This window comes from Podarcis erhardii, assembly GCF_964252035.2.
Source record: "Podarcis erhardii genome assembly, chromosome: 8".
NCBI lineage: Eukaryota > Metazoa > Chordata > Lepidosauria > Squamata > Lacertidae > Podarcis > Podarcis erhardii.
This window is the reverse complement of record NC_138499.1, coordinates 6,479,692-6,613,036: the sequence shown is the minus strand read 5'-3', so window position 1 is coordinate 6,613,036 and position 133,345 is coordinate 6,479,692. Positions and strand designations below refer to the sequence as shown.

General features: G+C 45.2%; 1 protein-coding gene across 5 annotated transcripts; it reads right to left on the bottom strand.

The window, feature by feature from the left end:
- Positions 1–13,062: 13,062 nt before the first annotated feature.
- Positions 13,063–127,409, bottom strand: SLC45A4 (solute carrier family 45 member 4). Of its 5 annotated transcripts, XM_081874213.1 has the most exons (10): positions 127,274–127,409; positions 102,482–102,542; positions 58,523–58,652; positions 50,207–50,871; positions 25,028–25,216; positions 21,618–21,797; positions 19,752–20,827; positions 18,452–18,551; positions 18,015–18,226; positions 13,063–15,848 (listed from the first exon to the last, which is right to left on the bottom strand). In XM_081874213.1, the coding sequence occupies exons 4-10, from the start codon at positions 50,445–50,447 to the stop codon at positions 15,483–15,485; spliced, it is 2,364 nt and encodes a 787-aa protein (XP_081730339.1). In that variant the 5' UTR covers positions 50,448–50,871; positions 58,523–58,652; positions 102,482–102,542; positions 127,274–127,409; the 3' UTR covers positions 13,063–15,482. The 5 variants fall into 5 exon arrangements, with proteins under 5 accessions (XP_081730339.1, XP_081730338.1, XP_081730340.1 ...); XM_081874212.1 differs by lacking the exons at positions 102,482–102,542; positions 127,274–127,409 and adding an exon at positions 100,323–100,464; XM_081874214.1 differs by lacking the exons at positions 102,482–102,542; positions 127,274–127,409 and adding an exon at positions 95,198–95,217.
- Between the last annotated feature and the right edge of the window lie 5,936 nt (positions 127,410–133,345).

The following is a 133,345-nucleotide window of genomic DNA, read 5'->3' as shown; positions in this document are numbered from 1 at the left end:
AATTCGTCTTGCGAAGCGCATCGAAAAACGGAAAGCCCTTTCGTCTAGCGGGTTTTCCGTCTTGCGAGGCATTTGTCTTGCGGGGCACCACTGTACAGGGTCTTTTAAATGGGATAAGTTGGTTGACAGAGACCTGTCTTTTCTTGGCTTACCATTGTTGATCTCAAGACTCGTTCCAGGTTGAGTTACTCCACTGAGAATGAATGAGGGTGCTTTTGCAAGAAGGGAGGTTCTCACTACACTGTAGAGATCACTATAGTAAAATATAAGCTTTTCCCACCCAAGGTGCTGCAGTCACGAGACTTTTCCACTAGCACTAGTGCATTGAAGAAATTTCCCCTTCTGAGGATTGTGGTTTCTTGCTGATCTGAAAGTAAATTGTAAATCAGGTTCTCAACTCCCTAAAAGTGGGACCGCTTCTTTCTTTGTTTATACATTTAACACACTCCAGTGAGATGGAATAATTTTATATTGTACCTTAATTTTCAAAGGTGCTCCCATTTATTTGTGAACATAAGCTATGCCACTCTGCCCTTTTCAAATGCTTTTACTTCCCACAGCCTTTCAAAAAGTTTGTAAGTTACATTGCCAGGTGCATCACACAAAATGCCGACTTGAAGCAACTGGCGCTCTGATACGTTTCCCTTCAACAGACATTCACATCAGGAGTCCTTGCTCACAAATGAGTCGTTCCCCTGCCATTTTTTTGATATTTATAGCTGAAATGTAAATAAGCAATTCTGTCCTCCAACTTTTTAACATATAAAGTAATTACATAGTGAGCCTGAAGGAAACTTTTGACGGCCTTAACTTTCGTATTGGGATAGTGTGTTGGATAGCGTTGTAAAGACAGAAATATTTGCTATTTTTGTAAACAGTTTAATAAAAGATTGAAGTGTTACAAATTGCTAATTTCATATACCCTATGAGTAACAGAAGGATTTCTATCTACTAATAAAACCATGCCTTTTTGGAGTAGCTGAAGCTAACTTTTCAATTTTTTAGCTACTAAAAAATCTGTACTGAATGTAACGGGTTGGAATAGTGAATACAAAGATCAGCTTGAGAAGGACAGGCTTCATACTTCAGCTGACATCAAACATCTTTATCCAAATACATGTGGAAACTGAGACTTATGTATTGCACTGCCATGTGTCTACCTCTAAGAGGAGCAGATTTCTCCAGCAGGTTAAGGGTAAAGGGACCCCTGACCATTACATCCAGTCGTGGCCGACTCTGGGGTTGCGGCACTCATCTCGTACAGCTTCCGGGTCATGTGGCCAGCATGACTAAGCCGCTTCTGGTGAACCAGAGCAGCACACAGAAACACCGTTTACTTTCCTGCTGGAGTGGTACCTATTTATCTACTTGCACATTGACGTGCTTTTGGACTGCTAGGTTGGCAAGAGCAGGGACCGAGCAACGGGAGTTCACCCTGTCGCGGGGAATCGAACCTCCGACCTTATGATCGGCTTGGAGAGAGATGTGAGGGTGACTTCCAAAAGTTTATTTGCTTCTGCAATGATGAGGCGCTTCCTTTTAAGTAAGCACACCTGAGTTTCCAGCGTGCACACAAAACATTTGTCCAATCTGCTGCAAGATCACTCTGTTCTCCTTGTAGGACCTTCATAAAAGAGCAAGCAAGTAAAAAATGGAAAACAAGCAAGTTCCCAACCAAAGAAGAATGGCGACTTAAACTGATGGCATATGCGCAGCTTGCAGATTTAACATATAGAAAAAATAAGAGAAACAAGAAGAATATATGTTTAAAGAAGACTGGGAAATGTTTACTGATTATTTGGGTGTAAATTGTATACACTTAAAAACACTGGTAGCATTAAGATAAATTCAACAGTGTAAAGAAGTTTTGATGGTGTAACAATGGATTACGGAATGGTTTAGTTCATATAAAATATTCAGGGATGTATGGTATGCAAAATGAACCACAAAAAGAGAAGAAGGGAAGTCATTGATTTAAGGTCTAAATGAATATTTTGAAATGTAAATTATTATTTTTTAATTATATATATATATGAGCAAGCAGGTCAGCACAGAGTAAAATTTAACTGGAGCCCGAAGTATTAATGGCACCAGAGATAAGGCACACAGCCTTTTTGTAGACCACCACCAAGTGAAATTTAACAAGCCACCTGAATTATTAGCAGCCAGTCTTTCAAAGATAAGTAGTACACAGCTGTTGTGACTTCTTCATTTTCGAACTCTGATAGCATCGGAGCTTTGAGAAGCATTTGTGCTGATTTGTACTCATGTTGCTTGCATCAAATGAAAGGACATATATTCTAGGCGGCACCAGCAATGGATACAGCAGTCGCTGCTCTGTTCACCGTTTGGTCGTGCTGAGACACAGCTCTTGAGCATGGTGGGTTTGCGGTGTCAGAAGGTGCAGTGGGGACAGCAAATGTGTCAAACTGGTACTGGGCACCTTCTGTATTGCTCACTAAGCTGGGCACAGAGCATTCTCCACAACACTCCTTGCAATACCAAGGGCCTTGCGGCCGGTCTCTGCCATCCTTTTCAATGCAGGGAGCAAAGTAAAGAGCAGCTTTGGTGCTCCAGTAGGTGCTGGAGAAAGGACATAAGAAAAGCCATGCTGAATTTATTGATTAGATTTCCCTCCCACCTTTCCTCCAGGGAGCTGTATTACCCCCTCCCCATCTTAACCTCACAACACCCCTGTGAGGTAGGTGAGACTAAGAGACAGGGGCTGCTCCAATGAGCTTCTTGACTGAATAGGGAGCATCTCCCCATCCTATTCCACCAGGAAGCGATGCAGGGAGGCAGCGGTCCTTTCTTACTGATGCTCCAGTATTTGGCATTCAATAGCGTACCATACTGTCTCCGAAAGGTCCAAGTAACTATCAGAGCTAAAAGCTGTTGACAGCTGTCAAAGCCGTTAACAGATTTTCTCCTGTCTCCCTTTAAAGCCTCCTAGCCCGGCCCCCATCATTAAATAACAGCTTGTTGGAAACAGCAGGAGCAAACCCAGTTGGTTTTTCTGTAGGCTTCTGGATTGGAAAGCGGGTGGATACTGATATGGCACAACTTTCTGGTCCTTTTAAAAAAAATATATATATATATTTATTCAAAAATTTAAAGGTTACAAAAAGAAAAAAGAGAAAAAAGAAAAATAAAAAAGACAAAAAATACAATCATTTTTAAAAAGAAAAAGAACAAATCGAACCTTTATATAGCTTTCTTCCTTTGCTTATTTCCTTGACCACCTCACACCTCCCATTTTTGTATTCTAGTTCAAATTGTTATTTCAGCAAATCCTTCCAACCTTGTTTTTATCTTAATAATTTGTTTCAATATACTCTAATTTTACGTTCTCTCTTTCATCAATTCATTTTTATTTAATCCTTTATGTCATTTCTGCCAAAACCACATAATTTTCTTTTTCCAACATCTTTCTAACAATCCTTAATTTTACAATATTTTTGAAGATAAGCTTTAAATTTTTTCCAATCTTCTTCCACCGACTCTTCTCCTTGGTCCCGGATTATACTCTGGTTTCACCTCAGATCGTATAAATCTTTCGCCTTTTACAACTTTCTGGTCCTAATAAAATGGCCTTGTTTTTTGCCTTGCAGCTTTTCAGGCAGAGAGAAGCCTCCCTCTCGTCTCTGCTTGGGAAAAGGGAGGGTGTGTGTGTTAAATACTTGCTTGTCCCTTCTCACCCACCAACATAACCGTTACTAGCTGGAGTGAAGAAACGGAGCGTAAGGATGACGTGAGTCAGGAGCAGAATCCTGGTGACACATCATTTGCCTTTTAAGTTGGTCCCCCCTCTCTTTGAAAAAAGCCTGTCTTTGTAACGTGACTGTTAACTCCACTTTAGCAGACTCTGGCAACTAACACAGCCGCTGTCTGAATAGCGGCAATGCCACCCATGGGGTTTGTCACTGCTGCTGCAATCATCTGCATAAATGCTTGGAAAGTGCCTCTGTCATTGCCAGGCAGTTTGGCGGGGGGGGGGGGAGCAGCACACTCATAGGGGAAGAGATATTGGGAAAGGGATCTGAGGAATGGAGCGTGTGGACTGCAGCTGGCCCAGCACTTAGCAAGCAGGAGGGGCAGGGACAGCGGCAGATGTGTTCCCCAAAACCAGGCTGGCCCTGACCTTTAAAGCCCCAAACGACCTTGGCCCTGTATACCTGAAGGAGCGTCTCCTCCCCATCGTTCAGCCCAGACACTGAGGTCCAGCTCGAGGGCCTTCTGGCGGCTTCCTTACTGTGAAATGTGAAGTTACAGGGAACCAGGCACGGGGCCTTCTCGGTGGTGGCGCCAGCCCTGTAGAACGCCCTCCCATCAGGTGTCGAGGAGATGAGTTACTACATAACCTTTAGATGACATCTGAAGCCAGCCCCGTGTAGGGAAGGTCTTTAATGTTTTATATGCTGGAAGCCTCCTCCCAGAGTGGCTGGGGAAACAAATAATGAAATTATTATTAAAATTATTCTTCTTCAAGCACTTGGTTGCCAAGGTTATTATTTGTACATTACCTAGGGAGGAACTTCCCATGCTCCCTGTTTGGTGCTGTAGTGTCAAAAAGAACTGTCAGAATTCTATCCTCCCCAACTCATTGCTGATACGTGCCCATCAATATTTTCACCCTCTCCAACTTAGTCTTCCAGTCACAGAATTGAAAGGGGACTTGGAGGTCACCTAAAGTCAACCCTCCTGGTGTCAAAGTGGGATTTGCAGTGCAGGAAGCAATTATTGTGTCCCTGAGAAATGTGCATCGTGCCACCGAAATACTACATACAGCAAAGGAGAGGATCCCAACTCTCAAAGCAATCTGTTCCATTGTCAAACAGTGCTAAGAAGTTCCACCTAACGCTTCATTGAAAGCACAGAGGTGCAGCTCTGCCTGATCTGCGTCCCTTAACGGCTGGTCTACATCAGCTCTCAGTAGAGGCCGCTCATTGTTATGGTACAAAATTCACATCACAATGAGGCTGTTTCCACAGCTGGCCATTTCAGGAGTGACAGCAGAGGCTTTTTGGGTCTGGCGTCTCAGGAAACGCTGCATGGCAGCTATTAGGAAAAGGAACTGCTGCATCGTGTTCAAAGCCCTTTGTCTGCCTCCATTCTTTTCTGCTGCTCCCTGGGCTAAAATAATAAAAGGTTTTGCATCATGGCTTCAAAATTAAAGGAAAAGCGTCCGATAAAAAAATTGAATAGACAGAAGCCTGGAATTACGGGATGAAATCCGGTCCCATGAGTCAAGAGCAGTTGAGTGAATGTTCCCCTAAACAGAGAGCAGGGTGGGCCAAGGCTACAACTCTCTGCCATACTAGGTCAGGGCCTATTGTGCAAAGCATCATCACATGCCCATTCATTTTAAACAAGTGCATGGCTGATGTCACCTGTGCGTCTGGCCAGGCAGAAATGAGTCAGCCTCTTTGACTGCCACTGCCTTCGTTACTGTAATTTAGTTAGGGCTTGTGGGAGGCACCAGATCGCAAATCTGGTAACCTCCAGGAGTGTTTGGGATCCCTCAGTCTGGGGTCTGTCCCAAGTAATTTATAGACCTATCCAATGCTTCCCCTCCCCTAAAAAAGAGGTGCAGAAACACTCACTTATTTTTGGACAGACAACCCTAAGTTGTCAAGTATTTTTTAGGGGGGAGCCAAAGTTTCTGAGCTTTTCTTAGGGTGGAAAACAATGCTTTTTTTGGGGGGGGGAGGACCCTTCTCCGCCTGATTGCCCCACCGCCAACATCGCTGCGGCCGCATTACAACATCGCCTCCGACGTGCTGCCCCACAGCCTCTGACACAAAGCCAAGAGCAGCATGCAGCCTCTGACACGCAGCTCTGGCTACAAAGAGGTGCTGCAATTACCCAAAGAGGTGGCGTTCTGGCTGAAAAAAAGGCCTGGAACCCTCTGTGCTGCAGGGCACATCCTGGACTTGGTTTTCTGTCCTATAAAGCCCTCTGCAGCTTAAAAAGGTAAAGGGACCCCTGACCATTAGGTCCAGTCATGGCTGACTCTGGGGTTGCGGCGCTCATCTCGCTTTATTGGCCAGCATGACTAAGCCGCTTCTGGCGAACCAGAGCAGCGCATAGAAACACCATTTACCTTCCCGCCGGAGCGGTACCTATTTATCTACTTACAGTTTGTGCTTTTGAACTACTAGGTTGGCAGGAGCAGGGACCGAGCAACAGGAGCTCACCTCGTCACAGGGATTCAAACTGCTGACCTTCTGATCGGCAAGTCCTAGGCTCTGTGGTTTAACCCACAGTGCCACCTGCGTCCCCTCTGCAGCTTAGGTCCAAGCTAATTCTATTATTGTGGAGTTGGAAGGGACTGTGAGCATCACCCTGTCCAGTTCCCTAAAATGCAGGAATCTTTTGCCCAAAGTGGGGTTCAAACCCACAACCCTGAGATTAAGAGTCTCATGCTCACATAGGAGAGGACCTTCTCAGTGGCTGCTTCCAGACTCGGGAACTCTTTCTGGCTGGCTGGCTCCTTCCTTGTTGTCCTTCTTCAGGCAGTCATAGACCTCCTTGTTCCAACATGCATTTGGGAACGGACTGCTTTTAGTGAAAAGGCTGGGGCTGTGCTGTTTTTTTTTTTTTTTTTTTAAACTGTAATCACTGGGATGGTTTTAATAGACTTTTAGTATGTGTGTGTAGTTTTAATTCTAGCAGTGCTCGCTTTTAAATGAATGGCTTACGCCAATGCCTTTTATTTTATTTTATTTATTTTTTATATTTATACCCCGCCCTTCCTGGCTCAGAAAACAATTGATGCAACAAAAAAACAGCATAAAATACAGTATAAAATGTGAATAACAATAAATTCAGAATTCAAAAATCAATTTAGGGGGTAAATCCATCCAATAAACATTAGATGATCACCAGGGCTAGCTGGCTAAATTAGTCCTATTTGGGCCAGCGAGGAGACCGGGGAGAATTAGCTGTGGGTAATCTTAATAAAAGGGGAGGGGGAGGGAAGGAAGGGGAATAAAAGATCAGGCTAAGTTCAAATTAAAGGCCAGGCAGAATAGCTGTCTTACAGGCCCTGTGGCAGGAAGTTAAATTCTGAAGGGCCCTGGTCTCCTGGGACAGAGCATTCCACCAGGTCGGAGCCATCACTGAGAAGGCCCTGGCCCTGGTGGAGGATAATCTGACTTCCTTAGGGCCCGGGACCTCTATACTATGTTTATTCATGGACCTTAAGGTCCTCTGTGGGGCAGACCAGGAGACGCTGCTCTTTAGCTGCTCTTTTTCTTTAATCTGTAAGGCGCCTTGTGTTCCTGTCAGAGAGGCAGTGTCTAAATATGTATCATAACAATAATCTTTTCTCAAATGGTATGAATGCTGAGCTCTGCCTGCCTGTTGTCCTGGATCATAGAACTGAAGGGAAGGGCTGCAATATCAAGGGGGCACTGGGTAGGGGTCCCCCCCCCCCTTCTGCATTGCTCGAGTGTTTTGTAAGCAGCCTTGGAGCTCATTTGGCCGAGTTGGGTGTGCGTGCATCAGCCTGGAATACAAAAATTTAATTAAAGCTTTCAGTATAGTCCGTTTGCTGGGGGCTTCTAATTTGGAAACAGCTGGTTGATGCAGATTAAAAGACTTGCTTCTGAGACTTTGTTAACCATGCTTCCCTGGGAGTCTTGTCTCATTGAACTCGACTTTTTTGAAGTCGTCAGCGCCGTTTGTCTGCTGTAGGCCCAGAGGTGGCGATTCTTGGTCAGTGAGCCCAGGCACAAAGATGCCTTGGGATGTTTACCGAGTAGAGCTCGCCACTTTCATGCCAGCATTTTGTATATGTGAGGATTGTAACTGCTCACTTGGCACAGAGAAATGACAAATGGTGTAGCTAGTGAGAGGGGAGGAAGGAGTTACTGGGCTGCTGCCACACACAAGCAGCCACAAACAGCTTGAGTACCAGACCGGCTGCTTTCCGGTGCTGTGGACATGGCTGTCTGCTCTTTTGCATCTGCAGTTTCAAAGGCTGGGAGAGTGAGCTGCGCAGCAAGATGACGACGACTTTGGACTTTAGATGGAAGCAGGGAGGACGTGGGGGTGGAATGGACCCTCGAAGGAACAGCGCACACTCTTCCAAGCTCCTTCTTAATTTGTGGCACCCAGAACTGGACACAGTATTCCAGGTGTGGTCTGACCAAGGCAGAATAGAGCAGGACTATTCCTTCCCTTGACCTGGACACTATACTTCTGTTGATGCAGGCTAGAATAGCATTAGCTTTTTTTGCTGCTGCATCACACTGTTGACTCATGTTCAGCTTGTGGTCTATTAAGACCCCTAGATCTTTCCTGCATGTACTGCTAGTAAGCGAGGCGTCCCCCATCTTCTTATTACTGAGGGGCTGCGTATCAGAAGACAAGGACGAGGAACCGAAACATTAGCAGACAGAGTTGGAGAGGAACTAGGGCTAGAATGGGCTGGCTCTCTTAAATTCTATGTGCACTCCATTTTTTAGATTTATGTAAGAGCAGGACTGACTTATTTCCCATTCTCCACGAACACAAAAACCCCAGATCCACCGGCTCATATTGAAATGTTTATTAAGATTGAACTGTAGAACAATGGATTGAACACATGTAAATGTGAAATAGTGGTTTGTTTTTTCTCTCTTTTAAACTCTACATTCAGCCATTTCTATCCATAAATGGGTGGGTGTGGGGGAAAATTACAAAGAGACCAAAAGTGCAGAACAGTTAAACTGTTTCTCATGCAACAAGTCTTTACCTTGAAAACCAGAAAAAGAAAGCTCTGTGTCAAAATCAAATCCCAGAACATTCTGCCATCTAATCCACTCAGACACATTCATCGGTCACATTTCTTATTTATCCCTTTTTCCTCGTTAAACTCGAAACATTTATGTGTTTAACACACACTTATAAACATTGCTAAACTCAGCAAGAGCTAGTATACTGCCCCAACTTAATAAGTTGATAAACAAGAAGTTGTCATATGGCCAGTTCACAATGGAACTAAATATATATATTTACTTATATTTTTTTTTTTCATTAAGAGATGCCTATATGCAGCTTTTCACTAGGGGAGGCATTTATTTCATTTCATTTTAATATCCAAGCTGGCCATTTGGCTACCAAGAAGGTTTCAGGTCCATGTTGCAGCAGAAATTCAACAACAACAGCAACAAAAAAGTACATAGAGTAGGAAACATCGGATGATCAAATTGTATTATCCAGGAGGAGGTTATGCTAGTCAGTGCTAACTCGGGTGATGGCCAAGCCGGACAGAGCTGAGATTTTCTGGGTTCTAATTTTATGAAATTAGACACTTGACACTTGATCAATGAAGTAAGCTATTTTGTGACCAGAAGAAGAAAAGGAGTTTACATTGTAATTCCCGCCCCCCCCCCGAGTTTTATTTACTTGGGCGCTTTTCATAGGAAGTTAATTTACTGGCAACTATCTGAAAAATGCATAACCTCTACAATGCCCCTTCCGCTTATCAGAAAGCAACATGGTGTGCAAGTCCTGTTCTCTTACACATCAGACGAGGGTGCCGGAAAAACCTATCAGGTATCATTTTGTAACTCCAGGATGATTCCTCAAATTATTGCATCAGAGCTTTTAGGTGCACGTGGAGAGAAATTTACTGAATCTTAAGAGAGATGTGTTTAGAAGGAATTCCAGCAGCTTTTGCTTGTTCCACAGCTGTGTATAGTGAGAGAATTTGCAATGGTTGGAATTCTCCCTCTTAGGCAACTGTTTGTTTTTTTCCAAAAGAAAACGGAGCCCTCGGGCAGTGGATTTAGTCTTTGCTCTCGTAGAGCAGATCTGGAAAGGGATCACAAAAACGCCCTTGATCAAAGGTGGTCTGGTCTACAAACTGTGCAGAAGCCTCTTCACAGCTTCTAGCAAAGACCACCTTGAACACGCGCGGAGAATTTGCACAGCGTGTTTTCCGCACCCAGGAATTATTCCGGCAACTTATAAAAAACAAAACGAGCACCTTAGGGCTAGTCTACCTGTCAGAAGTTGCTGAAAGGAAGAATTCATCCCATCTAAGGTCCAAGTGTCACCTGACTCTTGAATTAAAGCCAAATCATTTCCCCCTCTGAATTTAATTGCCGCAAGGAAGTCGTACATGTAAGGCCTCTATGCTCCTGGAATTTATGTGGTTGTCTCCGAGACCCTTCCTCAAAAAACAAAATAAAATGGGGGCATAAACAAGTGTTTCAGCAGAAGACACATCCTCAGTAAAACTTTTTATTATGGGAGCAACATGAACCACAGAACTCTGGGTAGATAATATCTGCTTCTTTTTGTTCCGTTTTGCAAATGGCATTCCCCCCGCAATGCAGTCTTAAAAACCTTGTAGCTTGGCTGTTTAAATGACAAAACCTGCACGTTTAAGAATCCATAAGTTAGGAGAAGACACACACAGGTGAAATTTGGTATCCTTTTTTTCTTTCTTCCCAAGTCACTTATCCCCATTTCTGTGCAATATTTTGTGTGTCTTGTTACATTTATTTGGCCTATTAAAGGGGGGAGGGGGGAACAAGGGGTATCTGCAAGTGAATAAAAACCAAATCACTCCCCACCCCCACAAAAAGACACTTCAGGTACTCAAAAGTTGCTACATGAGCTCACGCGTGGAGTCATGCAAAATTTCGGGTTGTGTAAGAAGCAACGAATGGATCTAAGTCAGAGCTGATTGCATCCTGCTAGCAGACAGAAGGAAAGGGCAGGGAACACCATGTTTCAATGGACAGTGACAACAGCAGCAGAACGAGGCCCAACCCGTTCCGTTTTAATTCATCCTTAACCAGGCCCAAACCCTTTTCATTTTTAAAATAAAGAAAAAAGCTTTCCAGCGACTGAATGGCGAAAAGGTGGAACCAGAAGAATGCCAGGCGCCCAGGTGAGCTCCCAAAATTGAGCTGCAAAGAATACTCTGCTGGGTTTTAGTGATCATGCTCTGTTTGGGGGTGGAGTGATGGGTCAAGCTTTGGCTTTGCAGCCTAACAGCTTCACTGCTCCCCCCTTCTGCAGCACAAGAGTGTGCCTTAAAATGGGTGCCGAAAGCTGCCTTTAAAGACCGCAGAAATCAGACCGAGTGGCACAAACCCGCGTTTCAAGATTATGACTCCATGCAGTCAGATGAGGTTATTTGCCACTCTCATGATATGGTCCGATTCTGGATTGCAGACCAGAAATTGCAGCTCTTCCGCCACAGCCTTCTCAAATGGGTTTCAGCAGAATGAATTCAAAACTGGAACCCAGGGCAGTTGATGCTATCCCCCCGTATCTTGGCTAAGATTTGTCTTCTGGAAAATCCAGCCTAGGGAACCTTCGCTGGAGGTTTCATCCATAGGAACCGACAAGGAGGAAGAGAAGAAAACAGACATTCCCGGCAGAGGCAAGATGGTGATGGGGCAGCCTCATTCGCCGGTCCTTTAAAGAGAGCTTTCTTATCCTCCACTTTCATGGAAATGGCCTAAAGTAAAAAGCAATGGACAGGGCCAGGAAAAATCACACGGGTTCCGGTCTTCCAATCTCCCGACGGCCTCGTCTCCTAAGAGGATGATCAGTCGCCCACATGGTGTGGTTGGGAATCTTGAAGAAAGCCTGGCTGACGGAATAGGCAGGGGAAAGACCAGAGTATCAAAGAGTATTTGGGTGCAAATCCCCATGTGCAAATCAGGAGGAAGAGGTTATTGCTTTTCTCTCCACAAGCCGTCATAAATATACAAGCTTGAAGTCCAGCTGGATATTGCCACAGGAAATCAATTTGTGTGATTTCTTTTTATTTTTAAAAAGATTACATATAAGCCTATCAAGCCCTACAATAAATGCTGCCCACGAGACCAGATATCTGATGGCAACTACAGAAGATTTTCAGGGTGTTCAACGTGTCTGTGAGCCAGACGCTCCACAAAGATTTGGTTGAAGGTGCGACGTCTCAAAATCAGCGAGGAAAAGGTCCCATTCTAACAGTATGCTTTGTAAGAGACAGATGAAAGAATGAGACGTGTGCTCATGATGTAAAAAACTCAGCGGCTGACGCTTCTCCTAAAGAACACTGGAAATGGTGGGGTTGTTAGGATGTGGGGGATTCAGAGACCCCCCAAGCCAAAGCCGGACCTACAATTCCAGGGTGTGTTGGCCTTAGATCTGCATATCTGTGGCATGTCTAAACAGCTTTCAAAGCCGGCATAGGAAGCATACTGATAGCTCCCTCTGCCTTTCCAAAATCAAGACGTTTCCCAATTCAGTTCTGCTCAACTGAATTTGAACTTCAGCATCTGAAGGCGGCAAGTGGGAACGACGATGATCCCGTGCTGGGATTTAATGAGACGGCACCAAGACACTAAATGCATCTACAAAGAGGAAAACACAACACGACTGGCTCCCAGACAGAATTTGGGGCTTGCTCTTTCCGCCTTGGCTCTGGGCTCATCGAGGCCCATTTGTTCCAAGTTCTTTGCATCTCTCCACAGACAGCAGCACGTCTTGGAGGCTGCAGTTCAGAAGCCCTAAAGAGTAAATTCTAGAGGGCAGGAAGGGAAATGCTATTCAGAATTCTATGGCATAAATGTTGAGGAGGGTTTAAGCCCTGCTACAAGGCTAAATCTCTCGTTTGCCCATGTTCTCTTCACAAGGGTCCAAAAGATCAGAAAGTTCACCAAGACCTGGCAATTTTCTCCTAGCACCACAATGCACGATCGCGTTTCAGATTCTGGCAGAGCCAACCGTGACGTGAAAATTGTGACCCCGCAACTGCAGAGCTGGTCAGAAAGCCAGTGTTCGTAGGAACCAAGGAACTGCCAGGAAGCCTCCAAATTTCGACGTGCTCTTCTAAAAATAAGCTTTCGAGTCCTCTGAAAAGAAAGCTTTTTCCCATTTTGGAAAAAAACCACTTGCCTTCCTCATCCTCAATAGTTTGGGCAGAGCAAGGTGGAGTCAAGGGGGGGGGGGAAGAAATGTCAGGGCCGAATGGGTGACCTTCAAACTGCATCAAGGGGAGAGATCCAACTGAGGCGTTTGAGAGTGTTCCCTTTTCGCCTCCTCTTCAAAGCATAAGGCAGGATTCAAGCCGCAAGTGGCAGCTTCCTATTTTTACAAGCCTTCGAGAGCAATGAAGTGGGGTCCTTGTAGAACAAGGTGCAATTTACGCAGAGAACAGCAATCTCAAATTAATGTCGTGGGGTAGTTTAAAAAAAAATAAAATAAAAAAGTCGTATGTGTAGTGAAAGGAGACTTTCTGTTTAGCTGGAGGCGACGGCTCTCTTGGGTACAAGCTCCTGAAAGGTTTTTCTTTTTCTGACCCTCCCCCACCAATAACTGGATTGCTTCAGTAGTCTTATACTGTGCTCTGAAAAGAAGTTTCAAACAAAATGCACCAAATAGTCGTCTTTTTTTTTTGGAGGGGTGGGGGACCACCTCAGACATTTTAAAAACGGTTTGTGAAACCCTGTATACAAAATGAGCATTCATGAAATCCTCGTGGCCTCTAAAAAGCCTATGCAAAGCCTATCCACCCCCCGCCCACCAACAGGGGTAAAAATATGTAAATTGATGGAGAGCTAAGAAAAGAAACAGGAGATGCCATCAAACTACCCAGAGATGCCAGCCAGGCGATTTCCATTTCAGCTATGTCAAACATACATACAATTGACAATTCAAGTAATTTATTAAAAACTGCTTTTCATTCTGAAATATATAGATAAGATAGGATTTTTGCTTTCGAATTGCTATACTTGCAGCATGGTTCAAGGCATGCATTTTAAATAGGCGAGTTTGAGGCAGCAGAAATCTCTCGCAAGAGCAGCCTGGGTTCACTGCGGTTTCAGCCTAAAAACCAGCTGCAGCCTCTTTTGGCTCCCACTGCCTGCAGGTGCAAGGGGAACGTGCAAGGAGAAGCCCCCCCCTGCCAATTTCTAAAGAGAAGGACCTTCTAAGCTGGCTGTTCTTAAGGACATCCTCTAACAGGCTGTCAATCCCCAGCATTGACACCTGGCTTGGTATGAGAGCCTGGTCTACCCGACAACCTGCTATGTGTGTTACTGCTATTGTCCTGGACCCGGAATTTGGGGGTTGGGAAGGGAGGGAGTCTGGGTTGAAAGGATGTGGGAAAACAGCTTAGTAAGACTCCGGCATACCTAGGAATAAAGTTACAGCATTTAAAAAAAATAAAATGGTGAATTTTGTTTTCTTTAAGGCCCAAAGCTGTTTCAAGATACATTTTCCTTTTTAAAAACAACAACAACAATAACAACACACGCAACACACACGCACTCTCTCTCTCTTTCTCTCCAGGCTGCAGTTGTCAAGAGGTAGGCCTTTGGTTTACGCTTGCGGGAGCCAGACTACCTTTTGAAACTCTCCGCTGTCGCAATTTCCAGCCCAGAAGTTCAGAAAAAAGTGCAATCGACGACCCCCTTTCTAAACAAAGGGGAACCTTACAGCCCGCCTGCAGAAACTGACAGCGGGGAATCTGCGTCCCCATTAGCAGCTTCGTCACAAAGGAGATGATTGGCTTTCAAACGCCACCAAAAGATGAAAAGAAAAAATAAGTCAAATTCTGACCGGCTCGCCGATCAAAACAGGTCACAGAATGTTCCACTGGTGCTCCTTAGAGCTACACATGTCGCCTCCCACCGTCCCGAGGCCAGCTGAAAGTCCCTCCTGACCACTGAAACATCGCCATCTCTACGGCGAAGAGATCACACTCGAGGAATCCTTGGCAAGCAACAGTCGGCGGGGACGGGTGCTCCAAACAGCTTGAATCAAAAACAAAATAATAATAAAAAAATAAAGCGACAGCAATTCTTGCAGTAACTGATGCAATACGTCCAAGGGAAGTCGGAGGGGGTGGAATACTTAGTAGTAATTGCACAGAAAAATAATGAAATCCAGACTATGGTTCAAGGGGGGGGGGGGAGGAACATAAAGCAGAGAACCGCGGCTGTCAGCCTAATAAAAATGGCATCAGTTTTAAAATACACCATCCTACTGAACTTGCAAGGTCTGAAGGAGTCAGAACAAAAAAACAGAAAACTTTTCTGCAAAAGCCACAGCCAGAATTGCTTTCGTTTTTTAATTACAGTTTTTAAAAATGGTGGTGTTGGTGGAAGGGAAATAAACAGTCCAAATGGGTAATTTGAGAATTTTGAAAAACCGCCACGAGGTCTAAAAAAACAAAGCAAACCACGCAAGAACGTTTTCCTGCCCATCGATAAAAGTCCCCGTGGAAACGCGTTTTCTCGCCATTAAAAATACCTCTAAGAAAGGAGATTTTTCTGGATTGTAGAGAAAGCAATCAGCATCAAAGCTACCTATTCGAGGCTACCCTAAGACTATGGAATTTCATCTACATTTTTGCATGAAAGAACCATTTCAATCCAATGCTGCAGCAAGGATGTCCTTGGAAAAGTTCAGATTCTGCTTTGCGAGAACGTCCCAATTCATGCACCTGAAACGGCTTGGAATGTGTGCAAATGGCGGCGGTTCGCTCAAACGGCCGACTCGCTTTCCACTTCTGTCGCGGAGGCTTCTTTCCGAGAGAGCTTGATCACAGTAGGCTTCTCCCCACCCGCGTTGCCGCCGCTCTCGGCCGCCTCGGGAGGCGCCAGCCCTTTCTGCTCTTCCTTCGGGCTCTCACCGACGTCGGGGTAAATCACCAGGAACGTGGCCGTCAGGAAGCCCAAGAAAGACCCTACCGACGCCACCATGGGTATGACCCGCACGGTGCCCACGGCGTCCACCACTCCTCCCAGCGCAGAGGCCACGAGGATCTGGGAGATGTAGACTTGGCAGGACAAGATGGCGCAGTCTATGCCAAAACCTCGCTTTGAGTTCCCAGGGCTATGGTGGATATACTGAAAGAGAAAGGGACAGGAGATGCTATCAACACAACGGGGAATCGGGTAGCAGAGCACACATCGCGTTGCAATATCTGAAGCAGCTTGCTTTAGTCCTCTATGTCTGTGGTCAGGAACTGCAAAGAGGTGGAGGGAACGTTCTTTCATATGTGGTGGACTTGTAAAAGAGTACAGTCATACCTCGGCTTGAAGTTGCTTCAGGTTGAGCACTTCTGGGCTGCGCTCCGCGGCGACCCGGAAGTAACGGAATGCGTTACTTCTGGGTTTTGCCGCTCGCGCATGCGCAGACTCTCAAAATGACGCCATGCGCATGCGCGGAAGCAGCGAATTGCGACCTGTGCATGTGCAGATGCGGGTTGGGTTTACTTCAGGATACGAATAGGGCTCCAGAACGGATCCCGTTCGTATCCAGAGGTACCACTGTATTGGGAAATAATCTATAATGAATGGGGGGGGGGGGAATGTTTAAAATTACTTTTCCAAAAAACTCAGAGTGCTTTCTGTTGGGGACAATTCAGAACGAAATTCCCAAGTGTCAAAAAAGAAGGTTATTTATGTATGCAACTACTGCAGCCCGTGTTCTGTTAGCCCCAAAATGGAAAACGAGCAAGGTCCCTATGGAAGAAGAATGGCAACTTAAGTTGACGGAATATGAACAGCTTGCAGATTTAACACATGGAAGCAGAGAACAAGAAGAACATACGTTTAGAGAAGATTGGAAAACGTTTATTGAGTATATGGGGGGGGGGACTGTGCACACCTGAAAAGGTTGGAAGCATTAAGATAAATTTGACAGTGTAAATAAGGTTTGATGGATGTATTGATCGAATATTGAATGGTTTAGTTTCTGTAAAATACGCAGGAATCTATGATATGAAAAACGAACCATGGAAGGAGAAGAATGGAAGTCATTGATATTTTAATGTTGTTAAAATGAGCATTTTAAATTGTATAACAGAATATATGTGTGTGTGTGTGTGTATGTATATGTATGAGAAACTGGCAATCCTTGGGCCAAAAGCAGCCTCATAGAATAGAATCATAGAATCATAGAGTTGGAAGAGACCACAAGGGCCATCGAGTCCAACCCCCTGCCAAGCAGGAAACACCATCAGAGCACTCCTGACATATGGTTGTCAAGCCTCATAGAATCATAGAGTTGGAAGAGACTCAAGTGCTGCTTGCTGGATACTGGGCTTTCCAGCTGTAAACTACGATTTGATGGGCTTGTCTCCCTCTCTTCCCATTCCCTGAAGGCTCTCCAGAGCTTAAAGACTTGCAACAACAGCAGCAAGAATACTCATTGCAAAATATTGGAAGACACAAGATTTACCCACCCGGGAAGAATGGCAGATGAAGTTGATGGACTACATGGAACTGGCGGAAATGACTGGCAGAATCCGAGACCAGGGAGAAGAGTCGGTGGAAGAAGACTGGAAAAAGTTTAAAGACTATTTACAGAAATACTGTAAAATTAATGAATGCTAGGAAAATGTTGGAATGAAGTTATATGGCTTTAGTAGAAATGTTATAAGGAATTAAGGATAAATAGATTAATAGAGTATTAAAGGGAAAATAAGATTAGAATGTGTTAAGATAATTATAGGATTAAAATAGAGGAAGATGGAAAGGAATTACTGAAAAAAATTAATAGAAGTGGAATACAAAAAGGGAGGTGTGAGGAGGTCGTGGAAATAAGTGAATGAAAGATAAGATATTGAAATTATCTGATGTGTTTTAAATTGTGTTTGTTTTGTTTTGTTAGTTTAATGTTAGTGTTTTGTTAGTGTAATGTAGTGTGTTTTTTTTGTATTGTATTGTATTGTATTGTATTGTATTGTATTGTATTGTATTGTATTGTATTGTATTGTATTGTATGGTTTTTATTTTTTGTAGTGTTTAAATTGTTGGAAAAGGTAATAAATATATATTATTATTTTTTTTAAAAAAAGACTGACTCTGCAGGTCTGTGTATGCCGTGGAATGTCTTCAAAGCATCAAACCCCCTCTGTCCTGGCTGGGCCTGATGGGAAATGTAGTCCAAGACACCTGGTCGCTGCAGCAGACAGCGGCTGGGCTGGATGGATCTGAGGTCTGATTTCATCCGTCCGCATGGTTCTTGCCCAACTCACGCCCCCCAACACCCGACCCACGGCCACCTACCTGCTTGATGTCGTGATACTGCCCTAGAAGGGCATAGGGGCAGTAGGATATACTCATGGAAACGATGCCCATGGAGCTGATCATAATCATGGCGACGTACACATTGGGGAACATGGCCATCACTGCCGTGCCAATGGAGAAGCCCAGAGTGCCCAGGATGTAGATCACTCGGATGCTGAGGTCGTAGTTGTCCAAGTATTTCTGTAGCAAGGCTGCAAAAAGGAGGCCAAGCATGTCGCCATTAGAGAAAAGTGCCCCGCGCTCCGGGTGCAATTAGCCACCCAACTCTCCCTCATTAAAGCACTTCATGGCCAGGGCCTTCCTCGACTAAGTTCCCCCGCTCAGTCCCCTTCCTCAATTCTCTTATCTGTCAGCCACACATGGCTTCTCTGGTCTGGGGCACAGAGACTTTCAGCTGCCGGCGCAGAACCTCTTACCTGAACACACAGCTGCAGTAGCGGCATAGATGACCAAACCCCAACAGCCCATCTGAACGCCGGCATTGTAGGCATGCAGTTCGGTGGAATTCGAAGGGGCCTGCAGTGAAGCAATAGAGCAGGGGTCAGCAAACTTTTTCAGCAGGGGGCTAGTCCACTGTCCCTCAGACCTTGTGGGGGGCTGGACTATTTTTTGGGGGGAATGAACAAATTCCTATGCCCCACAAATAACCCAGAGATGCATTTTAAATCAAAGCAGACATTCTACTCATGTAAAAACACCAGGCAGGCCCCACAAATAACCCAGAGATGCATTTGAAATAAAAGCACACATTCTACTCATGTAAAAACACGCTGATTCCTGGACCGTCCACAGGCTGGATTTAGTTTGCCTACCTATGCATAAGAGATTTAAACAAAGGCCATACCATGAACAAGAGCATGGAAGTGTCAATGTTCGCACCTCTCTGCCTAGCCAAAGATTGATTGATTGGTTTTATTACATTTGCATACAGCCCTTCATCCAGATATCTCAGGGCGGCTCAGAACATAAAAACAGATAATAAAAACAAGAAAGAAGAAATATCCCTCCCCAATATATTTAAAAGGACACAGAATATTAATCAGCCAAAGGCCTGGTTGAAGAGGAACATTTTTGCATGGTGAAATCTAAAAATCTAATGAAGGTGCCAGGCGAGTCTCCCTGGGGTGAGCATTCCATAAACGTGGAGCCAGAGCAGAAAAGGCCTGCTCTCGTGTCGCTGGTCTCTGAACCTCTTGCGGAGGAGGCACACAAAGAAGGGCCTCAGAAGATAACTGCAGGGTCCAGGCTGGTTCCTATAGGGAGAGGCGGTCCTTGAGGTATTCTAGTCCTGAGGCATTTAAGGCTTTACAGGTCAAAACCAGAACTTTGAATTGGGCCTGGTCACTAATCGGCAGCCAGCACAATTGGGCCGGGATTTACACTTTCGCTTATTCATCTGGCTTTTTTTCAACCTGTGTTTCAAAGAAAGATTCTCGAGAAACTCGGAACGATAAAAGGAGTGAAACCGAAACCAAATCGGCCATAAAGCAATACAATTTCAGGCGACAAAGAAGCAAACTTCAAACGTCCTTGCCCACCAGGTTGCCAAGGCAAATGATGATGAAACAAACCTGGGACCCTGACAAACCTGGGAAATTTCTTTGCAGCGCCCTCTGCTTGGGCTGAGCTAATTTGCAGAGCGATGCTAAATATCTATGGAGCAGAGGAGTGACTCTGGAAGCAGAACACGTGGCGGAGGCAAGCTTTGCGACTCACCTTGGGGTCGCCGTTGAAAATGACCTGCCCCATGAAGTCGGTGTAGAACACGGCTTCGGCGATGATGGAGAACCAGGTCAGGAGGTGGCAGACGCAGAGGCGCAGGAGCTCCTGGGGCATCTTCAGCATGGACAGCCACAACAGCCGGACGGTCGTTTCGGTCTCGCCTTCCTCGCTCTCGGTGTCGCCGCTGGAGTTGGTGGCTCCGCTCTGGTTCCTGTGCCGGCACCTCTGCCGCTGCCTCTTCTGCATGTCGTAGATATCGTTCATGCTCCGCGAGGACTTGATCAGCACGATGGCGTTGGCCCGCCGGAAGCGGTAGCGGTGGGAGCCGATCTTGCCGTAGTAGGAGAAGGTGTGGGAAGGCTGCCGGTAGAACATGTGCTTGCGCCTGCGCATGGAGTTGGAGGTGCTCGACTGCTTCATGCCGATCCTCGCGTGCCCGTTCAGGAGGTCTTTTGGTAGGGAGCCGTTGCTGTTCGGGGCTTTGGCTTCGTTCAAGTGATTATCAAGTAACATGTCCTCCTCCTTCTCGTTCTCCCTGAGGAAAGCAGACAGGCGGTTGAATTTGGACTTCATGTACTCCTGGCTGGCGCTGTGCGGGGTGTTGGGGTAGGAGGAGTCCTGGAAGATAGAAGGCTCGATTTCGTGGAGGAAAAGCAGCTCGGATTCCATCTCCAAGGTGGCGTCGGGCATGTGAAGGACAGAGTCACTCTTGCTGCGGACAATGTCCACGTCCAGGAAGTCCATGTTGAGGTCCTGCTCAGACTGCACCTCGTCCCGGTACATGGAGCTCCTGTAATGGTCTTCCTCGCTGATGACGTTCAGGCGGCTCAGGGGAGGGAGGCTGCCGCTCAGCTTGACGCTCGAAAGGGTGTCGGCCTCGTCATCGATCCTGTCCTGTTGGGGATTGTATTGCTCCTCCTCGATGCTGCAAAGGTGGAGGACGACGGAGACGGAAAAGATGATGGCAGCAAAGAAGAAGAGGACTTGCTCCTGAGAGACGAAGATGACCCCAAAGAACGTCTGCATCCAGTCGAGGCCTCCCAGCATGTAGCCAATGGCCCCTCCGAGACCTAAGGAAGGAGAGATGGGCAAAAAGTTATGTGCTGGCGGCTTTGTGAAAAGGCTGGGAACTACGCAAGTGGGCGAGGCAGCAGTACCTCCTATCTGGCTGCTACATAAAAGAGGAGAAAGGTCTTCCTTTTTGGAATCCATCAACAATGGGGGCACAGGTTCCGCATCCGATAACAGTAGCTCTTTAAATTTGATGTAGTTAATTTGGTTAGTTCAGTTGAGAACTGCAGCTTGCCAAACGGACAGGCCTTGCTTCTGGCACAACTGCGGACAAATGAATGGAGCCGAAAGCAGTCATTTCAGTGATCAAGGGTTTCAGGTTGACCATGGTTCGGAACCCAAAGCGTGGCGTGAACTTCCAACCATACAATAAAGCCAGGAACATTTTTCTCTCAAGTTCCCTTCAAACCAAAGCTTGTTTGCTCTGCTTTGCCGGCTGATCAAACCTCCCAAAGAACTTTGGTGACAGTTGACTTTCCTTAACCATGGTTTGGTATCATCTCAACTGAGCCACCTTGGGAAACAGGGTGCAATCTTAAAAGGGAAGCACTGTTGGAAGTTTAAGTATGCTCTTCTATGGAATAAATTGAAATAAAAATTATTTAAGGGACACAGGAAGCTGCCTTATACGGAGTCAGACCCATATGGAGTCTAGCACTGTACTGTCCCACACTGGCTGGCAGCAGCTTTTTGGAGTTCCAGGCAGGAGACATTCCCACGCGCTACCCGGAGATGCCTGGGACAGAAACTGGAGCAGGTTTCATTACAGAAAAGGACAGAATCACATACCAGCTGAGAAGGCGTGGATGTTGAGCGCCATGTCCTGTTCCTCGCTGTCCACCACGTCCAGCAGATAGGCCCGGATCGGCCCCTCCGTCGCATCAGCGCAGAAATCCAAGACCACCACCCCCAGCACAGTGAGAACGATGCCGATGGGCTGCTTGTCTGGGACATCTCCGATGGCCAGGCCTGGCAGGAAAGAAGAGCAAAGAAATCAGGAGGGCATTTTCTCTCTCCTCCTCCTTCTTTTCCTCATAAAGAACCGACCCAAGAACAAAATAACAGTCCTTTTTATTATTAAGGAAACAAACGGATCTCCTTAACGGATCAGCTGCCAAGACAAACTGCTGGAATTATCCCTTGGCCGCTCTGGCTGGGCATTTCAACCCTGTGGCATGGGTTAGGCCAGGGCTGGTTTGAGGGCTTGTTTTGCCTCGGTCCTGTATACCTGAAGGAGTGTCTTCACCCCCATTGTTCTGCCCAGACACTGAGGTCCAGTGCCAAGGGCCTTCTGGCGGTTACCTCGCTGCGAGAAGCCAAGTTACAGGGAACCAGGCAGAGGGCCTTCTCGGTAGTGGCACCCATCCATAGCTGACAACATTTCCCTTTTCTTGCGAAGAATCCTATTCAGAATATGGGAATTTCCCTTCAAAAAAGGGAACCGTTGACACCTATGTACCCGCCCTGTGGAATGCCCTCCCACCAGATGTCAAAGAGAAGAACAACTACCAGACTTTTAGAAGACATCTGAAGGCAGCCCTGTTTAGGGAAGCTTTTAATGTTTGATGCATTACTGTATTTTAATATTTTGTTGGAAGCCACCCAGAGTGGCTGGGCAAGCCTAGCCAGATGGGCAGGGTATAAATATTATTATTATTATTATTATTATTATTATTATTATTATTATTAGGACTGACACGATGTGTTTCTGATGAGTACATTTTTATATTGCCTTGGGGGCTCTTGGTTACCTGCTTCTTCCCTTGTCAGACAAAAGTTGGCCGAGAAGGTGAGCCCAGGTTAAGGTGGTGTTCTAAAATTTTATTACGCAACATGCGGGAGGTATGGGGGGGGAGGGAAACCCCAAACAGAAAAAGAAGGAAGTAATGAAATGTGCTTGGCTACAGCCACACCACAGAGTGAGAAATGTACTCTTTTAAAAACCCCCAGAGCTGCCAAGATTTGAAGCATTTGCTGGGGGGCGAGGGGGGCTTTTAAAACACACGTGTTGCTTGTGCTCAATTGCAGGCAAAGCCCTGAATGTTCTAGTGGGGCAGATCAAATGTTCATGGGCTGAACCACCTCAAGAGAGATCAGAGCTTGCAGGCTTTTTAAGTTCAGAGTGGGAGGAAGTGCTTCAAGTCAAGCAGGGGAGAGAGGCTGTGAGCTCTGGATTCAGAAGCTGCGAGGTGCAATACCTGACATCTCCGGGCAGGGCTGGGAAAGACCCTAGATCAGTGCAAAGAGACAGCCTTTCCCTGCAGAGGACAGCTTCGTAAGTTCCAACACACTCCTTTTCCATAAGCTTTGGGAGCCTATTTTACAAAGTGTGAACACTCGATGCTGCTCCCGTCCTCGGGATGAGAATGGCACAGAAGCGGGGGAAACTAATTGTTTTCCTTTTTTTTTAATTGTTGTTGTTGTTTAGTCGTTTAGTCGTGTCCGACTCTTCGTGACCCCATGGACCAGAGCACGCCAGGCACTTCTGCAGGCACCTCCTGCAGTTTGGTCAAACTCATGCTGGTAGCTTCAAGAACATTGTCCCACCATCTCATCCTCTGTCGTCCCCTTCTCCTTGTTCCCCCCATCTTTCCCAACATCAGGGTCCTTTCCAGGGAGTCTTCTCTACTCATGAGGTGGCCAAAGTATTGGAGCCTCAGCTTCACGATCTGTCCTTCCAGTGAGCACTCAGGGCCGATTTCCTCCAGAATGGAGAGGTTTGATTTTCTTGCAGTCCATGGGACTCTCAAGAGTCTCCTCCAGCACCAGAATTCAAAAGCATCAATTCTTCGGCGATCAGCCTTCTTATATTCTGCTTTTCCTCCAAGGAGCTCCAGTACAGGGTTTTCCGCCTCCCCCTTTTATCCTCACAACAAGCTGGTGTGTGTGTGTGTGTGTACTGTTTTCTTTAGTTATTGTTTTTATTGTGTTATTTGTGTTTTTATCTTGCATTATTATCCTGCGAACCACCCTGAGATCTACAAATGAAGGGTGGTATACCACTACCACTACTACTACTAATTTAGGCTTAGAGTGTGTGACTGGCTCAAGAGCAGCCAGTGTGCTTCATGGCTGAATGGGGATTTGAGAAAATCAAACATGTTCATTCTGAAGTAAATCAGCCCTCAGTGCTCACTGGAAGGACAGATCCTGAAGCTGAGGCTCCAAGACTTTGGCCACCTCAGGAGAGGAGAAGACTCCCTGGAAAAGACCCTGATGCTGGGAAAGATGGAGGGCACAAGGAGAAGGGGACGACAGAGGATGAGATGGTTGGACAGTGTTCTCGAAGCTACCAGCATGAGTTTGGCCAAACTGCAGGAGGCAGTGGAAGACAGGAGTGCCTGGTGTGCTTTGATCTATGGGGTCACGAAGAGTCAGACACCACTAAACGACTAAACAACAACAACTCTCAGGTCCTAGCCCTGCGCTCTTAACCACTGCACCACCTTGGCTAATACCCAGCAAACGTGAAGAGTTGCCAACGGAGTTCGCCTCAGGCTGAATCCCCAAAGAAGGTAAATTCCCAGCTTCTATTGTTTCCCCAGAGTGTTGCTCTAACAGCGCCGACGGGGATGAAGGAAAGAGTTATTCTTCCCCCTTTTAGTCATTTGATAAACAATTTTTAGATCTTGCAGTGTTCTCCTCCCTCTCTCCCCCCCTCAGCCTAAGAACAGAACAAGAAAAAGCGAAACGATCTTTTTGTCCTTCTTCCCCCCCCCCCTTTTCAAATAATGCTGGAAACAGGATATGTTTGCCAGATATGCATTAAAGGGAAATCAGAGCACAACAGGAAACATTTCCCTGTGAACAGGTTCCTACAGTTTTCCCATGCCAAGAGCTGCAGTCGTTTCAGACCTGCTAGGATTTTGCTGGTAACCACTGAATTGGTGGGAAGGTGAGCTTGCAAATGCAGCCACCGCAAGCCGTCACGATAAGCCCGGCAGTCGCTTTTGATGAGAAGAAACAGAGGCCAAGGCACTGAAATTAACAAGCCTGAGTAAGTAGGACTGGATACCACCCAAGCAAATTAAGACAACTTTACTTTCTGCAGCTTGTTCCAGTCACAGAATTCAGGTGCTTGGTAGCAAAATCCCACAGCGTCTCCGCAATTAATGCTTTTTTAGCTGGCTGTAGAGTGCGGTCCTTTGCTGCTTGTTTGGGCAGACAGCACAGTGACCCAAGAATACCCCCTGATTTACCTATAATGGAGCCGTTCAGGAAAAGGGCAACTCCAAAGAGAACACCAATGCAGAGGGCAAGGATAAAAGGCCGCCGGCGGCCCCAGCTGAGAGTACAGCGGTCACTAGCTGAACCTATTAGAGGAGTGAAGATCAAGCCCAGGATTGGGCTGAGGAACCAAGTGAGGCTGTAGTACTGTTCAGGAAGACCTAAAAGACAGAGAATTCAAGAGGGTTATTGGTTACATTTTGGAAAGCAAACATCTTCAACTCAACACAGGACCCCCAGGCTAGCCAATGCTGTTGTAGGTTTAAGAAATGCAGTCAACCAAGCAAACGCTGGCCTGGTTCAGATGCAACAGGAAACCATGGTTTCCTGTTACAAGATTATGGCTGAATGACCCTTGGGCTTGCACTCTCCTTTTGGGTCCACGAGAAGGAGATGACAAGCACCCGCTTCTGCTTTTAAACAAACCACAGTTCCCCGTTGCATCCAACCTCAGGGAACTGCAGTTTGTAAGTAGTGAACAAGCCAGGATATGAAACCATAGTTTACGTCTTGCTTGTTTTCACTGACTAAAGCCCACCCATGACCCCACTTGGAAATAAGGATGTAAACATACGGATCAAATGTGGAAATCCGTGCTAAATAAATATAACTAAACTTTAGTGGAACAAGGGAATGCAACAGCTAAGGATGGGGAACATTTGGAAAGAAATAATCTTTGAGGGATCAGGAGTTCTAAGAGGTTAACAGCATCGTGTGGGTACCGCCAATGTAGAGTTAGAATCACAGAATCGCAGTATCTTAGCGTTGCTAGGGACCCCAAGGGTCATCTAGTCCAACCCCCTGCGGTGCAGGAACCTCAGCTAAAGCATCCACGACAGATGGCCACCCAACGTCTGCTTAAAAACCTCCAAGGAAGGAGAGTCCACCAGCTCTCGTGGGAGTCTGTCCCAATGCCAAACAGCTCTTACTCTTGGAAAGTTCTTCCAAATGTTTTCAACACTTAAAAAAATAAAAAAATCATTTAATCATTCTTTCGATACAAACAACAACTGCAAAAACACAACAACAAAAACCATAATAACAATAACACAATTTGACAATTCAGATTTAAATACACTGATATACCTATGACTGCACCCTTTTAATAATATTTCCCCACCTCTCTCTCCTCCCCCCACTATCTGCCTTATCGCGTAAATAGTCATTCCAGATTTCTTCATATTTATCCATTCTTAATTTGCGTCGACATGCAATTCGTTCACATGTAGCTAATCTGTCCATATTATCAATCCATGTGATCAATGGAATCTTTATGCAGCTCTTCCAATTCATCAAAACAAGTTGTTGTTTTTTTTGCTTCTAATATAGCGTGGTACATCCATTTTTTTGGACCCCTTGAAATCTCCCGTGTATCCGGAATATAATTTAGAATTAAATTCAATTCCCCTAAATAACGATTTCTTTTTATTACTCTTACTCTAAATAGTTCAACCAGTGTTGATAAATCTTCTCCCTAAAGAGGCAGAGCGCCAGTAGAGCATTTGCCTTGCAGGTGAAAGCTTCCAGATTCAACCCCCAGTATCTGCAGGTAGCCCTGGGACCAGACTCTTGCTTGAAACCCCAGAAAAACAGCTGCCACTCAGTGTAGAGTGGAGCTAGATGGACCAAGGATAAGGCCCCTTCCTATGTTTCTATGGATGTGGGGTAGTGCATTTTCTACCTGCTTGCCTCCACTCACACTCTCCTTGCATATTTGCAAATACAGCATATCTTAAAGGTAAAGGGACCCCTGACCATTAGGTCCAGTCGTGACTGACTGTGGGGTTGCGGCGCTCATCTCACTTTATTGGCCAAGGGAGCCAGCATTCGGCTTCCAGGTCATGTGGCCAGCATGACTAAGCCGCTTCTGGCGAACCAGAGCAGCACACGGAAACACCGTTTACCTTCCCACTGGAGTGGTACCTATCTATGTACTTGCACTTTGATGTGCTTTCGAACTGCTAGGTTGGCAGGAGCAGGGACCGAGCAACGGGAGCTCACCCCGTCGTGGGGATTCGAACCGCCGACCTTCTGATCGGCGAGTCCTAGGCTCTGTGGTTTAACCCACAGCCCCACCCGCGTGCTTTAACTGTCTGCCAAAGAAAGCCGAAACCTGAGCGGAACAGCCCCTTGTTAATTTTTCACTATTCCATTAAGTAGGGAGAGAGCAACAAGACGGTGGATTCCTCCGCCGTTTATGAAGTCCAACGAATAGACATTTATATGCTGGGTTTGCTGTTTTACTGGCTGTGAAATGCCACCTTTTGAGTATCTGGGAAAAGATAACACTGTATATTGAAGAGATTATTTAGTACGTGTAATGCTAACTTGGAGCCTGTAGATGGTGCCAGTGTCAGAATAACGTGACAGAAGAGGCTGCTTTAAAAAAGGCGATCTCTTCCCCAAATATACAACCATGTTTTTATTCGCCACTTCAAATAATCATCTGAGAGGTCCCAATTAGCAACTGGGCAACCAAGGCCAATCTTTAAAACCCCACTGCGGTAAAAAACATCCGCTTCCCAAAGACACATGGCCAGGCTGTGCCTAGGATTTGACCTTGCAAACACGATCAACATGCATTTAAGGTTACTACTCTGTATTTGCCATCGGGATTACGCAATCCGTGTTCTGAGAAGATGAAGCGGCTGTTTAGGCGAGACTAAAAGGGCTGTTATTTAAAGCACGGACAGATCTTAATCTTCCTGCAGACTTGCTTTGTGAGGTTATACGCCGGGCTTTCCAAAAACCCCTGTAGCGTTTGAACAGAAACATTTAACATGCATCTAAGGTTACCTTTAAAACAATCCAATTAATGTTCAACCTAAATATAAGGAGTGGAAACTTGTTTTTAAAAGATGTAGCTGAGATTTTGACGCCGAAAGCCAAGGCCAAGCAAAACAAGGTGGCGGCATTTAGGTTTATTTAACTCGTGAAATTTGTATCTCGCCTTCGCAAGCTGCAAATTCCAGCATGGTAGTGTGAGCTTCTGCATCAATAATAATCATAATCACAAGATTAATCTTAATTTGCATTTACAACCTGAGAGGATAGAAACAAGACAAGGGGCAACGAGGGATGGATTAAAAAGAAAAAGATATATTTTGGGTGAGCTGTTTTATGCCAACAGCAATTTCACTAGCTATGCTGTTTGCTGACTGGAAAACCTCTCCTTCAAACAGGCTTGTTGACGTCTGCATTCCTAAATTGGTACAGCCTGTTTTAATCAGCCTGTCAAAACTGTAGCTGGCAGAAGGAAAGAAAGGACAAACCTGACTAGTACACAATATTTTTTTAAGGTTGCTGGACATTCACTGTGTGGCGTATAAACAAGGGAAAGGCACCCAGCTGCAGAAACCCGTCCGACGCTTTCACTGAAATACTTATTATGGCTGCAGTTGTGCAATACAGCATAGAATTTAGCAGTGAATGCATGGATCTGAGTATTATGTATAGGGAGACCTGTTGCCCCAAGGTGTTTGCTAAACTGCACCTCCCATCAACCCTGACAACGGGCCGTTATAACTGCAGCTGATGGGACTTGTAGTTCAGCAGCACCCGGAAAGTCAAAGGTTCCCTGCACCCGCCGAGCACTGTAGGCTTCTGTTTAAAAGGAAGAGCAAGATTCTAGATGCCACCAGAGGGAAAGCTCACAGGCGTATGGGAAGCAATGAGACTCGTCTTTTGTCTTTTAGGCAGCGGTTATGAGAGAGGCAGCAATCCCAGTTTGCCCGTTTCATGGGCTCCCACAAGTATTCTCTCTCCCAACACCCACCCCTCAAGAAGTCCAACACACCTTTCCACAATCTAGAAACCACCCATTATATCTTGGTTTCCAGTTCACTCCTTTCTTTCCACCACCCTGAAGGTACCCTTGACCATTAGGTTGCGCGCTCAACTCGCTCTGTAGGCCGAGGGAGCCGGCATTTGTCCGCAGACAGCTTCCGGGTCATATGGCCAGCATGACTAAGCCGCTCCTGGCGAACCAGAGCAGCGCATGGAAATGCCGTTTACCGTCCCGCAGGAGTGGTACCTATTTATCTACTTGCACTCTGACGTGCTTTCGAACTGCTAGGTGGGCAGGAGCTGGGACCAAATAACGGGAGCTCATCCCGTCTCGGGGATTCGAACTGCCAACCTTCGGATCAGCAAGCCCTAGGCTCTGTGGTTTAGAGACCACAGCGCCACCCGCGTCCCTTCCACCACCCTAGGCTCAGTTTAAAACAAACAATTCTTCCCAAATTCAAAACTGGATACACACTGCCTGCTTTGTTTAATTCATACTAGTTGCAGAATCCCAAAGTGAACACAGAAACAGTTCTGGCTCCCCTATGGCTTTAGTATCAACACTGATGACAAAATTAACTATACTATCAAACTATATTAACTATACTATCAAAAACAGGCAAGTTTGTACAGTGGTTTCCCGCACTCCTGATAGACGAGGCACATTCTTTTTTACCCTTTATTAAAGTTGGAACATGGTTTCTTTCCACCCCCCCAAAACAGTGCAAGATTAAGGACTCAATCAACTGTGTTTCTTTCTGCAAGAGCTAAGGAAGTCCCTTGACTGGAGCAGGGACTCCTACAGAGATGCAACAGGCAGCTTCCTCTGAGGGAGGGCACTGCTGCTGCACCCCTGTATGGGAGTGACCAAGTGATCTAACCGCATCTGATGCAGAGAGCTATGGCAGACCTCCTTGCTGCCAGCAGGGGCTGAATAGAAAATGAGTGGCGCATGGCTAAGGACATTAATTCGGCGGATGCTGATACCATGTCCCCAGGGGATGGGACAGGTGTGCTCTAGCCACAAAGCAGCCTTCTATTAATTCATCACAACCTATTAGGGGGCTGTTTAGGAATTAATGCTGGTGGCACCCCACAAGACCAGCTGAGTGCAATACATCTGGGCTAGGGGCAAGGAACTCCCGTGTGGGCATAAATTTCAAAGTCTAAATCCAGGAAAGGCATGCAATGCGCCAGAGACAAAATACAAGCGTAACAAACCCGTAGGCAGTGAAAACAAAACCGATTTGGGGAGCCTTTTTAGTACATCGTAAGTACAACTCAGATCTCAGTCAAGTAGCACAGCAAAAAGAAAGGGGGGGGGGGAGAGAGAAGGAGGATTTCAGGAGCTAAGCATTGTGAAAACGCTGCTTGTTTCTGACCCTATCGCCTGATCTGACATGGAACAAAACACAGCCAGGAATTTAGATCCAGGTACAGCAGCATAAAGGAGGGCTCTGTCTCTGAATTTGCCATTGACAACTAAGAGAAAGGGACTCAACGCACCCTTAGTTTGTAGAGCGGCTCTTAATCTGATCCGAGCTGACCAAGCACAAAATTAAAACCCACTCTAAATGTTCTTTCAGCTGCCGATAGGAATACACTCTTGTTTTGGAGACCGAGCGCTGCAGGGCTTTGAAGAGTCGTAAGCCAAAGGAGGGCTGGGAACACCATGTTTTCCCGTCGTCCACACCGTGTTACTTGCAGTGATTTAAAATTAGGCGTCTTGGCAAGGAGTTACTTGGGCTTGCCTCGCCTCTTGGCGCCTTAAACCCGCCTGAAGGCTTGAGGGGTTCTATACGGATCTTCGCAAGTCAGGCTACGCTCACAGAGGATTTGCGGTGCGACCCCGGAAGGCCTCGATGAAATCCCGAGGAGCCCATACCACCCTCCACCCTTCAAGCTCTCAGCTTCAAAGAAATGATGATCAACACAGCAGGAAAAGAAGTCGTGCTCCTTCTCAAAGTGCTATCTGGGAACACCCTGGACTGACCACTCTCCCTATTTGGGGGTAGGAAGGAAATTACGGTTGACACACTGGAACAGTAAACACGAGCGCCCCATGCGGCAACATTCTGTTGCAGATCCCCCTTGTATAAGTACACTCATTGCTTGTGCTTATACAGCAAGAGGTGGCACACGGGTGGTGCTGTGGGTTAAACCACAGAGCCTAGGATTTGCCAATCAGAAGGTCGGCGGTTCAAATCCCCGTGATGGGGTGAGCTCCCATTGCTCGGTCCCTGCTCCTGCCAACCTAGCAGTTCGAAAGCACGTCAAAGTGCAAGGAGATAAATAGGTACCGCTCCGGCGGGAAGGTAAACGGCGTTTCCGTGCGCTGCTCTGGTTCGCCAGAAGCGGCTTAGTCATGCTGGCCACATGACCTGGAAGCTGTACGCCGGCTCCCTCGGCCAATAAAGCGAGGGGAGCGCCGCAACCCCAGAGTCGGCCACGACTGGACCTAATGGTCAGGGGTCCCTTTACCTTTTATACAGCAAGAGTATGGGGTGTTAGGGGAGGGGGTAGCACCTCTAATGGGCAACATACTGTGCTCCTTCTGGGGTAGTTTGTGCACCTTTGGACCCCACCCTGCACTCACCTCTCACCTGTGGCTCCTAGAAGATGCCAGCATGTGACAGCGGCCACACCCCAGGAACAGCTTCGACTGGCTGGCAAAACCAGGTGAGGGTAGTCACTAGGTCTCAAACCCTCTGTGTGTTAGGGACTTCCTCTGCATGCAAAGACTAGCTCCAGCAGACTGAGCGGAAGAGACCAATAGTAGGCCCCATGCTCAAGAAAATGGTTTCTGCATGTGATGTAGAGGGAAGGGAAGGACGGATGGGGCTCATCGACCTGGGAAGGTGGCCTATCTAGGAGAAAGAAAACTCTGATCCTAAACTTCTGCTGCCTCCCGGGACATCTTTAGGAGTAGAAAATGCTAAGGACTAAACCCTGAACAGATCTGGAGCGGAGTCCCCAAGACAGTTGAATGACGCCTTGTACGCAAATCCTGCAGTCAAGCTGGTGCCAAACGTATTTCTCTGCTTTCCTTTGGGCCACAACAGCAAGGCCAAGAGGGGGGTCTTGTCCTCTGGACAGCCTGTTACAGAAAAATCTAGGTGTGAGGCTGCTCAGTCACCCAGCTCATCAGGCAGAGCCCATGGGTCCCTGCGGAATAAAGGAAGGAGTCCAGCCACCAACCGGAGCAAATAGCTGTAGACCAAAGTTTATTGCGCAACAGGTTCAAAGAGGAATTTTGAACCCCGAGGATGGGCAAGCAATTGTCACCTCTGGGAACTTCCTGGGGTCCCTTTCAAGGGGAAAATAGCTTTGGAATGGAGGAAACTGGCAAAGGAGTTGATTTTATATTATTTTTAAAGCTAGGTAACTTCCCTGAGCTGTCAAGTTGAAAGGATACATTCAGGCATGATATTTGTAACATTTAACTTTAAAGATGTGCTCCTCCCCCCCCTCCCCCGGTAATTTCTGTAACACAGCCCAAGACCTCCATCCACACTGCCCAGGTTTGCGTCCCGAGGAGGTCAGTTTGGCGCAGCTAATGCAGCGGTTTGACTTCACCCCCGGAGGCACACTCCATTGTCTCTCAAGACAGACGGATGCCAACAAGGCAGTGAGAATGGCCCTGTGCCCGCAGAGTGGGGAGGCATCAGCCAGTTTGCAGGGGGAACCTGCAAATTTTCACAGAAGTATAAAATAACTTGGGGAGGGGGGCTGTAAAATGGGAGCCCACCTAAAACAGCCCCGTGAGGACTGAGCATGCTCAGCAGACATGATGGGAAGCTGGGGAGGGTGGGATTGGCAAACACACTCCTACGAAAACAACCTACAGGCCCTTGATGGCTCAGACGGTAGAGCATGAGACTCAATCTCAGGGCTGTGGGTTTGAGCCCCACACTGGGCAAAATATCCCTGCGTTGCTGGGGGTTGGAGTAGATAACCCTCAGGGTCCCTTCCCAACAATTCTGTGATTCTATAACTCAAAGAACTGCATCCCAGCAGCTCTCTTCTGCCATGTTTATTCCAATGGGATAACTGGAAAAGAGAACGAAATGATTTGGCAGCGCTCATTATCAGGGACTAGGCTGAGTAATGCTTATCTCCCCCCCTCCCCATTTGTTTCTGTTGACCTCCGGAGCGGGTGGGAATGATACACCTCTCCTGGAAGTTATTGAGGAAGTGCTGCAAAACAGTCTGGGAAAACAGGTCACCCAAAAGCACCCCTGATAAGCAAAGTTGATTGTAACTTTTTTTTTTTAAAAAAGAACAACCTGCCTTTTGCACAAAGCTGTGACGTGCCCACACAAATCAATAGAAAACAATTTCGTTTGTTTGCGGCCGCTGCTCCTGCTGAGACTCTGGAAAAATGGCATTTCCCAGCCAGCTACAAACAAACAGGACATGGGGCCTACAGTAAATAAGTTTTGTTTGTTTTCTCCCCCCCCCACCCTCCAGACACATAGCACACAAAAAAAGCCCCAACGACTGACTGGGCAACAATAGTGGGACCTGAGGAGTTGGCTGTTCACAGGAAATTGCTAGCACGAGTCTCGGTCACACGGCACATTCAATATTCCTTTCGTGATAAGGTCTGCAGGGTCAGGGATCTTGCATGAGAACCATCTTGGATAGAGAAAAAGGACTGCAGAGAGTCCAACTTTTAAGGCCAAAGTTTTCAGCTATCACAAGGAAGCTGCTTCTCCTGGGTAGCTCAGTTGGTCAGAGCATGATGCTGATAACGCCCAGGTTGCAGGTTCGATAACCGCATGGGACAGCTGCATATAACAACAACAACAACAACAACAACAACAACAACTACTTACTATTTATACCCTGCCCATCTGGCTGGGCTTCCCCAGCCACTCTGGGCGGCTTCCAACAAAATATTAAAATACCGTAATACATCAAACATTAAAAGCTTCCCTAAACAGAGCTGTCTTCAGATGTCTTCTAAAAGTCAGGTAGTAGTTAAAACAAAAAATTCCTTCCAGTAGCACCTTAAAGACCAACTAAGTTAGTTCTAGGTATGAGCTTTCGTGTGCATGCACACTTCTTCAGATACACTGAAACAGAAGTCACCAGACCCTTCTATATAGTGAGAAGGTGGGGAGGGGTATTACTCAGAAGGGTGGTGGGAATGGGTGATTGGCAGATAGCTGTGATGAGCCTGTTGACGACTCTTAACGACTGCAATAGGTCTTACAGGAAGCTGCTGAATTGCAACTTATTACCAAACTTAAAACCATGGAGAGACCTGGTCTGAACAAATACATTGGATTCTTATCTCATTATACATGACAAAGCCATTTTTCACCTTCTCACCCCTTGCTTTTTCCTGTAAGACCTATTGCAGTCGTTAAGTCCCACCTTCCCACTATTTAGAAGGGTCTGGTGACTTCTGTTTCAGTGTATCTGAAGAAGTGTGCATGCACACGAAAGCTCATACCTAGAACTAACTTAGTTGGTCTTTAAGGTGCTACTGGAAGGAATTTTTTGTTTTGACTATGGCGGACCAACACGGCTACCTATCTGTATCAGGTAGTAGTTGTTCTCTTTGACATCTGGTGGGAGGGCGTTCCACAGGGCGGGTGCCACTACCGAGAAGGCCCTCTGCCTGGTTCCCTATAACTGGGTTTCTCGCAATGAGGGAACCACCAGAAGGCCCTCGGCGCTGGACCTCAGTGTCCGGGCAGAATGATGGGGGTGGAGACGCTCCTTCAGGTATACTGGACCAAGGCCATTTATAGGGCTTTAAAGGTCAGCACCAACACTTTGAATTGTGCTCAGAAACGTACTGGGAGCCAATGTAGGTCTTTCAAGGCTGGTGTTATGTGGTCTCAGCGGCCACTCCCAGTCACCAGTGTAGCTCCCGCATTCTGGATTGTTTCTGGGTCACCTTCAAAGGTAGCCCCATGTAGAGCGCATTGCAGTAGTCCAAGCGGGAGATAACCAGAGCATGCATCACTCTGGCAAGACAGTCTGTGGGCAGATAGGATCTCATCCTGCATTACAGGGGGTTGGACTAGATGATCCTCAGGCCCCTTTCCAACTCTACAATTTCCAACTGACCTGCTGAGGACCCACCTCTTGGGTGTTCTCACCCAGGAAGCAGCATTTGCGAAGTCTGTCGCGTGTCCAAGAGTCTGGCAGACAAAGCTTGGCCTGAGGAGGAGTTGCTGGGCCACAAAAATGCATTTTTCAGTTACTGTGCTCCTCTGCTCCTACAAGATCGTGATAAGATGGAGAAAGGCACCCAAATTCTTCCGGTGGCAAAAATAATAAAAAAAGGTCATAGAATTGTAGAGTTGGAAGGGACGATGGGGGTCATCTAGCCCAACCCCCTGAAACGCAGGAATTTGTTGCCCAAGGTAGGACTCAAACCCATGACCTTGAGATTAAGAGTCTCATTGCTCTACGAACGGAGCTATCCTGGCTCTGGCTTGGAGAAGAAGCCTGTAGCTCAGTTGGTAGTGTGCCTGCTCAGCATGCAGAGAGTAAGGGGTTCAATCCCTAGTATCTCCAGCTGGGGCTGACAGTGTCCCGCATGCCCATAATCCTAGATAGTGCAGAACGTTTCTCAAACTTGGGTTTCCAGCTGTTTTTGGACTACAACTCCCATCAGCCCTAACCACTGGGTCCTGCTAGCTAGGGATGATGGGAGTTGTGTTCCAAAAACAGCTGGAGACTCAGGTTTGAGAAGCACTGACTGTAGACCATACCGTGCCAAACAGATGCAAGGCGTGACTCCGAGCAAGTCAGCTTGCTATGATTGCAGCAGACACGGGCCTGCTATCAAAAACGGCATTCGTGGGCCAAGATAATCCCTGCCTCTGTAATAGGGAGTAACACACACTCCACAGCCCGCAATTTTGAAAGGCAGAGGTGGTTGGCGGAAGCAAATCCGCTCCCCTGAGAGAATCTGCTCACACACGAACACAAGCATCATCATCATCATCATCATCATCATCATCATCATCATCATCATCATCATAATTTATTATTTATACCCTGCCCACCTGGCTGGGTATCCCCAGCCACTCTGGGCGGCTTCAAACAAGAATATTAAAAACACAATAAAACATCAGACATTAAAAAGTTCCCTAAACAGGGCTGCCTTCAGATGTTTTCTAAAAGTCAGATAGTTGTTTATTTCTTTGACATCTGATGGGAGGGCGTTCCACAGGGCAGGCACCATCAACAAGAAGGCCCTCTGCCTGGTTCCCTGCAACCTCACTTCTCACAGGGAGGGAACTGCCAGAAGGCCTGCAGTGCTGGACCTCGGTGTCCAGGCTGAACAATGGGGTTGGAGATGCTCCTTCAGGTATACTGGGTCGAGGCCTTTTAGGGCTTTAAAGGTCAGCACCAACACTTTGCAGGGTCTCAAAGGACATGGGCTACTTGCCCTATATTCCCACTGTCCTTGTGCGAGCACGTACAAGAGGAACGAAATCTGCACATGCTCAATTCCACAGGCACACAAACTGACACGATGCTCACGAGCAGAGGAGGAGGAAAGGTGGTTTGGCTTCTGTCCACCGAGATCCTAATCAAAGGAAGCGATCTCCTTATCGTCCGACTGCGCCCTCTTCTCGTGGAAAGCTGCTCAGCTCTGGCAAGGGGAGTGTTTCAATTGCACAGGTTAATTGCAGAGTTGGCTCAGGGCGTATCTTTTATATCAGGAGGGTGACCCAGCAACGGGAACACACCCTGCGTGACCATTCGGGCGAATGACTACTGCTCCGAACAGGCTTGGCAGTGGAAACTGCCACCTGCTGTTCACTTGTGTTTGCTCGATGATGCAACGTGTGTGAGATTTCTGTCTTTTCAGGTTTCATATCGGCTACATGGAAACAAGGACACCTCCTTATATGCCAGGTGCCTTGGAGACTGTCAACGCTGGCCCATTTTTTATCTAGTTATCAAGGTTGTGTCCACAGAAGCGGTTTTTGGGGGAGCAGTTTTTGGGAAGGAATGAAGTCTGTGCACCCACTTCCTGAGTTACTCACACACAAACCTGTGCCATTACAGAAGCATAAGCGGTACCTCTAGAATGAGATCCACCCACCTTTTACTTTTCAGGAGATTGCGGAGAAGCAGCTGAAGTGTAAATGGGGCTCCAATTTTGGAACCACAGGAGGACAGAAACCAAACTCTCCCGGTTTTGAAATTCTAACAATACAAGCCATGTCCAGAACACAGCTTGTATTGAGTTTGGCATCCAATAGTCAACGTCCCCTCAAGCAGCCCTACTGATTTTGAAGTGCAAGGTTGGAGATCAGAAGTAGGGAGTGGCTCTCTATTGTCAAGAAAAGAATTAAAGGCCTCATTCTTAATGCACTGCTTCCCGTTAGGGTGCATGGGAATAGTAGTTTTTATTTAAAAAGTATCTCCCAGGAGGCAGAAAAAACTAAGGTCCTATCTACACCATGCATTTAAAAGTCCTGGGAGCTATAGTTCACCCCTCCCAGAACTACAATTCTCAGCAGCACAGTTCCATGATTCTCTGGAAGAAACCCTGTGCCGTTGTTTATCAATAGCACATATTCAGAGTAAGTTGCGATTCCTGCATTGCCTTTCCAACTCTACAGATCTATGATTCTGTCAATGAAGGAACAATTGAAATATTTTACTGGACAAACAAAAAAAGAGAGAGCTTTAAGTCTTTGGCGCAGGGAGATCTAAGACCAAAACAATGTGCTTTTAAAAGCAGGAAACAAGTATTTCTGCAGAACACAAAGAGGACGCTGCCTGCTTTTTGGCATTCCCCAAACATTTTATTTGGACGAAGCTGTTCCGCGAGATCAGAGCAAGCATGAAACGTCCTCCCTTTGAAGTAAATGGCCTTGAATAAATTGAAGTGAGGCTCCTAGTACTGAAGCACCACTGGTTTGCAAGTAATTTATGTACTTGAGCAAATAGCATCCCTCCTTGGTTAAGCTGCTTTGCCTTTGACCAGATCAAATGCTTGCAGAATTACTGATGCAACAGAACCAAGAGGAGTCTGACGAGGGAGCAATTGGGCCCCATTGAAAGGGGTCAACAGGCCAGTGGAGGTAATTGAGAACCCTCTTTCCTGCTGCCAATTATCCCATCTGCTCATTCTTCACTGAATCCTACCCTGTCACTGCGTTCCCTGCCATCCTTCTGTGCTACACTGAGCAAGAGCTAAGTTAGTGTTATGCTGCTGTATTCATCAAACGTTGTCACGTTTTATTGGCTGTGCAACAAAAAGCCGCCGGGGCAGAACGTACATGGCAAAAAGGCAGCAGAGGATCAGGGCATGCATGCCACCAGCAACACTGCCCAAGAGCGGAATCCAACAGCCGCTTTCCTTTTAAAAAGCAAGTTCCCAGGGCTTGTGACTTGCTGGGGGGAAAAGAAGAATTTGGGTGGCAGCCAGTGAGATGAAACTGAGGAGGCATCTGCACTGGGTGTTCACCTCACTCTGTGGCTTGTAGGTGCACAACTGACCACAAACGACAGCTCAGTCAATGGAGCATGAGATTCTTAATCTCAGGGTCGTGGGTCTGAGTCCCATGCTGAGCAGAAGATTCTTGCATTGCAGAGGGTTGGAGATGGCCTTTGGGGTCCCTTCCAATTCTATGATTCTTTGACAGAAAACAAGTATAAATCTGCTTTTAAAAAAGGAAGGAAGGTAACCCTGTTTCGTTTCAGAGAGGTTCGCCGCAGTACTGCTTTTTGAGTCCACGGAATCTGAATTTTGTTGCATGCGAATTACAATCGTAAGAACCTGGTTGCTGTGATCAGGCCAGAGGCCAAACTTAGCCAGCGCTCCGTTCTCACAAGTGGGCAACCAGATGTTCATGTGAAGGCCACAAGCAGAGGAATGAGTGCAACGGCCCCCTCTCCTCCCTCTGCGATTCCCAACCACTGGCCTTGCGATAAGCTCATCTCAATTCACTAAAAAAACAAAAAGGCGTGCATTTAAAAGCAGAGACGGATCTGGGCGAGAACATGTTGGAGGGGATGCCGGCAGGTGTGTGCCAAAGCCCCAACTCCTCCTTTTCCATCTCCATTGCTGATTCCTTGAGACTCTTCATGAACACCTGTAAATTGCCCCCTTCCCCAGCGTACATGTTCACACTTAGAAATTTGCTGACTTTGCAACGGACTGCTGTCAAGTCAGCTGGAGTGACAGGTACAAGAGGCAGCTAATAACCACCAGCACCCCACGCACAGAAGGAAATACAGTGGGTACAGTTGGGCTTGCCCCGAAAAAGGATCAAGCCTTTCCCAAATGGTCAGAAAGGTGCTTGGAAGATCACACGGACCTTCCCAAATACTCCATGAGAGATGCCAGCCTGCAAGGGCTCGGGGTTTTTCCGCTGCGCTATAATCTTCCCCTCCCCCTCTCTGGAGGGCTGTAATTAAAACGTACAGGCTGCACATGAGGCCCCCACTTACGCGCCACATGCGTTATGTAAGCCTGCAGTGCTCTCGCTGAAAGATTAGACATCAGTTCTAATGACATGTGTCGCCCACAGACATGCAGCAGCCCAGTTTACCCAAAGCTCAATAGAGCTTTTTTGCAATTCCAAGGATATTGACCAATTTAGGAACAAGTTCCCATAAGGGTAATGCACACAGTACAGTTTGATGGGGAAGCTTTAGGGGCTATATGTATTTAAAACGGATTATTTTCTGGATGCTCTTATAAATATGGGACCTCACAGCGTCACTATCAGGGTTAAAATCCCTGGTCTGCTGCCAGGAGGACAGTAAAATTGATCTGTCTTGACAAAACCTTAGTTGTCTCTCTAAAATGAGAATTACCTGTATCAATTTCAAAGTTGGGGGAGGGACCATGTTTATACAAGATATGGGCAATGATCTCATTATCCCTGGGACGGAATGCCAGGAAATGCTGTGGGCTGAGAAGGAGGGACTCAATGAATAAATTGTCCAAAAGAATTGGCAGAGGTTAATGAAAATGGTTTCCAAACTGATCCAAGAAGCAGTGTGTGGTTTATTGGCAGAGGAAAGAGAAATTAAAATATTTTTGGGGGAAACGGTGGGGGCAGCACAACAAAACTGATGACATCAGACAGAGAAACGACGTCCTTTGTAAACATGTGGTTAGAGAGCACTTTGCTAGAATCAATGAAAAAAGCAGCTGGATGCTATAGAGTGCCATGAAACAATGAATAACAGAGAAAGAGAGAGAGAGAGAGAGAGAGAGAGAGAGCACGAGCGCACAGTAGTGTGAACTGCTGTAATTTTCTGGAAAAGCAGGAATACTATTTTATGTCACGTGTTCTACAACCGTTTGCATTTGTTCCAAATTAAAGAGTTCTAATGTATTTGCTGTTGCAGAAGAGAAACAGAGAAATGGAAATCAGTATTAAGAAGCGTTGGGGTGCAATTTATGCTGCTCCAAAAATGCGTCAAGATAAAAGCCATAAAAGTGTCACCCCACAAATAAAAACCAGTCTGGATCCCTAATTTTTGGAGATGTGGGAATGGGAAAACACAAAAGCAGAAATGTGTGCATTAATGGGAACACAGGGAGTTGTCTTAGACCACATTAGGCTGCTGACCCACATAGACCAGTGACTGACAGTGGCTCTCCAGAATTTCAGGAAGGGGAGATGCCAGGGGTGTGTAAACTAGGTACTCTACAGGCCCAGCATGTTTTGGGCAATGTGATGCTATTAGCAGCACCCATTTTTCATATTAGACTTATATTAGAAAGCTCACTTCGATATACTTGTTGCAGGAAGGACTGGATCCTGCTCCCTTCTCTTCTCATTAAACACGGCTCTTTTCTGCAAGTTCACATGCTCCGTGCTAAAATCTCTCCCCCCCCTTCCCACCTCCCGGGTCCCAAGTTCATCAACGTTCTGCCTGGGAAGGTCTTTGTTTGCAATTCAAATATTATTTTGCTTTGCTATGGGGTTTTATTTCTATATGACGTACAGTGGTACCTGGGGTTACAGACGCTTCAGGTTACAGACTCCGCTAACCCAGAAATAGTACCTCGGGTTAAGAACTTTGCTTCAGGATGAGAACAGAAATCGTGCTCCGGTGGCGCGGCAGCAGTGGGAGGCCCCATTAGCTAAAGTGGTGCTTCAGGTTAAGAGCAGTTTCAGGTTAAGAACGGACCTCCGGAACAAATTAAGTACTTAACCCGAGGTACCACTGTAGTGTGGGGGTTTCAAATAGGCCTGATGGAACCCTGGATTTTTTAAGCAGCTTATTGGGAGTTGAGCACCTTGAGATGATCGGTATCGGGAGAACAGCTTTGTCTGAATCTCAGGCTCCCCACAGGATGAAGGGAATTTAGATGCGTCACATCAAGAACAAAAATGAGCCAATGGGTTGGAGGGACTTTGAAACACGTCCTGAAATATCTTTTGGATTTTAGTTTTAATCACAGAGATGTGGATGACATGTCGAGAAGGAATAAAAACATTGTTAGGTTGGAGCTCCCCCGAGACCTACTCTTCAAAGAAAGGAAATTAAGAACAAGATCAGCAGAAGACAAAGTAAAGTGCATGTATAAATACGAAGAAGACTTGCAGAAGGGACCTGGAAAAGAGTTAAGAGCCTCGGACAGAAGATCACCAGGTTGATGGACTATATGGAATTGACGGAAATGACTGGCAGAATCCGAGACCAGGGAGAAGAGACGGTGGAAGAAGATTGGAAAAAGTTTAAAGTTTATTTATAGAAATAGGGTAAAATTAATGAGTGTTAGAAAAATGTTGGAATGAAATTATATGGCCTTAGTAGAAGTGTTATAAGGAGTTAAGCATAAATAAGTATTATAGTATTAATGGAAATAAGGTTAAAATAAGTTAAGATATTTATATGACAGAAAATAGTGAAAGATGGAAAGGATTTGCTGAAACAATTAATAGAAGTGGAATACAAAAAGGGAGGTGAGAGGAAGTTGATGAAACAAGGGAATGAAAGATAAGGCATTGAAATGGTATGATGTATGTTTTTAAATTGTTTTTGTTCTGTTTTGTTTAGTTTAATGCGTTAATGTTGTGTGGTGTATTGTTTATATATTGTACTGTATTGTTTTTTCTTTCTTTTGTTTTTTCTTCTTTTTTCTCCTTTTCTTTTTCTTCTTGTTTGTAAGGTTTAAAAGTAATAAATATTATTTTAAAAAAACAAAAAACAAAAATGAGCCAATGGGGAGGCATGATGGCCTGGCCAGCACCTTCCATGAAGAATGTGCCCCAGAATCCTTTGCCATATGCCAGTGGCTTGCGGTAGTTGTGTGAAGAGTTTGTCTCCATAGATCAGTGTTTCCCAACCTTGTGCCTCCAGCTGTTTTTGGACTACAATTCCCATCATCCCTTGTCACTGGTCTTACTAGTCAGGGATGATGGGAGTTGTAGTTCAAAAACAGCTGGAGGCACAAGGTTGGGAAACACTGCCATAGATGAGTCAATTTGGGGTGGGTGGGTGTTGCAGTACACGCCAAAACAGCAAAAGGGAAGGTTTAAGTTTCCTGCAGACTATGCAAAGGAAACCACTGAGTTGCCGTATTTACCAACCCATTACAAAACAAAACGCGATCTTTGTTATCCTTTCAAAAAGGCCTATGATTACCTAACCAACAATGGTGATGAATGCACAGCAACTAACCCCCCCTGGTGTTTGCGACCCACAGTTGGGGTATTCGGAGGTGGTTTTACTGCACTCCAAACACACACAAAAAGAACCACTCGCCCCAATTCTTTTGTCGTCAAAAGGGAACGCAGTTGCTGATTCATACGTTCCAAGCATTCCAATAGATCCATCAATCCCTTTAGCCCCACCGTTCATTGAAAACCTGGAACTGGGAGGGTGTTCTGAAATAACTGCCTACTAAGCTTCATTAAAAATAAAAGTGTTTGCCACTTCCGAGGCATGTGGCCTTTATTGAAGCTGGTGTTTCCTGTAGCTGCGAGCGAGATACACAAATCCTATTTAGTGCTAAACTGTGGGGGCTTCATTCTGTGTGGGGTTGGCTATTTAGACAATCATCTCTGGGAAGCCTCTATATAGTACGCCGGGTGATGACTGAAGCTCATTCATGAATGGAGGACCATAAGTGCTTAGGGTATTAAAAGGGCCATTGTGCTTGCAGCACTTAATAAAGTTAATTCAGCTGTGCCTGTTGAATGAAGTGATAAAATTAATACTCCTGCGTTAGTCTACTGGCTGCTCCTTCTACAACCCCCCTGCAAGCATATTTTAGAAATGGATTTTTATTTGGAGTGGGGAGGGGCACAGGGACACAGCGGGAAGTTTTACTTCCCCATCCCAGGAAGTCAAACCTGGTGATTCCAAACTGGCTGAAATTTGAGAATCCTGCAAAAACACAGGATACTGTAAGCGTTTTAAACTCAAGGTGGCTCAGATACACAGCGATGGGATATAAAAGAAGAAAGCCTCTCTCCCAGCCCATCAAGGGTTGTTATAAAACTATTTGCTTCTTCCGACATCAAGAAGATTAAGCAGGGGTGTTGTTTCCCTTTACCTGCATTTTTACTTGAAAGCCACAGAATCCCAAATGGGAACGATCCTTCTCGACATGCTTAATTTGAAGTTGGCAAGACAAAAGGCAAGAAATCAGGTTTGCAACAGAGCCGCAGTTTCAAGTCATCCTCTAATATCTGAGGATTTCAAGTGGAGCATTCTTGAGACAGCTTAATCCCCTGACAATGCAGAAATCCAGTTTGAAGCTACATCAAGCTCTCTTTTTTTGTTAAGGCACAGAGCAGGTATGTCTTGATTTCTCTTTGCTAAAGAACTCGTTTGCCTTTAGCAGCCAGCTTTCCAAACTGGGGAACAGAACAAACCTGCAACCGACTTAAATCATCACAAACCACCTGCGGCCAATATGGTTTGCATCATTTCAAAGCCCAAGAGAGAGAACCACCAAGCAAGAGGGACATACGTGTTTGGCAGAGAGCAAACTTAATTTCACACCTAAAGGTAGAAAATAAGCTTAGATTTAGCTAGTTCTTGAAGACCCAAAGGAGGCCAGGAAGAAGAACTGGACTCTTGTGCATTTTATAGACTTACTTTTTTGACCTTGCAAAGAAGAAAAGAAAAAAAGAAGGCTAATAACTCACAAAATAATTAACTCTAACTAGCATGCAAGAAAGCTAGGCTTCAATGGGGAAAGGGAGCTGTGTTACCCTGCCCTGTGCATTGTAGATCACAACATCCTCATTCAACCACGGGAGAGGCACCCACTGTGTTCTCCCCAAACTCCTTCTCAGACTGCAGCCAGACGTGGAAAGAGCTGTTGCTTCTCCCAGAAATTATCTGCACCTCCTTGGGATGCCCACCTTTAACGCCAGAGAACCGATGCCTCCCAGTGTAATATATTCACTAATCGACTCCTGTTCATCCCCCCTCCTTCTTAAGTTGCTAGCCTGGGGTTGGGGGGTTAGAACAACAGAAAAGCAAGTCATGCAAGAGAAACCTGCCTGATAAAATAGGGCTTACTTTCCCCCTTGTTGCTATGCCACTAAGGCCCCGGATATGGTTACATGCTTCCAGCTACCAATCTGGAGAATGCACTGTTCAAAGGGTAACACAGTTTAGAACAAGAACACGTGCAAATGAATGGCCACAATGGGGGGTTTGTTTGGAGAGACCTATCTAGCGGAGGTCAAAGGTTCTCTTCCATGCAACTGGTACCAGGGTTACTGCAAGTCAATTTCGAAAGTCACAAAAAAAGAAAAAAAAAAACCCCACCACCACCAGCACTGCGGAGGCATTTTGCAATGGAATGTCAGTGGAAGTGCCCTCGTTTAAGTCTTCAGAAATTGCACATATAAATGTCGGCAGCACTCTACTTAATATGCAGTTATGTAAATGAGGGACTGCTGAAACCACCTTGCCAACACACCTCAAAGCAATGAGGGCACGAGTCCAGGTTTCAATGTTGAAAACAAGGCATATAGTATGAGTTTCTAGACACAAGCACATGAATGAGATCGCTCCCCCTAAATTTGCATAGCCTGGTCCTGTTTTTTAGAGGGCAGCCTGGAGGCAGATCACTGGCTGTAGAGAGCATCACCATTGAGGTCACCGAGAGGAAGGCAATATTGTGACCTACTTATCATCTCTTCTAATATCTACCTTTTATCCCATCCTTTTCCAAAGGTGATGGCAGGACTAAACGGTAACCAGGCATTTAATACGGCACTGTTTAAAAATATCAGAACCTATTATGGCACGAGTCCTGTATATCTTAAAGAGTTCCTCTTCCTATAAAAGAACTCTGCTGTCCTGGAATGGCTGGGTGCAGAGGAATGCGGGGAAGAGCTGGCTGGGGAATTCCCAAGGGAAGAAGGCTCAAAGTCCGGGAAGAGGAGATGTTTGAAGCTGAAGAGGTAACAGGGCTTAGTGAGTGAGAGGAGTCTACGGGAGAGAGATGTCCAGAATCGGTGGCAGAAGCTGAAGCAGAAGAGGGAGGCCAAGGGGCAAGGATGAGTGCAGCTGGTGAAGAAGCCAGGGTGTTTCCCCCTCCTGCTGTGACAAGCTCCCTTCCTCCCTGAAGAACCAGGAGAGGTCTGAAGAGGGTGGAGAAAGTGCAGTCTCAGATTGCTTGGGGTAAACCCTGGAGAAGAGGGGTCTTAGGCAGCTGTGGGCAGGTGGGGACCTCCAGTCTCCGCAACTGCTTCGCCCGGGCAAGACCTGCTGTGCAGATCCTGTTGTTGTTGTTTTTCTAAGAGTTAACTCCACTAACTGTGATTTCTGCTAGCTCACTCCTGGCATCTACCTACTTGCTGGGATAAAGGTTTCTGCTCCTTGATAAGGGAGATGGTGCCATCTGTAGCAATGACCGGTTCAGTGCATTTTACACACCCTCACTCTCCACTGGGATGGCCAGGGCCCCAATGAGGCTACCCAGGCCTCCCTGTTCTGGCCCTCGGAATCCTCCCTGGCCACACCCCTTAACACTGCACCCTCCTTGAGTGTTTTTGCCTGTCTAGACAGTGTCTCTGACCTCCGACAAGGCTTTGTGCTTGCCTGGATAGAGAACAGAGAGGGATGCATCGAAATTAACCTATGATTCAAAAGGTTTAAATTATACGATGTTACACCACCCACTTTTCTCAGTCCCTGCCCAAAACGGTATGTGGCAGCTCACCTCGGCCTCTCCCCAGGAGGCACACCTGCCCCACACAATTCTCAAGGGGCAGTTTTAAGTTGCTAACACCAGAACACTGGCACACCCTTGGTTGTTGTTTAGTCGTTTCCGACTCTTCGTGACCCCATGGACCAGAGCACGCCAGGCACTCCTGTCTTCCACTGCCTCCCGCAGTTTGGTCAAACTCATGCTGGTAGCTTGAATCTCATCCTCTGTCGTCCCCTTCTCCTTGTGCCCTCAATCTTTCCCAACATCACTGCCTTGCCATGGCGAAGGGGCTTGAATAACTCAGAGAAGCTATAAACTATGCTGAGCAGGGCACCCAAGATGGACAGGTCATAGTGGAGAGTTTTGACCAAACATGATCCACCTGGAGGAGGAACCGGCAAGCCACTCCAGTATCCCTGCCAAGAAAACTCCATGAACAAAGACAACAGGCACACCCTTGGGTGAGTCTAAAAGCCTGCCCTGCGTCCAAACTGAGGTTCCTTCTGAGCCATCCAGCCCACAGGTCTTTGGACAAGTTACGGCCAGATTAAGCTCACCGGGGTCAAAGAGAGGCGTTAAAGATTTCCGAGAAGAGTTATGGCACAAACACCTTTCCAGGCCAATATTTCGCAAGCTAAGCTCCTTATTTGTAGGCAACATTTCGCAAACGAAGCTCTGCCTACTACTGTACGCCTCCATTTTTATTTTTATTTTATGGCTTTAAATTATGCAGCAAAAGCCGCTGAACGTTCACTCATTGTGGATAATCTGTCTGAGAGATCTGCAGTTAATTGGGAGACATGTCTTGCATCTTAAGATAAAGTCTTCAACACTACGGAGAGCTGCACGTCACTCACTTCCAACTTAGATCAATCCCTTTTGATAATCACTATCCCGTATGCTATGTATGTAACACTCTAAGGTTAACGTTACAACTGCTCTGTGTAGACATCCTTGAGTCAATGTAAATAAGTTAATTTGTTCAGATTTCCCACCCTATCCTGAGGGTTCAAAACTAAATTGGTGCTTCTAAGCAACACCGTGTGAGGTAGTGTTAGGTAAGAAATGTGGCTTGCCCAAGGCCACACAGCAACTTGGCCCCTCGTCTTCTGCATATGTGAATGAGACATGATCTACTGTTCTACCTGGGCTTCTTAAAAAAAAGACGAGGACTTAGATTAGGCTTTGGAACATCTAAACTGAAATCTGATTCTAAGCATTACTGTACTCCTGTTGCACAAGCAACAGCTTCAAACCATCAAAACATCAGGAGACATTGGTATATGTATTATTCGCTGAGTAACGTGAACTTCAAGAGCTGAGTCAACTTTGAAAGAAGATGGACTTTGGTACTGGAAGACCAACATTATTGCGACTTTAAAAATGTGGTGAGTCAGTTGACGTTTCAAGGATAGCTGAAATAGTTGGCTTTTGAACAGGGATTTGCAATGACCTGGGGGGAACTAAAAAAGCCAATGCAATTCTGGGCTGCATCAATAGGAGTATAGCATCTAGATCAAGGGAAGTAATAGTGCCACTGTATTCTGCTCTGGTCAGACCTCACCTGGAGTGCTGTGTCCACTTCTGGGCACCAGAAGGACACTGACAAACTGGAACGTGTCCAGAGGAGGGCAACCAAAATGGTCAAAGGCCCGGAAACGATGCCTTATGAGGAACGGCTAAGGGAGCTGGGCATGTTTAGCCTGGAGAAGAGAAGGTTAAGGAGTGATATGATAGCCATGTTCAAATATATAAAAGGATGTCACATAGAGGAGGGAGAAAGGTTGTTTTCTGCTGCTCCAGAGAAGCGGACACGGAGCAATGGATTCAAACTACAAGAAAGAAGATTCCACCTAAACATTAGGAAGAACTTCCTGACAGTAAGAGCTGTTCGACAGTGGAATTTGTTGCCAAGGAGTGTGGTGGAGTCTCCTTCTTTGGAGGTCTTTAAGCAGAGGCTTGACAACCATATGTCAGGAGTGCTCTGATGGTGTTTCCTGCTTGGCAGGGGGTTGGACTCGATGGCCCTTGTGGTCTCTTCCAACTCTATGATTCTATGAACTTCAGAAAAAGCAGAACGGCTCAATAGTGTGCTACAGGTAAGGCCTAGAACCACAAAAGTCCAGGAATGAGTACAAAAACATGTGTCCAGTAGTGTCCTTTGGGTGCGGTGAATGGGGGTGATCGCCCCAGTCCGCACACCTAGGGAGGTCCTGCACAGGTTAACACAAAGCACTGTGTCACCCAAGGTGAATGTTACTGCCTTGGCTCTTTGCTTCCCTCTCCTTTAGCTAAAGAAGCTGTTCTGCTGCTGCTAACATGGCAGTAGCCCCAACGCTCATTTCCCCTCTTACTCTTAGGAAGCTGGGGATCCTTCTCCGAGCGAGGCATTCTCGGTGTAGCCCAGACCAGCGCTTGTGTCACCACCACTTCAAAGTTGCTTTCAACATCACTTTCTCATAAATGAACGCTGGGCTTTCCTTTGAAGCCTGGAACAAACTAGCCTACCCATAAATACAGCAGAGAGCTAAATCCTTTAGGATTGCCAAATGCACACCTGGGGAGGCAATAATGGGATGACTCTATTGGAAAGGGAGGGGGGTAATTTAGTGGAGTGCAACATGTAGTTGGATGTGCTGCTGGTGATATCGGCCTTGACCAGAAGCCAGGGTAGATATAAATAAATATTTTTTTTTTAAAAAAATCAATCAAAAAATTGTAAAATTTAAATCGGATTTCTTGATTTAAATTGGATTTTTAAAATACAATGCTTTGGGAGGAAAAAAAAACTTTCTAAAGATGGTTTTCTATTTAAGTTACATTATAGTCCAAAGGCTATTCATCAGGAAATAAGGATTTCCTCAGTCTAAGCTTTTTTAAAAGAAGAAATGTTTAACCACATCAGTTAACAAACATGGATACATATACTATAATGTTATTGTTTTAACCAGACCCTTCTATATAGTGAGAAGGTTAAGAGTTGTCAACAGGCTCATCACAGCTATCTGCCAATCACCCATTCCCACCACCCTTCTGAGTAATACCCCTCCCCACCTTCTCACTATAGAGAAGGGTCTGGTGACTTCTGTAAAACCTACTCTGAAAATTTATTATTCCAAAAATGAAACCTTCATCTGGTTGTAAATATTAAGATTATTGTTGGAAGCCACCTGGAGTGGCTGGGGAAACCCAGCCAGATGGGCGGGGTACAAATAAATTGTTGTTGTTGTTGTTGTTGTTGTTGTTGTTGTTGTTGTTGTTGTTGTTGTTGTTATTAGAATGAGTCTTTCTGTAAAAAAATGATTTAAATCAAGTTTTACTTACTAGTGAATTAAATCGTGATTCAAATCAATTTACCGTATTTTTTGCTCCATAAGACTCACTTTTTCCCCTCCTAAAAACTAAGGAGAAATGTTTGTGCGTCTTATGGAGTGAATGCAGGCTGCGCAGCTATCCCTCTTGTTGTTCTGGCTTCTGAGATTCAGAATATTTTTTTTCTTGTTTTCCTCCTCAAAAACTAGGTGCGTCTTATGGTCTAGTGCGTCTTATAGAGAGAAAAATACGGTAATTTAAATCAAATCCACCCTGGCAGAAGCTAAAAGTTTTGCAATTCCTCTAAGGATGAAAGTAGAAAAGGGAAAGGGGAAGGCACAGAAGGCAGAAAAATTAAGGTAACTCTTAGGAAACACAAACACACCAATAATGGAATCAGTTAATTTCCTCATATGATAGCTACAAACCTGCCTGATTCAGTGAAAGTTACAGTTCCTTCTAACTCCCAACCCCACCATACCAGCCTTGTAGGCTTTGGATATTCCTTCCTGAACTATGGTTTTGTTGAATGATACTTTTGACTTGAAACCGATCCATAAACCACTGTAACATGGCGATTGGCTGGCACACAGGGAGGCAAACTGGGTTTGGTGGCTGGATGATGGGGTTACTTCTCCCATCAGCATGGCACCTCCCTTGGAGCCAAGACACTGGTATGGAAAGTAATTGCATGATCCATTCAACCCGCATGGCTCCCGGTTACACTGATGTGGATTGAGGGTTCCAACATAGGAGTGGATTATTGAGAACCAATGGCTTGTATGCCATGGTCTCTGCTTGCCTCTTGAAGAGGTGGTTATAGCAAAATCAGAGAACACCTCCAGAGGGCCGTGTCCTGCTGTTTCATGGATAACAGAGGATGAACGATGGCGACTGTTCATGGTTATGCAATTCCACTTACCAATTTGTAACAATACTGGCGTCACCAAAGCTGTCTCCATGGCGTAACAGAATTCTCTGCCAAACATCACGGCCCCGTGCATCACCCAGAGACGTACAGGTATCCGGTCTATGGATCCTTCGCTTATGGTCTCTTCCTTACTCTCATTCTCGTTTTCCGGTTTCTGAAGCTGAACCACGGGTAGCTCTTGAACTTGCATAGATTCCGAGTCAGCATTCTGGGGAGCCATCTTCATTACCATAAAAATATATATAATATATATATTTATATATTTATTTATTTATTCTACCTATATAAATAACACTATCATCTCTAACGATAAGTTACGGTGTCTTCTCTTTCTGATGGCGTCGCGTTCCTCGTGCAAGCAATATTTGTAATTCCCCTCGTTACGAACAGGTTCCGTCATCAATTTCGTGTGTAGGCGTTGAAACATTCAGAGGAACAAAAAGCTATATTTGGTAGGAAATTCAACATATGGCTTGCTGGGCTTGCGTTTTGCTTACTGTGAACTAGAGTTAAAAATCCATAATTGCCATTCAGTTAATACCAGTTTCATAATTATTATTGAAGAGGTGCTGAAGTTGTTTTGCTTGCTACACAAAGGTGGAAAGGTGACACAAACAGCTGCTCCACTGGTAATCCCCATCGAGTGGCTGATTAATCTGCAAAGAAGGACAAAAGGCAAGTCACCAGGGTGGATAAATATCAATGATTTCTAATTTTTTTTTAACGGATTTTTAAAATTTAAATTGGATTTTTAAAATAAAATTCTTTGAGGAAAAATCTTTCTATAGATAGTTTTCTATTTAAGTTACACTATAGTCCAAAGGCTATTCATCAGGAAATAAGGATTTGTTTTAAGTTTTTCATGTGTGCTAAAACTCAGTCTGTTTCTTATTAAAAAATGTGCTAAACACATCAGTTAAGAAACATGGATACATATGCTGTAATGTTATTGTTTTAGTTAAATAAAATTGTTATAATTGTTATTAAGGAAATGATTTTTTCTCTCCTTCCAATAAAGTACAGCAGAAAAGTTTTCCAAATATAAACAGCTAACTCATCAAACCTCACAATGATTTCATAATTATCTGTCTATTTATTTCTCATAGTACAACCAAATCAATAATTTTTGATATAACTGTAAAAACTACTCTGAAAATTTATTATTCCAAAAATGAAACCTTCACCTGGCTGTAAATATTAAGATTATACCAGCAAGAATGAGTCTTTCTGTTAAAAAAGTGATTTAAATCAAGTCTTACTGACTAGTGATTTAAATTGATTTGATTTAAATCAAATCCACCCTGCAAGTCACAGACCATCAGGGCACCTTGAGACGAGCTACATCTCCTCTCCCTATTCTAGGAATGTAAATGAAGTCAAATCAAGGCCTCTTCCACCACACTTATGGACATGTCCCCAAATTATGCTCTCACTGTGAACACATAGCACCATGGAATCTATGGCTCCACGTTAAGTGACTTTCGTTATATTATTTAGTACATTTATATTTTCTTCAGTCAATGAATTTAAGGGCCCAGACTTACTAAGCTTCAGCAAGGTGGATCGAACAGATATCCTCAACTTTGTCAAGCAGCTTGAGGCAACTGAAAGGGCTGTGGCTGTTCAATTCTCCTGATCAGGCTGTACCCAATTACAGTTCAAAAAAGTTTCTGTAACTGAGAACAAGTACTCAAATATGCTTATTTCCTCCACCCTCTCGATCCATCTTCCCTTTGTGTCATTTTTTAAAGGCTAAGCCTGAGGGCAGAGACAGCCTTTTTAAAAAAGCAATTTAAAAAAGCAATTTGTAAGTTGATATCTGGGAATAAACATAACACTTGCTAGTCCTGGTAAGAGTCACAGTTGCACCGGTTGTTAATTATATATCAGTATCGTTGAGCAGACTTCTAGGATGTACTACTGCAAGTAGAATACACCGGGGTTGTCCAGAAAGGGTAGGTTTGAGAGCTCAAATCTAGCTGTTCAGTTAACTATATGATTTGCTTAAAAAACAAATGATAGCTTTCAGTGACTAAAGCATACAGCCCTAATTTAGGACGTCAACACTGTTTACAGTGAGCTACTGCCAATCTGAGTTATTTAATGATTCTCTGCTCTGTCCAATTTGCATCTAATTCTGCACAGATTATTATGCACCAATATACATGAATCAAAGAAAGCACTGTGGACTGCAAGAAGGTGAAATGATAATAACATTCCCATGTTTCAGTCCCCCCCACCGCCACCATTTTCTGGAAATTCAATGCTGGGACTGTTATCTCCATCCATTATCAGTGGATCACAAGTGACAACAATGGTTTATCTTTCTAGGTCAGAAAGATGCACAAACATGCAAGTTCAGGCCTATAATCTCCAGAGCGATAATTTCAAAGATATGAAATGATCTGGCAGATTCCTTAGTCATAAACACTCACGATACTTTATGCAGATATGTTCTGTTGTTGCTGACCTTGTTTGGCAGTTGTGCTCGGTACAAGTCTCTCCCACAACAAACAAGATGTGAGCCCAACAAGTGAAATGTGCTATTGCACAACCATTAGAAACTTTTAGAAACCAGGGAAGAAGAGTCCTTGACTGAAGATGTCCCTTTATTAGCTCAATTATTCCATATTGATCTAGCCGTCCATCAAAGCTGCATGCATTGCTGGTGGGGATGTGTTGGTAAGGAAACCCAGCTTACATTTAAACCAAACAGGCAATCACATTAAACGGGAGCAAATGAATGGCAAAAGGGAGACTTCACTGGGATGTGAATGCAGTTCCTTGTGGACAAATATTTCAGCTTCTGTTATTCAATTGTGGAGCTTATCACAGGGCTGGCCTATAGCAGTTCAAGAAACCTGAGACTCTGAGCTTGCTGTTCCAGAGAAGCGGACACGGAGCAATGGATCCAAACTACAAGAAAGAAGATTCCACCTAAACATTAGGAAGAACTTCCTGACAGTAAGAGCTGTTCGACAGTGGAATTTGTTGCCAAGGAGTGTGGTGGAGTCTCCTTCTTTGGAGGTCTTTAAGCAGAGGCTTGACAACCATATGTCAGGAGTGCTCTGATGGTGTTTCCTGCTTGGCAGGGGGTTGGACTCGATGGCCCTTGTGGTCTCTTCCAACTCTATGATTCTATGACCTGATTTTCACCAGAAACTGACACTGCGAATTGTTTTGTATTAAAAACAAAAATCTGCTCCTGTAACAAGAAATGATGCCAAATTATGTGTTTGCTTTTTAAATCACTTGCAAAACGCAAACCCGGTTATGCATAGCTAGGGTTGCCTTTTTTCAAAAAGTGAAAATCCAGAAAGGAAAATTGTTGAGCTTTGAGCTTCTTTGAGGCCGAAGTTGTTGAATTTTTTTTGGTTTTTTTTTTTGGGCAAAACCGACACTGTCATACATACGGGATATTTCGCCAAATTCTGCACGGGCACAGCTTGCAGCTACAATATTCCAGATATTTCCGGGAAATTGTCATGCTCTGTGTTCAGGATCTAAAGTGCTACAGGTTAAGGCTGCTCCTTCTCAAAAGCAGACCTCCAGGCCACATCACAAGCCACTTTTGAAGTTCCCTCGGTTTCAAAATCAGCTTGCCATGCAGTACTGCAGCCTGCTTGTCGAAAGCAGGAATCAAATGTCCCCAGAACTAGAAGCATGATTATTCAGACATGCACAATTCTACTACTGTTCCATAATAGTAACTGGACTTGTTGCAACTATTGACAGCAATGATTTAAAAACTGAAAAAGAGATCTAATAGTGGCAACCAAGATACCAATAGCTAGATTACTTAAATACAGTGGTACCTCAGGTTAAGTACTTAATTCGTTCCGGAGGTCCGTTCTTAACCTGAAACTGTTCTTAATCTGAAGCACCACTTTAGCTAATGGGGCCTCCTGCTGCTGCCGCGCCGCCGGAGCACGATTTCTGTTCTCATCCTGAAGCAAAGTTCTTAACCTGAAGCACTATTTCTGGGTTAGCGGAGTCTGTAAGCTGAAGGGTATGTAACTTGAAGCGTATGTAACCCGAGGTACCACTGTATGTAGAATAGAATCACTGTTGTAATAATGGGTGTAGGCGTTGGGTTGTAGTGCCTTGATAGAAATACTAACTAATGCATAAAGATAGGGTCCCTTCCAACTATGATATGAAGTTGAAACAAAATAACTAACTTACACCTTCTGAATATAAAAAGTGTTGATAAGAGAAGCATCAGTCCAAAATGAGTAACCGCGCACTGAATTTTAAACTCCTACGTTCCAGGAATGGATGAACACAGCAAGTTTTATCCAACACCGATCTAAATTCCTATGGGAATGAGCTCAAGCAACCTAATAAGATCCCAGGTTGTTGTTGCTGTTTTCTGACTTTGCTAGCAATAAGATCTCCTGCAAGGCTGGCACACGGCACGGTGTGCAAAGTGATACTCCAAGTTCTGCTCTATTTAGGCTGAGGCCTGAATACAACCCTCATTCATACAAGTGGTGGCTGGCTAGGCATACCAATGACTATGTTGCTTGTATGGAACCTCCATGCTTAAGTGACGGCATGGCAGTGAATCCAAGACATCCAGGGGAAGAAAATAACAGAATGCGTCCATGTCTTTACACCCTGTTTGTGGACTTCGCCAAGGCATCTAACTGGTCACTATAGGAAGCAGGATGCTGAAAAAGAGGGACCTTTGGTCTGATCCTGCGGGGCTCCTAATGAGTGTGGATCACTATAGACATTCCGGCAGGATCCTGACTGAGTGAACAGTTTGGTACTCAGAGACAAATAGGAGAGTGATAAGTCCATCAAGGCAAGGCAACTGGCTGTTCTGCACCTAACTGGACCAGCCCAAGTAGCTGGAATGATAAGTTGCATTTTGAAGGAAAACGGGATTGTATGCTAACACCGAACACATGAAGCATCATGGATGAATTGCCTCCACAGGATCTCACTGGGCCTTGGGGAGCACTTGTAAATGGTGACCCATTTTCAATATTCCTAAATTAGTTTGCAACACCCTTTTCCCTTCATGCCCATCAGAGTCTTGCTTCTCTAGCATTTTGCAATGGCCTGGAAGGGCAATAAAACTTTGGCTGCAACTGTAGTATCGTGTCTGTTCACATCCCCTAAGATAAGGAAGACATTGACTTTTCATGATCTGTCTTGCTGCCAGGCAAAGGTTAGCAGGTTTAATTATACCTTATGCCAATTATTGATTACAAGGGCAAACATTTAAGAAAGACTATTTAAAGCAAGACTATCACAATTAGCAATCCCTTTACAGTGGTGCCTCGCAAGACGAAATTAGCACGGTTTCCCATAGGAATGCATTGAAAATCAATCAATGCGTTCCTATGGAGACCGTCCAGGGACAGAGGGGAAGCGCCGCGCGCCTTCCCCTCTGTCCCCGGACCTGTTTTAAAGCAAGGGAAGGGGCAGCGGGGAGAAGATCGCTTCTCCCCGTTGCCGCCCCTTGGTTCAAAAGGGGTCCGGGGACAGCGGGGTTGGCAACGGGGAGAAGCGATCTTCTCCCCGCCGCCCCTTGCTTCAAAAGAGGTCTGGGGACAGCGGGGAAGACGCTTTGCGAAGCAAGCCCATAGGGAGATGCGTCTTGCGAAGCGGCTAAGAAAACGAAAAACTCCTTCGTCTAGCGAGTTTTTTGTCTTCCGAGGCGTTCGTCTTGCGGGGCACCACTGTATAAGACACCCTAACTTACGGAAAGACTGTATGGTCATTGCAAAGGTCCACAAGACGGATTAGATTTGTAAATGGGAAGAATCAAGGGCCAGTGGTGCCTATTGCTCCTGGATTCTTGTATCAGATAGCTGTGGTCTCCCCCTTTGCTTTTCTTGATTGCTCAGATGCTCTGATGTTATAGGAGTCCCGGACATCAAATCTATCCTACTGATCTGCCATTGTTCTGATGTTATGAAGAAACTTTCTGGCTTAGGCTCGAGGCAAGTTAGTGCTCAGGAGGCCCTGAGAACCTGAATGCCAACACCGAAAAGCAACCTATGCAGAAGTGAACCTCTGTGCATCGAAACTTCAACGCTAAGGCTCATTAGTGTGGCAGGCCCAGGAACTGTACACCTGCGTACTTCAATGGCGCACCCGTGCTGCTCAGATTCTGGAAACCAGATGTGCCATTTTAATGCTTCAAAGAAATCCTGCAGTTGCTGTTAGGATGGCACTTGCCCAAGGAGGACAGAAGGCAAGCAGTTATTTGCCTGGCTCCCTGAGCCAAGCATGACAACAGCACCCAGTGTGTACTATGTTGTATAGGCCAGGGAGTGGCATGCCTTTAGAGCTTTGCGAATAGGGAATTATCTCAGAGATGCTATCTTTCAGCATCTAATATTGCAGGTATCATCTATGGGTGTACGCTCTCAGATTACAAGAGGCCCTTTGTGTGCCCCTTGTTACCAGCTTGAAATGTGAGAGTTCTTTCATCATGGCCCATTGCCTCATAATGGAGAGGGAAAGGGAGCAAGATGTGACTTGCTTCTAGTCTCACGATATTGACAACATCTCTCTTTATCAGCCTGTATGGATGCATGCAATAACTCTCCAGACCCAGAATTTGTGCTCTTTTGGGGATCAGCAGCTATGGGATGGGATGCTTTGCGTCTTAACTGCTGTAGGATTTCGGTGTGATGATTACATGAGGCTTCCCTTTCCTAAAATTACCCGTATTCTAATGGATAAATGTCAAATTCCATATGGAAACAGGGAAGGCTTACCTCAAGTCTCATCACCAAGCCAAAGCCACTTGCCCATACCTCAACGGTTGTGTGGCCAATCATTTGGTGGCTGTGTCACAAGCCAAGGCCACAAGGAGAAACTACAGTGTCACTCACTGTAGGGGGTTGGAACAGGGTCCCTTCTAACTCTCCAGTTCTGTGATTCATGCCCAACCTTTAGTACATATGTACAGTGGTACCTTGGTTCTCAAACTTAATCCGTTCTGGAAGTCCGTTCTAAAACCAAAGCGTTTCTAAACCAAGGTGTGCTTTCCCATAGAAAGTAATGCAAAACAGATTAATCCGTTCCAGACTTTTAAAAACAACCCCTAAAACAGCAATTTAACATGAATTTTACTATCTAACGAGACCACTGATCCATAAAATGAAAGCAATAAACAATGTACTGCAGTCATGCAATCAATCAATCAATCAATCAGTAAACAAAAACAAAAAAAGAGCGCCACAATAACAAAAACGCAAAATAAATAGCAAAAACAGACAGACCTCAGCGTAACACTCAAAACAGAAGTGTGGCACTCAAATCGGAAGTGTAACACTCAAAACGGAGCATGTTTGGCTTCCAAAAAAAGTTTGCAAACCAGAACACTTACTTCTGGGTTTGCAATGTTTGGGTTCCAAGCTGTTTGAGCACGAAGGTGTTTGAGAACCAAGGTACCACTGTACTACATATCTTGCTGTGGTGTGGCTTTTTCTCTAGGCTACTGAGCTTTCAGGTAGTCAGCAGTGCAGAACAGACACAAAAGCCAAGACATGAGTTCAGACATCACTGTACCACAGCCCCTTATCGCTGTTGGCCCCTTATTCCCATCCAGGGATGCCACCAACCCTTGGCTAAGTGTGCCACTTGTTGCACCTTCACTGCAAGCTGGATTTGCATGCCAAAGACCACTGCAATCTAGAAGAGGCCAAGGACTAGAGTTTGATTTTAAAAGCAGTTTAAGTTTATTCAACTGTGCCTGCATTACTCAGGTTATTTTCCATTTCCAATTCACTCCTTGCAAAAAAGAGTTCTGCAAAACCCAAAGACTTTACCCAGACCGCTGCAAGCAAAATGAACATGTTCATGAAGAAAAACTGTATATGCATAAATTATATTGACTTGCATAACTCACTGCATGTCTGAATTAACCTGGCACAAAAAATGTCTCCCATCTACAAGAAAAGGCTGCCTCATGTGTCAGTTGCGACCAGCTATATACATTCAATTTTAATTTGATCGTTTGCAGCTGAGTATGTTTGGTGTGAGATGTACCTTTTTTGAATATGACCAAAGTGAGCAGCAAGGAAAAAAAAATCTGAACAAAATTAAATGAACCAACGCATGCTTATGAGCTTATATAAATGGCCACGAGATAGTTGCTCATAGAGGCTGGCAATTAAGGACTCTCCTTTCATGCATTACAAAGGAAAAGTAATTATCAGTTACTCTGCACTGGAAAGACAGCGAAGGTCTGAAAAATACAAACCCAGTAATTTTTATTAAACGTCTAAGCATTCTCAGACAACATTATTGCAAGCGACCCATTGGGTGGCCATTTTTTACCTGTCATTCAAGCAGTCTAGGCATTAACACAGCTGGCTTCCCTTCCTCAAGCAGAGCAAATGAAGAGGCACAGTAAAGAGTTTTACCCAGGCAACGTCTATAGTGATGAGACCGACAAACCTCAGGGCATCTTAAATGCAAAAGGAGGAAACAATCAGTGCATTTGACAATCAATAGAGGGCTCACGACAACTTAAGGTAACCCAGTACTCCCCGCTACCATCCACTCCAGAGGTTTGACTTCTTCCTTCTTAGTAGTAGTAGTAGTAATAATATTGTGCACTGTAATAATAATAATAATAATAATAATAATAATAATAATAATAATAATAATAATAATTTATTATTTATACCCCGCCTATCTGGCTGGGTTTCCCCAGCCACTCTGGGCGGCTTCCAACTGAATATTAAAAACAATACAGCATTAGACATTAAAAACTTCCCTAAAGAGGGCTGCCTTCAGTTGTCTTTTAAAAGTAAAATAGTTGTTTATTGCCTTGACATCTGAAGGGAGGGCGTTCCACAGGGCAGGCGCCACCACCGAGAAGGCCCTCTGCCTGGTTCCCTGTAACCTCACTTCTCGCAATGAGGGAACTGCCAGAAGGCCCTCGGCGCTGGATCCCAGTGTCCGGGCTGAACGATGAGGGTGGAGATGCTCCTTCAGGTATACAGGACCGAGGCCGTTTAGGGACCACATCTTAATTAATAAAATTAATTAAGATGTGGTCCCAAAGTATCCACCCAGAGAAGGATACCAATTGCATCTCCACATGACCTCCACCATGAGCTTTGCCTCTCTCCCATCATCATCATAATAATGTCAGTCTTATCAGTCTTATCTAGATGCGGTTTTCTGCATTGGATAAAGTGGGATCATTCAATTGCTTCCAATCCAGCAGAGTTAACAACTGTTGAAGGAAGCCCAATGCGGCAGTGCAAGGACTTGCTGTTTTCGAGACATTGCCTCCTTCCAACATGAAAAACACCACCCCCCTGCCAATAATACATGCAGAGACACAAACAGACGGACTCTTCTGGAGGCAGTTAATTGGTAGACACTCTTAAAAAATACTTTGGGGTGTACGAGCAAAAATGTGGCTTTTTTTCCAATTCAAAAAAAAAACACAAAAAAACAAACAAACACAACAATGCGCCTCAGCTATCGGAAGTATGTGAAACCACCGTGTCTCAGTATCTCTATGTGGAAACACTCACAGAGAACTCAAAAAAGTAAACAGGCCGTAAAAAGCCCCAGAGGCAAATTCTGTAAGTGGCGAATGTGTGTGCTTTGAAGATGGGTAATTGGGATTCTTCCAAAGCTTTAATCTGGCAATGCTGATGTTAATTCCACCAAATTAAGAGAGAAGGGGGCCTGTGTCAAAAGCTAAGATCGTAGTAGGAAGGCAAACATGTGTTTGACTTTTACACACACATATATAAGCTACACTGTAAGAGGATAAGTATTGTGGGCACTTACCAGCCTCTTAAAGATTATTTGCTACAGATAACGTCTAGCAAAAAAAGCAGCCAGTGATACTGTGAATAACTTAAGTCATCAATCCAATTTGTCCAAATTCACTGTGAAATATGCATAAAACCCACTTCTGGCATAAAAAGGTACTTAGCAAACCAAAAGAGCTTCCTTTTTCAGATGCAGGGCTTTCACACAATAAGACAAGATGGCTGCTTGTTCCACCAAGTGGAATGCTGTTAGCAAATGCACCTACTGAATAAACTCTCTGGGCATTTGTTGGCAGATATAAACATTTTCAGTAGCTGCAGTTCCTTCATTTTGAAAGAGCAGCATCTATTTCCCATGTCAGAGCTGCCTTTAACCTCCTTTCTGCACAGCATTCAAACAAACAGCGAGGTTGGTCTTCAATATCTTACACGAGAAGCAAGCAGAATGTGGGCGTTTGTCTACCCCTTTAAAGCTACAAAAATTATGAGTGGAAAAAGCTGCATTTGCAGCCTGGCACTCGCCAAAGCAAGCCTCAAGAGGAGAGGCTGAATCGAAACATTCCAGGCAAAAATCCTCTCAGCCGTGGCTGAGCCTTCCTGCGCAGGAGTGCCAGCAATTCTTTCCTGTATTCAGTTTTCAATCTGCGGGAGTGCCAGCTCAAACCATTTCATCCGCACAAGTAAAATATTCTACCTTGCTTACTAATCAGAAGGATGACTCCAACTGCATATAGGCCTATGTGGGCAAAAGTCACAGTTACCCTAAGCACAACTTCAAAGGAACTTGGGGGGAGGAGGAGACAGATAGATGTTTAGTGGTTCTATTTTGAATAAGGAAATATTATTATATTTGCATACCACCCTTCATCCAAAGATCACAGGGCGGTCTGCAACATAAGAATGCAAAATGAGAACACAACTGCATTTTTAAAAGTAAGTAAGAATACAGTGGACGCTCGGGTTGCGAACGTGATCCGTGCGGGATGCACGTTCGCAACCTGCATCTGCGCATGTTGCGATTCAGCATACTGTGCATGCGCAAAGTATGACTGTAAATGCACCAGATGAGAATTGGACAGTGGTAAGGTGACTCAAGTAATGTAATATTGCTAATGCTTGCTTATGCATTGTAAAGAGTGTTATGTACTGAGTTAAATAGGATTCAGAATGCAGCAGTCTGATTGGTCCTAGAACAATAGGATCCAGAATGCAGCAGTCTGACTGGTCCTAGAACAATAGGATCCAGAATGCAGCAGTCTGATTGGTCCTAGAACAATAGGATCCAGAATGCAGCAGTCTGATTGGTCCACAGAAGCCACCCAATCCAGCTCCAGGTGGAAGTGAATCCGCAACCTGATTGGCCTACAGAAGAATCCCGGAATTAGCCAATCACATGGGGCCCATTGTGTACATAATGTATATAAAGCAGACATTCTGGGGGAACTTCCATTCCTCCTCACCACTATGAGCTGAATAAAGAGCATGAAATCCACTCTTGACTCTGAGTATATTTCAAGAGGTTAAGCCACAAGTGCATGGCCTTGAAGCCTAAACAAAGGTGGTGCAGGGAGTGGAGAAGGTAGGTAGGAGGTGGTCATGACCCTTGCTGAAAAATACAGGGGGGGTCAAATAGCATCTCAAGCAAAATCCAGCAGGCCCGGGGGCAGTGAGTGTAACAGGGAGAGAGCAATATATAGGAGATTCCAGAAAATGCCCCTCGCAGAGAGACTATTCCCTGTAGGGTCCTATAGAACCACCTGTGCATGTTCTTTTGCACTGCCCCTTGTATCAGATAATTCGATCTAAATTCGTTCATCAGTTGGTTGTTGGGAGGGAGTGCCAGTAAGGCGAATTGCAGGGTAGCCCTCCTAATGTTTACTTGGGACAAGGGTAAGATGGCGATAGCAGCCAGGTTTCTGCAACACGCAAAGGGGATTCGTGAATGTTATACAACAGTATTTTCATCATTAGATGCAGACTTTGCCGAGCGATTTTATTCTACTGAACCTTTCGGAATCTTGTCTATATGCCAATAAAGGTTTGAGATTTGAGTCTGAGATTGTAAACCACCCTCTGCTAGCTGGGAGATACTGAAACAGGGAATAGGGGCAGGGAGGTTTGGCTCAGAGGACATGCATCCTGCAATATGTGGCAAGTGGGGCCAATCTCCCCTTTCTGAGTGAAATTGTCATAGATCCTAGTCTGGCTATTTTCTGTTTTGAGCGACGTTATTTTACAAGCAAGCTTCGTTGTGGGTTCCTACTATTGCCTTGTTTTTTTCCAGTTGGCTGCACATATTTCCATGGGCTTAAGAATATCAACCGCGTTCACTGGCAAGCCTTTCATATTTAGTCCTGGCAATGTATGGAGCCCACGAAGCAGACACAGAGAAAGTTAATCTCAAATATAAAAACTTCTCAACTTGCTCTACTGAACTGCCATATTTAATTCTCAGGTATATTTGCCAAGAGTGCCAGGGTGGAAAACCATTATTATTTTCTCTCTCTCAATAACTGTAAGCATTCCTCTTGCCAATAACTTCTGGAATAGAACCCCTTCCAGCCCCTGATTTTTATCTTGCACTAAGAAGAGAGTCACCACAGTGGCCCCTGATTAATTTGGGCTTCCAATTCTGACAACCAGCATAGAATCCATCACTCTGTGCCCAATGGCAAGGTGGTCTAAACCACTGAGCCTAGGGCTTGCCATTTGGAAGGTTGGTGGTTCGAATCCCTGCGACGGAGTGAGCTCCTGTTGCTTGGTCCCTGCTCCTGCCAACCTAGCAATTCGAAAGCACACTAGTGCAAGTAGATAAATAGGTACCACTGCGGACGGAAGGTAAACGGCATTTCCATGCACTGCTCTGGTTTTGGTGTTCTGTTGCGCCAGAAGCGGCTTAGTCGTGTTGACAACATGACCCAGAAAACTGTCTGTGGACAAACACCAGCTCCCTTGACCTGTAAAGCGAGATGAGCGCCTCAACCCCAGTCGTCTGCGACTGTACTTAACAGTCAGGGGTCCTTTACCTTTTTTAAAAAGTCTTTATAGGCAAGTCCGGAATGTATTTAGGGGCATGCTTGAAGAGCCCTCTGCTCCATGCTCCTTTCACAGCTCTGAGCTTCAAAGAAGCAATCTTCACTCTGGGACCCAACTCAACACTTTCTGATCCTGCAGCATAAACACCGTTGTTGGTTGCGATTTTATTCAGATTTAGAGGATTATTGCCATATGCCACCCCCAAAAGTGTGCCAAACACCACAGGTCCTGTTTCTGTTGCCTTTCAATAGCTGCATCAACACAGCCATTGCTGCCGCGTAATTGGTGTTTGCTGATGCAAAGTGGAGGAGCAAAGCTGCCGTTGTTGTCCGAATTAACAACTTCCTGTATTGCCTTGTTTGAAACATAAAGGCAACTGATGCCAAGCAACGTTGACTTTCCTCAATGCAGTGCTGAGCCGCGAGTAGCATACAGCTAACCTTGCCTTACGGCATCTTTCATCATATGCCACACCTCCATAAGGCCAGTGCTGGGTGAGCTGAGAATCCCACTGAACAGTGACTAGCTCAACCACTTACAACAGGGATGGCCAAACTTGGCCCTCCCGATGTTTTGGAACTACAATTCCCATCATCCCTGACCCCTGGTCCTGTTAGCTAGGGATGATGGGTGTTGTAGTCCCCAAAACAGCTGGAGGGCCAAGTTTGGCCAACACTGACTCACAAGGTATTATGATAAAACACTTGGGGGGATGTTGCCAACGCCTTGGAGATCCACAGATCCTGGTTATAATTGAATAATTCAACCTTGGTTCTGTACTCATCTCCAAGCAGCCCCAAAGCATTCTGCTGCAATAATGAAATGGTGACAACTCACATGCCACATTAAACCATTGCCCTCCCTCACTCCTACCATGCTACAGACCAGGGGTCAGGAAACTTTTTCAGCAGGGAAGCAGTCTACTGTCCTTCAGACCTGGACTATCATAGAATCATAGAGTTGGAAGAGACCACAAGGGCCATCGAGTCCAACCCCCTGCCAAGCAGGAAACACCATCAGAGTACTCCTGACATATGGTTGTCAAGCCTCTGCTTAAAGACCTCCAAAGAAGGAGACTCCACCACACACCTTGGCAGCAAATTCCACTGTCGAACAGCTCTCACTGTCAGGAAGTTCTTCCTAATGTTTAGGTGGAATCTTTTTTCTTGTAGTTTGGAACCATTGCTCCGTGTCCGCTTCTCTGGAGCAGCAGAAAACAACCTTTCTCCCTCCTCTATGTGACATCCTTTATATATTTGAACATGGCTATCATATCACCCCTTAACCTCCTCTTCTCCAGGCTAATTATTTTGAAAAAAAAAATATATGAATGAATTCCTATGCCCCACAAAACCCAGAGATGCATTTTAAATAAAAGGACACATTCTACTTATGTAAAAACACGCTGATTCCCAGACCGTCCGCGGGCCCTCCCAGATCCGGCCCCCGGGCCTTAGTTTGCCTACCCATGCTATAGACGAACCAAGCCGGGGTTTGGCTTGTTATGTTATGTGATCTGATCCTTGTGGCTCAAGGGGTAAGCCCCAAATGAATCTCGGCTGCTGCATGTGGTTGGTGTGGAGGAAAGCAAACCAAAAGTCCGACTTTTCTGTGATTTACCTGCAGTGGAGCTGGCGGGAGCAGGGGAGGAGCACTCTGTGAACTTTTGAGCAGCTTGCACCAACATCCTGCTCATTCACATTACTTATCAAAATTTATACTGCTTTATTGTAAAGAAGCCTCCAAACAGTTTACAAAAAAAGCACAGAATAATAAATACATTAAACCACAGTTCAAGTTATGGTTAGTGAGACTTGTGAACCAGGGTAATATTGGAAACTCAAGCATGGCATTCATCAATCATTTGATACGGCTAGACATACCAAGGCTGGAGTTAAGATTTCCGCAGAGGGGAAAAATGCAAGGACATTTCATACCACCTTTTGTAATTTATAATGGGGAGGCAGCCACAGTTGTCTGCTGGCAAAGCACATGTTTTGCACATGGAGTTCCTGTTTCGGTCTCTGGCACCTCCAGATAAAGCATCAGAGACTTCTTCCCAAGATACTACAGTAAAACCACCACTTGGGCTGACTGATCTATGTGTATTATATAAGTTCCCGGCCCTTCCTCTTTCCAGTCACAAAGAACTTCAGACGTATCTTTAGGTATTGTATTTAACTATATTCCTTTACTTGGGAGTCTGCTTTCAAATATGCTGTTGGTCCTGAACTATGACTGGGAACCAGATCTCTGAACATGCAAACTGGCTGAAGAGGAGGTGCCTGTTCCGTAACCATTTCATCTGTAGCCAACCACAGCTTTTGGGATTGGGGTTAAAGGGTTGGGGCTCCTGAGTTACAACTCATACCTTCAAAAATGTCTCAGCTTTACATTTTAACCAACTGGGGCTGCATGGTTCTGTGCACAAAATATATATATTAGGGCCCCATAACATTTCCCTTCCCTCCATTAACTAGGTTACTTATTAGACTGTTAATCTTGAGGCACTATGTCTCTCAATACATGATATGAAGGGATGACAGAGGACGAGATGGTTGGACAGTGTTCTCGAAGCTACAAACATGAGTTTGATGGGAGGCAGAGGAAGACAGGAGTGCCTGGCTAGCTCTGGTCCATGGGGTCACGAAGAGTCGAACATGACTAAATGACTAAACAACAAAAAAATTTAGTTTTACAGACGGGCAAAGGATTAAGACTAGTTCTGGATGTCCTGGGAGGAGATAATACTGTGTTTTCGACAGTGAAAAGCCCTTTTTCAAGGATTCCAGCCAATCGTCTGGGGTCACTAATTCTATGCCATGGTGTTTTATTGCTAGCAGATCCTCACATTCTTAAAATGTTTGCTTTCCTAAGAGAGGAAGGAAAGAAACTAAAGATTATATCAAGACGAAGCCTGGCTTATTTTGCTTTCTCATTCGAAAGGTGCGTGACTCCAACGACCCTTTCTCTGTTTTGAAAAATCAAGTTTTAACTTCACCACTCAAAATCATGAATTAAAACCAGCGCCTGCTGGTAGGTCACAAGATTATGTCTTCAGAAACAGTCCCTTGAAGCAGCCAGCTTCCACCAGCTCCTCCAGTATGCCTGTCAGCTCAACTATCCCCCACCACAAAGGGAATTCCAGATCACTTATGATATCTTAACAATGGGCTTGCTAAATCAGATCTAGGAACCACTCAGTCCCTGCTTTCAACTATGGCCTGGCCAATGGCTGCTGGAAAAACACAAGCTGGGCACCATGCCCCTCTCCCCTGCTTGCCTCCAGTGCCTGATATTCAAAGTTACTTGGTCCATGAACTCTTGTCCCCCGTTTAGTTAAAAGGGCTAACAGTGGCTGATACAACCTTGGCCTACCCCATCAAATGTACTTGACAACCATGGATTTAAGGTGCTTGTTAGTTCTTCAATCCTGTTGAGCGGAGGAGTTAGTTGTCTGACTTTTCTGCTTTTAAAATAGAGATGGAATGCCTGTGGTCTTCTATAGGTTGTTGGACTTCCGATGTCCATCAGCCTCAAACAATATGGCAAGTACTCAGGAATTATGCGTGTTGTAGTCAAGCAATATCTGGAGGGCCACAGGTTCCCCATACCAGTTTTAAAAGATGTTGCATCTAGTTTCCTATGGTCAAAGTTCCAGATTCATTTTTTAATACACTCAAGCACATTTCTATGCTTTTAGGCAGCAAGAAATGAAGAACTAACCATTCTGTCCATGGAGGACAGTACTATAACTACCACAACAATATCATCAGGCAAGTGATCTACACGACCTGGATGAGAGATGGGGTTGCAGAATCAGCTGGCATCAATATTCCCCCTTCCCATCCCATGATGCTATCCATCGCTAGCAGGGGAAGTATTTTATGAAGAAATACTCCTTTTGCAATGCCAGCTACATGCTTTGTCCCTTGCTCGTTCTGTGCAAAGTGGAAATGGTGGTGGCCGATACTTGTGTTTAAATTCATGCATGCATACACCTAGGAAATATATTACATTTATCTACACCAGGGGTCAGCAAACTTTTTCAGCAGGGGGCTGGTCCACTGTCCCTCAGACCTTGTGGGGGGCTGGGCTATATTTTGAAAAAAAAAATATGAATGAATTCCTATGCCCCACAAATAACCCAGAGATGCATTCTAAACAAAAGCACACATTCTACTCATGTAAAAACACGCTGATTCCACGGGTCGGATTTAGAAGGTGATTGGGCTGGATCCGGCCCTTGGGCCTTAGGTTACCTACCCATGATCTAGACCTTGACTTCATTTGTTTTGTTGTATATAATCACTGGTCCTCTAGGTTTGGTTTCCCCAACTGGTCTAACACCACCACAACTCCCTCCCCCCTATATCAGGCTAAGAAACAAGAAAAACCGAAAGTGGACTTGTGTGAGAGGACTGAGCTCAGTTCTCATACTGAAAACAAATCTATAGGCTCAGAAGCATCCTGTTCTTTAATTTTAACTGTATTTGCTCTGGTTGGTAATAATAATGGTAATTATTATTATTATTATTATTAATCCATTATTTATACCCCACCCATCTGGCTGGTAGATCTTGAGGTTTGGGTGGGTGGGGGAGAGGTAGATCTGATAAGCTTGAAGTCTGCCTATTCTGACATAAGGGACCTGGACTGAGGCTCTCAACTTGTTTTAGAAATGCATATCCAACCTTTGAATAAATATATCCCTTAAACCCCCATGCACCCATTCTATTGTGCAAAAATGCTGAATGAAGTGACTGCACATACAACACCACTAAAAAACATGGATGTCGTTGCAGCAGCAACAAAGCAGAGTTAAGCCATGAATGTTTTTGTTATATCAGGATGACGAAACACCCAAGCAGTATGGTGATGGTCCTGTTGTTATGCAACTGGCTTTTTAAGGTGGTTTTTTTTTTTTTAGTAAGCGTGGCAAATGGTGAGTGTGGGCACCGATTTTCAACTCTGCAAAAAGCATGCAGTCAGAAATGCTGCAGCGCACACACGGCTGACCCAGTTTCGAAACAGCAGTTTATGTGCAATAAGTGCTTCGTGGAGTCTGCAGCATCTGCAGAGCTCCAAGAGTAGCAGCTGTGGTATATTCACAGCTGACTTCCTGTCTCATAGGCTGGGCGAAACAAGTACTGATGCCAGAACGTGGAAAAGCTCCAAAATCTGCTTTTGCAACCTATATGCAGCTTAAGCAGGTATCCTTTAACTTTTGATACTTAGTCATTTCTCTCAGTTAGAACATACTCCTACAGTGTTAAAGCCTGTACTAAGACTGCTGCAGGAGCTTCCCCTATAGCTCTATAGTTCATTTTTCAAGTCTGTAGCAGTTTTAAATTAGATCTGGTTCCAACAGAGTTTACCAACTATTTTTTGCTTCTTGAATGCATTGAGTTGGGTGGTCCGTACCCTTTCCAAATGCTATGCATAGTGCCGTGCCAATACTACTACTACTACTAAGGTAAAGGTAAAAGGGACCCTTGACCATTAGGTCCAGTTGTGGCCGGCACTGGGGTTGCGGTGCTCATCTCGCTTTATTGGCCGAGGGAGTCGGCGTACAGCTTCCGGGTCATGTGGCAAGCATGACTAAGCCGCTTCTGGAGAACCAGAGCAGCGCACGGAAATGCAGTTTACCTTCCCGCTGTAGCAGTTCCTATTTATCTACTTGCACGTTGACGTGCTTTCGAACTGCCAGGTTGGCAGGACCGAGCAACGGGAGCTCACCCCGTCGTGGGGATTTGAACCGCCAACCTTCTGATCAGCAAGTCCTAGGCCCTGTGGTTTAACCCACAGTGCCACCCACGTCCCTTTACTACTACTACTACTACTACTACTACTACTACTACTACTACTAAAAATAAATGATAATTATTATTATGTATATACTGCCCATCTGCCTGGGTTGCCCCAGCCACTCTGGGGGGCTTCCAAGAAAGTCAAACATCAAATATAGTACAGCACAAAACATTAAAAACTTCCCTATACAGGACTGCCTTCAGATGTCTTCTGAAGTCAAACAATTATTTCCTTGACATTTGATGGGAGGGTGTTCCACAGGGCGGGTGCCACTACTGATAAGGCCCTCTGCCTGGTTCCTTGTAACCTCGCTTCTCATAGTGTGGGAACCACCAGAAGGCCCTTGGAGCTAGACCTCAGTGTCCGGGTTGAATGATGGGGGTGGAGAGGCTCCTTCAGGTATATGGGGCATAGTAAACCAGAGGAAAGAGACGTTTGACTTCAAATTGCGCATGCAGATGATTCAGAAGCGAAGTGGTGAAGAGCTAAAGCTATATGGGAGAACTGGGAATTTTAAACTGTACAAATGTCACCATCGAGGAAACAACCTGACCAAAGTTTCACCCACACACTTTTGCTGGCACAACCTTCAGCCCTATCTGGTGACCAGCAGGGCATAGGAGGAATTCTGGAGACCAAAGGCCTACCTCTGGTCAGCATCTTGTTCTCAAGAGTGGCCAACCAGGTGCCTACAGGAAGCCTGCAAGCAGGAGCACAACTGTGCCCTCCCTCCTTCTGAATCTCCGCCATTCCGTGTTCAGAGGCATGCTGCCTCCCAATATGTTTCGTCATAGATGTTATTCTCATCAGGACCAGAGTATGGAGGGAAATTTGCCCCTTTCTTCCACAGCTGTGATCGAGAATCCCACCCACCCCTGAACACCACAAAAGCTCCCACTTAGCACAAATGGTGGTCCATTAATGTCTTCTGCACCAAGTAGTCACCAGGGCTCTCAAACCATGGAACTGTCTTCCATACGGAAAATCCGTATATAATTTGCGTTTACAGTGATCTAGCCAGTATCATACTCAAAAACCTTCTTGCTGACTGAAACAAGGCAAGGTTTAAAATTCATACTTCGTGCATGAAATACACACACACACACACACACACACACAATTTGCCATAAGAATAGCTTGGCACCACAAACAACTCCAACGTTTGAAATCCAGTGCCGAGACCTAATGGTGCAAACTTCTTTTGTCTATGTGGGAGGGAGCTGTTGACACCATTTTTCAATATTTCCCCCCTTTTCTCATGGATAAAATACTGTCTTTGGCACCCGTCTAGTTATTAATCCCTAATCCCAAGCACATTTTCCTAAAAAAAACTTGAGTCATTTCCTTTCTGCTTCCTGTTGCATCCTGTCTGTAGCCTCTCCATCAGATAAGCCACTGGCAAAGCACAGACGGAGAATGAAAGAAGGTATAGAGGGCATGAGAAAAGGGCAGCTAGGAAACTAACTGGCACCCCTGGAAGACAAGGGGCCTCAGCAGTGGGGAGAGACAGGATACATTAATGTCTTAGAAAACATTGGCTGCACATGTGTTTTTTTCATGAGCTTAAAGACTGAGCTGGCATAGATTTATCTCCTGTTTGCAAAGCACAGACGTCCAACGCTAGCAATATGCATCACACCTCATAACATCTAGTCATCTGCAGATCTGCTTTGGGAATCCAGGCTGCTCTGAGTTTTAGACTTTATAAGCACAGGTAGCTGTGTCATTACAAGAGCTGCCATGCAAAATCCAGCTTCTTGAAAACTGAAGATTCACCATTTGATCTTGTGCTAGGCATTTTCTTTTATTCCCCAGAGTTCTACGTTTTGCTGATTTTTTTTCTCAATAGCTGGGTGCAGGGAGCTAAGTGAGATTAACGTGGTCAGCCTTGTGGCAAGAAATGGAGGCCTAGCTGCATTCCCCCCCCCCCTTTTATCACAAGAGTAAACACAGCTCTGGCCAGGATTCTCATTTATTCTCAGCTGCAGCACATATAGAATCATTGAACTGTAGAGTGGGAAGGGACCCTGAGAGTCCTGTCAAACTCCCTGCAATCCAGGAATCTCAACAAAAGAATCCATGACAGGTGGCCATCCAACCTCTGCCCAAAAACCTCCAGTGAAGAAGTGTCCACAATCTTCCAAGAGAGACCGGCTGTTCCACTGTCAAACGGCTCTTACTGTCAAAGTTCTTCCTGGTGTTTAGTTGGAATCTGCTTCCTTGTAATTTGATTTGGGTTTGGGTCCTAGCCTCCGGATCAGGAGAAAGCAAGCTTGCTCCATCTTCCATGTGATAGCCTTCTAGATATTTGAATCTCTTCTTTTCCAGGCTAAACATACCCAACTCCTCCAACCAAGCTCCCCCAGGCTTGGTTTCCATATCCTTGATCATCTTTGCCAGACTACGTCCATAACTACTAGTAGCATAGGAGTATCCCTGCAAGGTTAGTAGTCCTCTTCAGGTATTTTCAAGAGAACAGAGGACTCCCCAGAGTTGTGGGTTTCTTCTAACAACCCCACATGGTTACAGAGAAGACTTGCATACCTTTGGAGGCTCCCCACACGAGTGGGAATCCAGATCTCCAGGCGATAACATCTGAAGGGTGTTTGCCCCATGCTGGAAACCAATTACACATGAAAATGTCTCTCTGCTTTGCAACTACCAAGCAAGCGCCTAGATCTTCACCAACAGCCTTGCGTGGTAAAATCCGAAGCTGGAAAGCAGATGCTGGTTAGTGGGTTGTTAACATGCACAGTATACTTTCCCAAGGTGTCTGAACTTCTAAGTTCAAGGCTGAATCATGCTAAGGTTACAACTGCTTACTAGCAATCCTTGCGTTCCCTTCTCAGTTGAGGAAGAGGTACCCAGGAAAATCATGCATCCCAGGGAGGGCAGAGAACTCTTTCCCCACGCTGAGTAGTCAGGCAGTTTAAGCAACTCCGTTTTCATCCTGAGGAAGTGCTGTACACACAGCATGCATTCCTTGTGGACGTTCACATGGCCGGGAGCTCAATGTTTATCATGGCTAGCTTATATTTTTAGCCACAGCTAGCCCTTTAATCTCCTGACGTAGAATCTCACATGGCAGCAAATGCTGACGGTAGATAGATCAGGTTTTCCTCTGAGCAGCTCGGCAGCTATTTATGCAGCCGTAAGCTAGCTAATCATCAAGCCCTCTGCTAACATCTTAAAACATGCAAAGGTTGTGGCATCTTCATTATTGAAAGAGGATGAACAAGCAACTTAATTCAAGTTGCAGGAGGCAGCTTCAGTATTTTTATCTCGTAGTTTCAAGGTAACGGACCAAATCACACCTACCTCTTGTGAAGAAGGGACAGTTCCTGCTTGCACAGAAACTGATAAAAGAGTTGTACAACACTGAAGCTTAAAGTCCCCATGCTAACATAGGTTGCTCAAAAGGGAGTGCAGTGCCTTCATCCCTTTTGTATCTCATTTTAAGAGCCAGAATGAAACCTATTGGATCTGTTTCCAGAACTGGCCAGCCTGATGTCTCCAGGAAGTCTATAAACAGTGTATAAAAGCAATGGATCTCACCAACTCTTCCCCGCACCCCCTAGGTATTCAGAGACGCACTGCATCTAAACATGAATGCTTCAATCACCATCATTTCACTATTAGCCATGGTAATAACTATCTATGCACCAAGCCAGTCAAAGTTAATCAGCTGTGCTGAGGTACAATAATTCATTCACCACCCAGCTCGATTTCAGAGCAGCTTGCGAGAAAGAAAAAAAGCAACTCAATCGTTAACGAAACCAGAATAAAAGTAACAGAAAGAATTATATTGAAACTTACTAAGAGCAACAAAACCTCAAATGTCTCATTGAATTAAAAGAAATATTTTCCAGGTGCCTGGAAGACAGCAGGGCAGGCACCAGGCAGGCTGCCTTAGGGAGGGAACATCCAAAAAAGCTCTGCCTCTCACTGACAGCCACCTTATCTCAGATGAGGCAGGAGAGCTTCAGCAGATTTTTTTAACTGTTGGGCAAGCTGATATGAAAGTAATTCATTAATCCAAACACAGAAGGGATCACTAATGTGAAAATCGTTGTATTTTAAGCATTGGCCAGCCTTCATCTCCATCACTGAGCCAGCCTCATCAAGGAGGAAAACTATGCTGTCTTTCCTGTTACGGTTTACCCCGTTCCAGTTGTGTCAGATAAAAACAGCCCTAATCACTAGCTGTGTAATGTTGCACCCAGTGCTGCTGTGTCTATCTCATGCAGCAGACTTCCACTTAAGCAACGGAACTCCATCCCACAACTGTAGCACACCCCCCCCAGCACACACTCAAAATCTGTTCCAGAGGGTTGAGGGACCCTACGATGCAGGTTTTTGGGGTGCACAGAGATGAGGGGAAGGGGAAGTCCTGTTGAGCAGGTGGAACACCATTTGTTGTTTAGTGAGCTGTCAAAAAGTTAAACTGAGGCAGTGAGTGCGAGTTCCTGACTTCATAGAGCAGTGGCTTCAAGCTTTCTGTCCTCAATGATCCCTTACACAAGATGCAAGAGAAAGATGGAGAGTAAGGGGAAGGAGCTCAAGACCTGCTGAGGATAGTAGTAGTAGTAGTAGTAGTAGTAGTAGTAATAATAATAATAATAATAATAATAATAATAATAATAATAATAATAATTTATTATTTATACCCCGCCCATCTGGCTGGGTTTCCCCAGCCACTCTGGGCGGCTTCCAACAGAACACTAAAATACAGTAACCTATTAAACATTAAAAGCTTCCCTAAACAGGGCTGCCTTCAGATGTCTTCTAAAAGTTTGGTAGTTATTTTTCTCTTTGACATCTGGTGGGAGGGCGTTCCATAGGGCAGGTGCTACTACCCAGAAGGCCCTCTGCCTGGTTCCCTGTAACTTGGCTTCTTGCAGCAAGGTAACCGCCAGAAGGCCCTCGGCGCTGGACCTCAGTGTCTGGGCAGAACGATGGAGGTGGAGACGCTCCTTCAGGTACACTGGACCGAGGCGATTTAGGGCTTTAAAGGTCAGCACCAACACTTTGAATTGTGCTCGGAAACGTGCTGGGAGTCAGTGTCGGTCTTTCAAGACCGGTGTTACTGTATTTTTCGCTCTATAGGACGCACCAGACCACAAGACACACCTAGTTTTTGGAGGAGGAAAACAAGAACAAAAATATTCTGAATCTCAGAAGCCAGAACAGCAAGAGGGATCGCTGCGCAGTGAAAGCAGCAATCCCTCTTGCTGTTTTGGCTTCTGGAATAGCTGCGCAGCCTGCATTCGCTCCATAAGACGCACACACATTTCCCCTTACTTTTTAGGAGGGAAAAAGTGAGTCTTATAGAGCAAAAAATACAGTATATGGTCTTGGCGGCCACTCCCAGTCACCAGTCTAGCTGCCACATTCTGGATTAGTTGCAGTTTTCGGGTCACCTTCAAAGGTAGCCCCACATAGAGCAGGCTGGCCCGGAGGAAGTGGGATGCAGGCATCTACACACAATTCAAGAGGACCACGATAAGGATTAAATAACCGATACAGTCAAAAAATACAGGTTTGGGAGGGGCAGCCCATCCCAGGTGTTCCAAGCATCACTATGTAGGTGGCTCGTTTTAATATGCTGCCTAGAGCAAAATGCTTCTCTAGCACTGCCAACAGCGAGTTTCAACACCAGGAGGAGGGGGGGGGGGGTGGACAAACCTGCAGGCAACATTTGCAAAGATTTGCATCTGCAGTCAAACGGTGGCAATGAGTCGTCCAAAGCTGTTGAACAGAAGAAGCTGCCATCCAAAGAGCTAGACTTGTTGGTCCACCTGACGTGCTGATATCTTTTCTGACGTGGGAGGAGACGGCTCATGTAACAATGCAAGACAAGGGCATAAAAAACTATTTTTAATAATACCAAAGTCCGTCTGCAAGGTTTTGCTCTTCAGAGCTTATGCAGCCCGAATTGGTGATTCTCCAACTGTGTGCAAGTGAGAGGAACAAAGAGAATGAACAAAGTCACATTCCTCCTCTTCTCCTGGCAAAAGTCATCACACAGGGCAACCCTGTTTTTAATCCAGAAGTAAACAGAGCCTTGGAGAAGACCACCCTACACACTTCCAGGTTCCAGGTTCCTTAGCCACTGCCAAGAAAGAGCCGTTTCGTTCAGACATTTTTCACACACTAGTTTGGGTCTAAGAAGAGAAATGGAAGGAAGGCTTTTTAAAAATTATGCAAATTTAAGAGTTCATGGGGGGGGGGATTCTTTTTAAGGCGCCCATTACCTAAGAAGCCTATTTTTCATCTTAGCAAGCCTGGCGAGGAAGACCATATTGCCTTATCCATCACCCTCTCATGCATTCCATTAGTGGCACTGCTTTACTATGAGAAACAAATCCATCAAATTAGGGGTGTCAAAAAGCCACGGCCAAAAGGGAAGCAGTAAAATTTAATCAAAAATAAGAGCCAGCTTCATCAGAATCCTGTGCAGCATAATGCTGACGGGAAGGAAAGCTCTTCTTTGGAAAATGGCCCATGTGCATGAGGACCCAGTGTCTGGATGCTGGCAAGTGGTCAGCCAAAACGTCAGACATTCCTACACCATAACTCCTTACATTCCCCAGCCATCCTGCTTGGTGGCTCCTTGGAATGGCTTTACAGATGCAAGAACCATCAACAAACCATTTCCCTGGCCCCCTGCAGGCCCAGAACAAGAGCCCGTGCACTGATCTCTGCTTTGCTTTTTTGTGCACAGGTAGGAAGACAACTATGGGACATGGGTGGCACTGTGGGTTAAACCACAGAGCCTAGGACTTGCTGATCAGAAGGTTGGCGGCTCGAATCCCTGTGACGGGGTGAGCTCCCGTTGCTCAGGCCCTGCTCCTGCCAACCTAGCAATTCGAAAGTACTTCAAAGTGCAAGTAGATAAATGGGTACTGCTCCGGCGGGAAGGTAAACGGCGTTTCTGTGTGCTGCTCTGGTTTGCCAGAAGCGGCTTAGTCATGCTGACCACATGACCCGGAAGCTGTACGCTGGTTCCCTCGGCCAATAAAGCGAGATGAGCACCGCAACCCCAGAGTGGGTCACGACTGGACCTAATGGTCAGGGGTCCCTTTACCTTTCTAGGAAGACAACTGCCATGGAATATACTCTCCTTACCTGACCTCCACACTTTTCATATAAGTCTGTGCACATACTGCTTCAAAAATAGATACACACAGCTTTCTACAGCAGGTAACAAGTCAGCTTTACCTTGGAAATCCAGATACGGCCTTTTGAGTGTTCTTGAACATGAGCCGATTTTGCAACAGCTAAATAAAGCTGAAACAGTTCCAGACAGATGTTACTAGGGTCCCTGGCATGGAGGTGGGCTGGCAGGAGGAACTACACAAGCTGCAGGGGGAAAACCAGCCACCTGTGTGACATGGGGGGATTCCTCGATGCTCCTCTTCTCATTCAAGATCTGCCACTCTGGCCCTTCATGCCACATACAGCTCCAGCAGAATGGAATAGAGCAAGAGTCTGTACCATCTTGCAATGGCGCCAGGTCAGCAAATACTGAAGCTTTGTGCTGCAGCAATTTCTTTCCTCCCATCCTGTTACATTGGCGCAGCCATCTTGCCTGACTACTGTAATCTCAAGGACGCAAAAACAAAACAAAACAAAGACTTTGTGCAGTTCTGAGATCTGCTCTGGCACAACGGCTGATGGCTACTCCAACTTGATGGACACGATCCAGTATGTCACCTCGACCTCACATTACTGAAGTGCCTTCCATTTAGCAACATCCTTCTATCTTATTTTGTCCTGACATGTTGTGCTGCTTGTTTTTGCTATCCGCTCTTTACATCAGAGAATGAGACTAGGACCTGGGCTGCACCAACACCTGGGTTGGTGATGAGGGAGCTTGGCAGGAGGCAAAGAGAAGAAGCGGGGAGAGGAGGGGGGCTTGGAGGCACCCGTTTTTAGCAGGCGAGAGTCCTGAGCAGATGCAGGACTCAGGCGGGCAGAGCCAATATCACTTATGCGCCAATTCCAGAGCATCTCAAAGCTGGCTCTGGGTCCACTGGAACAAAGCACAGAGCGCAATAACAACACCTGCAAAGGCAGTTCTACAAATTGCTACATACAGCATTAGCATGCAAATGAACTCCATGGAAAAAATATTAGGCAGCCAGAGACTTGCCCGTGCTGGATCCTGGCCACATGATATGGTGGGACTAAATGCTTTCATTAGCAAATCCACTTGCTCAATAGGTACGCCTCCCAACCCAAAAAGTGAATCACTTTGTTACTTTCCTTGCTAGGATCCATGCCCTGTCCACAATTGCAACAGAAAGGCTTGCCATAGCCCTAAGTATTTTTGCCATATTGTTATGCCACATGGACACAATTTAGCGACTAAAGTGTTTGTCATTATGTTTGAGTATTGGCAGGGCGTGTGGGTGATATTTTGAGTCCGTGGTTTCTTAACGCAGGTCACGATATACCCCCGAAGCGGTAATGCTATGCCAACGAACATCCTGCCCTGGCATTTGTTGTGTTCCACGTGGCTTAAGACTGGAATGCTTGCAGGACATTCTTAAAAGTCAGATCCTCAATGAGAAAGCAAGCCTAGCTCTGGGCTATGCCACTTCAGACTGCAGGTGGGGACGAACATAACTGAGCATTCCTCCATACAGATACATTTCCATCCATATACAAAAGTAGATGTCAAGGAAGAACATGCCAGCCCAACCTTCTCGCATACTTAACAGGGTTTATGCACTACTTTATCACCAAAATCTCCGTGTGATTTACATAAAATGGACTTTAAAAAAATACAAAGAAAACTAGATGCTAAAAAGAGGCTGACCAAAACAAGCCCCATAAAATTGCATGTTAAAATACATGTCAGATTTACATGTCCTGCCCTAAACAAAAGGGTTTTTAGCAGACACCAAAAACAGTACAGTGGTACCTTGGTTCTCGAACTTAATCCGTTCTGGGAGTCCATTCGACTCCCGAAACTGTTCGAAAACCAAGGCGTGCCATTCAGTTGGCTGCAGGAGCCTCCTGCACTCAGTTGGAAGCCATGGAAGCCGTGTCGGACATTCGGCTTCCAAAAAACGTTCGCAAACCGGAACACTTACTTCTGGGTTTGTGGCGTTCGGGAGGCGATTTGTTCGGGAGCCAAGTCGTTCGGGAATCAAGGTACCACTGTACAGTGGAAGTACCTGCCGAATGTCAGTGGGCAGGGCTCCCCAAAGTTCAGGTGTTTTCACACTGAAGATACAATCCTTGCAAGTGTGTAATGAATATTATGCGGCAGATGTAAAAGTGCCGGTTCTGCAGATCGGCGCTAACTACACTTTCTGGAACATGAACAAGCCCCACATGAAGTGCACGGCAGTGGTCCCATGCCACAGTCACCAGTGCCTGGACTACTGTGCTCAAGCTATTCTGGGCCCAGAAACAACAGCAGTTGTCATAGCCAGATCTGGTTAAAGGAACTCCTAGCCATCACGGCTACCTGAGCTTTTGGTGGCAAAGCAAGATCTAGAAGCACCCCAATACTGACCTTTGGCCAATACAGTGGTACCTCTGGTTGCGGACGGGATCCCTCTGGCTGGTCAGATCCTGAGGTTTCAGCAACCTGAGGACCGCTTCTGCGTATGCGCGCATGGCGAAACCTGGTAAAATACTTCCGGGTTTGCCACGCGCACATCCCAAAGTTTACATAACCAGAGGGTTACGTAGACAGAAGTTCGACTGTAGTCAGATTCAGAGGGAGACTTGCACCACTTGCACTCTAGTCTTCGTCTGGCTTGCTTCACCATCCCTAGCTTCCCATAATACCAATGAGTTTTCTAAGAGCAGATATTCCTTTTCCTACATGGAAACTGTATGAGCCCCCACCTACAGGTCAGAGACACAGATTTAACACTTCAGTTGGAGAACTACAGATCTATAAGGTGTGTTTTAAAAATTTCCACCTCTCAGATAAAATCTGAGAACACGCAGCGAGGGCCTCAGAAACTTGGACGTCTCTGGGTGTTGAACACTGTTCAGGGCTCAGCATGCCTTCTCTTCGCTCGAGCAGAATGATGCAGAAATAAGGAAATTCTCTTTGTCTGCAAAAATGTATTGAGGTCACAGGATTTTTGTTGTCCTCAGCACAGAATACGGGACTATTTCAACACCGCAGTTATATAGCCTGACTACTATTATCTTCCAGAGTTCAAAGGGCCAGTTTCTCGCGTCACCTGTTCAATTACAATAGGTAGCTCTGGAACTTGGCAGAAAATGATGCACACAATAAACGCTACGTTATTAGGCAGATCACCAAAACCCCAGCTTATCCCTGAACTGCTGCACACTCTGCCGACAAGTCTCAATGCAAAACTTCACATGGATAGGAGGAATATTTACAAGCCCAGGTCAAAAACAATTGATCTGTTGACAAAAGGGGAAAAGGAAGAGTATGGGTAAATGTTAAACAAACTAAGAAACTAACTAACTTCTGAATGAAAGAGTTGGAGACTCGGAGCACAATTCATCTGTTTATATAAATAACGTTTCAATTCATCAGTAGAGAAATGACTCATTCAGGCAGATTAAGAAAGCATTCTGCATTAGACTAAAGTGTAGCATTTTAAACATGTATTTCCAAGATACATGTTAGCTTTGTGGTGTGGAGAGACAGTCAGGAAGCAAAACTTGCTTAAGCTGCGTTTTGTTTTCTGTTTTCTTTCTTTTTTTTACAAACGGAAGTGAAAATGAAGCAACCGTGTTGAAACATCAAGTTCAGATCAGCAATTTAGTAATCAGAAGCCTGACAAAATGGTCAAAGGCCTGGAAACGATGCCTTATGAGGAACGGCTAAGGGAGCTGGGCATGTTTAGCCTGGAGAAGAGGAGGTTAAGGGGTGATATGATAGCCATGTTCAAATATATAAAAGGATGTCATATAGAGGAGGGAGAAAGGTTGTTTTCTGCTGCTCCAGAGAAGCGGACACGGAGCAATGGATCCAAACTACAAGAAAAAAGATTCCACCTAAACATTAGGAAGAACTTCCTGACAGTAAGAGCTGTTCAACAGTGGAATTTGCTGCCAAGGAGTGTGGTGGAGTCTCCTTCTTTGGAGGTCTTTAAGCAGAGGCTTGACAACCATATGTCAGGAGTGCTCTGATGGTGTTTCCTGCTTGGCAGGGGGTTGGACTCGATGGCCCTTGTGGTCTCTTCCAACTCTATGATTCTATGACATCAGTGCTTCCAAAAGAGGTTTGCAAGCTATCTGGCATCACACGTTAGTGGTCTCTGCAGCTACAGCAGGCACTGTGATTCTCAAGATAAACGAATGCCAACAACAATTTGCAACATATTTCTGCATGGCTCTTGCTATGAATAACTTGGGCTATTCCCTGTTATACAATGTTTCTGCTCTGTGAATTAAATATGACTACGCTAGAGTAGGACAGCATTCTAAGCTGCTAGAGAAGTAACCCAGACCACTTGCGGGGGGAAACACACAGCTCAGAAGTATTATTTAGACCAGTAGACCAAATTTAACACTAGTTTTAAACTAACAGCTTAAATACCATAGCCAAGAGATAATAGGAAACTATTTAAGTCTGTGTTTTGAATCCAGAAAAGTAAGGATGTGCAGCAGTTAAAACAGGCAGGGGAAGGAAATCTATTTTACAAAATTTACACCCATTTGTTTAGTCTCTGTTTAACCAGATGGCCTCACACTGTCTTTGGAAGCTTTAATGAACTTTCCAGGAAAGGAGTGCCTTAGATGCTGAGCACTTGTGCATACTTGCTTGTTTAAATACAATGAACACACTTCAATAAGGCACTCTGGTGAATCCTCATTGGTCACAAGATGCAAATAGCCCTTTGCCCTCATCCAGCAGGCTCTTCAGATGTTCTTAACTAAATATTGGTAATCTTAAAAACAGGTACATCTGCTTTTCAGCTGTCTACATGTACAAGGTTCATGGGTCAAATCTACCACCCTAAATCATCCCACCTTTTTTTAAAAACAATATTCCTCCTCCTCCTGTGTCCTCACTGCCACCCTGATCATTATGAGTTGCAAGTCTGCAGGCAGACAGGCAAATCTGTCCTGATATTGAACAGCCCTAAGCCTGGAGGCACTGTAGGAATACGATTTCTGCAGCCTCGTCCTGCAAGGAGCAGGGGGCTGAGCCCCTCTGCTGTGTCCTCACCCATTACGCCATGGCCCTAAGAGGACTCCAGGATAACTAGAGCTCCTTATGCGCATCAAATTATGCACACAAAGCAGCTGTCTCCAGTTTCATTTGGCGACATAAAAATTAGTATGGTGATCATTGAGCTTTCCAGCTATCAGTCACAAGCTCTAAGATCTGCCCAAATCGGAGGATAAAAGAAAGTCAGAGAACAGAGACTCCAGCATCCTTCTATATCTCCACTGTTTTCTTTCATGCAAAGGTGGAGGGCAACAGAGAACCAAGTTTGGCTGCCTCTTCCAGGACCCACTTTTTCCGAGGGAGACATGTGCCTCCTCCAGAATAGAGGTGTAGCTATCACAAAGCTGGTGCTTAAGTAGAAAATGCCTGAACAACTAGGATGTTAAATCATAAAAAATAGGCCGTTTGTCTACAGACCAGGCAAAGAGCAACAACACACAGACTTCTGAGTCATTCATCTGGGACCACCCCAGCCAGCATCCAAGACACACACAGCTATCCCTTTACTAGTAAACATAAGCCAACAGAGAAAATATATCATGCCTTCCTGAAAAGTGAGTATGGCATTCAATCATCACATTTCTTTACACTGTAAAGGCACAGGGAAGGAGCACTTGCTAGAGAAGGTTTCTGATGGCATGAAGGCCACTGCTGCTACCGGGGTCAATGAGAACGTCAGCTTCCACTTCTCCAAGACAGTTGGTGTTGACGTTCCGCTACTTCAAGATTCACAGAGTTACTTTTGCCATCTCCCACTCACTATCAGAAGAGGGGGGAAACAAGGGCAAGCAATGAATACAGAGGCTCTCACATCCCCTGGCACAGCTCAGACTGTCCCCAGGTCTCCTGGGCTCAAAGAGGTCCAAGTCCCAACACTGCCTTGATGGACGTGTCCAGAATTACAAACAGCTTGGGCCAATGCCAGCCATATAGGGCTTGCACTATACAGTCATACCTTGGGTTAAAGTTGCTTCACATTGAGCGTTTTCGGGTTGCGCTCCGCGGTGAACTAGAAGTAATGGAACGCGTTACTTCCGAGTTTTGCTGCATGCGCACACACTCAAAATGATGTCACACGCATGCGCAGAAGCGGCGAATTGCAACCCGCGCACGTTGCATTCTCTTCAGGATGCGAACAGGGCTCCGGAACGGATCCCGTTTGCCTCCAGAGGTACCACTGTATAGATGCGGGGGTAAAAATATGCCCCATCCTCATTCACAGAGCACTGCGGGCAGCGACAGCGTTGAAGTTAGACACTGTGCCACTTGTCTTTTCATAACTTGATGCATGTGTCCCAACAAAAAATCGAAGATGCTCAGCCAGAAGCCAGTACAAAAAGAGTTTTAGAACTAATTGAAATATTTGGTCAAGTGGCAGGTTTTAAATTAAATAAACAGAAGACAAAGGTACTGGAAAAAAATCTAACGACGGGGGGAAAAGATAGTTTTCAAAGGGAAACTGGTTTGGAAATAACAAAAAAAGTGAAATACCTGGGGGTGAATTTAACATCTAAGAATGTGAATCTATTTAAAGATAATTATGAGAAATGTTGGTCGGAAGTTAAGAAAGATCTTGACATATGGTCTAGGTTGAGACTATCCTTGTTAGGCCGAATTGCTGTTATCAAGATGAATGTATTGCCGAGATTGTTGTTTTTATTTCAGACATTGCAAGTTCTAGATAGGATGGACTGTTTCAAGAAGTGGCAGAAAGATATATCCAAATTTGTCCGGCAGGGCAAAAAGCCCAGAATAAAATTTAAGATTTTAACTGATGCAAAAGATGGGGGGGGTTTGCTCTGCCGGACTTAAGACTTTACTACGAAGCAGCAGCTTTCTGCTGGTTGAAGCAATGGCTACTTCTTGAAGATACAGACATTTTAGACTTGGAAGGGTATGATAATAATTTTGGCTGGCATGCATATCTATGGTATGACAAGGCAAAGGTTTATAAAGGCTTTAAAAATCATATTGTCAGGAAAGCTTTGTATAATGTTTGGAATCGATATAAGGATTTGTTGGAAAGTAAAACACCCAGATGGTTGTCACCAATGGAAGCTAGAGCGGTGAAAAAACTTAACATGGATTCTAATTGGCCAAAATATTGTGAAATTATAGAATATGACGGTGAAAAAGTTAAATTACAGAGCTTTGAGAAACTAAAATCCAAAGTTCGAGACTGGTTACACTATTATCAGATAAATGAGACTTTTAAGCAGGACAGGAAACTAGGATTTCAGAAGGAGAGGTCAAAATTGGAAACAGAACTGTTAGAGACTAATACTAAGAATTTGTCTAAAATGTATAACTTGTTGCTGAAATGGAACACACAGGATGAAACGGTTAAATCAGCTATGATCAAATGGGCACAAGACTTAGGTCATGATATTATGTTTGCTGACTGGGAACAGTTATGGACCACAGGCCTTAAATTTACGGCATGTAGTGCCTTGAAAGAAAACATAATGAAAATGATCTATAGGTGGTACATGACCCCAGTCAAGCTTGCAAAGATATATCATTTGCCCAATAACAAATGCTGGAAATGTAACGAATGTGAAGGAACTTTCTACCACCTTTGGTGGACCTGCCCAAAGATTAAGGCCTACTGGGAAATGATCTATAATGAAATTAAGAAAATCCTTAAGTGGACATTTGCAAAGAAACCAGAGGCTTTTCTCTTGGGTATGGTCGGCCAATTGGTACCAAAGAAAGATAGGACTTTTTTCATGTATGCAACTACAGCAGCAAGAATTCTCTTGGCAAAGTATTGGAAGATGCAAGAATTACCTACTCTGGAAGAATGGCAGACGAAGGTGACTGAATTTATGGGACTGGCAGAGATGACCGGCAGAATCCGTGATCAGAGGAGAGAGACAGTGGAAGAGGACTGGAAAAAATTTAAAATATATCTTAAGAACTGTTGTAAAATTTCAGACTGATAAAATGTCAAGGGGTAAGAAACAGAGAATTATAGCTGTAAATGTTTATGTTAAGAGAACCTGAGGGAAGTTAAATATAGAAATGGAATGAAGGATTGCTAAAAAATTGGAAACAAGGGTGCAGTGAAGGGGAGGTATGGGGAAGTCATGTGTTGTTTGTGAATGTTTTTCTTTGTGTGTTTTTGTTTATGAAAATTAATAAAAATTATTTAAAAAAAAAAAAATCGAAGATGCTAATGCAAAGCTAGTACTGGAATTTATTTTACGCATCTGCTCCCAGCTCCTGCCTCAACAACATTTAATGTCAAATTCCTATCGGGTATCAGAGGAGCATTTTGTACAGCAGCGAATGCAGGTTCTGTGCGAAAAACACACTACTGCAAAAAAGATCAGAGTTTTCAGGAAATTAACTGCCAGGGTGGTCAGCTTCACAGTTCTGGAACACGGCACCGAGTGACTGAACCACAGCATACTGGAAGCTGGCCAGGGCAGAGCAATCAGATAAAACCAAAGGCAAGAATGGGAGAAATTAAGTGCACAGACCATCTTCATGAGGTTTGTCTCCCCTCCAGTTATTTGGCACTTGATAATGGACTTGTTTTGAAGTCACTGGGCTTTTTTGTTTTTCGTTTAATGAGCCAGCAGTGCGTGCAACAGAAGGCTCGCCAGCTGAAGAGGGAAAATATGCAGGGTCAGCAAAACACAAGTGTCATATTCGGCTACAAAAACATTACTGTTCCCCTTTAAACAAAGGCAGACAAGTTAATGGAGACTCCAGCGAAAAACTCCACTTCTCACCCCTACTGAAAGATCAGTACAACTTGATATTGATCACCACGTCAAAGAAACTTTTAATACTTTAATGCTACAACCATGAGTGCATGGAGGTTGCCATCAAGCTACACAAAGGATGATCTGGATACCAGGACTCAGGGAAACGGGGAAGGGTCCTTCTTGGAGTTCACACTGAACTTTGGAGGCACATTTGGAGCTACTATCCCAAAGTGCAGTGTGAGATGAGGTTCTGAGGATCCTTGATTTGAGGCAGGGAGCAAGGGACTCATCATGTTCACCACACAGGGAAGGGTACTTTCCATGACGAAACAAATTTGTGGATCCCAATATCTGAAATGTGCAAGCCAAACGTACGTTTAGAAGCCTCTGGCTAGCGCAAGCACTTTGAGGCTTCAAACTGTGTGTCTTTTCTTCCTCACATTCTCTATGTAGCTAGGGAATTGAACATCCTGCATTTGGAGTTTTAAAACATTACTTCTACACCAACCTCATTAAATTGTTTTTTTATATATATATAAAATATTTATTAGGGTTTTTTATAAAAGAAATACAAAGATAATAAACAGCATGCTTTGTTTTAACAAAATTTCTTAACTTCTTTGGACTTCCTCACGTCTCCCGCTCCCACTTACATCGTTAATAAATTTTTTCAAGCAAATTATCATCTTATTTGCAAATTTATAACCACTCAATTCAATATAGTGTAACAATTCTCCAACAAATTTTTGTTTCTCTTAATCTCATTTATCGTCAATTTCCGATCCAATTTAGTGATGGCCAATTATTTATAACCAAGCATCCTTATTAACATTCCTCTAAATCACAATATTTTTGTAGATAAATCTTAAATTTCTTCCAATCTTCTTCAATCCTTTCTTCTCCCAGGTCTCGAATTCTGCCAGTCATCTCCGCCAGTTGCATATAGTCCATCAGCTGCATCTGCCATTCTTCCAGCGTGGGTAGATCTTGAGTTTTCCAGTTTTTTGCGATGAGTATCCTTGCTGCCGTTGTTGCATACATAAAGAATGTTCTGTCCTTCTTTAACACCTTCTGGCCGACAATACCCAACCTCATTAAATTGGTCTTCCTCCCCCATATCCCATTTTTAAACCTTGAGAACCAGCCCAGAGCATAGATCTCTAACATGCTTTTAGCTGTCAGTAATGGAACGCTTAATATCCATTTGCGAACAGTGTCAGCTGCCAATCTTCAGGGCATGAGCTGTTCTTACTCAGAAAACTCCCCAAAGGTCAAGTGGGAACATTATTTATTATTATTATTATTATTATTATTATTATTATTGACAATTGCATGCTGCTCCTGGGTGCAATGAAGGCCTTTCTCCAGCTATACTCAACCGCATGGATTTCCATGTCACCTAGGACTACCAGCTAAGTGTTTAAATACAAAACTGCCTTAAATCTACTCCGGCAATGAGAGCGAGGCATCTATCAATGATGATCGGCCATGTTACCTTCACATCCGAGGGAGTAACAGTACTCTGACCACAGAGGGGCAAATCAAGGAGCATAGAAGACAGCAGGAAGCCCAGGAAAATTATATTTGCAACAGAGAACATTACACGGTAGTTAGGGCAAAAGATCAGGCCAGAGGAAGCAGCCTGAGCAGGGAAGGCAACCTGGGGAGAAATGCACATAACTAGCGCTTGAAGGTGTGAGGAAAGCTCAAGTTCCAATTTGGAATAATTAAACTTTTTTTTATTTTATTTTTGGTCTGCAGGCCTTTAAGCATACATAATAGTAAGTTTATAAGCCTCCAGGTAAGTCATTATCACATGCTAATTACAAAGCAAGCAACTACAATGACATAACCATGCGAGGATTTAAATTGCAACTAAATCCGGAAGCCATAACCTGAGGATAAGTGCAGTACACCCTCAATTTCGACAGAGATCGCTCGGGTTCCCCCCCAAAAGCAAATGCTGGCTTCACAGCATCCAGAGTTGCTGGATTGTGTTCAAGGGTTTAACTGCTGAGGCTTGTTGACTAGAAGTTTCAATCACCAGAGAGCCCGATCGTCTCCAAAGAATATGATCTAAGATTAGAATTAGTGCAAATTATGGAACAAGGTAGCTTGCCTGATTGTACACCACAATTCCTCTTGGCAGAGGCCCCACCACTTAAGTTCTGATGATTAGCTTTTCACGTACTGATGCTAATTACAACCTTAATGTCAACAGTACGTGAAAAGCTAATCATCATCGCTTTACAAGGTTTCCTCCCCAAATCTGAGACCTACCGGTATATTATGGGAAATTGAGCTGTTTTGTTTTCCAGCCTACATGCTCAACAGAAACATACGGTAAAGCCCTCCTTTGCCGTTTCAGCCTATGGGTGGGGAAACAGCATGCTGTGAGTTTTCTTCCACCTAGAAAAGCATCTCCCTGCATGCAGAAGACTAGCATACCAAAGGGAAGAGCTAGATTTAAATCTTTCTCACACAAGCTAGACCTTCCACAGGTAGATAGTTATAACATGGAGGAGTCAACAGATTAGACCAACTTGGCACAAGAGTACACATTTGCAGTGGTACCTCGGTTTACGAACTTAATCTGTTCTGGAATTCCGTTCTTAAACCAAAACCGTTCTTAAACCGAGGTGCGTTTTCCCTAATGAGGCCTCCTGCCGCCGGTGCCCTTCCACCATTCGGTTTCCATTCTGAGACCGATGTAAAGTTCGCAAACCGGGACACTACTTCCGGTTTTGTGGAGTTCGTAAATCGAATACAGTGGTACCTCTGGTTGTGAATGGGATCCGTTCTGGAGGCCTGTTCACAACATGAAAAGAACGCAACCCACAGCGGCACATCTGTGCACGCGCGGGTTGTGATTCGCCGCTTTTGCGCATGCGTGTGATGTCATTTTATGCTTCTGCGCATGCAGCGAAACCTGGAAGTAACCCTTTCCGGTACTTCTGGGTCGCCGCGGGACATAACCTGAAAGAAGGTAACATGAAGCGGACGTAACATGAGGTATGACTGTAGTTTGTAAACAGGGCTGTTCTTAAACCGAGGTACCACTGTATTCGCTGGGACCAAAGTGGCAACAGCTTATTGATACATTTCCTTTAACAAAACCAGTTCCTATAGATAAACCATGTAAAGATGAATCTTTGCTTATTTTCAGAAAGCTATTTGTGTTCTATTAAAGTTATTTCCAATGGGGATTATAGGTATGGGCCATTAGGAATAACTTGCACAATAGTGTGTTACCAACCATTTTAAAAATGGGGTTCACAACAGGCGATTTTCATGAAAACTCCCTGTTGCTAACATTCTACCAATTATGCAAATTCCACATATTCTAGCTTCGTGGTAACTGTAAGGGTCAAACTAGATTTCAGTGTGGGAATTATTTCTAAAGAAAGTGTCACTTTCAGAGGCATGCTGAGATCCAAAAGACCAACATATTCTGTGCCTTCTATTTGCATTAAAAACAAAACAAAAACTGGCACACTTAACACAACTTTGAAGTCACGTCTAGTTTGGAACTCATTTGAAATCTTCCCCAGCAATTAAGAAGTGTTTGTGCCATTACTATGCTATTTTAAAAAAGCTACACCAGCTGGTTAGCTGGAGAATTAGTACAACCAAGCTCCACACTTTCCAAAATTATTTGCCATGCTTTACTTGCTGAAGCTTTAATACTTCACTGCAGAATTCCTCACACCTGTAAATACGATTAGGTAACGGTAACGGTACCCCTGACAGGTCCAGTAGTGGACGACTCTGGGGTTGCGGTGCTCATCTTGCTTTATTGGCCGAGGGAGCCGGCGTTTGTCCACAGACAGCTTCCGGGTCATGTGGCCAGGATGACTAAGCCACTTCTGGCAAACCAGAGCAGCGCACGGAAACGCCGTTTACCTTCCCTCCGGAGCGGTACCTATTTATCTACTTGCACTTGATGTGCTTTTGAACTGCTGGTTTGGACCACAGTGCCACCCGCGTCCCTAGAAATATGATATTAGACTGATGCTCAAATCTAAACTGATATAGAAACACCACAAAGATATCACAGAAAATATACCCACCAGTGGCTGACTCGAGTGTTTGAAATTAGCCAGGCGCCAGGCGCATTTTGCACCTGGCGTTCGACCACTTGCAACCAAGTGAAGATGTCTGGGTTCCAGGATGGCGCCTGACATCTCCACCATCTAGAGGTGCATGCCTGGGGATCATACCCCGGCTGTTTTCACACACCAGTACCAACCACATCCTGTAGAATTCTCTCAGTTACATTTTATCTGCACCTTCGGAATGGATTTCTGGAACCAAACTGCTTTTTCTGCGCAGCCGGAGCAGGAGCAGTCACCATTAACAAAAAAAAGGGGTTGGCACAGGCATATGTGTGAACTGTCCTTGGATCAAGTGACTTTTCTTCTTTCACTTCTCAAAGCTCTTAACCTAGCTCAGGGTTGTCATCCGAACTAGCCAGATGTTTAACTGAGAATCAATCTCAGTCGGTCCATCATTAAAAAAAATAACACGTCTTGCCCAAAAATGTCAACAAGACATTCCATTTTGGCGACTGAAACCTTGGTTTAAGGAGCTATTGGGCACCTAGCTTATATATTTGAGTTTTTAACGCTGCTGCCTGCATAGCACTAATTTATGTGTCAGGGGATGTGGGGTGTTGTCGTCGGAACATTTTATGGAACGGTGATCCTGGCCGACCGGCCATGACTGAATGTAACATCTTGTTTACTCCCTGGATTTTCTTGAAGAAGCAAGATGGAATTTCAAATATGTGAAGCCTTGTAGCATATGATGTGGGCAGGAGTATATGCAAGGAGACAAGTGATCCAAGGGGAATGCAATTAGGCCAGCTCCAATCTAATCAGCCTGGCTTGCAAAATACATCTGACAGCTTCCAAAAGATGAGGCTACACACTGCAGCTGTGATTGAACTGAAACAGGGCAGGACTGGGCAAACTGCCCCCTGGCTTGAAAAGTTTCAGTGACCAGAACCTTGCAGCAGGTTAGCTTATTGTGGCAGGAAAGATCTGCTTCCTTCCAACACGCAGTCCACAACAGCCCATCTCTATAGTGCAACCAAGAGTCAGGTTGACGAACTAGCAGATTGGAACTGTGTTTGCCACAACAATTACCATCCCCATCCCAAAGAGCCCTACCAACGATGGCCTGCCTGAAGTTCGAGCAGGGATGCTTTTAGCTTCTGATGACTCCGTAACAGAAAACATTAGGATTCTAAAGTTCCATGACATCATAATGTTAATGGAAGCAGCTTTCAGGGAACGGCCAAGCGATCGACATCAGATTTATGCAGGGCTTCTGCTGGGAGGGACTGCAGGCAAAGGATGAAATGCTTTGACGGCAGTTCTCATGGATGCCCTATGCATTCAAAACGAACATGCATGCAAGAGAAGAACTCTAAACTTTTTCTACGCATTTGCTTCCCTTTGAGTCTTCCCTTGCGCACTTCAAAAGACAACACAGATCAATGTAGCCTCCCTGTGACCCCTTTTGTCCACTGATTTGCCTGAATTTGGACCCAGAACAAGAGCAAGTGCTGTCAAACCACAGGAAATTGCGGGTGGCTAGGAGGTGCTTAACATGCACCTAAGAAATTTGGAATATTTCCCAATTCATATATGTAGACATACATGAAATTATTGTTAAATCGAAAGATGAATTTTTAACATACGTGGCATTAAGAGATAAATATCAGCTATTGGATGTAACCCAATGGCAGTATCTGCAGCTACAACATTCTATTAACTTTGTTTGGACCAGCAGCATTTTCAGTTTCTGAGATGCTTGAGATACTAGAACAAGTGGCTAAATACTTTAAAACTAAAAAAAGAAAAGAAAAGTGATTACCTTTTGTTTATAATTGTTATCAATAAATCAATTTGAGTTGCAGATGTTAAGAAATGAATGGAATAAAGAATTGGAGGTTCCTATGTTGCCTGGACAGCAAGGCTGTCAGTGGACCTGAGTTATACAACAGAAAATAATATTTAGAATTTATTGGACACTATGTTTACATAGAAAAGAACTGTCTAAAACAGCATTTTTCTGGAAATGTAATAAGCATAATGCTTCTTTAAAACACATGTTTCTAACAATGCCTTACACTTACTAAGTTTTGGGAGAAAATAGTGGATTAATGTAAGTATAACTGTGTGAAAAAGGCTAAATTTTTCATAGGCCAATATTCTTTTGAACCATACACCTACTACATGGAATTTGAGAAATGGACAATGGATTCTCTGTACCCTTAATCTGGCCAAAAGACTGGTATTGCTGCATTGGAAAGATAAATATACAACTCTGTTTATTCAATGTGTTGAAGACCTTACTAGTGGATTGCTTATAGAGACAACTTTGCATGGACAAGTATAATGAAATTTGGAACGCATTCATATAAAATACCGTAGATTAAAAATTGTAATTGTTAACTGTTTACAATTGTTATAGTGAAATACCACATTCGGGTTTTTTGTTTTTTTTAAATAGCAACAAAAAGAGATACATACACACATTGAATTCTTTTTAAAGTCATTAAAATGTATTTTAAAATTATTGAACATTGCACTACCAAGGGCTTCTTCAAATGTTAGCTTTTTAGTGTGTGTCTGATATAGCATATCTAAACAGAAAGTGTTGGTTAAAACCAGGTATTTGATATATGCACCATATAAATAACACTTGTCCAAGATCAAGGCTTGATTACAGCATGTCAGAGATTCTAACCATACTTGCATGCAAAATTAGTGTTTTGTGAGCTGTCAAAGTTAAAAGCTAGTTTCAGTATAACTTAACTCACTGTACTTTAAAGAACTGTAGCCACGGCAGCAAATACAAGTATTGTGGCACCTTAGACAAGGAACCTGGATTGTTGAGCCAGGATATGAAAGCCTACATGAAGCAGATGGAGGAGAGACATTAAACCTGAAATACAGGAGGGAACAATGGTTGATGAAGGGCAGGTCTACACTGGTTGGCTATAACATCAAAAATACCTTATAAAAATGTGACACCAGAGGGCGCTGCAGAGTAGTGACCCATCAGCAATGGGAAATTGCATTGAGAGCTATATAACTTTTTTCATCAGTGTAGATCCAGCCCAAGTGAGAAATAAAAATAATAGGTAATAGCCGGCTCTGTCTATTTGCTTGTGAAACGGAAACGCGCCTATGCAATGGGGCTTTCGGTTCCTCTTCTTCCTCCTCCAGTCCCCATGCTCCAAAAGTTCTGCTAGACTTTGGAGCAGAACTAGGAGGCCAGAGGGGGTGTAGGTTTTGAAGAAGTCCCTTTGCAGAAGCAGACACCTGCTGGTGCAATACAGGATCACACCCAGTGGGTATGCAGAGAGCACATCGTAGGAGAAACAAAACAAAAACGCTGCATTACACCAAGTCAGATCATTGGTCCATATAGATTGATATTGTCAACATGGACTGGCAGCAGCCCTCCAGGAGTCCAGGCAGGAGTTCAGCCCAGCAGTTCAGGCAGGAGTCCAGCCCTACAAGGAGGCACCAGGGAGTGAACTTGGGACCTTTTGCATGCAGAGCATAAGCTATGGCTCTTCCCCATGCTGACAACTGGTAGTGTCGAGCATGGACACATGATTCAAAGTCTTGCATTAGAGTTGCAGTTATGCCGAGTAGCAGAAACAAGACTGGTCAAATACACCAATGTGATCACCATCTAGTAGATCGTTCACACAATGCCACACATCAGAAGCTAGCTACGTTTATGGCAAATGAAGATTAGCTACATGAGATGCTTTTTTCCCTGTTTCCATCTGCAAGTTTAAAAGCCAAGCACGGGGCCAGTAAAAGCACAAAAAAGGCCATGTTATGCAGTCAATCAAAGTCCACAATCAAGCTTGGCAGGGCGATGCCTGTGAGCTGCCAAGCCAATGACATCTTCTCCTAGGATAAACAAACATCTTTTTTCCAAGACCTTGGCAATGGCCCCAGACCTTGGGGTGAACTTCAGTCCTTCAGCCAGCCAAGTGGATGGAATGCAGGGTGTAAGAAGTCAAGAAGGATTACTCTGCAAGACAGGTCTGATAAAAAAGGGCCACGAAAGTGAGCTTGGCTAAGCATCTGAGTATCTTAATATGCAAAAGGGGAACTGCTTAATTTAAAAGGGAGGCCGAGCACATATGAGCTATAAATAGTGCCAGCTTCTCCAACTACATTGGGCTTTAACAACTTAAGCTTTTATCCTGGCATTTGCAAAATTCCTCGCAGAGCTTACGTTAAAGTAGTCTCCATAAAGAGATCTTTAAGTACTCTTCGCTGGTAATCATAGCCCCAAATCCTTGGAAAGTGAACATGAACTCTAGAAGCTGCTATAAACTCCTCACCTTGCTCCCTTCACACGGGATGGTTCAAACTATGAATACTCACCACTCTGGCTTTGCATCATTTTATGTTCTAAAGCCAAAGCTAATTAGGCAGGGAGAGAAAGTAATTCACCCGTAGAACCATTTGTCTCAGAGAGTTGGTGAAATCTGCATTTTTAAAGAACAGTCCCTGAACTACCCTGTAAAGGGCCAAGCTGCGGTAAGGTACCCTCTGAAATTATATAAAAATGGAGGCTCCGTAATAAATCAGCTAAAAACAGAAAAAAGTGCTAAACCTCCACAATCTTCTTGAAGCCTGACGTATGAATAAATCCAAGCACAATGCACTCAAATCAGAAAGCGAACAACACGGTGAAAGAGCCACGTGGTGAACAAAGCCAAGTAAAAACACTTGCAGAAACACAGGATTATTCGTTCCTGCTGCCTCTTCTGCTTGAATAAGTAGTCTGAATTGTGAAGCATGCACAACAACAGCAGTCTATATAAGCTAGGTTTATGCCTGGTTTCAGGCTCCTTCACTGTGCAAGCAACAGCTGAAAAACTATGATGTAACCTTCCCCTGAGTTTGCAAGAAGGGAGTTGTACAGCTGGGGCAATATTATATTAAGCTACAATGCCAGATGAACTCTCTGAAAGAAATGTCGAGTGCAAATGCAATATTTGGAGTGTGCCCGTCGCGGCAGAACTAACGCCCTGCATTGCATAAGATTTCAGATTCAGTCACTGACATCTCCAGTGAAAGAATCTCAGGTAGCAAAGTGGGGGGAAAGACCCCGGCCCAAGATTGAAGAGACATGCCGACAGCCAGCTGTTAAAAGGGGGCTAGAGAGACCAGTGACCTGACAGTGTCAGACCCGGCCAACACTTGCAGCAGAATGAGATGGTAAATTTGTGAGTTGGAATGTACCACTTCAGGATGCAAGTGCGGGGGTGTGCATGCAAACCCCATTTTTAAGCAATATTGCACATAAAAGCTCCCTTAAGTAGAAAACTAGCATGCAGATAACAGAGAAATTATCCCCAGTTGCTCCCTGATTTTTATATTTTGTTAATGTGCTGCAGCATTCAAAACCGATCCCTCATCCCTGGCAATCTCAAATCGTACCATGTATTCTATCATCTCAGAATTCTGTCTCATTTTTCTGAACGTGTAAACCAAAGCATCTATGTATTTGCATCCCTGCCTGACTTATCAGTCTTTTCTCCGGCTGCCAGAGCCTCTCTCAAGCCATGTCCCTGGAACGACTGCTTGAGAAAAACACCCAATGCCCACTAAATGAAAACTGTGCTCCTGAAAGCCCCAGCCTAATGTTTATTTCCAAGACAACAGCTGCTGCTGCTACCTTTAAGTGCCTGCATTTCGGCATCAGCGTTTGTCATCTTTTTGGCAGCGGCCCCAGTAAAAAGTAGCCCTGAATAACATAAATGAAGCTCGAGATACTTCACTCTTTGTTGTAAAGAACAAGATTGCTCAGAAACCCATAAACTGTACAATTTTCCCTTTGGAATTCCGAGCCCGTTCCTTAAGGAAGATTGGCTCTGAAGTGTTCATTACAAATGAGCTATTCATTTAAAGCCATAGTGCCCCAATTGTGCAGCCTCACTCGAAAAAGCACGGACTCTTAGACCAAAGGCTGGCGATTCTGCTACAGTTCTGGCCAGCAAGGCTATCTTGCTCTATGAAGTAATTGTGGGCAGAATAATATGTACCCGGCAGAGCAGAGTGCACATATAAACACACTAACCGAATGCTGTGAAGCAAGTATGACAGCTTACGAATCTCCCCCGCCTCCCAGTTATCAGACTGTTTAGAGATACACTCACCCTTCTGTTTCAAAGCCAAGCCAATATCCGCCCACTTGCGCCGAAAGCAAGCAGCAGAAGATGCGGCTGATTTTCAGCAAATGTTACCAGCAGTGCTTAAGCCAGGCAGTGCAATGCGATACAGATCATCATCAGACAGATAATTATGCCAGAGCAGAGTGCCGTGCAAGCCATTTTAAGTGTATACATTTTCAGAAGTTAAATTAATAGCATTAGCGCTACAACTCTAGGTAACGGGCAGTTTGCAAGTGGGCATCCACATACCTTTGTAGACCAAACCCTCAGTTTGGGTATCAGTCAACACAGTACGCACAAGAGCCAAGCATTGCTGCTGAGCTTCTTTGCAGATCCTCCTCTTCCTCCTCTTAACAGGCAAGCTAGCTAATCGGCCTCTCAATCCACGTGCACCACCAGATTCGCTCCTTTTAGTTCCTCTAAAGCTGGAATCACTGACAACACCAACGAAAATAACGGGTGAAGGATCTGATGTAAGGATAACATGCAGTTAAAGCGTTATGGACTGTGGAGATAGTTATCAAGAAAACAAATTGCATTTTTCCAGGAGCAGCCTCAAGGTCAACGATGCCTTTTCCCCCTCAACACCGAGAAGAAATTTCTCTTTAAATACACTTCAGCCATGCCTAAATAACTCAATACATTTCATGTGGCTTCGGGTACAACATTCCAAACAATATCTGAGAGATCTTTGACACACACACACACACACACACACAAAAATTACTTTTGTATTTTTAGGTCTGGAATGTCTGTTTTCAGAAATCCTATGCAGTTAACTGTGTTTGCATCTGTAACATTAACTTTACACAGGCTACTGCTGCATATTTATAATACGGGGGCAAAGAATTTCACCCCCGTTGGGTTCAAACCACAAATATGCAAACTGAAGCACTTTATCTGATCAGCAAAATGAATTGACCATTTGCATTACAGGCAAAGTGACACAAAACAGGATTGATTGCTAGGTTTATAGATGACACCCAGTTTAAGCTTCTGCTCCCTCCTACCAGACCTGCCCAACCCCAACAAAATTTTGTCACACAGGGAAGGTCCCCAACACTGAAAGGGAAAACCCAATACACATTCTGGGTGCAACAGATACGATGGGGCTGACCCGCTAGGCTACATCTGGAACAGCTCAGTTGGTAAATAATGAGACACTTAATCTCAGGGTTGTGGGTTTGAGCCCCACGTCGGGCAAAGGATTCTTGCATTGCAGGGGGTTAGACTAGATGACCCTCGTGGTCCCTTCCAACTCTGCAATTCTATGATTTAATGACCCACAAGCCACGTCTCCATATAAAGCTAACGCATACCAAAAGCTGCCCTCCAAGACTCCCCCAGTAGATATAATAATAATAATTTATTATTTGTACCCCGCCCATCCGGCTGAGTTTCCCCAGCCACTCTGGGTGGCTCCCAATCGAGTGTTAAAAACAATACAGCATTAAATATTAAAAACTTCCCCAAACAGGGCTGCCTTCAGATGTCTTTTAAAGATAGGATAGCTGCTTATTTCCTTCACATCTGAAGGGAGGGTGTTCCACAGGGTGGGTGCCACTACCGAGAAGGCCCTCTGTGTGGTTCCCTGTAACCTCACTTCTCGCAGGGAGGGAACCGCCAGAAGGCCCTCGGCGCTGGACCTCAGTGTCCAGGTAGAATGATGGGGGTGGAGACGCTCCTTCAGGTATACAGGACCGAGGCCGTTTAGGGCTTTAAAGGTCAGCACCAACACTTTGAATTGTGATCGGAAACATACTGGGAGCCAATGCAATGTGGTCCTGGTGGCCACTCCCAGTAAGCAGTCTAGCTGCCACATTCTGGATTAATTGCAGTTTCCGGGTCACCTTCAAAGGTAGCCCCACGTAGAGCGCATTGCAGTAGTCCAAGCGAGAGATAACCAGAGCATGCATCACTCTGATGAGACAGTCTGCGGGCAGGTAGGGTCTCAGCCTGCGTACCAGGTGGAGCTGGTAAACAGCCGCCCTGGACACAGATGCCTCTCTCATGCTTTGCTACCTCCTCCTATAATCACCCTGTTTGGTCACCTACAGGGCACTCCACACACCAGCAGTTCTTTACCTGCAACACTTTTCTCCCCTTCCACTTCTCTGGCTTTTGCACCCCTCTTGTTCTTGCACCCCAAACCCTTCCCCCTTTGCCAAATGTCACTGCAACCTTCCCTGTGATTCTTTCCCACCCTGTATTCTGCCCTCGAAGTTTGTTCTGACAGTTACTGACTCAAGCACTACAAGGAGCAAAGTTCCTCCCTCATTTCACTCTCCTTTCCAGGATCGACACATTTATTTACTTCTCGCTTCTTCCCTTTTCTCCCTGTTGCACATCCTGCTTTAGAAAGAAACTCCTTGCCTCAAACCCCAAGACCTTTGCTCACACTTAACTCATCCTGCCTCCTCAACCTGACCTTGCAGAGATAAGAATCTCTCCTCTCTCTCTCAAGTTCTCTTACAGCCCCTTCAGCACCTGGTTTTTCCAGGGTCGGCTTTCTCACCCCTTGCATGCACCACACACAGATCCCAACATGTGATCTCTTCTCCTCTTCTCTTACCTTATCAGACAGCCTTATGATCTCCACCCACCCCCAGTTATCTCCTCCCATCAACCAACACACTTGGACACGCAACAAACTATATGCTTCTGCAGTTATTTCTCACTCGCCCGCTGGGATTCTGCTCACCTTTTTGAACTCCCTTGAAGAACATCTCAAGAATAGTTCAAAAAATGTGTCTTCCCTCTTTTCCACAGGCTGTCTTCTTGCATCCCCCACCAAACCCAATTCTCTCCCTTGTCCTAAAACCCTGCCTCTCAAACTCACCTGCCCCCTTTCTGCCTTATCCTCCTCTCCAACAACACTCCAGCCTTTCTTCTTCTGAACCCCATTTGCCAGGGTCCCTCTCTTGAATCTGCTGTTCAAAGAACTGCAGACCTGGAAAGGACCCCCTACTCAAATACACACCCCCTACTCAAATACACACACGTTTCCATAAGAATGCCCCCTCCCCAGCCATGAAATCTTCTTTCAAGGCAAATCCCCTAAGACACTCCTTTGCATGTTTCCTTTTGGGTCCCTTCCTCCACCACTCTCTTTCTCAAGGAGTTCTGATCCCTAAGCCCACCCTGATGTGGGCTTGGTTCCCTGAATTGCTCCGCTGGTCCGACAGATATATATTTTAGAAAACCACAAATCAGGCAGCCTTTAGATTAACTGGTTTGTGGCAGGGAATGACTGGTAAATGTACACGGGGCTATGGAGTTGTCAGCCACGTTAAGGCACCAAAAAAGACACCAAAAAATTCTTCTTACTCATTCTTTTTATTCCTTATGTTTACATGCCACTCGCCCCCCCCCCCAAGGTGACATAAATGTGGTTCTTAGGATGTCTCCCATCCAGTGACTAACCAGCGGTCAGCAAACTTTTTCAGCAGGGGGCCGGTCCACTGTCCCTTGGACCTTGTGGGGGACCGGACTATATTTTGGGGAGAAAAAAAAAGAACAAATTCTTATGCCCCACAAAGAACCTAGAGGTGCATTTTAAATAAATAAAAGGACACATTCTACTCATGTAAAAACACCAGGCAGGCCCCACAATTAACCCAGAGATGCATTTGAAATAAAAGCACACATTCTGCTCATGTAAAAACACCAGGCAGGCCCCATAAATAACCCAGAGTTGCATTTTAAATAAAAGCACACGTTCTACTCATGTAAAAACATGATGATTCCCGGACCATCCGCGGGCCAGATTTAGAAGGCAATTGGGCCGGATCTGGCCCCCGGGCCTTAGTTTGCCTACCCATGGACTAAACCCAAACCTGGTTAGCTTCAACCAAGGTGGTGGCCTCATGTGTCTTCACACCAAATTCCAGGACCTACTTGTATGGTTTTCATATTCCAAAAGCACAATTTTTTTGCTGCTGGCTGCTTGTGGGTTCCCTACAAGCACCAGACAGACCAAGATCGAAAACAAAATACTGGGCATAATTTTAGTACTGCATTTATATCCTACCTTTTCTCCAAAGAGCTCAAGGTGGCATCCCTTTCCCCAATTTAATCCTCACAGCAACCCTGTGAGGTAGGTAAAGGCTGGGAACGTAGTGATGGACCCAAAGTTACGGAGTGAGATACATCAGCTGAGTGGGGATTTGAACCCTGGTCTCCCAGACCAAACATTTTAACCACTAACCCCATCAACACAAGGCAACTTGCAAGGCTAGAATACACATCGAAGACAAATCCTAAAGATTGCTTTATTTTTTTCAAAATGTAGCCAAGCACATATTTGAATAAATGTGTTCTCAGGAGTTTACATTACCCCTGCATAGAACATACAAGTTCAGAATCACTCTACCCCTGATATTCTGGTAATCTTCAGCAATTTTACTTTCAACAGCTGAGTAAAACCTCCAGGGAGAGAGGCACTGTACCTCCAAATGCCACCTGTTTCAGGGTGGGGCATTCAGCAGCAGGGAAAGCTGTAAAACCTTATGCCCACCCTCCAGACTGCTATGGGGGGCAAACAACACAGAAGACTGCTGTAGCTGGACCACTCCGATGTGCAGGTGTGGGTCAGGGACGTGGGACAAAAGGGTTGTGTGGATGGTGCATCTCAAGGAAGCACTGCTCCAACATGCTGGTGAGCGTCAGGGATGCGGGATAGAAGAGTCATGTGGATGGTGTGCCATTGCCCTCCCTGCCTCGGGGAAATACTCCAGCCCCCACTCCAAACCACCTGTCCCTATACACAGATGGGTGTCAGGGTTGTGGGTCAGAAGGGCCGTGTGGGCGGCGCACCTGTGCTCTCCCTCCCTCACAAACACCTTCTACCCCTCCCGGCGCCCCGTTCCGACGCGTGTCAGGGTCGCGGGTCAAAAGAGCTGTATGGATGGCGCGCCTGTGCTCTCCCTCCCGCACGAACACCTCCTACCCCTCCCGGCGCCCCGTTCCGGCGTGCAGGTGCGTGTCAGGGTCGCGGGTCAGAAGGGCCGTGTGGACCGCGCTCCTCCGCAATCCCTCCCTCACAAACACCTCCTACCCCTCCCGGAGCCCTGTTCCGACGTGCAGGTGCGTGTCAGGGTCGCGGGTCAGGAGGGCCCTGTGGACCGCGCTCCTCCGCAATCCCTCCCTCACAAACACCTCCTACCCCTCCCGGCGCCCCGTTCCGACGTGCAGGTGCGTGTCAGGGTCGCGGGTCAGAAGGGCCGTGTGGACCACGCTCCTCCGCAATCCCTCCCACACAAACACCTCCTACCCCTCCCGGCGCCCCGTTCCGACGTGCCGATGCGTGTCAGGGTCGCGGGTCAGAAGGGTCGTGTGGACCGGCCCCCCTCCCCCCCCCCCCCGCGGCCGGTACCTGCTCCTGCCGGAGCGCGCTGCTCTGCCGGGGCCCGGCTGCTCCCCCTCGCAGGGGCGGGCTGCTCCGCTGGGGCCGGGTCCTGTCCGGTCACGGTCCGGGGTCGGGGTCGCGGGCGGGTCGGCCGGGCGTCGGGCTCTGTCAGGGCGGCGGCGGCGGCGGCGGAGGCGGCAGCGGGCTCCGAAGCGGGCGCTTTATACCCTCGGCTCCTCGGAAACCGTCTCCGCGCAACGCTTCCGCTTCCGCCCCTCCCTCGCGCCCGCCCGCCTCATGAATATGCAAATCGCCTGAGGAGCGAAGAAGGGCGAGAGAAAGAGGGGAGGGGAGGGGAGGCGGCCAGCCAATGAGGGGGGAGGGCAGGGCTCCCCCCCCCCGCAGCGCGCCGCGATTGGCTACGCTGGCAAGGAAATAGAACGCGCGCACCGCGAAGGTGGGAGAACCTGCAGAGCCCAGTGACGCTGCAGCGTCCTATTAGCAAAGCCCAGGCAAAAGGTGGGGGGGGGGCTGCTGGAAGGGCGCCTGCTAGGGATCAGAGGGAAGGAGGGGAGCACGGGAAGAGTTAATGGCGGGGGCGAGTGGCAGGAATCGCAGAGCACCTTGCTGGGGCAGGGACGGCTCCCCGGGGGATGCAGAGGCAAGCGCTGCATGCTCGCGCCGGGGGAGACTTAGCATGGGGTGCATTCTGTCCTGGGCAAAAGGTGCGGGGAAGGATCCCCGGCATTGCACGTTTTGCGTGTGCAGATAGGCACCGGATCATTTGCAGCTGGTGCGTGCGCGCGCGCGCGCTCAAAAACAAGCCTAGTGGTGCATAACTCCCAAGCAGCCTCAGAATGCTGATTATTCTTCCCTAAAGTTAAGCTGGCTTTAAAAATAACAAACGCCCTTCTCTAAAGCCCTTCTGCACATGATGGATGGTGGAAAAGAAATCCTATACATGTCTGCACTTGCCTGGCTTGGAACTGAGCTGCCTAGAATGGATTCTAGCAGGTGCCTTTCATATGGCAGAGGTTTATTTGTTCATTCTCTGTACGGGCAACCAAACTCTTCTCCCAAGGAACTCAGATGTGCATACACAAAGTAATGCCAACAGCCCCATGAGGTAGGCATAGCTGAGAGGGACCCTGCCCTACCCAAGGAATCTGGAATTGGGTACAATGTAGTCAATGTAGGTTAAACCACAGAGCCTAGGACTTGCCGATCAGAAGGTCGGCGGTTCGAATCCCCGCGCTGGGGTGAGCTCCCGTTGCTTGGTCCTTGCTCCTGCCAACCTAGTAGTTCGAAAGCACAAAGTGCAAGTAGATAAATAGGTACCGCTCCTGCAGGAAGGTATACAACATTTCCATGCGCTGCTCTGGTTCGCCAGAAGCGGCTTAGTCATGCTTGCCACATGACCCGGAAGCTGTATGCCGGCTCCCTCGGCCAATAAAGTGAGATGAGCGCCGCAACCCCAGAGTCGGTCACGACTGGACCTAATGGTCAGGGGTCCCTTTACCTTTAGTCAACAACACGATAGTGGGGAATCCTGGAAAATGGACTTTAAAAAAGAAAAGAAAAATACAGCTGCAGAAAACAGTGACAAGCAATTGACAATAAAATATAATTAAGCTACCAAGAAGAAAAGAGAAAGAGCCAATTAAAGTTAGTTGGAAGATAGCAAGAAGCAATCAGAAAAACATACCATCCATCAGATTCTCTGGAAACTACGGCTCCAATGAGTTTTAAGGAAGGTTATTCCACAAAGTCGCAGCACAGAAAAGTCTATAGTTACTGATTAGTGGAGGGATGCTGTACATTCTAGTGCAGCGGCTCCCAATTAGCACTGCGGACTAATTAGTACTGTTTTTCAGAAGCCAAGCCGTGGACCCCCTACTTTTGAAAATGATATCTCTGTGGTAGGTTTTGTTATGTGAACATTGTCATTGTCATTGTACCCTTCAACATGTCCCATTGCAAAGTCAGGTCATACAACTTCTGGGCCGTGCTCCTGCAAGAGTCCTGTGCCCATGTGAGAGCATGGCGCCCAAAATGGAATGTCCCAGATGGTGGCCAGTTATGTGTCATGGGCCCACTTGGTGGGTTATTTATCTACTTGTGGTCCACAGACCAATTGGGATCCACTGTGCACAACCAATCCCTGTGGGTTGTGATAAGGCTCTTACCTTGCTCAGATGTAATGCGCTGCCGCAAACCTTGAGCTCACACGTCCCTCTTCCAGTGTGCCTGCAAGGAAGATTTGAGAAGCTGAAACATTCATTTTATTTTATTTTAATTCACTGCATCTTGCTGTGTTGTCTGAAGCTCAACAAACATTGCTCGGTTCTATGAGTACTGAAAACAAGTCACCTGCAAACCATAGTTTATGACCTGGCTTGTTCTTAGTAATCATTGATAAGACTGACCATAGTTTAGGGTTTGGACAACACAGTAAACTTTGGTTCGTCTAAAATGGGAATGCATGCTTTACAGAACCACCTGTTTCTGTCGGAGAAAATTCGAAAACTGTAGCTCCAAGCCACAGAGTTCACAATAATCAGTTGTCTCTCGTTATCTTCAGTCTTGTGACTTTCCCAAGAAATGAGTTAACCAGTTTGGGCAGCCTCAAGGCAAAATCTTCAGCTAAGTGGTGGGCACCCAAATTATCTGAGTAGTTAAAAATGCCGCTAAGTTTTTGTTGTGGCTAAAATTTACCCACAGCTTGGAAAAACTCACACTCTTTTTCTCTCTGGTCATAGCCTGAGTCAACCAATGAAGTATACAGATTTGCAATTTCATGCTATACCCACAATGATTTTGTGTCAGATCTTCTTTATATATAATTGGGATGGGCAGTTGTCAAACACCAAATAGAATTGTAGAGTTGGAAGGGACTCTGAGGGTCATCTAGTCCAACCCCGGGAATACAGGAATCTCAGCTAATGCACCCATGGCCCATGACCATCCAACCTCTGCTTAAAAACCTCCAGTGAAGGGTCCACTACCTTCCAATAGAGTCTGCAAGATTCAACCAGCAAGGCAGTGTTCTTCGGCCCTTGGTGATCCTACCAAATCATATTTTATTTATTTAAAAGCATTTCTAAACTACTTAATGTTTCAAATCTCTGAAGTGGTATGCAAAATACAAACATAAAAACAGAATAATAAAATTTGGGGGTTGAAAGTTCTGCTGAGAGTAGACCCATTGAAATTAACTATACTGTATTTTTATATATGCTGGAAGCCACCCAGAGTGGCTGGGGCACAAATAATAGATTATTACTACTACTAATACTACTATGAAGGGACGTGGGTGGCGCTGTGGGTTAAACCACAGTGTCTAGGACTTGCCGATCAGAAGGTTGGCAGTTCGAATCCCCACAACGGGGTGAGCTCCCATTGCTCGGTCCCTGCTCCTGCCAACCTAGCAGTTCGAAAGCACAAAGTGCAAGTAGATAAACAGGTACCGCTCCGGCGGGAAGGTAAACAGTGTTTCCGTGTGCTGCTCTGGTTTGCCAGAAGTGGCTTAGTCATGCTGGCCACATGACCCGGAAGCTGTACGCCGGCTCCCTCGGCCAATAAAGCGAGATGAGCGCCGCAACCCCAGTCGGCCACGACTGGACCCAATGGTCAGGGGTTCCTTTACCTTTACTAATACTACTATGAGCGTAAGTCATGTCTATTAACTTCAATTGGTCTACTCTTAGTAGGCCTGGTATTGGATACAACCCAGAGATGATAAGAAGAATCTACTAATAAAAAGAGTCAAATTTTAATGGTCAGGAAAAAACCTGGTTAATCTTTACAAGACGTCCAGAGCAATTGTGTTTATTTAAAAGCATCTTAATCCAGGTAGAGTTGAGAAGTTAGCTGGTTTTATTCACAGAGATGAAAGAAACATTTTCATGTCAATTTTCAGCGAACAGGTAAACAAAGTCACACATCTTAAAAGACTTGTTCCTGAAACACCTGGTAGCAGCACATCTGGAAATCTCACAAAACTGGAAGAGGTTGGAGAATCTATTTGTAGCCCATACTCTAGAATGTGGCAGTTGGCGTGGAATGAAAAGCAAAGCGATTCAGAAAAGCAAGGGGTGAGAAAAACAAAAATAGATTTACTGATGTATGGTTCCCTTGCCTCCAGTTTGCCAACTTCAGACAGAGATGGCAGAACCCCATCATCTCAAATCTTATTCTGGTGCGCTGTGTCAGTAGCAGAATGCATTTTCTGATAATGTGCTCCCTATAATAGTTGTGACACTGTAGTGTTGTTAAATACGTGTTTATTGGTTGGAAGACTTAATGAAAAATACCATTTAGGTATTTCATGATAAACAATTCCTTGGAAGTTCCTTTGTGTGGCCTGAAAGGTGGATTTGAAATGCTTTACTTAATAAATAAAGACAGGAGATTCACGAGAGCTGATTATTTCCTATAGTTCTTACCTAGTAAAGTAAGGACTAGAGTGCAAATCCACTCCACACACCCCTAGCAGGAAGAAAAGGGAAAATTCCACTACTCCCTAAAGTAAATAGTTTGCCAGGACACATTCTCTTGATCACAGGGGTTAATAAGTAATGAATCGAGTGTCTGGTGCTTTGGTGGCTATTGTCTGGCAAAACCCAGAGGACTTGTGTCAAGGTGTGCTTTTGAGGCACCGTAAGAAAGGATACACAAATGTCTTGTGCTAATTTGGAAACAGCTGTGTGTCAGGCTTGGGAATAGGGCACCAAGGCAAGCTCCCAAGGCCTGCTCTTCCGTATTTTCAAGATCCACAGTACAGATCAACATTTGTGATAGCTGCTTTTTTCATATCTAATAAACAGCCAGAGACATAAGTACTCTGGGCAGCGGGGAAGACATCGAGTGGTCTATAACAGGTTATGTATCTGGAACATAGAAAGTTTCCTTATAGTTGGTGAGACCATTGTCTCACCTTGCTCGATAATGTTTGCATTGACCTGTAGTGTTAACCTTGAAAATGAAGGAGAGAAAAGTGAGATGGCCATCTCTGCAGCTAGAAAGCAAGGAACGGCCAGAGAGATTTTGAACTGTGCCTTGTGAGTGTTTGCCGTAGGTTTCCAAGTTTCCTAAAACTGGTCCAGGAACACAAGGGTTTAAAGAGGTGAAGAGCTAACTATGGCATGTTTATTATTAGCAAAACACACTTGCCATCTGGGAGATTCTCGAGAAAGGAAATGTGGAATATTAAGTTAATGAGGAAGATTACTAGCTTATAAGCCTTTATGGAGAGGAAGGAGGAAATAGCTTTTTTAACATACCATTTCCAACAATCATTACATAACTTCTTATCTTATACAATATTTTAGACTTCTGTCAGCAACTTCTGAAGATTTTCCGTTCTTTAGCACTTGTTCTGCATTTCTTAATTTCTCTATTACTTTTAATTATCATTAATTATCATGTTCAGGGAAGTTTTTAATCTGTGATATTTTAGTGTATTTCTGGTTTTTATGGAAGCTGCCCAGAGTGGCTGGGGAAACCCAGCCAGATGGGCGGGGTACAAATAATAAATTATTATTATTATTATTATTATTATTATTATTAACGAATAGTTCTCTTCGTAGTCTTTCTTGCAATATTTCAAATAGTCCTCCTTACAGAACTTCTTGAAGTCCTACTAGCGTAATCTGTTTATTACAACTGCTTTTCAAATAGTTCAAATATTTACTCCACTCTTCTAAGAATCTCTGATCCCGCAGATTTCGAATCCTTCCTGTTAATTTATCTAATGAACTAATTCTGTATCTTAGCCTTGTCTAATATGCTTTGGCTTCAATTTTTTGAAAATAATAAAAGCACTCGAACCCTTTGCAGCTGAATTTGCTAGCCAACTCCAATGAAATGCATTGGGTGGCTATACAAGAGGATTAGACAAATTCATGGAGGGCAAAGTGTTTTGATGGTTCCTGGTTGTGATGGCTGTGTAACTTTCCTCCACTGTTGGAGGCAAAAATAGTTGTTGGGGTTTGCAAGTGCTGTTGCTCCCAGGACGTCTTTGCAGGCTTCTGTGGGCCACTGTGAGAACAGGATGCCGGACTGGATGGGCCTTTGCCTGGTCCAGTTGAGTGTCTTCTTATGCTCTTATGCCATGTGCTTGGTAGAATGATGTGGAAGTCTTGCCCACCATCTTTCATCATATGCAGTCACAAAATGTTGAAAATGTGACCCTTAAAAACCCATGAAGCTGCCTTATATCAAGTCAGAACCACTGTCCTTGTTAGGATATAGTTCCGTTCCACTTCAAAAGGGTACAGGCATGACGTTTGTGGGTCACGTGCCTGTTTACTTCCAGCACTCGCTAGGAACTTCCATTTGTATATAGCTTTTGTGTTACTGCTGTTTTGCTGGACACGAAGGGAAGCAGACATGTTTTCCTTTGTTCCTGAACTATACTGAATAAAGTGCTGTACATTATGCTGTAAGGTAAAGGGACCCCTGACCATTAGGTCTAGTCATGAGCGACTCTGGGGTTGCAGCGCTCATCTCGCTTTACTGGCCGAGGGAGCCGGCATACAGCTTCCGGATCATGTGGCCAGCATAACTAAGCCGCTTCTGGTCAACCAGAGCAGCGCACGGAAACGCCGTTTACCTTCCCGCCGGATTGGTACCTATTTATCTACTTGCACTTTGACGTGCTTTCAAACTGCTAGGTTGGCAGGAGCAGGGACCGAGCAACGGGAGTTCACCCCGTCATGGGGATTCAAACCGCCGACCTTCTGATCGGCAAGTCCTAGGCTCTGTGGTTTAACCCACAGCGCCACCTGCGCCCCTACATTATGCTCTACATTATGCTTAAACATCCCTCTGTCTGCGTCTTCTGCTGTGAGAAGATGTACACACTCTGCTGACAGAGCGTGCACGGGTCTCTAAACGTATCTGAGGCTCGTGTCGCTGTTTGATGCTGTTCCAAGGGAGACCAGCTGCCGGCGGGTGGCTGGAGCCAGCTGGGGGCCTGCCTGATACCCCCGTCTTCCTGGCAGCATCCCAATAGTCCTTCTAGCTCAGGATTGCCCTTGAAGCAGATCTCCAGTGTTTTAGCCAGCCCCCAGCCCTAAGATGCCCAGAATCTGGGATCTTCATGTGCTTGACCTCTGAGCTTTGACCCCGCCATAAAACCTAAACATCTCCATTTTGTTTTATTTCTGGCCCCAAAGCATCATGAGGCCCCAAACATCTTGCGGCAACTCCTCGACAGGGGAACTTTTTAAGCACATGGGTTCCTGTGATCTTGACCCTTGTGACTGAAGGATGGCGGTGTTATTCTGTGCTTTGTACCCTCTCCAATAAGCAAACTGGCACAGAGTTTCTTACATGCCGTCAGAGCAAAAGTGACAATGATTAACCCATCAGTTAAGCATGACTGTGGCTAAACTGGGGTGTATATGTATGGTTTGTTTTATCTGATTGGAAGCCCAAGTGTGGCTTTCAGCTGGGTTAATCTACAATGAGAACAGGCCATCCAGCAATTTGCGCTCAAGCTAGCTAGACTGGGGAAAATATGCATTAAGAAGCACAAGTTGGGCTGGTTTGAAGGCACATGGAGACTCCAACATTACTGAAGCTCAGCAGGTTTGGGGTGGGCCAATGGCTGTAGAGGAAGCCACCAGAAGGTTATGTACACAACCTTGATTTTGACAAGGCATCCAGTCCTACCTCCAACTCATGACAATACGGAGCTAAATGGGCCAATGGTCTGAGCTGGTGCAAGGCACCCTCTGTGTAAAAGCATGTTGGGAAGGACAAAGTTTTGAAAGACCCCTGGGCTTACTTACAAGCTATTCTTTTTGTCTCTCAGAAAAAGCAGCCGAGTTCATCGCCAGACTGCGAATGCTTCCCACATACATCTGCCAGTACATTCCTGACATTGGGACAAGCTTTGGTGGTAAGGGGGTGGAGGAGGAAAGCAAGAGCAAGAAGGAGATAGTGGAAAGGAAAAGAAGTATTTGTTCCCAGAAGGTGAGACAGGGGAGGTGTAATCTCAGAACGACAATGTCCAGTGTTCCGCAGGAAGAGGAGACAGGGGCTAAACCAAGGCTGGATCTAGACACATCAAAAAAAGCTTTTCAGGAAAAAAAGTGTTGTAAATCTCAAAGTGGGAAATCACGTTGGCAAAAGACGGGACTCCACAGGGTCATCTAGTGTCACAGTGTTATAACGTACACAGTGGAACATCAGGTTATGTTACCCCTGGGTAACGTAAACTTCGGGTTGTGAAAGCGGCAAACCCAGAAGTGTTTCACTGCTCGTGCATGCGCGGAAGCATTTTACCGCCGCTCGCACATGCGCAGAAACAGCCTCTGGTTGCGAAAACTTCGGGATATGTCCAGACCTCTGGAACGGATCCTGTCTGCAACTTGAAGTACCACTGTATATAAAACACTTTTTCTTTAATAATGTAGCTGAGTCCCAATTTAAGTCCTTCAGACGTCCTTAATTTATTGAGCAAGGATAATGGTTTGTGCTTGCTAACACACACTAACTCTCCCTACCCTACCCTACCATTTCGCAACTACGTCAATGGCTTTGTTGGTTGAGAATGTGCATTTTGAAAGCATCCTAAGACAAAATCCACACCTCAATAAACAAGCACGGGTCTCTCTTCAGTGTCCCTTATCATTGTAAGCTGGTATTGCGCAGTACCGGCCACCTCCCTTTCTATTGTTGTTCTTCAGATTACTGTAATACTTAATGTGTTTATTTCTCTGAGACTCTGCATTGCAAAGGACAATGCCAGGAATGCAGAACTGTCAGCTTTTGTGCTCGGTCGATATTAGAACACACTTCTGTCTTTGCATATATTCAATCCTTAAAAAAAAGTATTGGCATAAGGTCCGAAAGATACAATAGGAGGAAATTTGCATCCATCTCAAGGAGTCAGTGTTGGCAGGTGAGAATGACTCCACAGCTATTATTCCTGGCCTGTTCTCAACTTTCTGAGATGGCAATGTTGCAGGAGTGATAACTGCTTGTTGCTCGCCCAGGCTGGCTGATTTCTTCCAATAGATCACAAGCAGTGATGTTGGGAAGAACCCAACTGAGGAGGCAGAGAGGCAGTTGGCTGAGGCCAGGAACGCTAATAAGGACTCAGCCTTTAATAGGGTCGGAATACGTCTGGAATTTCCCAGACATACCCAGAATATTGTAGTCGGAAGCAGTGTCCGAGCAGAAATTGGGAAAATGGCAGAATCCAGATGTATGGCAAGCCATGTCTTTTTGGGGCGATTTGGCCCCCCCAAAAAAACCTCAACGACTTTTGCCAAAACAAAAAACAACAACATTGTCACTTATTGAAATACAGCAACCCTACTTTAGAGGGACAACCTGAAGAATCGACAGGTAAGAAGATGGGGCAGGATTGCAACAGAGTGGGTGTGGCAAGAGCTATGCCTACATGACAAGTTATACAGTGGCCAGAGTCCAGCAGAGGATTAAGCCTACAGGAAGTTAAAGGATATGAAAGAAAGATTTATATCTAGATGTTAGGATAGAGATGATAAAGAAAACAGGAAAACAGGAAGACACAATGAGAGATAAAGGAGGTGCTGTGGGATTGGTGGAAGTCCCCACCTGGGAAGAATGGCAGATGAAGTTGATGGACTACATGGAATCGGCGGAAATGACTGGCAGAATCTGAGACCAGAGAGAAGAGTCGGTGGAAGAAGACTGGAAAAAGTTTAAAGATTATTTACGGAATTACTGTAAAATTAATGAATGTTAGGAAAATGTTGGAATGAAGTTATATGGCTTTAGTAGAAGTGTTATAAGGAATTAAGGATAAATAGATTAATAGAGTATTAAAGGAAAAATAAGGTTAGAATGTGTTAAGATAATTATAAGATTAAAAATAGAGGAAGATGGAAAGGAACTGCTGAAAAAATTAATAGAAGTGGAATACAAAAAGGGAGGTGTGAGGAGGTCGCGGAAACAAGTAAATGAAAGATAAGTTATTGAAAGTATTTGATGTGTTTTAAATTGTGTTTGTTTGGTTTTGTTAGTTTAATGTTAGTGTTTTGTTAGTGTAATGTAGTGTTTTTTTGTATTGTATGGTTTTTCTTTTCTGTAGTGTCTAAATTGTTGGAAAAGGTAATAAATATTATTTTTTTAAAAAAAGGGATTGGTGGAAGTCAATGTCTTGTTGTCGTTGTTTTAGTGTTTATAATATTAACATGTAAGATGTGGATTTTTTGTTGTTGTTGCTTTCTTTAGTTTTTGAATGCTGATTTTTGTGTGTTGTGTGTGTGTGTGTGTGTGTGTGTGTGTGTATATATATATATCGTGTTGTTGTTGTGTGAAAAATACTAATAAAATTTATTTTATTTTTTTAAAAAAGCCTACAGGATCTCCATGGATTTCAGCCGTAGGCCTGTGCACCCAAATGCACGCTGCTTTATAGCTAGTAAAGAACCTGCTAATGTGATGTTGGAAACTAGAGGTGGAAGGGTTCAAAACAATTCTGATGTAGAGAGGTGGGTGAGTTCAAGGCATTTTTTTTAAAAGTTGAAGCTTCATCACAGTGCATAGCTTCTTTAACATTTCAAGACAAATAAAAGAGAATACTTATCCAACCAACACATGTGGAACTCACTCCCCCATGAGGCAGGCATAGATGGCTCTAAAAGAGGATTTGGTATATGTGCCATATATGTAAAGCAAATTGCTTCCCTCAAGGAATCCTGGGAATTTACCCATGACAATTCTCAGCACCCTCAACAAACTACAAATCCCAGGATTCTTGGTGTGTGTGTGTGTGTGTGTGTGTGCTTGAAATGGGCTTTATCTGTATATAGCCATTGCTGGACTCCAGCTCCCATCAGTCCCAGCCAACATGGCCATTGGAAAGGGATGATGGGACTTGGAGTCCAGCAGCTACATTGGCAATACAGTGGTACCTCGGGTTACATACACTTCAGGTTACATACGCTTCAGGTTACAGGCTCCGCTAACCCAGAAATAGTTCTTCAGGTTAAGAACTTTGCTTCAGGATAAGAACAAAAATCGTGCTCCAGCGGTGTGGCGGCAGCAGGAGGCCCCATTAGCTAAAGTGGTGCTTCAGGTTAAGAACAGTTTCAGGTTAAGAACGGACCTCCAGAACGAATTAAGTACTTAACCCGAGGTACCACTGTGGTACCTCTGGTTGCGAATGGGATCCATTCCAGAGGCCCGTTTGCAACATGAAAAGAGCGCAACCTGAAGTGCTGTATCTGCGCAGGTGCGCAGCGCGATTTGGTACTCATGCACATGCGCAAAGCGCAATTTAGCGCTTCTGCGCATGTGCGAGCAGCGAAACCCGGAAGTAACCCTTTCCAGTACAGTGGTACCTCACATTAAGTACTTAATTCGTTCTGGAGGTCCGTTCTTAACCTGAAACTGTTCTTAACCTGAAGCACCGCTTTAGCTAATGGGGCCTCCTGCCGCTGCCGCACTGCTGGAGCACGATTTCTGTTCTTTTCCTGAAGCAAAGTTCATAACCTGAAGAACTATTTCTAGGCTAGCGGAGTCTGTAACCTGAAGCGTATGTTACCTGAAGCATATGTAACCTGAGGTACCACTGTACTTCCGGGTCACTGCAGGACGTAACCAGAAAGAACGTAACATGAAGCAAACGTAACATGAGGTATGACTGTATGGGATATCGGTCTTCAACTGGAGGCCATGACAGGGTTGCATCTCAGCTTAAGAGCTGAAACTTTTGTGGTGGTATTTCTTAGTGAGAAAGTAGGAGCAAAGGGGGCATTTACAAGGTGGACATTTACCCGATAAAATAAAATAAAAATAACAGTGGATCCTATTTTGCAGGTGGATTTGAAATACGCTGTCGCTGACTGCTCTAAAAGGAAGAGAAGATGAGTTTCAAGTTGGGCCTGTGGTAATTAGATTACAAATTGCCTGGCCTCTTCTGGAGGGATTGAGTTACACAAAGTCAGAAAAACAGGGCAATGGGGAGAAGAAAAAGAGCTAGCAAAGTGCAGCAGAAGCATTTCACAAATACTGCTGTCTAGATTAAAGGGACACGGGTGGCACTGTGGGTTAAACCACAGTGCCTAGGACTTGCCGATCAGAAGGTTGGCAGTTTGAATCACCACCACGGGGTGAGCTCCCGTTGCTCGGTCCCTGCTCCTGCCAACCTAGCAGTTCGAAAGCATGTCAAAGCGCAAGTAGATAAATAGGTACCACTTTGGCGGGAAGGTAAACGGCGATTCCGTGTGCTGCTCTGGTTCGCCAGAAGTGGCTTAGTCATGCCGGCCACATGACCCGGAAGCTGTACCCCAGCTCCCTCGGCCAATAAAGCGAGATGAGCGCCGCAACCCCAGCTGGACCTAACGGTCAGGGGTCCCTTTACCTTTACCTTACGTCTAGATTTTCCTGGGCATTACCAGGATTTCAAAGGCAAGAATTGGTGCCCGGGGGGAATTTCAGCGCTTTGTCCTGGATCTTAGACAAGTCAATTTGGCATTTTTGTTTTGTTTTTTTTAAAAAAAAGCTCAACCATTTTGGGTGTTTCCTAAAAGAAGCTCATCAACTTTCGGGGTGTCCTGGTTTTTTTTTACTCTTTGAAATATGGCAGCCCTATTCAAAAAACAGTTGCAAAGAAGCGAATTTGTAAGCCGGGAAACCCAGCCAGATGGGCGGGGTACAAATAATAAATTATTATTATTATTATTATTATTATTATTATTATTATTATTATTAGGGCTCCCCACCAGATTCCCAGGGACCCTCCAGGCAGGCTGGTGTTTTGTTTTTTAAAAATAATCCTGCAGGTGTATGGATGCAATAACAGTGCATTTCCATCTGGAAGAGCACTCTCGTGCCGCAGAACCACAAAACAGAGGCACCCCTTCTGAACATCTGTGGTTTAAGAAGTTATGGGATTTCAGCAGAAAGATATGGAACATGCCATGATGGGAAACAAGACAGCTTGTCTGCCCTGAGCTTGGGTGTAACCAGGATTTTTGTTTTGGGGGGGGCAGAACCTCAGATTTTTAAAATATTTTTATACCCCCCCCAGTTTAAATGCTTTATTGAAATTCATAGATAACATACACAATATACCAAGATGAAAACAACCGTGTATTGATAATCTTATATATGTTTACAAAAAATTAAATTAAAATTGAATTTATACAATCTCTTTTTGCTAACATAGAATAGACTTCCTTTCATTTCCCCATGCATATAAGCTTTCTCGTGATGGATGTACTTATCATTATTACCTTACTCTTTATGTATTTTCTAATACCTTCCTACAACAATTTGTACCTTTTTGCTTGTTTCTTAGCAGTTCGGTTAGACAAGGGTTATTCAAACACTGCCATAGATATTGTACCACTGTTGTTATTCTGTAGATATCTCTTGGACGCACCCCATTTTTGAATAAATGATTGCCTCAGATTTTTATTGATTTGGGGGACAGCTGCCCCTCTGCTCCCTTGGCTACGCCCATGCCCTGAAATGGCAGGAACGAATAGTATGGAAAGTGGAATCATGTACAACTGCCTCATCAAACTCAGTTTGGTCAGAACTGAGTATACACATCCATTTCAAAAGCTGAAATAGAAATATTAAACAATGAATGTAAAATAATGTCTAAAATGTATAAAATACTGTTGGAATGGCATTTGAAAGATGGGGAAGTGAAATCGGTAATGATACACTGGGCAAAAGACTTTGGGTGTAATATACAGCTTAAAGAATGGGAAAGGTTGTGGAATGAAAGGATAAAATTATAGCCTGTAATGCTTTGAAAGCGAATATGATGAAAATGATGTATAGATGGTATATTACACCAGTGAAATTGGCTAAAATGTATAAGACAAATAATAAATGTTGGAAATGTAAAGTAAAAAAAGGAACATTTTATCATATGTGGTGGGAATGTAAGAAAGTAAAGAACTTCTGGGAAATGATACATAATGAGATTAAAAAGATGTTGAAATATACATTCTTTAAAAAACCAGAAGCATTTTTAATTGGTATTATAGGCCAAGACATTAATAGACAAGATGTCAAACTGTTCTTATATGGAACAACAGTGGCAAGAATATTGTTAGCCCAGAAATGGAAGCAAGAAGAAATTCTGACGAAAGAAGAATGGCAGATGAAATTAATGGACTATGCAGAACTGGACAAAATGACAGGAAGGATTCGAAACCTGTGGGACCAGAGATTTACAGAAGATTGGAAGAAGTATATGAATTATTTGAAGAGCGACTGGAATCAACAAATTACGCTAGTAGGACTACAAGAAGTTTTGTAAGGAGAAATATACGAAGTCTTACAAAGTAGAAAAAGATAGAGATATTGGTTATGAGTTTTAAATGTGACAGGGAAAATAAGAAATGCATACTAAGAGATTAGATTGGAAAATTTTCAGATAGGACTGATGGAAGTAAAAAAAAAAAGATGTAAAAGGATGTTTAATCACTGTTGAAAATGGTATGTTAAAAAACTAATAAAATTATATATGTGTGTGTGTGTGTGCGCGTGCGTGCGTGCGTGAGTGTGTGTTTGTGTGTGTATAAAGTATACACATCCATAGTTAGCATGAAAACATTACTTCTGGAAAACGAGGCACCGTAGCTGACAGAGGGCCACGAAAATTTGTGTTCTGCACTTTTTAGAACCATTTACCCATGCACGATCTGAAATCAAAGGGGTGCATTGGTTGCCAGAAGCAAAATATATTGGCATTATTTACATCTCTCCTAACCCCCTATAAGGTGGAATTTAAAGTGGTAAAGCTGTATTTTTATTTTGTGCAGGAAGCACCTCCCCATTGTCATATACTGGCCAGCACGTTCCTGCACTTACCCTTGAATGCAATAAAAATTCCTTCTTATGATTGCTGTTGGCCAAAGGGTCAGATAACTTGCAATCCATCACCCGTTAAGTTGGGAACTCCCTTGTCTTTTGAATAGAAAGTGAAGCGAAAAGGAAACTCGCCATTTCCTATATCATCCTTCTGGGGATCCTGCACGTGTCGGCAAAAGCCACTTAAGACAACATTTTCGTTGGAAGGCGGAAGGAAATGAAGCTGTGAACAAGCAAACAACACTCCCTCTCAGGAGCTGAGCGAGGTAGATATCTCCAAATCTTTATGGAACAGAGGCTGCTGTTTTTTCAAAGCCACTTTCGCTCATCAAATTCCCTTCAAATGTTTTGGACTACAACTCCCATCAGCCTCCTCAAGCACTAGGTTGGCAGGAGATGCTTTAAAACATGGGTAAGCACACTAAGGGACGCGGGTGGCCCTGTGGGTTAAACCACAGAGCCTAGGACTTCTCGATCAGAATCGGCGGTTCGAATCCCCGCAACGGGGTGAGCTCCCGTGGCTCAGTCCCTGCTCCTGCCCACCTAGCAGTTTGATAGCACGTCAAAGTGCAAGTAGATAAATAGGTACCGCTCTGGTGGGAAGGTAAATGGCGTTTCCGTGCGCTGCTTTGGTTCGCCAGAAGCGGCTTAGTCATGCTGGCCACATGACCCAGAAGCTGTACGCCGGCTCCCTCGGCCAATAAAGCAAGATGAGCGCCGCAACCCCAGAGTGGGTCACGACTGGACCTAAAGGTCAGGGGTCCCTTTACCTTTAAGCACACTAAGGCCCAGGGGCCGGATCTGGCCCAGTCGCCTCCTAAATCTGGCTCGCAGACAGTCCAGGAATCAGCGTGTTTTTACATGAGTAGAATGTGTGCTTTTATTTAAAACGCATCTCTGGGTTATTTGTGGGGCATAGGAATTCATTCATATTCCTCCCCCCAAAATATAGTCCAGCCCCCCACAAGGTCTTAGGGACAGTGGACCGGCCCCCTGCTGAAAAAGTTTGCTGACTGATGCTTTAAAAGAATGTAAAAGAATGTAAATCCTGCTTCTAACCTGCTAAAATATATTCCTCCCTGCTCCAGAGTTCTTTGGGGAACTCCAGAATGTATCTTGCGTGGGGGGGGGGGGCAGGATCTGAGCTTATACCAGAACTTCAGGTTTCTGCAGTTAGGTGGATTTATCGTGCATTGTCACCCTTACACAACAAATTCACTTTTTTTAAAAAAGAGGGGAAAGCCTGGACTTTTTGCAGTTTGGAAAGTGACAGTGGAATGTTTTGAAAAATGCAGGACAAATGGATGGTTGGGGGAAAGACATGTAAACACTTTTTTAAAAATTCAGGGTTGAAACAGTGTTGTCATATAGGTATCCTGTCCACAGATCAGAATGAATGATAAGGACCAGGCATAGTCTAACTACAGCATAAGCTCTGTGCAAGCAAATCAGGATGAATGCTCAATAAACAGGTCACCCGGAGAAGCCAGTCGTCGTAGCCCACCTTGGTAAAACTAATACTCTTGCCACAAATCCCACGCTTGTGGGAATTTTACTATCCTCCATGATCTGACTGCAGAGTATACACGACTAAAGAACAGTGATGTCAAGCACTGGAAGGCAAAAATTGTGGATGGGGGAATCTGCCATTATTATTTTTTTGTTTCTCTCGGTTTCTCATTTTTTTCATTCTTAAATTCAGTACGCCTCATTGCAATTTGAAGAAGTCCACATGGCAATTTATATGCATTTATCCTATGGTTTTCCCAGTAGTGATGCATGGAAGTGAGAGCTGGACCATAAAGAAGGCTGATGGCCAAAGAATTGATGCTTTTGAATTCTGGTGCTGGAGGAGACTCTTGAGAGTCCCATGGACTGCAAGAAGATCAAACCTCTCCATTCTGAAGGAAATCAGCCCTGAGTGCTCACTGGAAGGACAGATCCTGAAGCTGAGGCTCCAAGACTTTGGCCACCTCATGAGAAGAGAAGCCTCCCTGGAAAAGACCCTGATGTTGGGAAAGATGGAGGGCACAAGGAGAAGGGACGGCAGAGGATGAGATGGTGGGACAGTGTTCTTGAAGCTACGAACATGAGTTTGACCAAACTGCGGGAGGGAGTGGAGGACAGGAGTGCCTGGCGTGTTCTGGTCCATGGGGTCACGAAGAGTCAGTCACGACTAAACAACATCCACAAAGAAACACACATAGCATACAACTTTGCTTAGTATAAGCACCCCTCACCCCAGGGGCGTACGAAGGGGGGGCAGAGTTGGTGGGCCACCCTGGGCACTACTCAGGGGGTGACTAGATGGCCTGCTGCCCCCCCCCAGCTCTAGAGTGGCCAATGGCGCGTGCTCAGTTAGTATGGGCGCCACTCGCAGAATGACTGTATGGGATGGCGTGCATGCGCAGTCTGTACGGATGTTTCTCGTGCACCACCGGGCGGTTTGCCCCACCCCTCGACGTCCCTCCCCAGGTGCTGGAGTGGGTTCCTCCGCCACTGCCTCCCCCTTATAGAATGCATTTTTGTACATTATTCCCCCCGACATGCGAATCTTTGCATGCATTCTTTGGTCAGAGAAAATCGGAGATGGTGCGAATTTCAAGTGAAGCTGGGACACTTACGTTCAAAGACAAGCTGAGTGCATTTCTCTGCCAACCCTGGCAAAAGCCATGCTTCGTACAAGCCGGTTTTCTCATTTTGCTAAAAAGCAATCAATTTTGGAAGCCTCGTTACACGGCTTCTTTGCAGAACCATCTCGAGAGGCTCCCAGGAGATGAGTGACAGGCCCATGGCTCCAGCAGTGAGGCACAGTGGCATGAAAGGCCATAAACTATTCAGCAGCCCTGCAGTTCCCCTGCTCTCAATGGGCCCCGAGCCCTCTCTGGAAGCGTCTTGCTTTTTCCATCCCATCGGAGCAGTCCTCATGGGAAGGGACTAGCTGCTGAAGGGGAGTTAGAGAAGCTATTTTAAGGCCCAGAAAAGGGAGAGGGAGAAGGGGGAAAGGCTTTGCAAAAGCTATTATTCATCTGTCAGAAGGCCTCATGTTCGTGACCACAGTGAAATATCATGCAATAATTACATTCAAGGTTAGTGGTTTGGCAGCGGGTGATGCCGTTCTGGCTTTGTACAGAGGACAGTGAAGGTGTCTTCTATTGGATCGACTTCTGCACGCTGTAGAGTGGCCGAGGGCACGCGGACAGTTACTATGGACGCCACTCGTGTGGCGTCCGTATGGGCTGCCGCTCTTGTTCACCATCTGTACAGGTGTATGTATGGACTGCCACATGCACCATCCATGCGAGTCTCTCTACGGGCTGCCGCGCATACGCAGTCAGTATGGGATGCCACACATGCCCAGTCCGTACGGACATCTGCGTGTGCCGCTGGATGGTTCACGCTACCCCTTGGTGTCCCACCCAAGTGCTGGAGAGGGTTCCTCCACCACTGTCTGCACATTCATTTAGGCTTTAGAGTTACAGTGGTACCTCAGGTTAAGTACTTAATTCGTTCCGGAGGTCTGGTTCTTAACCTAAAACTGTTCTTAACCTAAAGCACCACTTTAGCTAATGGGGCCTCCTGCTGCCGCACCACCTGAACCTGATTTCTGTTCTCATCCTGAAGCAAAGTGCTTAACCTGAAGCACTATTTCTGGGTTAACAGAGTCTTGCATGCAACCTTAATCTTATTCTTGCAACAGGATATAGCAGCATTTTGCCAACAAAGGTCTGTATAGTTAAAGCTATGGTTTTCCCAGTAGTGATGTATGGAGGGGAGAGCTGGACCATAAAGAAGGCTGATAGCCGAAGAATTGATGCTTTTGAATTATGGTGCTGAAGGAGACTCTTGAGAGTCCCATGGACTGCAAGAAGATTCAACCTCTCCATTCTGAAGGAAATCAGCCCTGAGTGCTCACTGGGAGGACAGATCCTGAAGCTGAGGCTCCAAGACTTTGGCCACCTCTTGAGAAGCGAAGACTCCCTGGGAAAGACCCTGATGTTGGGAAAGATGGAGGGCCCAAGGAGAAGGGGCGACAGAGGACGAGATGGTTGGACAATGTTCTGGAAGCTACCATCATGAGTTTGAACAAACTGGGAGGCAGTGGAAGAAAGTGCCTGGTGTGCTCTGGTCCATGGGGCCACGAAGAGTCAGACACGACTAAACAACAACAACAGCAGCATAGTAATTGGGACCCAATGTGGAAGGAGAATGTTATGCAAATTCCAGAACAGCTATGCTGGCAGCAGGTCCATTTCTGGCTGTAATTCGAAGTCCTGATTTTAACCTGCAAAGTACCAACCGAGGATGGAGAAGAACCTATGGCTTTCCAGATGTTGTTGCACTCCAGCTGTTCCCACGAGGAATAGAGCATGAGACAGTCACCTCCCCCAAACTGCTGTCCATGGCTAAGGAGTTGCCACATCTCCACACAGCCCTCCTTGCATGGAGCCTGATCCCTTCACAGCTGTATGACTGGGAGAAATTCAACAGAAATAACTTTTCCCAGCATGCTATATCTTTGCCTGTTTTGCAGTGGTTTAAAGAACAGGAGTAAGGGACGCGGGTGGCGCTGTGGGTTAAACCACAGAGCCTAGGGCTTGCTGATCAGAAGGTCGGTGGTTCGAATCCCCGCAACAGGGTAAGCTCAGTCCCAGCTCCTGCCAACCTAGCAGTTTGAAAGCACATCAAAATGCAAGTAGATAAATAGGTACCGCTCCAGCGGGAAGGTAAACGGCGTTTCCGTGTGCTGCTCTGGTTCGCCAGAAACGGCTTAGTCATGCTGGCCACATGACCTGGAAGCTGTACGCCGGCTCCCTTGGCCAATAAAGCGAGATGAGCGCTGCAACCCCAGAGTGGGCCACGACTGGACCTAATGGTCAGGGGTCCCTTTACCTTTGCCTAAAGAACAGGAGCTTTGTGCAGCACAGGTGGGCCCTAGGATACTCAGATCTGCAGATCTCTCTCTTCTCTCTTTGCTTATTTCCTTGTCCTGCAATTAATTCCAGCAATCCACAAGGCAGGGCTATGCACCTTCCCATTCTTATGTAACTGCTCCGCTACACTGGTTACCATGGCAACAGTGAAAGCCCCATCAATGCATGTGTAAATCGACACACACTTAGCAACAAGAGGCTTCCATAAATGGAAAGCTAAACCCCCGTTTTATTCATGCTTTCTTATCAAGTATATTTGGAAAGCAGGCATTAAAATTAGCCAGGGAGGGAGGTTGCTCGAGACAAAAGCCGAGCCAGAACAATTTACTCTTTTTTGGGGGGGGGGGAGAGCAGTTTTTTCCAACAGTATTGAAAAACACATCCCTTTCGCAACTATTTTCCAGCACCCGCTTCCGAATTAATTTGCTTTCCCCTTCTCCTGCTTTCCCCACCTTTGTCTACTCTCAATGATAGTCTTGTCATCTCATTCATTTTTCGATCCCTGATTGACTTTCCATTGACTTTGTTTGCCCACAGGGACATCATCATGTAGCTCAGGGTGAGAAGCCTTTCGGTGGCGAGGGCCATGTTCCTTCTGGGAAGCCTTCCAGGGGTCACCAGGCACCATCAGGGCTGTCTTAAGCATATCCGGCGCCATGGTGCAAAGCTCCCTCCGGACCCCCTCCCCATTTCCCAAAGTTTAACAACAACAACAACAACAACAACAACAATAATAATAATAATAATAATAATAATAATAATTTATTTATACTCCGCCCTTCCCGGTTCAAAAACTGGGCTCAGGGCAGCTAACAACAAATTTAAAACACTTTAAAACACTTAATTATAAAAGCAGCATAAAATACAGTATAAAAACATGAATAACAATAAAATTCAAAATTCAAAAATCAACTAGATAATCCCCAGGGCTAGCTGGTTGAATTGGTCCTACTTGGGCCAGCGAGGAGGCCAGGGGAGAATTAGCTGTGGGGTCTCAGAGTGGGTGATCTTCATAAAAGCGGAGGGGGAGGGAAGAGAAGGGAAATAAAAGATCAGGCTGAATTCAAATTAAAGGCCAGGCAGAATAGCTCTGTCTTACAGGCCTGACGGAAGGAGGTTAAATCCTGAAGGGCCCTGGTCTCATGGCACAGAGCATTCCACTAGGTCAGAGCTATCACTGAAAAGGCCCTGGTCCTGGTGGAGGATAGTCTGACTTCCTTAGGGCCCGGGACCTCTAAACTATGGTTATTCATGGACCTTAAGGTTACATCCCATATTTTGGCATTCCTTTCATGTTACAGGGAAGGAAGATGTGCAGCTTTGAGTGTAGGGATGGGCGAGTTGTAAGCTTCTCCCATTTTCTGTTTTTCCACTATCAAATTTCATTACAATTCTGCATTTCTTTTAAATTCCTCATGGAAATTCATCAGTATTTTAGCAGCGATTTCCCCCCCTAATACACATGTTTGCAAAGCGTTTTGCCCCCAGCTGAATACATTTTTGTATGTTAATTTCACTAATATACACATCTATATGCATCCTTTACCCCACATCAACTTGCCGACAAAGGTCCGTATAGTGAAAGCCATGGTTTTCCCAGTAGTGATGTATGGAAGTGAGAGCTGGGCCATAAGGAAGGCTGATTGCCAAAGAATTGATGCTTTTGAATTATGGTGCTGGAGGAGACTCTTGAGAATCCCATGGACTGCAAGAAGATCAAACCTATCCATTCTGAAGGAAATCAGCCCTGAGTGTTGGCTATTTGCAGTATGGTAGCGCTGCAGAGAGCTTGCTGGGGAGACCATGCATTAAAAAGAAAGGGACTCAAAAATAACTTAAACAAGGTTTTAATTACAAGAAAACAAAAACTCCTTATACACTAAATACATTAACAACAAACCAGACCCAACCACCAACCCAACCCCCAGGGTAATGGGAGAGCTAGGTGCTGCTCCTTATATACTACATGCAAATGCTGACACACCTTAATCAATGCAACTCAGCAGCACCTGCTATGTTTCACAGCTGTAAAGCTGGGTCTCGTTATCTTGCTCTGGCCCTTGCTCTGGCCCCTTAAAGACATACACATTAGGTGGAACAATGATGAACCTTTACATTTAAAGAAACCATTCAGCATTTCCCCTGCGGTTCATCATTGTGGAACAAAAACATAAAGCATACTTTGTACATGTTTTTCATGTGTAACCTTTGGAAGTGCTTTTGTAAAAATGTCCGCAATTTGATTATCACCTGGGACATATTCAAATACAATCATTTCGTCAGCAATTAATTTCTTTACAAACTCCAAACGTAATCTTAAGACTCTGGTGCACTGCGTATTGGTTTCTGAACATAGGATAGCAAGTCCACTCTGGGAATCAAGGTAAACTTTTACTGGTAGTGTTACTTGCATCTGTAGGTCTGCGAATACTTGCAGATACCATTCTACATCACGAGTGGCCTGAACGCATGCACATAATTCACTCTCTGTTGTGGAGAGACAAATAATGGTTTGTGTCTGGGACTTCCATTCAAACGGACAACCATTATAACAAAACACCATACCAGACACACCCCTGCAATTATTTTGTTCCACTGCATGAGATGCATCGCAGAAAATTTCAAAACCTTTGTCAATACTTGATGTAAACTGCAACCTATAATGTTTGGTATGTTTAAGGTACATTACCACTCTCTTAAGAGCAGAGAAACATTGTGTAGTAGGTTTTTCCACAAATTTTGCCAGAAAGTGAAAAGCATAAGTTATATCTGGTCTTGAGATTCTTTGAATGAAATTTAGCTTGCCTATAGCAGAACGATACAAAGTTTTGTTAGGAAATGGCTTATCTTCACCTGTAAAGGTGAAACCACACACCATAGGCGTTTCCTTCCCATTTGCATTTTCTAAACGTAGCATTTCAACAAGGTCATCAATTTTTGCAGTTTGATGAACCAGAAAAGATCCATTTTTGCCTTTCTCAATTTGCATGGATAAGTAATTTTTAGCTATGCCTAATTCCACCACATCAAATTTCTTCTGTAACTGTGAAACTACCTCTTCATATTCCTGTTTAGTTTTTGTAGAAATTAACACATCATCTACATACACACATATTTTTGTCACAGAGTTTGCCCTTTCCTTTATAAATACACAATTGTCTGCCTTTCCTTGTGAAAAACCAATATCCAGCAATTCTTTTGCTAAAGTTTGGTGCCAATTCCTTCCACTTTGGTGCAGACCATAAAGGGATTTATTTAATTTGCATACCAAACCTTCTGCGGCGTCTATGCCTTCAGGAACACGCATAAAAATTTGTTCTTTTAAATCTGCAAACAAATATGCAGTTTTTATATCTAGGTGATAAACAGAATGTCCACGTTGTGATGCATCTTTTAACAAAAGCTTAACTGTTTCATATTTTACACTTGGCGAATAACACAAATCATAATCTTCGCCTGGGATTTGTTGAAAACCCTTAGCAACTAATCTTGCTTTGTACCTTACAACTTCATTTTTGTCATTCATTTTAACTCTATAAACCCATTTTGAATCAATAAGTCTCATATCTGGGGTTTGTGGTACAAGAGACCAAGTGTTATGCTCTTTTAAAGAAGCTATCTCAGAGTTCATAGCTTTATACCAATTTGCAGCTTGGTGCTTAGGTAAATTCTGAATGTCACTGTAGCTTTTTGGCTCAAAAACCACCTTATTGGCATACACAGTATTAAAATGTTCATCTGCAAATCGTTGTGGCTTCTGCCTCTTTCTATCTGAACGTCTTAGTCCAGAAGGAGAGTCAGACTCCTCAGACTTAATGGGACTAAGTAAATTACTAGTTTCAGGTTGTAAATCATCATTGTCAGACTGAAGAGGTGCCTGTAGGCTAAGCTCACGGTCAGAAAACTCAAGAGAATCTAACCTCCCCTTGGGTGCCTGTGACTTTAAATCATCAAACAAATTATCAGATTCAACAGGCTTTTTGTCTTTTTCCATTAATTCAGAAGCACCATTTCCTGCTGCTGCTGCTGCTTCTTCTTCTTCTTCCTCAGTATTATCTATACCATCAGTATCTTGGAAAACAGCAACTCCATTCCAATTTACAGTTTGTATCATGCTTCTGGTAATATGAAATTTGCCAGTTGCTGGTATGTAAATTCTGTACGCCCCCTGCTGGTAGCCCATTAATTTACCCTGGACACTACGCTCACCCAATTTCTGCTTAGCGGGATAATGCATAATTACATCTGAACCCCAAATGCGTAGGTATTTCAGATTAGGGCGTTTTTTAAACAGCTTCTCATAGGGGGTGACATCTAAACCAGAATGATAACTGCGATTTCTAACATAACAAAATGCATTAAGCGCTTCAGCCCAAAAGTCTTTGGGCAGATTAGCATCGTGCAGATACGTTTTAACCCCTGCCTGCAGGTCACGCTGCACAACTTCAACAAGCCCATTTTGCCAGGGACTTCGGGGGCAAGATAACTCATGAGTAGTCCCCTGCGCTTCCAGGAATTTCTCAAAATCCTCAGAAACAAATTCCCCGCCCCGGTCAGAAAACAGGTTCTTAATTGGTTTGTTAAAGTGCGTTTTTACCCAGTTGCAAAAAACTTTGTACTTCTCAAATGCTTGGGACTTGTCAGCTATTGCATAAGTCCAACAATATCTACTATACTGGTCTATGAGGGTAAGCCAGTACTTAGAACCTCCTAATGATGGTGGGAGTGGCCCAACTAAATCACAATGTACACGCTCAAATGGCTCAGTTACTTTCCTATCTGAGCACCTACCCTTGCATGCAACCTTAATCTTATTCTTGCAACAGGATAAACATTGCATAAAGAATTTACATGGCTTTAAGTTGAGGCCATTAACAATATTCTTCGTCCTAATTACATCAGCAAAATTCAAGTGTCCCAGAATTCTGTGCGCCTCGTGGAGACACCCGGAATGAGGCCTTGCATTCCTCAACCCCTGGCTTGACTGTGCTGCTCTGCAATTTATAGGCAATTGGGAGTAGGTGCGAAAATACAGTCTATATAAACCATCAGAGTCCCGGGCATACAATAGACGTTTGTTCCCCTCAAAAAACTCACACATTGAATTTAAGAAACGCACACTTATGCCTTGACGAGCAAAACACCTTACTGATAATAAGTTGTCCACTGATGGGCAGTAAATGCAGTTCGCTATTGTAATGTTTAAAGAGTCAAGTTTAACAGTACCTCTGCCAAGTGACTGCAAGACTTGTGAATTGGCTAAATGTACATTACCAATTTCCTCTTCGAAAGAAATAAACAAGCTTCGATTGTTGCAAACGTGGTGAGAAGCTCCTGAGTCCACAATAAAAGAATTCCACTTGGCACCTTTAATTCTTTTATGATCTGCAGTCTGAGCGTGAAAAGCTCGCGGCTCGTTTCTGTCTTTACGGTGCGATGTTGGCTGCTGAGATGACAACCGTGACTGACGATCAGAAACAGGCTTGGGAGTACTTTGCTTTCTTTTGGCTCTGCAGTCCTTTGCAAAATGTCCTTGCTTATTGCAGGACCAACAACGCTTTGCAGCTTTAAATGCAGTCGCATCACCACAAGTTTGCATATGGCGTTCCTCATTACTTCTGGAAATAGGAGTGCTTATGGCACAAGCCTCCCTTCTATCCAACTCGCCCATTAATCTTGCCGTTACCCCTTCCACAGTTAATTGTGCTGGTGGGACGGCAGATATCTGGCTAGCTACACCATCAAAGTCCTCGTTAAGGGAACAAAGAATGATAAAAACATACTGAATATCAGGTATGTCCATGTCCCTTCGAATTAATTCGCCGCGTATTGCCTCCAGACGTCTCAAGTGTGCTGCCAAATCACCACCAGGCTGCAACTTCGTCTGGTACAGCTGCTTGAAAAACGTCAATGCAGACGCTGACTCTTTTCTAACATGCACTGCTGCAAGACTGTCCCACATTTCTTTGGCAGTTTTCTTATTCCTTATATAGACTACTTGCTGGTCACTGACTGCCAAATTAATTATCGCCCTGGCTTTTGCATCTCCTTTCGACCAAGCATTAGTTACAGGGTCAGGAGGGTCTTCAGTTACATAGGTCCATACTTCCCTAGAGGTCAAAAGCGCCTCCACCCGAAAAGACCATAAACTATAGTTCTCATCTGTTAGCTGTGGGAAGACCAGAGCCTTCTCAGCTTCAGGAACCCGGTCAACCATTCTGGAAATCTTCCAGACCCACAAAAACTACACTAACAGGAGAAGGAGTTTTCAAACCTTTCTCAGAGTCCAAAAATATGCAGTCATCCACTCAGCAGCTGGGCCCATAACCAAAGATGTTGGCTATTTGCAGTATGGTAGCGCTGCAGAGAGCTTGCTGGGGAGACCATGCATTAAAAAGAAAGGGACTCAAAAATAACTTAAACAAGGTTTTAATTACAAGAAAACAAAAACTCCTTATACACTAAATACATTAACAACAAACCAGACCCAACCACCAACCCAACCCCCAGGGTAATGGGAGAGCTAGGTGCTGCTCCTTATATACTACATGCAAATGCTGACACACCTTAATCAATGCAACTCAGCAGCACCTGCTATGTTTCACAGCTGTAAAGCTGGGTCTCGTTATCTTGCTCTGGCCCTTGCTCTGGCCCCTTAAAGACATACACATTAGGTGGAACAATGATGAACCTTTACATTTAAAGAAACCATTCAACACTGAGTGCTCACTGGAAGGACAGATCCTGAAGCTGAGGCTCCAATACTTTGGAGGGCACAAGGGGAAGGGGACGACAGAGGACGAGATGGTTGGACGGTGTTCTCGAAGCTACCAGCATGAGTTTGACCAAACTGCGGGAGGCAGTGGAAGACAGGAGTGCCTGGCGTGCTCTGGTCCATGGGGTTACTAAGAGTCGGATACGACTAAATGACTAAACAACAACAACATACATTTTTGTACACATTGCTTAACTGGAGAGCTGCATTGGAAAATTCAGAGAAGTGCGAATTTTGAAGGGCAGCTGCGTTTTGGTTCACATATTGTTTTAGGAATATGCAGATTAAGAAAATCCATCTTTAAATGCAAACTGAAACAAATTTCCTCCCTCTCGCTACTTGAGTGGGAGCCATGTGGCAGCTGTAGCATCTAGGCCTGGCTTTACCTCTGAAATAAGTGACAAGAAGGCTCTCGCGATGGCAATGTAGCTCACCTAGTGCAGAAGAGGAGCCGAGAAACTCAATAGGCTGACCCCAAATGCGGTATCTCAAGGAAGGTCCAAAATCAGAGTTGATTTTCTAGCGGTTGGAAGTTGGCCACCTTCTATTTGTGCACAGATACGCGCCGGGCTCTGTTGTTGGGCAACCTGGTTCTATGGCAACAGTTGCCAAGTGGTCCATGTCCAAGAAAAATTCCAGGAGATTCAGGATTCCAGGCCTTCAGAGCTCTGAGACTAGACTCCCCATCAGTACCAATGGGGTCAAGCCAAGAGTAATAATAATTGCTGGCTCACACTGATGTGGGAAAAGAGCCACCTATTTCATTGCCCAAGTGAAAAACAGACTAAAATAAACAGAGTGCGGTGGGTGAGAAAATAGTCTCAAAGTTGCACACAGCTCCACAAAGGAGGTACGTTGGAGTGTGTCCACATCAACTGCCAAATTAATTTGTGCCTTCGTGTCAGGAAGTTGTGGTAGCTCTGATTCTTCCCAAGAGAGGCTTCCATGGCCACAATGAAATGACTTCTCCTTTGGTCTCCTCAGCAGTCTCCAACGAAGACCCACCCAAGGCATTTTTTGCTACCTGGGATTGGGACCAGAATGGGAAGATTCCACTCTCACACACAGAAGAGAGACATGAAAACAAACAACCAATGAAGTGTTTCAACACCGGGGTAAAACAAAGCCCCTAGCAGTTGCATTCTGTGCTAGCTGCAGCTTCCAAACCAGGTACAAGGCTAGCTTCCCACACAGTACATTACAGTAGTCCAGCCATGGTTAGCATCTCTGGCTACTTTGTGGAAGCCTCTTTCCAGGGAAACACACCTGGCACCATTGTCTGGTTTCCATCGTCTTTTTTGCCCACTCGGGCCTTGGATAACTAAGCTAGCCTCTATGGCCATGTTCACCATAGTCTTAGCCTGCATAACCTAGAGCAGTGATGGCCAAACTTGGCCCTCCAGCTGTTTTGGGACTACAATTCCCATCATCCCTGACCACTGATCCTGTTAGCTAGGGATGATGGGAGCTGTAGTCCCAAAACAGCTGGAGGGTCGCGTTTGGCCATCATTCACCTAGAGGTAGGCAGTCTAACTTCTCTTGGGAGAGCATTCTGCAATACAGGAGCAGCCACTGAAAAGGATCGCTCTTGTGTCATCTGTGCTTCTGATGTTAATGGGATGGAGAGAAGGTGCATACCCAAAGGACCTAGGAAGGTTCTCAACCTGTGGGTCCCCAGATGTTGTTGGACTACAACTCCCATCATTCCTAGCCAGCATGACCAGCAGTCAAGGATGATGGGAGTTGTACTCCAACAACAACTGGGGACCCACAGGTTGAGAACCACTGATCTAGAGAGACATGATAGAGAGGGTTCAAGAGCTGCATTTGCCCTGGGCCTGAGGTTTACTAACCCACTCTTCAATATAGACCCCATACCCCCTCACTGTTCCCCCCGAGGGTCCTCACTCCCCCCCCACACCGCCCTAAAAGCAAACAAGCAGAGATCCTTTCTCTCCTTGCAGTATCGGTGAAGAATGACGTGGGCGTGTGGCACTGAGAACAAATGAGGGGACGGCAGTGCAGCCGCTTGCTTGCCTCTTTGGCTCTCTCCAAGTGCACGCTGAGTGTGCTAAAAATGGCCTGTGAGAGAGGAAGGCGCAGTGATACCATTTAGAGTCTGGGTCAGCCCTGCTGTGTGAGGTTTTGGACGATGGAAAGTTCCAGCGGCCAAGTACAAAACGTCTATAACAGAAGCCAATCGCGTTCCTGCAGCTTAACCCTGGGATCGATGTTCGTTGTGAGAGTTAGCTGTGAGATGAAGTTTCCCGTGTGGGCAAGGTGTAGGCAATCGGCGCTCATGGTGTCACTTGCATTCCAGAAATGCATCTGATGTGTGCTTCCTCACACTTTAAGGGGCAATTCCTCCACCACTGTTTCCTGCGGCAAACATGCTATGTGTGAATGGTGGTTAGCCATGCTCATGTGCCAAAGGGTCACAGGTGGCGCTGTGGTCTAGACCACGAATCCTCCTGGGCTTGCCAATCAGAAGGTCGGCTGTTCAAATCCCCGCAACGGGGTGAGCTCCCGTTGCTCTATTCCAGCTCCTGCCAGCTGAACAGTTGCAAAGCACACCAGTGAAAGTAGATAAATAGGTACAACTGTGGCGGGAAGGTAAACGGCATTTCCGTGTGCTCTGGTTTCTGTCACAGTGTCCTGTTGCACCAGAAGTGGTTTAGTGCTGCTGGCTGCATGACCTCAAAAGCTGTCTGTGGACAAACGCCGGCTCCCTCGGCCTGAAAGCCAGATGAGCGCCGCAACCCCATAGTCGCCTTTGACTGGACTTAACCGTCCAGGGGTCCTTTACCTTTACAGTTTTGAGAAGGATTTCTAAGGCAGGGGTGGCACCTAGAATTCAGTCCTAGGTTCTTAACTGTTCTGGCTCATGGATAATTCTTTAGTAACACTTGTGGACAGTACATACAACAGATGCCACATTTTAAGATATACCCACAAGGATAGCCCCAAAAGCCAGCACTTGGATACAGAACGCTACATTGCTGGGTTTGCTTCCTTGACCCAAAGTTGGCCAGAGTTAGGAGGAGGGAGAAAGAGGAAGGCCATTTTGCTTGCAGTTGTCAGACTAATGAGCATTTAGCTGGTGTGCAATTGCCATTTAACCAACAAGTAAAGGTAAAGGTAAAGGGACCCCTGACCATTAGGTCCAGTTGTGACCGACTCTGGGGTTGCATCACTCATCTTGCTTTATTGGCCGAGGGAGCCAGCGTACAACCTCTGGGTCATGTGGCCAGCATGACTAAGCCGCTTCTGGTGAACCAGAGCAGTGCACAGAAATGCTGTTTACCTTCCCGCCAGAACGGTACTGTCAGAGCTGCCCGAGGTCCCAGCTCACAAAGGACCAACGCCAGTTCTTGTTATATACAAAAGTCTTTATTGAAGTTCAGTTTCCATTTCAAAGCCGCGGTGCGCAGCTCTACGTCTTGAACTCTAGACCGCTGAAACTCCGTCTGAATCTCCTCCCCCCAGACACCAGTTCAAGACTCTAGCCTTGCTCCACCTCTTCCTCTGCTCTTTCCTCCTCTGGGTCCGCTTGTCCGCTGGGGTCTTGCCCTTTCTGGACTCTTCTGACGCTGAGTCCCCTGATTCTTCCCCCTGCCTCCGGTGGGCTTTAGGACCTGGTTCCCAATCTGGGCTTTCTGCTGTCCCGCGCGCCTGTACATTTGAACTTGGCGCGCGCGCCCAGCCGGCAACCTTTCTCCTGACCGTTACACTGCTCCTGTCACTGCTTCCCCCTTCGGGAGTGCTAGCTGGACTTGACTTCCCCTCCGTTCCCTCACTCTGCGATAGAGGCGTGGCCAGCCCTGACTCATCCTCTCTCCCTACTGGAGGAGACGCTGGCCCTGACACATGGGACTCTTCCCCCCCACTCTGTTCTGGTGGGGGAACTGGTCCTGATCTCCCGCTGCTGCTTTGGGAGTCCCCGCTGGCCCCTTGCTTCTGGTGTGTCCCCCCTGGGACCCCCCTTGCCCTGGCCATCGGCGCCCCCCTCTGGGAATCTTCTGAATCGCTGGAGAAGCTCATGGAATCTCTCGGGCCACTGTCATACTCCCCTACGCTGCCCTCAGATTCCTCCCCTTCGCTCTCCGTTTCCTCTCTCCCCTGTGTCTCTGCTCCTGAACCCCTGACAGGTACCTATTTATCTACTTGCAGTTTGACATGCTTTCAAACTGCTAGGTTAGCAGGAGCAGGGACCGAACAACGGGAGCTCACCCGTGGCGGGGATTCGAACCGCCAACCTTCTGATCAGCAAGTCCTAGGCTCTGTGGTTTAACTCTGTGGTTTAACCCACAGCCCCACCAGCATCCCTTATCCAACAAGAGGAGGGCGCAAACCCATTTTGAAAACGTGTGGAATGCTTAACCACCCTTGCATGTGCCAAGGATCCCTGATTGGCTAGGCTGCCCAACATGCATGCATTGCATGTTTAGGAATAAGAATGTAAGAGGGCGGGAAGCGCCTGGTGGGTGAGGTGAATGGCACATCCTGTTCTTGCAGAGGCCAAAAACAGACCTAAGAGAAAGAGACCTAAGCAGGACTGGCGCATCAGAGCCCTCTCCTCTCCTGTGTTTCCAGCAACTGATATTCAGAAATATTGCTGCCTCCAATGGGGGGGGGGGGGCAGAGCAGAGCCCTTGTGGTTCACAGTTTATGAGCTTAAAGTGTGGAACGCTTGTGTGGCTGCAGCAAACAGGACTGTTGCATGATGTGCAAAAGTGACTCTTTGGCAAGAGTGGGGAGAGCCCTTTTCAGCCCAAGGGTTACATTCCTTTGCGGTAAATCTTCCACGGGCCTTATGCCACTAGTGGGTGCAACAAAAGTGGTGGGGCCAGCTGCCTGAAGGAGCATCTCCACCCCCATCGTCCAGCCCGGACACTGAGGTCCACCTCCAAGGGCCTTCTGGCGGTTCCCTCATTGCGAGAAATGAGGTTACAGGGAACCAGGCAGAGGGCCTTCTCGGTGGTGGCGCCCGCCCTGTGGAACGCCCTCCCAGCAGATGTCAAAGAGAAAAATAACTACCTGACATTCAGAAGACATCTGAAGGCAGCCCTGTTCAGGGAAGTTTTTAATGTGTGCCATTTTGAGGTATTTTTAATCTTTGTTGGAAGCTGCCCAGAGTGGCTGGGGAAACCCAGCCAGATGGGCGGGGTAGAAATAAATTATTATTATTGTTATTGTTATTGTTATTGTTATTGTTATTGTTATTGTTATTGTTATTGTTATTGTTATTGTTATTGTTATTGTTATTGTTATTGTTATTGTTATTGTTATTGTTATTGTTATTGTTACCAAGCAGAGGGCTTTCTCGGTGTTGGAACCCTGCCCTGTGGAATGCCCTCCCGTCAGATGTCAAGGAAATAAACAACTACAGTGGTACCTCATGTTATAGACGCTTCAGGTTACAGACTCTGCTAACCCAGAAATCATACCTCAGGTTAAGAACTTTGCTTCAGGATGAGAACAGAAATCGCATGGCGGCGGCAGCGGGAGGTCCCATTAGCTAAAGTGGTACCTCAGGTTAAGAACAGTTTCAGGTTAAGAACGGACCTCCAGAACGAATTAAGTTCTTAACGTGAGTTACCACTGTATCTGACTTTTAGAATGCATCTGAAGGCAGCCCTGTTTAGGGAAGTTTTTAATGTTTGATGTTTTTTCATGTCTTTAATATTCTGTTGGAAGCTGCCCAGAGTGGCTGGGGAAACCCAGCCAGATGGGTGGGATGTATATATAATAAAGAGGCTTTGTGGGCACCAACAGAAGACCTCAAGGATGCCCTTTTGCCTATGGGAGCTGTATTGGTGACTTCTGATGCACCAAATCACTGCTACTGAAGGAGAGCCAGCATGGTGTAGTGGTTAAGAGCGGTAGTCTTGCAATCTGGTGAACTGGGTTCGATTCCCCAGCTGCTGGGTGACCTTGGGCCAGTCACACTTCTCTGAAGCCTCTCAGCCCCACTCACCTCACAGAGTGTTTGTTGTGGGCGGGGGGGGGGGGAGGGAAAGGAGAATGTTAGCCGCTTTGAGACTCCTTAGGGTAGTGATAAAGCGGGATATCAAATCCAAACTCTTCTTCTTCTTCCCCTTGTCCAAATCTTTCCTTGGCAATGTCTCTCCTGCCCCCCCCCCCCGTTCCACCTTCCCCCACCCCTGATCCTGAATATTATCTTTATGGCTCACGCAGTAAATAGGCGCACATTTCTTGAGATGCAGCTTTGTTCTTCTGAGGCGTTCATACACTTTAGGTTAATTAGAAACAGCCCAAGCACTGAAACAAGGAAGGAGAGAGCAAAGTGGGCTGGGAGCCTGAATCATACATAGATGATAAAATGACTCTTTTAAGTAAATGGAACAGAACATCCAGCTCCCTCAGAAACTTATAAATTAATGGTAAGTCCAGAGAGAATGCATTAGGCTTGAAGATAATTGGAATTCTGCGCCACTAGCAAGAAGGCAGACAACCCAAGGATGAATTCCTTCCACAAAACAAAT

Coding starts and splice junctions, on each gene's coding strand:
- SLC45A4 (XM_081874213.1), bottom strand. CDS start 50,447: ATGGTAATGAAGATGGCTCCCCAGAATGCTGACTCGGAATCTATGCAA. Junction 20,828..21,617: donor CATCCACGCCTTCTCAGCTG/GTATGTGATTCT, acceptor CTCCTTCCTTAG/GTCTCGGAGGGGCCATTGGC. Junction 15,849..18,014: donor AGTATCACGACATCAAGCAG/GTAGGTGGCCGT, acceptor TTTCTCTTTCAG/TATATCCACCATAGCCCTGG.